Source organism: Amblyomma maculatum, chromosome 1 (assembly GCF_055883805.1).
Source record: "Amblyomma maculatum isolate TAMU_Amacu chromosome 1, ASM5588380v1, whole genome shotgun sequence".
Lineage (NCBI taxonomy): Eukaryota > Metazoa > Arthropoda > Arachnida > Ixodida > Ixodidae > Amblyomma > Amblyomma maculatum.
Window position 1 is genome coordinate 226774866 of NC_139344.1, and position 121896 is coordinate 226896761.

The 121896-nt window shown below is 45.9% G+C and overlaps 2 protein-coding genes and 1 long non-coding RNA gene across 9 annotated transcripts; 2 read left to right on the top strand and 1 right to left on the bottom strand.

Annotated features, from left to right (window-relative positions):
• The first annotated feature begins 22128 nt into the window (after positions 1–22128).
• On the top strand, positions 22129–24663 carry LOC146205775 (uncharacterized). Its single transcript, XR_014703224.1, has 2 exons — positions 22129–22365; positions 24514–24663. It is a non-coding gene; the product is annotated as an uncharacterized LOC146205775 (long non-coding RNA).
• Positions 24664–43099: 18436 nt separating this feature from the next.
• LOC146205776 (uncharacterized) lies at positions 43100–44390 on the top strand. The gene has a single exon (XM_084586957.1). It carries the CDS (start codon positions 43139–43141, stop codon positions 43961–43963), a length of 825 nt encoding a protein of 274 aa, XP_084443083.1. The 5' UTR covers positions 43100–43138; the 3' UTR covers positions 43964–44390.
• A 6894-nt stretch (positions 44391–51284) lies between these two features.
• Positions 51285–119632, bottom strand: LOC146205777 (coiled-coil domain-containing protein 102A-like). 7 transcript variants are annotated; one of them, XR_014704253.1, is made up of 12 exons: positions 119297–119632; positions 116829–116997; positions 106329–106523; positions 105759–105965; positions 97696–97804; positions 95961–96077; positions 93729–93932; positions 77103–77273; positions 72893–72996; positions 65699–65744; positions 60172–60313; positions 53111–53171 (listed from the first exon to the last, which is right to left on the bottom strand). XR_014704253.1 is itself a non-coding variant. In XM_084590453.1 (11 exons), the coding sequence occupies exons 2-11, from the start codon at positions 116960–116962 to the stop codon at positions 52271–52273; spliced, it is 1311 nt and encodes a 436-aa protein (XP_084446579.1). In that variant the 5' UTR covers positions 116963–116997; positions 119297–119632; the 3' UTR covers positions 51290–52270. The 7 variants fall into 7 exon arrangements, 6 of the variants coding, with proteins under 6 accessions (XP_084446575.1, XP_084446579.1, XP_084446580.1 ...); XM_084590453.1 differs by lacking the exons at positions 60172–60313; positions 65699–65744 and adding an exon at positions 51290–52291 and having other exon boundaries at positions 53123–53171; XM_084590454.1 differs by lacking the exons at positions 60172–60313; positions 65699–65744 and adding an exon at positions 51293–51853 and having other exon boundaries at positions 53123–53171.
• Between the last annotated feature and the right edge of the window lie 2264 nt (positions 119633–121896).

Here is a 121896-nt window from a genome sequence, read left to right on the forward strand (position 1 = left end):
CTGCTATGCTGCGCTGCCGAGCGGGCGACCCGGTGACCCAGTCGCGCCGGCCGGTGGCATCTGAGAAATGCTTTAGTATTGTTTTTTCGTGTAAATAAAAAGCCACTAGATACAGGACTAGATACGAGAGATGACGCCATCCCCCCGTGCGGCGGGGGAGATAATTAACGGAGGTTCTACTGTGCAAACCACGTAACCTTAATTTTTTTTTATTTGCTTTTGAGCGCGCAGCGCCATCTTGTTGTATAACATTGTACTCTGTACGCTCTGTACGTACGCTGTGGAAGGCAATCGCAGTACCAGCGACAACGTACGCAGACGACGTGCTGGCCTACTCCAGAGAAACGACAAAATGCCTGGAGCGGCACCAAAATGAGCTAGGTCGCTGGCTGCTTGGGGGAAGCTTGGCAACTGCAACCGCGGCAGTGAGCGGGGAAATGAGCTGGTCCTCATACGAGGCAAGGGAGGCGAAATCCAAACCACAATACGCTGGTCGACTTGAATTCATGGCAAACACAAACTACAGTCGCAGAATGTACCTACATCTAAGGTACAAAAACATCAAGACGGATTGGATTCGAAAATACACGTCCCTAAACACTAAATACAACAGAAACTCAAAACACGACACCAATTCAGAGGCCGAGTGGCGCAAGGCGGTCTTTAAAGAAATTAGAGACGCCGAAACAACGGTATGGCGCACTGAAGCAGGAAAAAAACAAAGCCTGGATTTATACTGCCAGCATAAACTCGAACCATCCCCACCATCATATTACCGAGGTGACATAGGCAGCGCCCTTCTGTTTCATGCCCGCACGGGCGCCCTGCTCACAAATCAACGCCGGCACGAGCTATTCGGCGTGGACCCCAAGTGTCGGCTGTGCGGAGCACCGAAAGAGACCCTCCAACACATCCTACAACAGTGTCCAGCTCTTCCTGCGGGTCCACAGTCATGCACCCTGGCCGAATGCTTAACTCTGACAGGCGAGACCGAAGAGGCGGCAAGGTGGTCTGTTTAGGTGTGATAGCTGTTTGGGTGGGGCATGCAGGGGAGTCATGCCTTTGGGGAGGATCTTTTCTGAGAAATGTTTGTAGCTGTTTTTGAGCTCCGCGATCTCCAGGCTTTGTATCTGTAGTTGTGTTCTGAGCTCCGCGTTTTCCCGAGAGAGCGAAGGCGATCGCGGTTTCCAGCGCATCTCTTTTTTCGGCGGGCTGGGCCCTCTGGCCAGGAAGGGGCGGGAAGGAGGAGGACGACAAACTCCTGTTGCGGCCCTTTCTTGAGGTGGATCTGGTCTTGGATCGGGCATGGCCTCGGCTGAGGCTTTCTTTTCTTCTGCTGTTCGAACGGCTCCTGGTCCGCGGCCTTGATGGGCGTTCGTTGGCGTTTTGCAGTGTGCGTTCCGCGATGCTAGTTGATTCGCGTCTGTCTCCACGTAGTGATCCTGGTTCTTCGTGTTCTTGTATGACATTTTGAAACGCTTGTTGCAAACGCTACTACCGGTGAGGTGCAGGCCGCCACACACCACGCAGGTGGTCGGCATTCGTGGTCGGTCGGAGGGTTGTTTTGACCGCAGCGCGGGCCCTTGAGTACTTGAGGTGTCGGTTATAAAATGGGTCAGCGTGGTGACCCATTTTATAACACGTAGAGGCCTCCACTTTTTGAAAATGCGACATCGTACTGTGCTCCTCTGTAGTTGATCCAAAAGGGGACTTTGTCCCATTTATTTATTTATTTATTTATTTATTTATTTATTTATTTATTTATTTATTTATTTATTTATTTATTTATTTATTTATTTATTTATTTATTTATTTATTTATTTATTTATTTATTTATTTATTTATTACAGAGTCCTGCAGCGCCCGAAGGCATTACTGCAAGGGGGAGATGACAAATAACATTTCTAGAAAGGCCGGAAGTACAATAAAGATATATAAAAATGAAGAAAATAACCCGACACAAGTGATAATGCAGAATGAAAAACATACATCGAAAGGGGGCAACTGCGCGACGAATAAAGTGATGAAAACACTCAACAACAAAGTGATGAAGAAACCACGCGCGAGAGAACTGCACGACACGTCACACATCTGATAAAAAAGCCCGAAATAAATTTCCCGTGCAGCACTCAGTGATGCCAGCTGGCAGTCTGTTCCACTCATTGATCGTCAGTCGAAAGAACGAGGTTTTATATACATCCATCCGGCATTTTATATCTCGGATCTTCCACTGATGATCAAGCCGTCTAGATAAAAAGTTAGGTTGAAGCAGGTACCGGTCTTTGTCAATGTTGAGCTTTCCAAAATAAATTCGATACATGATCCGCAATCTGAAATGTTTTCTGCGGTGAACCAAAGATTCCCAATCAAGTTGGTGTTTAATAGACGTTACACTAGATTAAAAGTTTTAATTGCTAAACACAAATCTGGCCGCATTATTTTGGACGCGTTCGAGCACGTCAGATAAGTAAATAAACAGGGTATCCCATACAGCGCATGCATATTCAAGAATTGGCCTTATGTAAGTGAAATACGGGAGCTGTTTGCCATTTGACTGCGCTTTGTTGAAATTACGATTTAAAAAAAAAATTAAGCATTCTGCAGGCTTTCGATGTAATATGCTCAACTTGTCTCGTCCACGCAAGGTTAGATGTGAAATATACGCCCAGATACTTATATTCAGAAACTTTTTGAAGGAGAACATTATTTTATGAATAACAGGTCTGTAGAGGGGAACGCTTTCGAGTGAACGAGACAAGTTTGCATTTTGAAATGTTCAAAGACATTTGCCATTTTAAGTACCAGTACTGGATGGAATCTAAGTCTCGCTGAAGTTTTAATGCGTCAGATGAACTTTCCACAACATGGTAAAGCACACAGTCGTCAGCATATAGCCGAACTTGGCAGGTGAGGTCAAGAACAATATCATTAATAAAAATGAGAAAATGAAGGGGTCCAAGGACAGACCCCTGGGGCACACCTGAGGAGACGTTTATGGAATCAGAGTGACAACCATTAATTACAACACGCTGCATGCGATCCTGGAGATATGAAGCCAGTCGATGATATTGGGATGCAGACCAAGACCCAACTTAACTTATGTAATAATAGCACATGAGGTACAGAATCAAAGGCTTTTTTAAAATCCAGAAATACACAGTCAATTTGATATCTGTGGTCAAAAGTGCAAAACAGATCGTTACTGAACCCAAGTAACTGGGTGGTACAGGAAAAACCCATTCTAAAGCCATGCTGAACTGCAGTAAAGTAGTCATGAGAGTCAAGGTGTTTTATGACTGCGCTGTAAATTATGTTCCAATGTTTTACAACGCACGCTAGGCAGAGAAATGGGTCTATAATTAACAACAGACGTTTTCAGGCAGCTTTTATGCACTAGGACAACATTAGCATTTTTTCAGTCATTTGGAAAACATACCGAGTTAAGCGATATTTGGAACAAGATGACTAAATAATGAGCAATTTCATTCGCGCATGATTTTAAAACAAAGGTAGGTACACCATCAGGGCCGCTGGTGGAGGCGGTCCTGTTGTTACTAAGCCGTTCTAAAAAACCTTGGTAAGTAAAAACCAACTCAGGCATGGTTTCCCTAACAGATTCACGAGTGTCTGGAAGTTATCCGATGTACACTGGCGCAAAGGCAGACTGAAAATAGGCATTAAAGCGGCAATCATCAGTAGTAACAATGTCGCCATCGACGTCTAATTTTGGGATTCCAACTGGTTCGCGTCCGTTGTGTTTCAGAAACGTCCACAATTCCTTGGGGTTGCTACGCAGTTTAGTACCCAGATTATTAAAGAAGTTATCCTTAAGAGCTTTAATTTCAGTTTTAAACGATTGTAGAACGTGATGTTTTTTCCTGACAAGCCATCTGATTTGTCGCGTGATCCACGGTTTGTCGCGGCACCGCCTACCAGAAAGGAGTTTTTTGGAATGTGTTGATCAATTAGGCTGTCCAATTTATTTTTGAATACCTCCCACAGTGAACTGCAGTCTAAACTGTGGCTTAGATTAATACAATTGGGAAGGAAGGAAGCAAGTTCGTTATTCATTGATGTGTAGTCGCCGCTGGTTAAAAATAAAACTTTTCTAGGAAGACCTTTTGGAATTAAATAAGGAAAATGCCGAACATTAGCAACAACACAACTGTGGTCACTTATTCCTGGTATGATAACGGTGCCGCGCACTACCGATGGCCGGTTACACAGGAGTAAATCTAACACTGAAAATGAGTACTGAATTTCCTGAACACGATGCAGACTGAGTTAGACTTGCCGAGGTGTCGGGTGTCTATGATGGGGTGGTCGTCATTAAAGTTGGTGAGCTTGAAGGTGATGTCTTCTTGGGTGTCGTAGTCTGGGATGTTATGAATGATTCCCTAGGCGCAGTGGTCGGGGGCAGCCATGTCGGTAACCGTTTGGTAGGTAACTTCTCCAAACTTTACAGCTTGGATCTTGGCATGTAAGCAGCGCGTTCTTCCGATGGGGTGCATATATAGTGATGGAATTTTGGTTGTAGTTGTGTCGAACTTGGTCTTACTGCGTTGTGGTAGTATCAACACCTGCCCTTTTGCGTAGGGTATCTAGCACTTGTCCTGTGCTCCAGGCTTTAGGCCGCCTCGAGGGTATGACTCGTCCGTTGACGTGGCGCCCTACGAACGCACGCGTTCGGCGGATGGCCTTGAGCATCCGTTGCCGGCTGTGAAGAAGCTTCTGTGCGAGTTGCTTTTCGCCGACGTAGAGTTCTGTTGGCTTGTATCCAACCTTTGCCTTCGAAGTCTTCTGGAGGTAGCTCCGTCCCTTCCACGACTTGGTCGGCGCGTTCGGTCCCGCCGATAGGCCTAGCGCGGCCGTGGGCCGGCGGCAAAAGGCCGTACAAGGCCGAATAAAGAGTACACTTGCCTGTAATTGGGCTCACTTGGTGGCGAGCACCATCACGACGACGGAGGAGTTCAAGTCAGGCATGTCTGTACGAAATGACGGTCACTTTGATGAAAATTGCCGGAGCATACGACGCGGTGCACGCACTCCAGGCAAACCTAGAGGCCAATCCTTTCCCAGCCTGTCGGTCACATTTTGTAACCTTGCTCTCGAGGTTTTAAGCCCCTTTTTAAGGTTTTGAAAGAATACTGAGTTGAATTCTGCTTGATATTTTCGGTGGAGAGAGCTGTGGCACCTCATTCAACTCTCCTGAACCCGTTTAAAGGCCCAGTTGAACATTGCTGCTGTAATGCTTAGGAAGCCTCTCAAAGCCCCAGCCTTTAATCAGTTCGAAAACTGTGCAGAAGTGTTTACATGGCAGTTTATACTTCTTGAAGTCTGCACATGTGCAGGTTGGTGTGTTTAAGGTGTGATACTGACCAGGTGTGCTGGAGAGAGAGAGAAACTTTTAATGAGCAATCAGTAAAAATTCGCAGGAGCTGGGTGGTCGGTGCCCCTAGTCCAGGGCTCCGCTGGCAGCAGCTGACTTGCGGACTAGCTGATAATCCAGGCTTGCTGGTCCAGGTTGTCGCTGGTCAGGGCCGCCTCCACTGCTCGTGTGTCGGGCATGGCACTATTAACGTTGGGTCAGGTTTGTCCTGGCATTCCCAAGAGATGTGATAGAGTGTGGGGCTTGCACCGCACCAAGGACAGTAACTCGTGTATTTTGTTGGGCTTATCTTATTTAAAATTTAAAGATTAGGGAATGTGTTTGTTTGTATTTTTCTCCAGTCTATAGCGTCCGAGGAAGGAAGTTGTTTGTGTGGTGGTGAGAAAATTCTTCTTTCTAACCGTAGGTGTTCCAGCCTGTCGCCGTAGGGTCCTAGGAGAGGGGTGAGGTAGGGATGGGGTGTGCTGGAGCTGTCTTTAAACGCACCATTTTCGGGTGAATTATGTACATCAGTTTGGGTGTACTGCAGGACAGTGCCCAACCTTTGCATGATGTGCTTTATGACTTGTGGAGGTCTATTGTGTAGGTAAATGGGTACGGTATCATGATACATCTGGTACTTTGAGGACTTCCTCATCTGTTCCTGGTTGAATTGTCTTTCGCTTAAAAACTGGCTAGATAATGTTCATATTAGGAATGATAAGCTTTGTTTGCTATGCCTGGATTTCAAATAATGTTCTTTCAACAATTTGTTCTATGATTCAGTGCCATTGTTGGTGGTTATCACCACCGAGAATTTTACTCTGTTGAACATGGTCCATTTGTCTGCTAGTGGCAACCAATGGCAAGATATATAACTCCTCCGTTTAGTGTTTTTCCAATGGTCTGAATACATCAGCTGTTTTATTGCATCGTCGTATTCCTCCTGGGACATAGCATGGGCCAGCCTCCTCAATAGAGAAAGTACAGCCTCGCGATCAGCTACTCCACTCTCCTTTTTCCTTAGCCACCGGTCACTTGCCTGTTCTCTGTGGAACTCGCAAAAGCATCACTGCACTGTTTGGGAAAATTTCTTCAGTTGCTCTCATTTCTGCTGAGCAACAGTCCACCATTCAGCACTAGGGCTCTAGCTCTGGGCACCAACGCTTAAAGAGAGAAAGTGCCTCTTCTATGCAAGACACAGTCTCGAACTGAACTATGAAAGCTCCAGCAGCCATGTAGCCAGTCGGAGTTTTCACTACTATGAAACAAAGAGGCAGCGTATAGTCTGTTGTCTTGTTAGTGGCATCTATACAAACAACACTCTGCCCATAATTTAAAAGCAAATCCTTCATAAAATACGACTGGTAGCAAAATAATAATGCCTGCTCATATTCCTTTGCAACTGCCTCCAACTTATCATTTCCCTTTCAGTTTCGGAATTAACTCTGTGGTATGGAACTCGACATTGTCACCTGTGATACTGCTCTGAGGAGCCTCAATCTTGATCAATGTTACTTGACCTTTGCTTTTTAAGTGCATAATGAATGTGATTTACTAAATCTTTGTCGGATAGAATGCTCGGCAGGTGATATCAGGTTTTCTTTTTCTGAAAACATCCCATCTTCTACATAGTACCTCACGCGCACTTCCTTACTTAATGCACTGATCTGCCTTCTCTCACAAACTGATGGATTTTTGCTGCAATTTCAACAGTCTGTCCAAATGAAGTCACTTCGTCAAAATCATGTTCGATAGGCTTACATTTTTTGTCATGTGGACATGTGCAACTAGCCGCGCACCATTTCTGTTGAAAAATAAAAGTTTATTTCTCCTCCTCCTTGCGTTGATTGCGGATATGTACACCGGCTGTGAAACTGCCCCTGCCACTTTCACGGCTACAATGGCCCTAGTGGCATTTCTCCCTCTCCCTTAGCCTAGACGGATTGCCGCGACGAATTTTGAGGTAAAAAAAAAGTCCTTGATACAGCGGAACGGCCGCGGACGTTAGAAGGGGACACAAACAAAACACACACGGGCGCGGCAGATCAAGAATGGAACGTCGACTCGCTCAAGCAACCACATCAAAAAAAGTCATTCTTTTTAAACGTATAGTACAGCGCTGAAGATTGCGCTGCGCGCTCAAAAGCAAATAAAATAAAAAATGTAAAAGGTCCTTTCTCCTTCACCTAGACGAGATGCGGCGACGAGCTTTTGTGTAAAAAAAAAAAAACATCTTTTTAGACGTAAAGTGCAACGTAATTACACGAGATGGCCAGTTCAGTCGTGTCCGACTCTTCGTGACCCTATGGACCATATCACGCCACGCTTTCCGGTCTCTTACTATCTTGGTGCTGCGTGCTAAAAAGCAAATAAAAACAAATAAAGGAAGTTGAAAGGTCACGTGGTTCGCACCGTAGAACCTCCATTAATAATCTCCCCACGTGCGGCGGAGTTACTATGTTTAAGACGATTTTAGTTTCGATGCCTTGGCGCAGACATTTTAGTTTTATGGTGGCGCCCCGTATGAGCCAAACTGGGAAAGTCAGCTCCGGCTCCTCTTGACGCTATCTTGGGCTGTGCTGTGCGTGTTGATGCTGCGATGCAGCAGCGTAAAAGTGCTGTTTCGCGGTGCTCGTGGAAGCTATCCGACACCTTAGTACTATTTTATGCTTTGTTTGAACGCAACAGCAAACCGTATACTATCCGTTTGACATTTCAGCGGCTGTTTGACTGCGCTCGAAGGGCGACTGCGAAGGTCTGCGCTCCGCTTCCGTAGGCCGAACACGTCAGGAGGAGGAGGAGAAAAGGAGGGCGGAAGGCAGGGATGTTAACCAGAAAAATTCCTGTTGGCTACCCTGCACTGGAAGGGGAATGGGGGATTAAAGGGGGAGGGTACAAGAGGAGAGGAGATGAGAAAGTCAGTCTGTCAATCAGGCTAGTCTCTCTTAAAAAGCGAAGTACCTTGTAGGCTTTGAGTGCAGAAGACTTTTGTGGCCATGGTCCCAAGATCTTCCCTTCCTTTAAGGGGTGATCGTCCAGACGATCCAATGCAGTACGCAGCGTATGTCTTTCAGATGCAAAAACAGGGCACTCAGAAAGGAGGTGCTCAATCGTTTCGTAAACGCTACATCGTTCACAAGCAGGGCTGTCAGCCATCCCATACATGTATTTCAACTATATTTTATAATCGCAATGGTAACTGTACAAACGCGGAATACAGATACTACGAAGATGCTTTCCAGTAATCGCCGCATTGATTTAACGTGAAGTGCGAGTCATTTCGATATGCGATTGAGCTGTCCTGCTTCAACAATGTATAATTTTAAGTTAAACCACGTTTCAAGAGTAGCACATGTCCACAGTATCATCCGTCGACGTTTTATGCAACCTTGGTGTTGTTCGTCCTGCGGCGCAACAACATCGTAACAGCATCGTTTGCACGACGTATATTGTTGAGCAAAACGTCGAAAAAAGTGCGCTATCAGCTGCACCATGAACGAAGACGACAAATTCGCAGAACATACAGCAGCGCTTACGAAAGCGGCGCTGCCCGCTGGCGCGGCGGACGACGGCACTCTCTAGGCCTAAATGGTTTCGCATCGAAGGCACATCCGACGGCGCTTTGTAATCGCTCAACCCTAGAGTAAATGGTCTCATGGAACTGCCTTACTGCCGATCCCATTGAATCAGCAAAAGAAAGATGTGAATTTCGGTGACGCCTTAGCAGCGGAGCCAGCGTGCAGACGATGAGCCACGCGCCGCACCAGCGACAATTTGTTGCGAAACTTGTTTGTATTGCAATTATAAATAACACGGTATGGGTCATAAATCCGCACGAAAGGATTTTTTTTTTTTTTTTGCTGTCGGCTTATTGTTTGAGTGAAGTACAGATTTTAGCATCCTCTTCTTGCGCTGGCGGAAGAGATCCGCCGTATCGTTTGCGCGGAGGGCTTGCGGGAAGCACGGCCTGCCCGGCGTGCATGTTTACAACGGCGGAGGAAGTAAAATGGGCATCATATTCGCGAGTCGGTCTTTGGTACTAAGTCTATCTGGCTTCCACAAAACGTTTATAGGCGAATTAAATCAGGATAGACTGGAAAGCGGCGAAGGAGAAACATATCGCAGCAGCACTCGAACTGTCGTTGCATGCTTCCCGCATACGCTCTCGGCAATCATCTTGCGATTTCTTTGATTGTTTGTGCAGTTCACGATCACGCATTGCTGTCCCGATGACATTACCACTAATAGGGGCGCTAAAAAGGTATTAAAGTCTCTCAAACGACAATATACCGAGATGCAAGGCCGCTCTGCTATGCATGAAGCATGCGAATGCACAGCCCGCTCGGTACTGGCAACAATGGGCCAGCGCAAGGATTCTGGTTAGATAATATTTTCCAACGTTAATTCTATTAACCAACGTTAGTTCTATTAACGTTAGTATTTTCCTCCTCTCCTGCTTGGCCACGAGCGCCACCACTGGAGCGAACGGCGCTAGTGTCGACCTAGGGCAGAAAGTGGGATCACGTGATTCCTCTTACTGCTGCTGAAGCAGACGCTCGATTGAATTTGTGCGTTTTAAAAGCTACTAGTCGCGTTTATTTCAGTAGTTTGAGTTGATATAGATGCCAGCCTTGCACTTTTTGATCTTGCATCGTCACTGAGGCTGCTGAAGTTTATTTAAGCTGTTGCTACGTTTCGTTGCTGCTCTGTATTCGGACGTAATCGAGGGAACCCGGCGCAAGCTCCCATTGCTACCCGAAACATAAGCTCATAGATTTCTCCTTACTTAAATATAATTTGAATAGGCAAATCAGCGAGTGATCATTCTTATGATGTGCGCTGCAGACATTTCAGCGAGCGAGATTTTGTCCATAGAGTTGGCGCCAAAAGTTCGGTGAGCGGCAGAAGAAACGGCGCGCGCGTTTTAATTTGCGTTTACCACTTGTGAAGCTAACGATACTATTGCTGGAGGGATGGAAAATATGCTGGCTTCTTCATGGAGCAATACCCTCCCAAAAAAAGGAAGGATCGTGCGAAGGCCAGAAGGTCTCAAATTATTCTAAATGAACACGTTGACACGGAAGTTTCACTGAAGTGAACTAGAAGATTCTGCCGCTTCGGGCAGCACGGTATGCATGGTGAGCTGTCTCAGGCAGCGTCTCCAGTACTGCAGTAATTTCAAATGACAGAGTCTGTGAATAAACGAAAGATAGATCATTACATGCATGTTGTGATGTGCTAAGCGAGATATATGCGCAATAAAAATACCTACTGTGCGCGGCAAAAACAAATATCCGCTCTAACCAAGAGTGCCAATGGCGGTAGTCAGAGCACAAGAATTCGCTCCGTGGAACACACGTCTTCACACTTGCTAAAAAATTAATCCATGTCATCCCCGCAGTCAAACGTGTTTGCTCTACTACGTTCAAGGGAGCAGGCGAACGGTGCCGCTTCTGCCGGCGCTATGCGAAAGCGCTCAACATCTGTCAGGCTCCTGACAGTCCTCTCCTCCCGCACAGGAATCCCATTACCTGTTCACTGACTGCTTACATCTGACTGGTTGTGTGGTAGCGTCAGTTGTTTTTTGTTTGTTTTTTTCATAACAACAGATAGATCTACTCTGCACTGCGGAAGGGGGAAGAGAGAAGAAAGAAGGTCATGATGGGTGACGATGTGGGAGAAGGCATATGAAATACATATACAGGCACAGTAGCTTGCTTTACAAGCGCGAATCAAGTCCGCTGGCGCACAAAAACGACAAAGAGCACGCACTGCCTGGACACCCTTCCGCTTGTCCTGCCAAGCGCCCAGCAGCAGTTCCTCCGACAGAGGCCTTTTGTCCAAACGCTTCAAGGAAGCGACTAGCACACTTCTTTCTCACGCATACGCTGGGCACATAAATAATATATGGTCCACAGTCTCTGGGATGCCACAAATTGAACATTCCGGCGAGTCCACCTGTCCAATTAAATGTAAGTACTTGCGCGTGAAAGCCCCGTTTAAACGAAGTCTATGAAGCAACCATGCCTGATGACGCGGAATATCACATGGAACATAAAATTTCAATGTTCGATCGAGCCTTCTTAGACGAATGAGTCGGGCGTCTGGCTGGACCCAGTAAGCTGATGTAGCATTCTTCATACAACTCGTAAGAAGGCACGTCGTATCCGCTCTTGAAAAAGGCGCAGCTGTTTGGAGGCCATTGATGAGTGCGCTTTTCGCTTCAACATCGGCCTGGTCATTCCCAAGAAGCCCGCAGTAGGCAGGGATCCATTGAAACATTATCATGTGGCCTTGCAGCTGGGCAGATGTGAGGAGCTCCATAATGTTGAGTGCCAGGGACTGATAGGCAGTGTGGCGTAAGAATTTTTCCAAAATTTGCAATGCAGTCCTTGAGTCCGTGAATATACGCCATTTTTGAGGCGGTTCCCTCCTTATGTAGCAAATAGATTCCCGAATGGTTAGAAGTTCAGCAGCGGTTGATGTAGAAGTATGTCCCAAAAGGAAATGCAGAGTCGTTTTCTGAGCTGGTATGACCACAGCTGCAGCGGATGCCTGTGCTGACACAGATCCATCGGTGTATACAATATAATTAGGATATTCTGACCAGATGTGCGCCAGAGTAAGTTGATTGAGTCCACTAATTGGAACCATTGATTTCTTTAGTATTCCGGGAACACGAAGGTGCACCAAAGGTTTATCCATCGTCCATGGTGGTTGGGCGGGACGATATGGGAGGGCATATCCTGTCGGTATTTGCGACTGATGGCAGCGGAGTGCACTTGTAAAACTGCAGTCCGGCCGCTCATCCAGAATCTTCCTGAGTGAGTGAAAACGGTGTCTTGTAAGTGCTTGTAATTATACACGAAGTGGTTCGTGCGACAAGTATAATGATATTGGGCGAGCATGTGCCTCTTCAATTGTGCCTTTGTTAGAGGTACATCTGGGCAGTCCAAAGCATATTTGCAGTGCCTGCGATTGCACGCTCTCTAAAGTCCGCAAGCAGGAAATGCTCATACTAGAGAGTACTGGGAGACTGTACCGGATGTAGCCAACAAACAGAGTGATCGTAAAGCCGTATTAAGGAGCGCTCAGTTGGACCCCATTTGATGCCAGCTATGAAACGAAGTACGTGGCAAAAATTAATTAGCCTTTTCTTCACAATAGTAATATGTTTCGACCATGATAGTCGGTGGTCAATAATTACTCCCAAGAATCTGTGCCTGGAAACGTACGGTATTGCAACTCCATGAAGAGTAATCGGGTAGCGGCTGACACATTTTCCCGTAAATGCGATCACTGCACACTTTTCTGTCGCTAAAAAAGAAAGCTGTCAAGAATGTGCCACGTGGTTAATGGTACCCCCATTGTAAAAATTTGCGTAATTACGTTCGCTACGCAGTTTGTCAACTGCAGCATAGGGGTGGTTTATCTAATTCCACTGACTTGTCAAGTGTTACATTAAGCAAACGGACCAGTGCCTGAACTAAAGGCTGTGGAAACACAGAACAGTCGCAGCTCGATGGCCGGCGGCCATTCGGAGGCACACTGCCGCAAATGCAGATACAAGGCAGAAAAGAAGAAATATGCGTTCCCCTTTTTCACCGCACACGTGTGCTGAAGCGGCTCTTCAAGCGAGTAGACATGGAAATTATTGAAGCTTTTTGCATCGATAAGGCTGGGGACAAGTATACGCAAGCACCCCTTCAATAGCCCTCACGAAAAAGGAGTCCGTTGTGATTGTTTTGGAATCAGAGTGTGTTTCTGCTAACGCAATGGCGACCTCCTCTGCCTGTGTTACGTTTCGGGCTTTAAATGTGAGCCCGTTCCCCGTTTTGGACTCGTGGATCACTGCCGCCGTGTACCACCCGCGCCTTGGTGCGGGCCGGACGCGTCCACATAGTACACTACAGGTTTCTCTCCATAGTGGTGAGCTAAGGTCTCTGCCCTGGCCACACGCCTACCCTCGTGGTCGTCCTTGGACATGTTAGTGGGGAATGGTTTTACGTGCAGGGCGTATCGCCACTCCTGGGGAAGTCTTACTCTTTCCTCGGTTACAGTCGTGTGTTGTATGTGTAGACGGGTCAATAGGCGACGCCCCGACGGTGTCTGCGATAATCGCGTGTATTGGCTTGTGAGGTGGGCTTCTCTAAGCTCCTCGAACGAGTTCGTCATACCCAGACCTTGGAGTCTCAGGTTCGACGTGGTTATAGGGAGGTCGAGAGCTTTCTTTGCTAATTTGCGCGTGATCACCTCGAGGATGTTCTCGTCGTGTTTCTTGAGGTGGAGATAGGGGGTCGTGTACAGGATTCTGCCTGTTACAAAGGCATTGACCAGTCGTAGAGCATCTTTGCTTCTCAGTCCCCCTTTCTTGTTTGAGACTCTACGGACCATTCGGCCCACCTGGTCTCCCACCTTTTTTAGCTTGTCGAGCGTGGTCGTCGCTTGCTTACACTGATGAATGAAAAGACCCAGGACTCTAGTTTCCTGTCTCTCAGGTATCGGTTCTGATCCAAGTCGCAATTCTATCTTGTTTGTGCATTTTTTGTAGGGACGAATATGGACGAATTCGATTTTTTTCGGTGAGCAATGATTTTTTCGCGTACTCATTCATAGCGGTGGCTGCCTCCTGCAAGCTGGCCTCCATTTCTTCCAAAGAGCCCTGCGTGGCCTATATGGAGATGTCGTCCGTTGAAAAGCAGCGGGGATAGCACTGCTCCCTGTGGTGTCCTTCTCGTACCTAATAGAAAGGAACCGTGTTCTGCGTTCTGGATTCTCACGTAGGCCTGTCTGTCTGATAGGGAGCGTTTTATATACTCGAACGCGTTCTCTCCACACCCCGTGTCCGAAAGGTGTGTCAGGATCGCCTCGTGCGTCACATTATCGAAGGCTCCCTTCAGATCTAGAGCCAGCACTATCTTATCCCCGTTCGGATGTTCTATCGGATTTAGTATCTCTCTGCTAAGCTGTAGCAGGACGTCCTGAGCCGATTTATTTGGCCTGAAGCCGTACATAGAGTCGGCAAATACTCACTTGTTTTCTAGATACTCGGAGAGTCTGTCTCTGACCATTGTTTTCATCAATTTGCCCACGCACGACGTGAGAGAAATGGGCCTGAGATTGTCCGTATCTATGGCTTTGCCCGCCTTTGGGATGAAAGGTATAAGTGCCGTCTGCCATTCGGTGGGAAGAGGAACTTCGCCAGTCCAGATTGAATTAAAGTGTTTCAGAAGGGATTGGTACGCGTGGTCTGATAGGTTTGCTAGGCGTTTTACCGTGATCCCGTCATTTCCTGGTGCGGTCCCGCGTTTCATTCTCGCTAGGGCCGCCTTGAGCTCGTATAGTTTGAAAGGTTCATCTAGCTCAACCTTTTCGTCTCCACTGTACCTGTAAGCTTCTCCCTTTGGGTCTTTGGTCGTGCTCAAGTACTGGTCTCGGAGCTTCAGCGCTAGCTAGGCCGTATTTCCTTGAAATGCGTGTATTGCTCTCTGCACGTACTTCTGCGTCTCGGTGCGCGTCTGGTTTGGATCTATGAGCGCTCGGAAGAGACGCTATGTGTTTTTGCCAGACATCTGCCTAGCTGCCGCGTTGCACCTCTCTGCCCAGTTAGCGTCCGCGAGTTGTGCCGCGTATACTGCCGCCTCTTTAGTTATCGCCACGATCCGGGTTTTTAGCTTGTGGTTATGTTTCTGCCTGCGCCATCTTTTGACCATGCTGCGTCTGGCTTCCCAGAGGTGGAGGATGTGGGTGTCCACATCTGTCATCGCCTCTGAGAGCTTTACCCGCGTTTCTGTCAAACGCGCACTAGTCAGCAGCTGTTTGGTCCAGGCTTGGTATCTCTGCATGCTCCTGGATAGAACTAACGTTATATTATTTTCTGAATTTTGCCCAGTCCGGAAGCCTAATTTGTCCCGTCGGTATGGTAAGGCGTTTAGTGCGGATCGTTATGTTGATCAGGCAGTGGTCGCTACCGAGTGTTTCCTCCGTATTTTTCCACTCCACTCGCCTCGCGTTGGTCGAAAAGGTGAAGTCCGGACAAGTGTCCCTCTGCGCCGAGTTCCCAATCCGCGTGGGGTACGCTGGGTCGGTGTGTAGGGTTAGGCCTAATGTGGACGCTGCCTCCGCTAGCTTCCGTTCTCGTATGTCCTATCCGTTGTAGCCCCATGAGAGGCTCTGCGCGTTGAAATCTCCGAACACTATAGTAACGGATCTCGTTCCGCTTTCCTGAGAGCCCTGCTCAGGAGTGTGGAGAAAGTTACGTTTTTTGCTTTAGGTGAGCAGTATATGTTCAGGATGTGGAGCGGCGGATCATCCTTTTTTTATGGGTAGGAGAGTCACCATCTCGTATGAAAAGCTGACTTGTAATTTGTTTCATCCCTTCATGGATCACTGCCTTGTCGTGGCGGACGGGCTTGCGAAACTCGATGAAGTCGTGAGCTCTGCTCTGTAGGGCCACCCAAGATAGACAGATCACGGCAGAGAGTTCTGACAAAATGTGATTCACTGGAGAAGGTAATGGCAACCCACTCCAGTATTTCCTGCCAAGAAAACCCTATAGCCAGTCACAATAGCATTAATGGTATGGCGCCGGAAGATGAGCCCCCCAGGTTGGAAGGCGTCCCACACGCTACTGGGGATGAAGCGGATGAAGGACGAATGAAGCGGCTGGGCTAAAGCCAAAAGGACGCTCAGTTGTGGATGTATAGGGAAGCGACCGGGAAAGTCCGATGTTGCAAGGAGATATATCACATAGCAACATGGAATGTAAGATCTATGACACAAGGCAAACAGGATGTCGTCAAGCGAGAAATGGACAGATTGAACATTGATATCTTGGATATAAGCGAGCTCAAGTGGACCGGAATGGGAGAATTTAATTCCGGCGACCATTATGTATTTTATTGTGGGCACGAATCCAGGAGAAGGAATGGGGTCGCTCTCATAGTAAACAGAAGAATGGGCAAAGCAGTGCTAGGGTACAACCCCAAAAACGACCGAATGATTTCACTTCGGATCCAAGGTCATGCACCCTTTCAACATAACAGTTATCCAAGTCTATGCACCATACTGCTGAAGAAGCTGACGTTGAGAGATTTTATGCTGACAGCTGCAATGCCTTTTAGACCGCACTCCATCATCAGACGTCCTTTTTCTCATTGGAGACTGGAATGCTAAGGTGGGGAGTGAAGAAATATTCGGAATTACAGGCAAGTTCGGTCTTGGTGAGCCAAATGCAGCTGGGCAGAGGCTAGTAGAGTTTTGTCAAGAAAACAACCTGACCATAGCGAATACTCATTTTCAACGGCACAAGAGGCGCCTCTACACATGGACTTCACCGGACGGTCTGCACAGGAATCAGATTCATTATATTCTTTGCCGGCAGAGATGGAGAAGCGCTATACAAGCAGTAACAACAAGACCTGAGGCCGATTGTGGCACCGATCATCAGCTTCTTGTTGCCAAATTTAAGCTTCGATTGAGGAAAACGCAGAAAACTAGAATGCCTTTGAGGTATGATCTGGATCAAATATCATCAGAATATGCTGTGGAAGTGAGGAATCGATTTCAAGAATTAGATCAAGAAGACATAGAGCCTGAAGAGATGTGGACTGATGTTCGTGATATAATACAAGACGTTGCTACTAAGGTAGTTCCAAAGCAAAAGACATGCAAGAGAGCAAACTGGTTATCTGAAGAGGCTTTCCAAATAACTGAGGAAAGGAGGATAGCAAAAGTTATGAGGGAAAGAGAAAGATACAAGGTTCTCAACGCGGATTTTCAGAAAATAGCAAGAAGCGATAAAAATGCCTTCCTGAACATAAAGCCCCAAGCAGTTGAGGACAACAGCCAATTGAGGAACACAAGAGCTCTGTATAAGACAATCAAAGATATCAAAGGAAGCTTCTGTGCTAAGCTGGGCGTGATAAAGGACAAACGAGGCAAGGACCTCACTGAAGCCTCAGAGATAAAAAAAAAGGTGGCAGGAATACACAGAAGAACTGTACAAGAAGGACTCAGATGTGCAAACCCAACATAAGACGGTTGTGATTACTGATCTCGAGCCGGGCATCCTGAAGAGTGAAGTTGAATGGGCCTTAGCTAGCCTTGCTAAGAACAAAGCTAGCGGAATTGATGGCATTCCAGCTGAGTTGCTTCAATACCTCAACCATGACGCTGTAACATTCTGCATACATTATGTCACAAGATTTGGACAACCCTGCAGTGGCCACAGGATTGGAGGAGGTCAGTTTACATCCCCACTCCAAAGAAAGGCAGTGCCAAAAGATTGCTCTTAGCAACTACCGCACGATCGCGCCTAATTCGCATGCTAGCAAGGTGATGTTGAAAATCCTCCAAGGTAGACTGCAGCAGTATGTGAATCGGGAGCTTCTGGACATGCAAGCTGGGTTTCGCAGGGGCAGAGGAACTAGAGACCAGATTGCCAACCTTCGCTGGATCATGGAAAAAGCAACAGAGTTCCAGAAACCCATCTACTTATGCTTTACTGATTATGCGAAAGCGTTTGACTGCGTAGATCACAGCAGATTGTGGCAAGCTCTCCAAGAGATGGGAGTTTCAAATCACCTCATCTGTCTCCTCAGGAACCTGTATGAAGGGCAAGAGGCCACAGTCAGAGCTGGGCATGATATTACTGATTGGTTTCCGATTGAGAAAGGAGTGAGACAAGGCTGCATACTGTCGCCCTGCCTATTTAACCTATATGCTGAGTGCATCATGAGGAAGGCCGGTCTGGACGAGTCTTCAGCTAGAGTGAAGATTGCTGGGAAACGTATCAACAACCTTCGATATGCGGATGATACCACTTTAATGACAGAAAGTGAAGTGGAACTCAAGAGACTTCTGATGCGCGTACAAGAAGAGAGTGAAAAGTCTGGGCTTAAACTGAACATTAAAAAGAGAAAGATCATGGCGCCTTGCCCCATCAAGTCCTGGAGAATCAAGGGACAAGAAGTGGAAGCTGTGACAGATTTTCTCTTCTTGGGCTCCAAGATTACACCGGAAGGAGACTGCAGCCATGAAATTAGGAGACGCCTGCTTCTGGGAAAGAGAGCCATGGCTAGCCTTGACCGCCTAGTAAAGAGTAGAGACATTACACTGCCAACCAAGATCCGTATAACCGTGCTATGGTATTTCCAGTTGTGATGTATGGATGCGAGAGTTGGACTGTGAAGAAGGCTGCCCGCCGAAGAATTGACGCGTTTGAATTGTGGTGAGAATCTTGAGAGTTCCTTGGACGGCCAGAAGATCAAATCAGTCGATATTGTCGACCATAAACCCTGACTGCTCATTGGAGGGTCAAATTCTAAGGTTAAAGCTCAGCTACTTTGGTCATCTGATGAGAAGAGAGGAGTCACTGGAGAAAGATTTGATGTTGGGAAAGGTTGAGGGTCACCAGAGAAGGGGTAGGCAGCGAACGTGATGGTTAGATTGCATCCTCGAGGCGCTGCAGATGAAGTTATGTGATCTTAGGAAGATAGTGAGAGACCGGAAAGCGTGGCGTGATATGGTCCATAGGGTCACGAAGAGTCGGACACGACTGAACAACTGAACTGAACTGAATTTGTTTCAGCTTAATTGCAAAATGGGCTCGTTCGTATATGACTCGCAACTCGGAATAAATGAAGTCGACCGGTTTGTTGCATTTAGAAGACTCGTTTTGGCGCGGTATTCGTTCGAACGTGGCCGTGTTGTTCGTACCTTTCGCGCGTGTTCTGTTCGCAGCGTTGTTCGCTCCACTGCGTCGTTAAGAGTCTTGTGCGTTTGCGAGCACATGAGTTCCTCGAAAAAAAAAAAGCGCGCATTGACGAAGCGATCGTCGCGTTTTCAGCGTCCGCCGGCTAAAAGCTGCCAATCGCAATGGAACACTGAACTTGCTAACCAACTCAAAGTGACGTTCAGGTTGTGTCATAGAATCATGGAAATGGAGCTGCAACATCCAGAGTCAACACCGTGCACAGTCGGCAAGACGTTTTTCCGTTTCTTTTTTTTTTCGTAAGCGTAAAATAACCCGTTGAGGCGTTTCCTCGGCGTTATGTCGCTGTCCCACCCGGTTGGTACTTGGTGTTTTAAGTTTGTAGCGATAATGGTATGCGTGGTAACGTTAATCTGACGTTCCGATTGAGCATCCTTGACGGAACGATATTGTGTTCTAAATTTTCTTGGCAACAGCCCCAGCCGGGGTTTCGGAGCCGCGCAAGCAAGGGTGGAGAGAACGCGCAGATTGACCGCTATGTTCGTGGAATGCTCGACGTGCCGATTGCCTCGTGGATGCGTGGTCACGTGGGATGAGGACCCCGCCTGATGAACGCAGATCATCTGTGACCGGTCCGCTCGTCTAAACATGGTCTAAGTGCGGCTACACCCTAGTGCGGCGGTACTCTAATGACGGGGCAGCCGCGGACCGCAGGCAGTAGCGGAAGGTGGACATCACGTGACGCCTGGATCGCCTGTGTCACTTTCACCTGTGTCACGTGCCATAGGCCGAGCGGCCGTGCCCCATGCTTACTCTCTCACGTCCCGGCTGACGCTACGGGTACACTGTACTACGGGCTACTAGGCCACGCGATTTCGTTTCGTTCCGTGTGCATTCCTAAAATTCCACGTGCCACAACGGGAACGAGAACGGCATTTTCAAAAATCTAAACGCATCGATATTCCAGTGCGCTAAAAACATCTAAACAAATTAGGAGCTTAACTGCAAAAATAGGTGCAAATTACTTTAGATAAAGACCCTATGTAAAAAATGGCGCCCACTTGCGCTGATCGCGAGCGTTTCCGCCATTTTGGAGGATTCTGGATATCCTCGCTATCGCACTACATGGCAATACAGGATAAGCGACACGCAAGTTGGCATTTATCATTCTCTAAGGTACCCAAATATTGCTGTGTACCTTGATGTACACAAAAAGGAGCTAGGGATAACCAGGGAAACAAAGTCCTCGATGCCAGCTTCGTAGTGTTTTTTTATTATTATTACTGCGCACCATATACTTGGCTCATGTGCGCCATGTATGGAATGTGTGTACAGAACGCGTCAGCAGTGGCTTATGTTAAGTTAATAGCCGCAAGCGTTATATATCTGGTTAGCATGACGAGTACAATTGCATTTTACTAATGTTAGGTCTCAATTAACTACTGTTAATGGGTTAATTGGGATTAAGTTAAAATTTATGCCACATCATTGTCTTATATCGTTGAATAACGCATGTCGATTACATTTGCACTGAACTGATTGCATATCTTAATTAATGCCTGTTAAATAGTTAATAAGTAAATTGAGCTTCACTTTACAACATCAAGCCATATATCGCTGGACAGCTTATATCAAGTAAGTCGGCACTACACTAATTGTAGTTCTTAGTTCGTAGCCTGTAATTAGTTAAATGTGATTAGGCTTAAGTTTGGAGCTATATATTATTGAAAAGGCATCTTCAAGTAGAATTCAAAATCGAACGCTAAACCACACAAAACCATTTCAAACTGATAAAAGCGTGCTTTAACCAAGCTTACGTTTATCTAACCCGGTTAAAGAAACGCAATGGAAGAGAAATGAGAACATCGCATAAGGAGACAAGTGCCCCGAGAGTTTTTTCTCTCTGGAATCACGACACGAGGTCAGCAGGAAGCCCAGGTGAAAATTTTTTACTAGGAATCTACTGGTTTGTACTGGGTCCACCATAAAGAATTTTTACTGGTTTCTACTGGAGCCATTAGGAAGCCTACTGGTCTTCTACTGGAACCATCAAAAATTGTTAATGGTTTTCTGCTGGCCTTATTGGTTCCAGCAGGGTGCCTAATGGTTTTGTCCTGGGACCAGTAGCTACTGGTCCCAGTAGCTACTGGGACCAATAACTAGCGCGCTCGTCCCAGCAGACAGCCTAATGGTTTCTGCTGGTGATATTGTTTCCAGGAGAAAACCAGTAGTAACTACATGTTTTCAGCATATGTTGTTTACAGGGACCAGTCGCGCTACTGGTCCCGGTTGGATAACCTATGGTATTGTGCATAAATAGGCGTTATAGAGGTCTTGTCCAATCACAGAGCACCACCAATGCGTTAATCAACGGTCAATTACTAATAAATGACTAATAATAGAATACTTAATCCCTAATCAATGACTAATTAAGTAATCCAATAAATCATTTATTTATCTACCTAATTACTTAATTAAAATTGATTAGTGCCAGTTGCGTAGTGGAATGCGGCACTCCGGCTCTCGCCTTTCACTACTTCGTCGCTAAAGTCCCTTGTAATTTTTTTTGCATTTAGATTATCAATTTTTACTCCAATTTGGTTCTAGTCATTTCATCAAAAAAGTTTTAAAAAAGCTAAGTATTTTTCAAGTAGTGGCCACAGTGAGCTAACTGCTGCTATGAGATATTGGAAGCGTCACGGACACGTAGAAACATTTTTTTGTCACAGCATAGGCGCATAGGGTCCAAGACTTTCCTTCATCTGCTGTCTGCTAGCACGGAGCAGACGACGCCAATGACGCGTCTTCATTCGATCGGCTACAACGCTCGAAGCGAGACGAATACAGTTGTGTGTAAGAAGTATAAAATATTATCAGTAGTTTGGATTACTTCGCATGTGCCTTACTCTGAAATTTGACAGATGCAGGTTTTTAGCGCTACGACCTCATCGTTTCCGCAGTTTTCCATGGTTTTCTTCCCCTCGGCTGGAGCCTCTATAAGCCAAAAGTAGCCGTTCCGAAGTCTAGACCTAAGCATGGCGGCGGTTCGGTTCATGGCGGCACTATGGTGGCTTAGCGGCACTATGTTTTTGTGAGCGCGGTACGCGGCTCATATTTTGCGCATTTAACACGATTTAAGCATCGTCGTTGGTATGAATAATTTCAGGGCATTACTTCCGAAGCGTCTAGGGACATCTGAACGGACCTGGCGGTTTGACAACTTCTGGCAAGACTCAAAAATGTGAAGGTTTCTACAAGGCCTAGGACCGGTGATTGTTGGGTAAGTAAAAAAATGTTTTTCGCTTCTTTTGTGCTCCTTCAGTTGTGGAAGGTGTGGTAAGATTGGGCTGAAATCCAGCAGCACATACAAAGACGAACCGTTACGCAAGCGGGCACAACGGCTGCCAGTGGAAATCGGCAGTGATGACCGCCGCTAATCAAAATTAGCAAAATATCTAAATGAGTTCACGTTTGTTGCCCCGAAGTTTGAAATGGGCCTTATTATTGTTAGGTATGTTTGGCTTTCTATGCTGCCCGTAAAAGCTTATCTCCGTTGCCTGATTGTTGCTGCCTCGGATTTGTCACCGCATGCCGGTGATCACGGAGACGGGATTTGGCGACGGAGAGGTGCGTTTTCAGCGTTGCTTTGTTACCGCCGCCTCGCCGTTCGGTCAGAGGGAGTACAGTTACGCTATATCCCGTTTCTAACAGTAAACAGCATGAAGTACGATAAAACACTGATGAAAGTTGTTGTAACGCATCGTGTTTTAAAAAACATTGTCACTGCACAGCGGTGTGCTACTACACTGCAATGCAGATCTGCTCCTTTCGAAAATTAGAAATAGCTAGCCATACTAGCCTTTTTTTTTTTCGTTTACTACTCTACCAAGCTTTTACTAAATTGTCTCGATGCGCTTATATATTAACGGATCAGACGAAATCGCGTCTGCAGGTTCTTCACTCAAAGCCTCCTTCAAACCGAACTGGGAAAAACTCGCGAAAGAAAAAAAAATAATGGAATTTGCGTACCCCAAAGCCTTCTGCGATTGGCTGCCTCGGGAGCTGCTTCCGGGCTACATGCAAAATTTTCAACAAACCCAGAACCTGAGCGACTGCGACTAACGGCAATGCTTTGGCAGCCCTCAGCCCACCGCCCCATGCGGTTAGTGCTTATAGCAAATGTCGCACATCATGCACGCACACCGATTACTTCTATATTTATCTTGACCTAGTTAGTCATTTGAAAGAAATTTATGCAAATTAATAAGAGATCTCTTATGTACTGTTTTCTGCAATTTCACCTTGTGAATGGTGTAAAGGCGAAAGGTATGTAGGCAGCTAAAATACTCCAGAACAAGAAGCCCACACTTGTGAAGGTCACTGCACGGGCCATATGGGGGGATAAAACCCTTGCCAGAAGGAGCATTTGTGATGTGCTAGCCCCAAAGCACACAAGCTCTGGTGAGCCACCCGTTCACACATTCAATTTGGATTAGATTCTAAGTATTAGATATTCCACAGTGCTAGAGCTATGTCCGTCACTGTTTCATGGGCCTTTTTTCAGTGGTGCACGTTTGTTATTCTGGCCTGTACAGCTTACATCATTGAAATGACTTTTTTTGTAATAGAGTTGAAGCTACAAAGTCTGAATGTGCTCTCTTCCTTTCCTGCATAATATAGTACATGGCCACTTTCAGTATATTTTGCAAACAAAAACGGGGGTAGAATTTCCAGATACGGCATATTCCTAGAACAATTTTCAGTGCTAGAGTCACAATGAAGCCCTTTTCATTACCTAAATTTTTACTATGGTATGATCTTTCAAGGAGCTTCCATTCATGCCAGTGGCTACACAGTGGATAAAGTCAAGCAATCACCTAATGAGCAATGTGACAGGTGGCCTGGCACACACCCTTGCAACCATTCCATTTTGCAGGTTGGCACATCTAGGGATGTTATGCACTGCTATCCTTGAGCAAATTTTTCTGCCAAGGCTATATTAAGGCACCTTACTAAGTTTTAAACCGCAGTTGCCTCAGTTTTAACTTAAGTACATAAGAAGCTTAATTATGGTTTCGTTTTGGGATTTAACATCTCAAAGCGACTCAGGCTATGAGAGACACCGAGTGGAGGGCTCTAAAAATTTAGACCACCTGGGGTTTAATGTGCACTGACATCACATGCACATGGGCGCCTAGCTTTCCGGTGCCATCGAAAAGGGGCTGCCGAGGCCGGGATTCGATCCCACATCCTTGGGCACAGTTGCCGAGGGCCCTAAACACCGCACCATCCCAACAAGTGCTATATTTCCTTATGTCTCATGAGAAATTTAAAGTGAGGACATATGTTGCAGGTATGTCAAATCAGGGTAGCCATGGCAAATTGTGTTCTTTTTAATTTGTGCTATCACCCGCATTTTCTCTCGCAGAGACCTTGAAACACTGGGGCCAAATGAAAGCCGAGGATGTCACCCCCACATTCAAGACCATCAACAGAGTGCTGAGCGAAGAGATGCATGGCGCCCATAAGACAAAACGGAAGTTGGAATGTGAATAAACATCGGAAAATGTAAACAAAACATGTTTCATTGCCCTTTCAGTCCCACATCCTCCTTTCTGAGACCGGAAGCTACTGGTCCCTGACGCCTTATGGTCCCATAAGCTTTATGGTCCCACAAGCTTTATGGTACCAGCAGCTACAGGGAATGGGCCAATAAACCATAAGAACTGAGACCATAAAGAATCCCATAAGGACATTTTCACCTGGGAGCCGCCACCAGATGCTGACTTCTTTTCGAGGGTAATAATTGAATCGCAGAAGTCAGTTCGTAGAAAAAGGCCAAAAGTGAGGTGTTTGCTTTTCTTGTAATTTGCCAAGAAGCACTCTGCGGTATGCCAGTAATTACGGCGCACTGCGTTAGTCAGCTAGCTAGTAGTTTCTCACGTGGTACTAGTTTTGCGCCTGGCGCTTCGTCTTCATGTGCTCCTTAACGCTCAGTTTGCTTTTATGCAAGTCTTGCACATTCTTCTGTTTTCGAAGTGTCATTGGCGAAAGGATCCGGAGCAGATCTTCAGCTAACCCGGTGCACGTCGTAGGCCGCCTAAATCCGTCTTTCACCGCTCGCGGTAGGCTGTTCGGTCTTCCCGCGTACGAAATCATATTTGCTAGGGTTTCTTAAACACAATAGGACAATAGACAAGGACAACAGAAAGAAGAATGAACATATGTCCCTTGTGTGTTAAAGAAGCACTAGCAAATATGATTTCAAATGCTTTCCAACTCGCCCCAGTTTCCGCTTTATTAACTTCCTACCTATTTTGAGATATCTTAGAAATAGAATTGTCCAAGCTATGGTGCGCACTCACTGTGCAGCATCAGCAGTATGGTTAGACTGTCACTGCCGATCACCTGCTATCGTGGCACCGCAATGCACGCAGCAACGCAAATTATCAGGCCATTCTTTTCTCTAGCGCATCCAAGCTACACCAGGGATATGAAGCACACAGAGGACTGCAGATTAATTTTGAGCACCTTGGTATCTTTAAAGTGCACCGAAATCTCGACACACAGACGTTTTAGTTTTTCACTTACACTAAAACGGCTGCAGTGGCTAGGATCGAGCATTGGTCATCTGGCTCAGCAGCACAAGGTGTTTAGTCAGCCTTAAACACACTAGCAATCAACAAGTTTCAACTAGGTGTACTCGTAATCGAGTGTGTGATCGTGATATGTATGGTGTTGTCAGCGCAATGCGGGCGCGGAGCATACCTCAACCACAACGATATGATCGTTGACGCAAAAAGGAAAACAAACGAAAAGAGGCTAACTATTGAAGAACAGTGCGAGTCCGACATTTCAAGACGAAAAGATATTATTGCTCCGTCCACTTCCTCGTCTTGAATGTACGACACCGTTGTGGATTTCTTCGCTACCGCGGTGCCTCTCCAATTGCGTTTTCGACGCATAATAAGTACCTGCAAAGCCGCTCGGAAACGTGGAAATCAGAAAGGTCCACGGATCACTTTTCATTCATTATTTATCTCTTAAACCTTAAAATAAAAAATTGCCGACGATTACGTTACTGCCTAATGCGAAATTTGAGCGCAGCTCGTCAGCTGTTTCACCTTTTCGATAGATTGAGGCAAAGATTTCGAGCAGGACACGTATGTACAATTACAGACAACTTTATTTTTTTTTTATTTTTCACAGGTATTCCTTCAGGAAACACTCCACTAACAGTTCTTGGCTGTCATAAAAGAAGCTTTGTGGTCGGAGAAATGAAGAGAGCAATTAAGTTATCGGGAGGTCGCGGGAGGCAGCGCGTGAGCCCATAGGAACGTTGCGCGACGATCAGATAGCAGCGTCTGACTGATGCCGCTGACGCTGCTAGCGAGTGAAGAGAACGTGACTCTGCGTTTCTAATTGGGATGCACGCACCGTGATCCGCTGATAGGGAGCCGTCGTTCCGGCAATCGGAGAGCACCCCCGCCGCCACGTAGGAAGAGGGGGGGGAAGGGGGTATAAGCAGTGGCGAACGGGGGAACGCGCGCAGCAATCAGATAACACGCGCGGCTGGCGCCACGCAGGAAGAGGGGGGCTGAAAGGGGGACGGAGCTGGTTAAGAGGCCGACGCCGACGCGAAACCCAGGAACGGGCGCCTAAGAGCTGCGCTCTAAAAGAATCGCCAAACCGAGAAAGCCACTCATACGTTCCAAACCAGACAATCCCCCGACCACGACCGCAATCGTTCAACATGGCACCGTTAACTCATTTCGGCTTTTCTCTGGTAGATGGCAGCACTTTTGCATAAGGTCTAAAAATACAAGGCCATGAAATACCTAGAGTAGCAGAATATAAATATCTGGGGGTATGGGTAAACGAAGGATTGGCATACATTGGAAAGCATGAGCAATCCCTTAAGGCCAAAGGGAGAAGGAATGCCGGGATAATGAAGCATAAAGCATTGTGGGGATACAATAGGTATGAGGTTTTGAGGGGTATTTGGAAAGGAATTATGGTGCCCGGACTTACTTTCGGAAATGCGGTTTTGTGCCTAAAATCAGAGGTACAGTCGACATTAGAAATAAATCAGAGACCCGTTGGACGATTAGCACTAGGTGCCCACGGCAAAACTACAAATGAGGCGGTACAGGGAGATATGGGCTGGGCATCTTTCGAAGTACGGGAAGCTCAGAGTAAAATATTATATGAGGAACGCCTGAGGAAATTGGGTAACAGATGGGCAGCTAAAGTATTTAAATACCTGTACTTAAAAAGCGTTGACCGGAAAGCGTGGCGTGACATGGTCCATAGGGTCACGAAGAGTCGGACACGACTGAACGACTAAACTGAACTGAAAAAGCGTTGACGCACAATGGAGGAAAAGAACTAGGAAACTAACTAGTAAGTATGCTAGTCACAAGGACGGAGAAATAAAGAGCATTAAGCAACAGGTGAAAAACACAGAAGGTAAAAATTGGATAAATTCGATGGGAAAGAAACAGAGTGTGGAATTATACCTAAAGTGGAAAACGCAGATCAGGAGGGAAGATTTCTTTGATAACTCAAGAGGCAGTGCCCTACTTTTTGAAGCTAGATCAAGGTGCCTTAGAACACGCAGCTACAAAAAGAAATTTAACAATGAAGATGACGCATGTGCTGTATGTGGTAACTCCAGTGAAACAATTGACCATATTATACTCGAATGTAATGGTGTCCATCCGGAAGTTGATGCAGGCGCAATCACTGTTCCTGAAGCTCTGGAGTTTAGAGATACCAGTGGCCGGGTGAATAAACCGGCGGGGGAAACTAGCAAAAAACGACTGGAAGATTGGTGTCTTAAAAGCAGAAAAGTGACATAATGTTAGTAATGTAGAAACAAAAATTTAATTAATAGTATGATGGTTTAGTTAACCAATCTAAATCAATAATTAAGATATAGGGAGAAAAATGAGCATGATAGCTACTGCTCCCAACCCGTTTCAAAGGGGACGCTCCTATATTGGCCTCGAGATCGAGCAGTGTCGCCACCTAGCGTCATAGCGGCAAACCCTACCCAGTGTGGATGCATGCTCGCGTCGCATGCCAGCCTGCAGTGATTTACGTGCGCGTGCGGAGTGTACAAGAGTGCGTTTTGTTTCGCGGTTCCTGTGCGTTTTTGCTTACCTACCTGCCTCTTGCAAAAGACTTATGAACAGGCTATTACCCCACGCTCCATTAAAAAAAAAATACTTGTTCATATCGAGTATGTCACGCTGTAAAGGACATCATCAGTAGTGGTCTTCGGCGCTTGAGATTCTTTGACAAGCGGTGTCTGAAACGAAGCGCTGCTGTCGTGGGGGATCGTCTGGCTATGAGCGCCCAACCTTGGCGCCGGTGAGACGCCATTGCACCTGGCACCGGCCGGCCGAAGGCTAGTTCGTTACGCGGCGGCAATTACCAGGTCCCGCCAACACGTCGACGACCGGAACAAAGGAGGGGAAACAACCAAATTCCGGTCCCTTCAAGTGTCGAGCCTCGCTACAGAGAGCGGGCGTGCATCTTCCCTTTCTTCCTATGGTGAGCCACGGCGACAGCTTTCGGCCTCATTCTCAAACCGGCTTTCTCAAACCCGTTTTTCTCTCCTCCGTCGCGCCGGCGCTCGCCCGAGAAGGGGAGTTAATGGTGCTAGTACTCCCCGAAATTGGGTGGCCGGCGCCGTGGGGTTTTGCTCCAAGGCGCCCCACGAAAGACGGACCAGTGAGCGCGCTCGCTTTTCTCACGTGACTCAACGTCATGGCTTGCGTGTCGCGACCGAGCGAGCACTGGCGGAGCGGCCGCGCGGCCATCGCGGGCTCGCATGCAGACGGCGGTGCGCGAGCACAGAGAAAAAAAAAGCGGGGTTGCCCTCCTGTTTGGCGCCCCGCGAAGCGCGCGCTGACAAGAAGACAACAGCTGCCGTTTCTTTTTTCTTTTTTTTATGCTCCGTAGTACGTGCGGTGTTTGTACTGAGGCTGACATAAGAAGGCGTTCCAACTCTGAACTGCTGCGAGAAGTCGCGACACTAAAAGCGGAATATAAGAGACGGGTAATTTTTTTTTTATCTGAGATGCTGAGGTAACACTATTTTCAAGTAGCATAATTGGAATTTCACTCCCTTTCATTTTGGAGCTATGCAAACGGTTACCTCGTTGCAAATAGTTAATCTGGTAGTTTTTCTCACCAACGTAAGTCAATCCAAACGCAGAACAGGTTCTTGACAAATTGAAATCATGTAAAGCATGCGGCTCACAAGTTAAGCTAACAGCCATTATATAGACACAGCCAGAACCAAAAACAAGTATGGAGTGGCAAACAAGGTTCGAGGCAGTAAAGAAGAAGTCAAAACCACTGCCACACAGGTGAAGAAGGGAAAGGAAGAGGTAATGGGCGAGGTGAGGAAAGGAGCAGAGGACAAAACTGAACAAAAAAGAGAGAGAGAAAAAAAAAATGCAAACAGCGGGTAAATGGCGCGGCAAGAAAACTTCGTGAAGGGGAGGAGGTCTAAGAAAGCAAGTAAAGAAAAAGTATATCAATGGGGAAAAGAAATGCAAGGAAAGGTCGCAATCTCCCCGCAAGACAGAGAACCCTTAAAAAAAAAAAAAAAAAAAAAGCTGTGACGAAACTGCGTTTCAAGAGGAAGCCACCGCTTTTGAAGCCGCGCATTGCTTGCACTTGCAGGTGATAGCGAAATATTAAGCGCTACCTTAATATCACGAATGGTGATATCGACAGGAACGTTTCATTGCTGGTGAACAATGCTTATATTGATAGCATTCTTGAGTTGCGTGGAGTTTCGTACAGCTACTGAAGCACCAAAGCACAAGAGGCTAACAAAAAATGCCGATTTTATTTAATTTTGCAATATGCAGGACGTCACAGCTAACCTCGACTTCCGACAGATTTGCGTGAAATATTTCAGTCGGCGCCATTCTAACTTGATTTTTTAATACTTGTATCAAAACCATCTTACCATGTTGTCGCGAACAATTCTTTTATTGATACAATAGTTCATTACGTTTTCTGTGATTGTGCTGATTGCGAAGAATAATTTTATTGGAGTGAGCATAACTTTCTGCGGTTTAATACATGCTTGCTATAATTATACTCATTTGTTTTGGCGCAGTACGCGTGGTGTTTGTACCGTTACCAAAGCTGAGATGAAAACGCTTTCTAGCTCCAAACTGCTGCTAGAGCACTTGAGACAGCACGCTTCTTTTTTTTTTTTTTTTCTCCCGTACAGACGCGGAGTACACGACTTCCACCGCTGCAGGGAGGGCAGCCGCCCTTCGTATTTTTTTTTCTTGCAGGAGAAAAAAAAAAGCGCTCTGACGTAGAGTCACGTGGGAGCGGCGAAGCCCCGCCCGAACAGGTTTGACGGCGTCCGGCGGCCCTTTCTGTTTGAACATCGCGCCGCTCCATCCGTCGTGCGGTGTCCCCCGCCGGTGCCGCCGCGACGGAGAGAAGCACCGGCTGTGAGAATGAGGCCCAAAAGTGGCCTCGCTGAATGCAGCCCGGCGACGCCGGGACCAATGCGTCAGCCCAAGTGCAAACACGCACAGAGACAAGCGGCTGACGCCATCTACACCGTCTAGCCAGAACCTGTCAGAGGGGCGTGTCAACGAGTGCAAGCAGTGTTGGTGCGTGTGTGTGAGAGTGCGGGAAAGTGAGGTGAGAGACACACTCCCTCATAAACTGGCCTGCCTTTCATCTAGGGAACATAGGGATTCAACCCTATAAAAACGGACAAGTGTGTGTCGGGGGTCGTAAAACGGAGACAGTTCCTCCAGTCAGTCTCTCACTAAAAACGCTACCATGTAAATATCGTATATAAAAGTTTCCTATCGCACTTCAAAGTCCGTTTCCAGCCGCCTCGTACTTGTTCCTGCTCCGACAACCAACCAGGCCTACAGCACACAACTTGGGTCATGACAACTGGATGGCAGCTGTGGGGTGTTATGCGTGGTGTCCTTGCTTCAGTTTGGTGAGTGTATCGCCTTCTCTCCTTGAGTTTTGCCAGGCTTAACGTAAGGTGTTCTCCCTGGTAGGAAAGTTGGTTGTAGAAGCCTGTTCGCATTTTGAACCTTGCTTGCACCAACGTACTCCTGAGAGACTTGTGGTCACAAATATGGGCAGTCATGGATTGGAGAAAGCTGCGGATACCGGAGCTAACTTTGATATGTGAGGAATTGGGGATTTATTATGGGAAATCGAGAAAAAAGCAGCGGATTGTCAGCGCGATCAAAAGCAACGGTTATGAAGACCAGGATATTGTGGAATGCTGGGAGGAAATGGAACGTAAAAGAAAAGAAGAAATTGAGGAAAGAAAAAGGAAAGAGGAAATGGTGCTAGAGACTAAGCGATTGGAGGTGAGGCTAGCGGAAGCACAGCGCGCCGGATCCGGGCAGGGGCGGCTCTGACCCCATCTGTTCGACATCGATGGCGGGAAAAAGATCTACCAGTGACTGACAGGTGTCCTCACTGTGACACTCCACCTGACGTCTGCGATGTGCGTCACTTATTGTGGACGTGTCCATCAACGACTCACATTAGGCAACGGATAATCATGAAGGTGGGCCTGCGGTGGAATCGCGATAGTGATTATGAGAAATGGACAATGGACAATCCCTATACTGCCAACCTTCTCGAATACATAACCACAACTGGACTTCATTCCTTCTTTTAACTTTCTGTCTCCTGCAACCCATTCTCCCTTTCTCAACTTATGCCTTGTGGCAAACTCTTCGAAAAAAAAACACAGGCAGAAGTGGCGAAAGCGGACAGGGCCGCTGTTGGGAGCCGTCAGACATCCAAGCCGACTAAAATGAGACTTGTTGTCAGTTTTCACAATGGGTGAGGATATCTGGCTCTTCCTTGTCAAATTCGAGCGCACATGCGAGAAAAACGAAATTGCTCGTTCCACCTAGCCCCAGCATCTCTTGACAGTTTTGCCGTGCTAGCCGTGCTTGCTCGGCTTACCAAAGAGGAGGTGGACGATTACGATAAGGTAAAAGCAACTTTGCTTAAGTACCGCCTCTCAGCCGAAGCCTTCCCTCGGCGGTTCAGAAAAGCAGTGAAACGGCCTGCTGAATCTTTTCCGAATTTCGCTTACAATCTCAGGACAAATCTTATCGAATGGCTCAAGGCCGCCGGATGCAGTCTATTTAGAGCAATTTTACAATTGTCTGAATGAGGAAACGCGGCTGTTGGTGCAAGATAGGCCCGAAAATAAAAGCTTGGAACATGCCGCCGAACTCGCAGAAGAATTTCAGGTCAGGCGCGAAGCAGGGAGAGAAGGCGAGTGGTAGTCACAAAGCCTCAAAAAGGTTTCCATGAGGCATCCATCGCGGAACGAGAGCCGAGTACCCCCTACGCGGGAAGAGAAAGGGACAAAAAACTGGGACCGCGAATACAGCGCAGCCTCGAGAAACGATGTTAACAAAGAAAGGAGGGAGAAGGATCCTGCTAAAACTTTTGAGGCGAGGAAACCTGCAGTGTGCTTTAGGTGTAACGAGCCCGGGCACATCGCGAGCGGCTGTCGAAGGAAAAAGGTAGTTTTTTCACTCACCACCCTAGACTAGGAAAGCATGCGCTTGCTAGCGCCGTACATGCGTGAAATGACCGTCAATGGGAAACATTAGAGAGATTTAGCATACCGTGATCCGCGATCCGCCACCGTGACCTTCTACCGCTCGTGGGCGGGGCGCACAAGCTGATTGGTTCCGATGCGGCAGGTCATTGTGCCGGCATCAAGTATGTGGCGCCATCTATCGGCATCAAAGTGATCTGGGCATGCGCAATGGAACGCGCGGTGGCGGATCACGGTGTGCTAAATCTCTCTATTGTCATCCCTAGCAAAAAAGACCAATAGGGAGCGTTACTGGTTCTATAAGAATCGGTATTGGTTCTGTAGGTATTCTATGTGTTTTATCTGCATTTCTATGAGACTTATTCAGAAACTCATAAATCTTATAGACTGGTACATATTTGTCCAACAGGCAATAGTATTGGTTTTATAGGTTTATCTGTGGGTTGTATAAGAAAAGTATCAGACCAGTGCAGAAGCCCATACATCTTATAGGCTGATACATGCTTGTCTTATAGACCACTACATATTGGTTTATGTGTCTGATACATCAGTATGTCTTTGTTTATGGGTCTTGCAAGCAGGATCAGTACATTGGAGATTTTAGGTCCTTGTCATTGTTTCCTTTTCCATCTCGGACACATCCCCAAAACTCACGCATTCATCCCGTTTATTGAGTGTTGCCGTAACGTACAATATTAGCCGCAATAACAATTGAGAACGCCGCGGCACAAAATATTCTCACCTAATTCTGCGCGCGGTCTCAACAAACTACGTACGGTTGGAGCCGCAAGACGCGCGACGCTGTTGCTACTGGATCACTGAATGGAGATGGGAAAGCACGCGGTATAGCACGGTTCTGTCGGCGCCCAGCTCAGTCACAATCACCTACATGTGCAGAGCAGGGCGGTGAAATGGATTGATAGGCGCGCGTCCAAGCAACTGCAACCGCCGTCGAAGCGAGAGGAGTCGACATCGAGCACGCGACGAGTACGGCTCGAGCTGCCGACGCGGTAGCGCGATGCCGGCGGTGCTTCGCAGCGTAGAGGTAGGTTTCCTTTCTCTCACTCCTACTCCCGCGCAAGCGTTCCCGTGCTGGCCTCTCTCATCCTCCTTTCCACCTCTCCTCTGGGCGCGCATGCGCAGCTCCGTAGAGGCATTGGCGCTGGCGCGATCGCTGATCGTGCTGGCAGCTGTTCGGTCGGTGCCCTGTGTTTACAAGTTTTCGCCGTTTTTCGGGGTGCCTCTCGAGGATATCAACGTTCCAGCGCACGTTCAGCTTTTGATCAGGTGCGTGTGCATCACTTGCAACTTCGGGCTGACGGTTATACTTTGTCAGTGTATGATGTGGCTTTGCGTTGCAGAATGTCGTTGCCTGCGCGCCAACAAAGGAATTTGAATCGCGCGGTGTGATATAACGCAGCGTCGAGTTTGAAAGTTGTCGGCACGATTTCTTGAAAGTATCGATGGAACTTTTTAACGTTAATCTGTTTTCGAATATCGTGCGCACTGTGTTCAAGTGGCAGAACCTGTGGTGAGGCGCAAGGCGGAATGTTGGTTCAGCAGCTACCTCGGCGTTCAATAATGGCGGCGCCTTTCCTAACTGCCCCCGCATGAATACGCGCGCAATCGCGGTTGCCGGTATATGCAGTATATGTGTGGACCGATTTTTTGAAGTCGTGGTGGTGTCGCGTTCTTGAAATCGCTTATTTTTCAAGCTGTAATGCAATTTTTTATTTCTTTCAGGTACCTTAGTATTCGAGAGACTACATCATCGGGCCAAAATCCGGAATCTTGGAATCGAGGGCTACCTGGATGCAATGTTTGGATTATGTGCCAGTATGCGTTGCCGCTGTCATTGTGGATTAAAATGTGTATACATGCACCTGCTGCGTAACTCATCCCTAGAAAATGCAACATAGCTGCCCTCTCCCTTCAGGTGTCCGGAGAGGTAAACACCCGCAGCTACTCGATGAGACCAATATTCCATAGGGCCTACAAAACCAATAGGAAGCCTACTGGTTTTGTAGGTCTATCAGATTATTGACAGCTATGGGTGTACAAGCATTACAGACCTATCAGTTTTATCAGATGCCATAGGACCGATAAAACCATGACCTATACGACCAGTAAACAATTGACCTATAAAACCAATACTCCAGCAGACCTGTAAAACCAATAGGCTAGGATACCCATAAGACCAATACTCTGGCAGACCTATAAAACCAATATCAATAATCTGATAGGCTATTAGTTTTCTATTGGATTTTTTTGCGGATGTTCTGCGCTATTCCGCCGCCACAATGGACGTGGTGCACCCCGCGCTCGTTTCCCCGCAGGATTTCACTGGCGAGTGCGCGTGGGTCAGACAGGTGGTGCAGCAAGACTGCGTTTGCCTGCCGGTTATACGCGTTAAAATTGAGGGCCCGTTTAGTACTGCATACATAGGCGGCAGTGTCAGTGACCTTGCCAGAGCAGTGTCCCTATTTCTTTTCTAACCGCTCAGAGGACGAAGTAAAGAAAAGGGGCTTGAGTTACGGGGGTCGTTCCGTGCACGCGCTTACACGTTTAAAGCACACGAAATCGCAGCCCAGTTAGATAATGCGGGTGAAGGTGAAGAGCATGCACTCTGCAAGGGAAGTCCTGACGTAGATGCCGCGGCGGTTCCTTTCGAGAATGTGACGCCTTCTGAGCCGCCTAGTGAGTCCAGTAAGGAATTTCAAACCTCTCCGTTGCCTCCCCAATTGGACGGCTTCCCTGAGCATATGAGGGTGCACCGAGATGACATAGAGGCTGAACAGGCGAGCGATGACACTCTCGAAAATTTCAAGTGTCAAGTCCGTGAAGTATTGGTGAAAAGGGACATTGTTCTGAAGGAGCGTGCAGGAATAATCCACAGGCAGTACAAACGACGCCAAGGTGTGCACTACGACCAGCTAGTGGTGCCACAAAAATATAGGACAACTACCCTAAAGCTGTGTCACGAAAGCGGCTGGTCCGGTCATCTCGGCATCAAGCAAACAAATGCTTTGCTGTTGAGAGAATTTTATTGGCCAAGATGTTTTAAGGATGTTGAAAGGTTTGTACAGACGTGTGACACATTGTCAAAGGGTGGGAAAATCACATGATAAACAGAAGGCGCTTATTAAACTTGTGCCACTGATCAACGAGCCGTTCCGGCTCCTTGTGGTGGATGTTGTCAGTCCACTACCTCTGACCGCTTCGGGCTATCGCTGTATCCTAATGATCATCTACCCAGCGACGAAGTTTCCTGAGGCGATTCCCCTGAAGGAGCTGAACTCGGTAGGAATTGTAGACGGCCTATTGCAGGTGTTGTCTAGGGTGGGTTTCCCCGCCGTGCTGCAAATCGACCAAGGCAATGTTTTTACGAGTGCGCTCACTAGCACCCTTCTAGAGAAATGCGGGATTCGCATACTGCACAGCTCTTGTAAGACATCCTTAGAATAACAAAGTAGAGACGTGGCATTCGGTGCTCAAAAGAGTCCTCAGAGCATTGTGCTACGAACATCGCCAAGACTGGGAAGCGTGTTTGCCGGCTACCATGTTTGCGCTGCGCTCCGTACCGCATGAGGCCACCGGGTTTAGCCCAGCTGAACTGGTATACGGCTGATCGCTCAGGTCCCCCCTTCACATGCTGCGTGAATCCTGGGAGGGCCAGGGCGACGACCCCACCGTTCTCGAATATGTACTTCAGCTTCTAGAACGGCTTCAGTCATGCAGAGAGCTTGTCGAAGCTAACATGAGATCGGCCCAGCAGAAAGCTAAACTCTACTACGACTGAGAAGCGCGGCAGCGATCGTTTTCGGCAGGAGACAAGGTAATGCTGCTGGCCGCATCCTAACAGACAAACTTAATGTGCAGTGGGAGGGGTCAGCAGAGGTTGTGGATAAAATTTCGGAAACCAACTATGCGGTAAAGATGCCCAGCAGACGAAAAGAGGTAAAACTTTACCACTGCAACCTCATGAAGCCCTATCGACAAAGGGAGGCGGTCGTCTAGCTAGCCTTGAATGCACCCGAAGAAGTAGAGCCCGATTTTGTGTTTCCCGGTAGGGGTACAACCTCTTTCACTGGAATTCTCGAGAGGATACGTGGTGATTCAGATCTCAGCGAGCCACAAAAGGAGGACCTCCAGCGGCTAGCTATTTTCAGACTTCGAGGAAATCTTCACGGATACGCCGGGAAAAACACCCTTAGTAGAGCATGACATTCAGCTCACTTCTGAGGAGACTATTCGCTCCAGACCGTATCGCGTCTCGCCGAGGCAGAAAGAAATTCTTAATAACGAGATAAGACGCATGCTTGATCTCGGTGTTATTGTGCTGGCGGAAAGCGAATACACCTCCCCCGGCCATCATGCTAGTAGAAGTGCCCAGAAAATAGCCACGGCCCTGCATTGACTACCGAAGGTTAAATGCCGTCACGCGAGACCAACTTCGTAACCTGGAGCGGGTGGAAACGGTCAGCAGGGCCCAGTATGTATAGACTCTCGACTAGCACCGTGGCTACTGGCAGGTCCCCTTAACAGAAAGGCTAAGTCGGTACGCGGCCTTTATCTCACCCCTCGGCACTTTTCGACCGTCGTAATGAGCTTCGGGCTCAAAAACGCGCCGTTTTGCTTCTCGCGGCTGATGAATCGAGTGTTGTCAGGAACGGAAGCATGCGCGCTACTCTACCTCGACGACATTGCAGTATCTTCCGATAGCTAGGAGGATCACCTGCGTCACTTGTGTGATATTTTAACCCGGCTGCGAGAGGCAGGGTTGACAGTCCGTTCAGAGAAGTGTCAGCTTGGAAAGGCAGAGGTTGAGTACCTTGGTCACGTTATCGGGAGGGGCTACCGCAGGCCGCTGGACGCAAAGATAGCTGCCATACGCGATTATCCCAGGCCCGCTACAAAGACCGACATACGCGCCTTTCTCGGGTTGGCTGGATACTATCAGCACTATATACCGGGATATTCGGAGATGGCGAGTTCGCTCACGGACAGTTTGAGGAAAGGCGAACCTGATAAGGTGAACTGGAATGCCAACAAGGAACAAGCTTTCCTCGCGTTAAAGAAAGCGCTGACCAGCCGCCCCGTGCTGAGGGCTCCTTCCTATGACCGCAGCTTCATTGCTCAGTGCGACGCGAGTAAGAGGGGCATGGGGGCTGTTTTGAACCAGCACCATGAGAATGGGGAGTAACACCCCGTATCGTTCGTAAGCCGGAAGCTCACGGCGCGAGAAGCATACGCGCCTCAGAGGAGTGCGCTTGTTTAGTGTGGGCTACGCAAAGGATTCAGTGCTATTTGGCCGGCTCCCGATTCATAATTAAGACGGACCACTGTCCACTGACATGTCTCCGGAACACATCTCTGAAAAAACGGCCGTTTGCTGCGCTGGAGTATCGCCCTACACGAGCATAATTTTGAAGTGCGCTACCGTAAGGGAAAGGACAATGGGAATGCTGACGGCCTCAGCCGAGGCTTTTTTCGCTATGCAAAGTGATAGCTTCCAAGCGCTCCTCTGAATACACCTTTTTATGCTCAAAGGGGTCTAACTTTCTTGCCCATATCCCTTTCAGAATTTTTTTTTAACAGCACGTGATCATTTGAGGTTAGCATGTGCCTAGTGTAGTTTCATGATGTAGGTTTATTACTCGATATTCATGTTATCATCCGTTGTCCGGAGATCGCGACGGCAGCTGCGGTCTTTATTTGTCACCAAAATTTGATCCAAAATTGCAGAGTGGCGTGAATGAATCGCCCGCGTAGGTTTGGTCAGCAGCTCTCTCCGCCGGACGCCCATAGAGTGAGCAGAAAGGGGAGGTTACCTGGCACAGCTCAGGAGGTGGTGGTGTTCTTGCATTGCCGTGGACTGCAGGCATCTAATGAAAGAGGGAACCGGAGACCAGCCCAGCTGATGCGGCCTCTTTGGAGGACACCGATCAGGTGTAGCCCCTTTTGAGGCCTCTACCTGGCGGCGGACGAACTATTGTGATCGGGCGAGCTGCGGAGGCCGCCGCGTCGGATCGGATCGAGACTGGAAGCACGTGCCACCGACCCCTCCCAAGCCAGAGCGCGGAAGGGGGGGGGGGGGGGGGGGGATCGTCTGGCTATGAGCGCGCCGGTGAGACGCCATCGCACCTGGCACCGGCCGGCCGCAGGCAAGTTCGTCACGCGGCAGCAATTACCAGGTCTCGCCAAAACGTGGATGACCGGAACAAAGGAGGGGAAACAAATTCCGGTCTCTTCAAGTGACGAGCCTCGCTATATAGAGAGCTGGCTGGCGTGCATCTCTCCCTTTATTCTCATGGTGAGCCAATGGCACGGCCGCTCGATGGAAGCGCACTGGGTGCGGCCTGCTGCGTCGCGCCGCCGTCAATGGGCAAGCGCGTCCTTGGGGAGTTTACAGTTGCGCCCGCTATTTCAACTGAGGGCGCCACTGTTCGGGAACACGTCGCCGCCGGGGTCGCCGGCCCTGAGCGGGCGGATTGCTTCCTTTCTGGACGCGTTCGCCTCGTGTCTGCGGTAAACGCAAACTTTTTTGTGTGCTCGTGTGCAAGCACGTTAGCGTTGAGACGGGATGCGTTTGTTTATTAAGGCGAAAGCCGTTCTAGGCTCATGGAGCTAAAATCTGTGCGCAGAAGCTGTGGCTGTAATCTGCGCGTCGCATTTTCGCACTGGTGTGTCAGTCGCAAAAGCGGACGTGCAAGGAGGGAGATTAAGAATGAAAATGATTGATGGTGATAGGCAATCATTAAAAGTTATAGACATTGATAGAGGTAATGACTAATAATGGTTAATAATGACTCAAATGATTTGTAATGACCTGTATATCAAACTGACATGTAATGACCGCAATTGATTAGAAATGAGTACAAGTGCTTAGCGATGTGTGGTAATGACTATAATAGCTAGGCATGAGTCATCATTACTGCTAATGACTACGAAATGACCAATATGTGAAAGGATGACATGTATGACCACTGCTCATTCTAAATGAGTAACCTGCTTAGTTATGAGTGGTAAGGGCTACAATGACTACACAGGCAGACTCAACATGACTGGGAAACGACCAATATATCAAACGATATCAAATATATCAAAATATCAATATATCAAAATATACCAATATACCAATATATACCAATACCAATATATCAAAATATCAAACGACGACTTGAAATGACGAACTGTGGCAAACGATGAGAGGCAAATGATAGAAGGGTAGGCTTTCGCCGTCCTGCGCTTAAGAGACATCTAAGAGACCCTCTAATTTTATCTGCTGAGCGCGCTTCAGGCAGACAGCAGTGAGGAGTGGAAATGCACTCGCTTCCTCTGAAATGAAAGCGGCGCTGCGGTTAAAAAGTCCAGATGCTGAAGCATAATGCCCTATCAGCTGCCATTTAATTTGCTACAAGGGACAGCAGATTGGACTTGTTGGTGATTAATTATAGGTTAACCGTGCAAACAACGCGACGGGAACACAGGAGAAGAAGACGGCATAACCGCGCTAGTTGTGTCCTCTTTTCCTGTGCTCCCGTCACGTTGTTTAACCTATTTAGTTACCAGGGAGCTGGTCAGTGAACTAGGATTTTTAGCTATGTGTTGTGAAGCAGATGAACATGATGAGGTAGCACCAGAAGCTTTTCTCGCAGGTTATGATGCGAGGACATATCAGAAAGATACTAAGGTTTTTTTTTAAATATAAGCATGCAATTCGTTCTAAATTTTGCCGCGCTTGTCTGAGTGGCCTTGCAAGTAAAGGAGCCTGTGCATACAACATTTGTTTATACTGTTGAGACTGTTTGAGCCGATGTGATAAAACGAAAAGCCACGTTCCACAGAAAATCCGGCGCCCGCTCTGTCGGCGGACAGTCGGAAAAAAACCTCTGTGGTAAGAGGCACTTTAGTTGGTGATATGGCCAGACACCTTTGGCGCAATGAGAACACATGACATGTTCAATGTGGCAGGAGCTGCCAAACCAGAGAGAGTCAATAAGATGTAAGGGTGAAATGGGAATTATTGAAAGCGGGAGGACCCTTAGATCCCAAGTCAGGCACACTATACTCCTATAAGGCACGTTCGTACGGCTGCGGTAAAGAGGGGCTTTATATAGCTATGTGTAGGGTGCTATTTCACATAATGCGGTGGCTTAAGGCTGCATTCTAATGATATGAGAGAGAGGCAGCAATTACGGGATACGGTGAATAAGCAGGTAGCAAAGTGCGGGCACTCTAACGAGGCTCCTCAAGGAGACTTAAGAACCCCAACATTTGTTTATCACTAGCAGGTTGTTGCTTAATTTATGCGATATTTGGTAATGATTTTGAGGCAACATGTCAGTCGAGCAAGAGCCTGTTGCAGGAAATATAGTCAACTGGACCAGTTACAGGTTGATGAAAACCAAGGACAATGGAGTCTTGATATACCCCGCAAAGGAAGTAATCGAGCTTTGTCAGCTTACGCGCACCTTTATTAACAGGATGATGAAGTCTGAAGAGGCCCGGTGAAGTAGCAAGCTGTGTAAACTTTTGGTTTCATCATCGCTTTCTCACTGTACACAATACCTGCAGCTAATCTATAAAAACAATGATCGTGCCCATGCTGAGGTGCTATGCAAGATATCTTTAAGTTGCTGCCCCCAGTGATAGCAAGCTGGGCTGGAAACGTCAACTCAACAGTGGAGCGATGTGTATGGCTATGGCATAAACCTCTCTCAAGAATGGTTTTCTATCTGAGATTGGTAATTTTCATCCTTTTTTTGCGTGGCCATTAAATAAGCGTACTTGGCTGCTTGCTGAATCACGGCTGCAGTTGTGCTCTGACGCGTGAACATTCTTGTGATCACAGCTAATAGTTTCACAACAACAACACTCAATGCACGTTCTTCCATTGAAAATTACGAACCAGCAAAATTGTATGGGTTTGCGAGCAGCCAATAAAAATATTATTAAAAACTTTCGGAGCATATATGTAGCACCTTGAGGCAGACCGGCTCTATCAAGCGCGCTTACTTTGTCCAGTCATGCAAAATGCGGGAAGCCGTGACGGATAGCATTCTGGCGTACAATGTTTAAGAGGGCTCACCAGCTGCAAGGCAACTCAGATTCGAACTTTTTTTGTCGATAGATGGCAGCACTTAAGCACCACAAAAGGGAGGAAAGTTGTATTCCCCGTCCAGGTGTGTAAATTACACCGTGACATGAAACTGTTACTTCTTCCGCGTACAAAAAGTAGAGTGGAGAACTTTCAGTTGATATGCGGCCAAACCTGGGGGACCGGAGTGGGGGCCAGAGAATGGCCCTTTCCTCCAGTAGCGCACCATTGTAGCCTTTTCCAGTTTGGGTCGCCTATGCCCCATCCCATCTTTTGTGCGAAGAGAAGGAAGATGAGGAGGAAAGGCAGGGAGGTTAACTCGTAAAAGAAACCGGTTTACTACTCTTTACAGTGGTAGGGTGAGGATGCTTTGCAGGCAGTACTAAGCAGGGCTGGTTTCGACTAGGGAGAGAGAAAGGTGTGAATCATCTTTGACAGAGTTGAAAACGCCTGAAGGGAACCTTCCCCCATATTAGCCTTTGGATACTGGAAAACAATCCATTGTGTTGGGGCAAGCTACTGTGGTTGAAGGCTTCAAGAAAAGGGTTGAACTGCATGGCATCAAGTACACAAAACTTATTGCTGATGGTGATTCGAGCACTTACCGCTCTATCATAGCAGCAGCACCATATGGAAACCAGCGGGTTGAAAAAATTGAGTGCAGGAACCACATACTTCGCAACTATGCCTCAAAGATAAGAGAGATTGCACAGAAGAAACGGCTGGAAAAGCTTCCCCCGAAGGTAAAAAACTCTGTTCTCCAAGCAGCTGTGCGCCTGCGGCATGGTGTTGCAACAGCAATAATAGAGGCTCTGAAGATGCATCGTTTTCTGAAAAAGTAGAGGGCCCAAATCATGTGTTTGGAGACCACGCCAACTGCACTGGTTACTTCTGTTCCGGGGGCAAAGCGAGAGAAGAAAATATATTTCCTGAAATACTTCAAAAAGGCATATTTGAAGAAATTTGTGTGGCCATGAGCAGAGTGGTTGCAAACGCTGCGACCCTGATAATGGACGTCGACAATAATGCTGCCGAGCATTATAACTCCGTTGTGGCAAAATTTGCAGGCGGAAAGCGGATTAATTATTCCATGAAAGGATCGTACAAGACAAGGTGTCTTGCTGCGTCTTTATCGGTGAACTGCCGAGGAACATACCACGAAAAAATAGCGCGCAGGATTTCCGGAGGGCAGCTAGGAAGATGTACAGCATCATTTGTGAAGGCATCACTTTCCAAGAGGAATCCAAGGCGAAAGCTACCGAAAAAGAAGCTGTCAACCACGCCACGCTGCCAGCGCAGAGAAAAGAGCTACATCTTGGTGCCGATGCCGACTACGGCCTACCAGACATGGAGCCCGATGCTTTTGCAACTGCTTTGGACGACTTCCTGAAATCGCTTTCGCTCTCGCCAAACAACATTGAAGACCTGCAGCGAGCAACGTCAAAGCAAAGTGGATCCACTCTATGGAAGCAGGAAAGGCGAAAGAGATTGACAGCATCACTGTTTGGCGCTGTGTGTAAAATGAAAGCAACGACGGGATGTGGGCGGACAGTTGGCGATATCCTGTACAAAGAAATCACATCTGAAGCCATAAGGTACGGAAAGGACCACGAGTGCTTAGCACTAAAGCAAATCGAGAAGGAATGCAACGTTGTGGTAAAAGAGTGCGGCCTGTTTGTTGACCAGGAAAACCCCTTTCTTGGCGCTTCCCCTGACGGACTCATTGGGGAGGACATCCTCGTCGAAGTCAAGTGTCCTTACTCAGCGAGGGACATTACTCCACTAGAAGGAGTTCGCGCCAAAAAAATAACCTGCTGTGTCGAAAACAAGGACGGAAGATTGCAGCTGAAGACTAACAGCAATTATTGGTACCAAGTACAAGGCCAGCTCAATATTGCTCGCCGTCAGAAGTGCTTGTTTGTAATCTGGACCAAAAATGGCATGAGTATTGAGGTGATTTCCAGGCATGAATCGTTTTGGGAGGACGAGATGTTGCCACGTCTCAAAAAATTTTATATGCACTGTTTGCTGCCAGAACTCGTGCACCCAAGAAGAAGCCGTGGCCTTCCAATTCGCGAACCTCATTACATTGTCGAAGCACAGATGACTCGCTCACTCAAGCGACCTTTGAATGCAAAAACTAAAAATGAAGACAGCCGAGAAATCGTCTAGGACACCCTTCCTGACTACAGAGCATCTTTCCCCTTTCCTTTTGTCACTGTCACGATCATGTATTGGAACAGGTTTCTTGCTACTGGTTTATTTTGTTCAAATAAAAAAAATGCAATCTAAACAGAAGGAAAGAGGGGTGGTGGCCACGCCACCCGCGTATGATCTTTTGTACGCAAAAACGGGGCAGCAACCCTAAAAGGAAATCTTCCAACCAATTCCGACTGGTTTGCAAGCTGAAATTCCTTACCTCATATGATTTCCAAGGAAGGCTTAGTAGGCGCCCTACTTCGAGTTGCATTTTTTTTTGTCGCTGTGTATTTTGCAGCGTGGTGCAGGAGGTCCTGCTAGCTGCGGCGCATACCGAGCCGACTCTAAATGGGAGAATAAAGGCAGTGCTCGAACCCTTGACTTAGCGAAACCGGTTCAGAAGTGGAACTAAATGATTTTGCCTGCCAGGCTACTCGCCTTTGAGGTCATGTTATTTACACGACGGACCGGTTCGACCAGTTCTCATGAGGTGGGAGCTACAGTACAGCAGAGGCTAGACAAGAAAAGGAACGAAATGGTTATTGCACCCCTTGCCTTGGGGAGATGTCAGCGTGTATAGACCTTTCCAACCTGATTGAAGCCATAGGTACCATAGGGCTCGCTGGATTGATTTTTCAGCTGGTGCTACCAACCGATCCGTGGGCAATGCAGCAGAGGCTAGGCAGGAAAAGGAAGGAGACAGGATTCTGTCCCCTTGCTGTGGGGAGTGGATGTTCGCTTTTCATGCGGAGGTGTGAAGGGGGAGCTTGGAGAAAGGGTGCGAGGTGATTAGAGCTCAAGAGCCCACTTCCCACATCATGGGCAAAAAAGCCAACAAAGGCTCATCTCCTTTGCTTTCCTGTCGCGCCTCTTCTACATGCACAATGCATAGGTGCCAAGGATGTTTGCTCCTGCCTTCACTTGTATCCTACTATAGGTCCCCTGAACCACTGCACACCTTTGTTGGGGTGGGAACAATGCTGTTCTCCCACATAAATGGCCCTGTGAGTCACTTATGCTTTGGTGCGAAAAATGTTATATCCTCGGGCAGCGGGGGAGGGGTTCTTCTTGACTGCGCCTGGCATCTCACTTCACAGCCCAAGCAAGAAAAAAGGACAGAAAGAAGTCAAGTTGTTCAAAATTTCGAGAAAAACATGCGCGCACTAACACTGACAAGCAAGAGGTTGGTGGTAGAGTGTAGTATTGTCTAAACAGTTTGACACCAGATGGAGCCACGACGCAAATAGTTAAATTTGGCGCGAACTTCAATTCCCGCAGAAAATACATTCACAACTTTCAGAACCTGTAAAACGCTAACAATAGGTTCGATATGGATAAAAATTGCAGATTAACAATCAGGAAAGAAAAAGGGAGGAAATGTTGCGGAGGAAATTTTGATGTTTAGCCTAGTTTTTTATGAGATGACAAGAAAGACCGACATATCTAAAAACGCAATTTTTAGGAATATTTGTCTCTGATTTGAAATAAAATGAAGCCTTAAAAATAAAATCTGCCCGCAACATTTCCTCCATTCTCTAAAGACGAAAAGGCTGCCACAAACCCCATGAAAATTTAACCGCATTTGGACACGCTAGAGCTTCTGAAAGTTACCATGTATTTTCTATGGACGTTGGCACTGGTGAGCCCTCTTAAGGTCTCCAACTGAGTCGAAGATCCCAGGACCTAATAAACATCTTCATATTTGCACCGTAAAATTTGTCACAATGAGATAGAAAGGTTGGTTACATGATGCATTTTCACAGAGGTTGCTCATAGTAGGACATTTTTTTATTGGATAGCGCTGGCAGCTTAGAAGAGGTTGACATCAATTTGTGTATAAAAGCTGTATGCAGGAATGAGTAAATGATATGAAAATGACACACGGAATTCGCGACACAGTTAAGTGGTTATGCATTTGCTGCCATGGCAGCTGAACAGCTTCGAATTGTTCACAGCCGGGTCACATTTTAATGTGACAAACAACTGGATCCGATGCAACATCACGGTAATGCGAGCTCTCCATTCGAGTGGTCTTCAACCACCGTGACTAATTTTTTCGGGGTACACTCCAGTGTACATCCTTGCCAAGCAAGTGCTAAGTGCTGGCATGGTCACACTAGACATGACAGTATATACTAATTCTTGTTGCCAAATTGTGTGAAGAGGAGCTCTTATATCCTTAAAATAAAGCACTTCTACCACGCCTACACCTCCCTCAAAGCGCTCTCCGCGCGCGGCTGTCCCCGAACGGTGGCGACTGGAAGTAGGAACCTCCCGCCGGTTTCGGGCGATGTAGCAGGCCGCACCTAGTGTGCTTCCATCGAGCGGCCGTGCCACTGGGATAGCTTTCGGTTAAGTGGCCTCGCTGAATGCAGCCCGGCGACGCCGGGACCGATGCGTCAACTCAGGTGCAAACGCACTGAGACAAGCGGCTGACGCCATCTACGCCGTCTAGACAACCACCTCCTAACCCTCAAGCCAGAACCTCTAAGAGGGGCGTGTCAACGAGTGCAAGCAGTGTTGGTGCGTGTGTGTGAGAGTGCGGGAAAGTGAGGTGAGAGACACACTCCCTCATAAACTGGCCTGCCTTTCATCTAGGGAACATAGGGATTCAATCCTATAAAAACGGACAAGTGTGTGTCGGGGGTCGTAAAACGGAGACTGTTCCTCCAGCAGTCTCCCACTAAAAACGCTACCATGTAAATATTGTATAAAAAAGTTTCCCATCTCACTTCAAAGTCCGTTTCCAGCCGCCTCATCCTTGTTCCTGCTCCGACAACCAACCAGGCCTACAACACGCAACCTGGGTCACGACAGCATCAACTGATAATGAACATTATGTGGATTTTTTGTGGGGATCACAGCTTTGCAATTATATCAAAATGGCATTCCTTAGTAGCAAATATAATGCGCCAACGCATTGTTTCAATGCCTGATCAGCGTCGTGTACCGAATGCGGAAAGTGTCCGCTGTCACTGTGTAGTTGTTTTATTTTAACTAAAATACCACAATTGTTATATCAATGGAAAGCTTATATTGAGTATAATTGCACTAAAGCTATTGTAGGTACTAACAGCTCAATAGTTAATGAGTTGATTCTGAATAAAAAGGAACTTTACACTGCAACATCGTCATAATCGTTGGATACCTTGCGTCGACTATAATCGTGCTTGACTATTTGCAATTCTTAATTAGTTATTTACTTTACTGTGATTAAAAATTGAACTTCAGGCTATTGCATCGCCATATATCATTGGACAGCTTATACAGAGTAAGTTTGCGCTACATTAATTTCCGGTTTTAGTTATAACTGTTAACTAGTTAATTACGATTAACATTTGAAGGTGTTTAGTTCATTTTAGCTAATCGCCATTAATTAGATAACTGTGATCAACATTTAAACTTTAGGCAACATCAAATCATACATAACACACAGCTTATATCTAGTTTGATTGTAATACACTAAAATTGCTGGCCTTTGTTAATCACCATTAATTAGATAATTGTGATTAACACTTGAACTTAACACTACAACATCAAGTATATATCACAGGATACTTTATATGTAGTATGATTGTAATACAATATTTATCGGTATTTGTTATTTGCTGTTATTTAACTGCAATTAAATATTGAACTTCACACTATAGCATCAAATCACATATCATTGGATAGCTTATACAGAGTATGTTGCACTAGACTAATTGCCAATTTTAGTTATTAACAGCTAGCTAGTAATTGTGATTAACGCTTGAACTTAAAGCCCTGCCAAGTCATATATCACAAGACAGCTTATATGAAGGAAAGAAGCCAACAGCCGGCGAGGCCAAGGAAAGCGTTGGGGATGGTACTTTATGTATATTTTTTTAATGTTTACTTGGATAATCACAGAAATTAGTAATCTGTTTAGGGGAAAGATAATTAAACACAAAGTAGAAGAAAAAACAATGTGCCGATGGTGGGAACTGAACCCACGACCTCCGAATATCGCGTCCGGTGCTCTTCCAACTGAGACAGCTTATATGTGATACTGTTTCAGTGCACTAATTGCAGGTCTTAGTTAATAGCCGTTAATTAGTTAACTGTTATCAACATTTTAACTTTAGGCTACACCAAGTGATATCACGGGGTAGCTTATATTGAGTACGATTGCAATACACTCATTGCCGGCCTTTGTCTATAACCGCCAATCAGTTAATTGCAACTAACAAAAATTGTCTTTATGCAGCCCCCGATTATTTCTAACACGCAGTTGAGACTACTACTGCTACTAATATTACTACTATGCTGGCTTTTCCACCGAAAGAGATCTATAAGCATAACTTAATATTTACCGCACTGCGCAAATATTTTAGCAGTTAGCAGCGAAAAAAAAATCCAACGGCCGCAATGTACGAGTGCCAACCCTCTCCTGCATGCCGATCGCCCGGCCATAGCCCGGCCGCGCCGGTTTAGTTGGGGACCAAAATGGCGCCGCTAGCTCAACTGGCAATTTTGGTCTTTATTGGGTGGCGGCAAGTGTCCCTTCAAAAGTTGGCAACACACTAAGCCGGGCACCGCGGCGTAACATGAAGGCTCCCTAAGGTATATTAGGGTCTCGCAGACAAGATTTTCTGGCTATAGAGCCAGACCTACCGGGCCGGAGCTTTCGTCATGGTGTAACTACACCATGTAGTTCTGGCATATCTGGCCTCGGGTATGGTTTCGGTTCCTTCTTTGCTTGAAATAATGGCTCCCAAGCCTCCAACGACACAGAAATGTCTACGCATATCCGCAGTTGATGAATATCATGCGCTGCGTACGTTGCCGAAACAAGCAAATTACGAAAGTGCACAGAAACCGCTGCGTAGACGTAGTAACAGCAGCCGATGCACGCTTCGGGAGATGCCCGGCAGATGACGCGGCCATCCCAATTACATGTCGTGTAGTGATCTTAAAATGCACTAAAGTTATACTGACCTATCTTGTAGTAAAATCTTGAAGTAATAACAATATAGGCATTTTCGTAATTATATATTACAAAGAATGATTCGCGTAATTATCAAGGGACTATATCCTGCTGTGCAGTAAGCTGATGCGTTTTGGCAGTGTAGCTTTGGCTGCATAGCCACAAAAACTTGTCCGGGAGTATAGTTAACACGTCTTAGCTCTGATGCACAACGCACGAAAATATACCACACTCCAATTTTGTGACACACAGTTGGAACGCGGTACAACCAGTTCATCATTTATTGTGAAAAATATAATATTGTTACCTCTCCATTAACACAACTGAAATTAGCAGACAGCTAAACAAGGCTCAAAGTGGGGCTGCGGCTGTCGGCTTACGAGGTTGGCCAAGTACTTTGAGCCAGCCGCAAGTCATGCTCAATAAGTGGACTGAAATTCATAACACAAAGTTGACAAGGTTAACATATTGCACTGGTACTATACATAGTCTATTGAATCCTGCTGCTTTACATGAACCCGGTGCTTGCGATCTGACTAGAGGATACTTAAGCAATATATGAATGGGCTTTAGAAAGGCGCCTTCTATGAATTAGCATATATTTTTCTTAACGAATGTGCTTGCACAAGCACAATGCTCTCACAAAGATGGCAGCATGGACTTCAAGAAAAAATAGCAACATGATCATGCCTTTTTCACTTTTGTTGCTCCAAGCTTAAAAATGATTAAAATGACTCCTCTCGACTTGTCACACTGACTCCAATATGAGGGCCACATGTAGGTGTTATATGAGCTCGCTGAAAGTTGCACTTATGTGTCTGTGCACAGAGCAATTGTGTTCTGTTTTGTAGATTTTCTTTGATGCAGTGTTTCTTGCATGATTAACATGTTGGACCTGGTCACCATGGAAATGTTTGTGTTAATTACATGCACTGCCAGACATCTACTCTTTGCAACCTGTTAATTTAAAAAAATCGCTATTTTGTTCAGCTTTGCAGAATACTCCGAGCAGGATCACCAAATTATTTTCATGTAGGACGTGCATTTGTTTTGCCCAATGTACAAAAATTAAACAGGATTGTTATTTCGTTCAATTTTTGTCAATTCAATGTCAGGATGTCATATCAATGTACCGTAACATTGTACTAACATTAGTGTTTAACCTTGCCTGGTGATAAAACAGTGACATTAGCAATATCTACGCAACGCTATGGTCTGAGATTTGAAGCTACTCAGGTAACATTTTACTTTGCAACACCCAACAGCCTTGCTGACCTAACTTTGAGTCAAAGTCTCTGTCAACGTTGGACCATCACAGGGCCAATGTAGAGGACAGTCACTTTCAGCCATGCCTTCGGCAGCAAAGCGAGGGGGAAAACAGGCCAGGCAAGACTCCTTGAATAACCGGCCGCTGGCATTATCATCAAAAAGAATTCTAGGAGGCACTTCGTATCCCTAAATTGCGATGAGGCAAAAGCTTCTATCGCACGGTGGTCCAAAGTCCTCCACTACGGCCCCTCTTTTTTTCTGTTTTCACTCCCACCTTCGCGATAACGCAATAGCATAAGCTACCAGCCAACATATAAAGCCCTGCTTCAACCGAGCTATATAGAAGTGCCTATGTGGCCTAGTGATAACGTGAATGCAAGAGTTTTGGCAGGCTGATTGTGATATCACCCTCCCATATGAAAGGAGAGGCCAGAGTTGGCAGCTCCTGTCAAACGCAATATCAGGAAGCTCTATGTCCAGTTAGCACTCGGCCATGTCAGCTGCCAGCTACCGTCTCCCACGACTTCTTTTTCCAGGCTTTGGATGTAATGGACGGATGCTCACCGTGAGTATGAGTGCTTAAAGGCTTTCGCCTTAAAACTTGACAAGGCCAGCAAATGCAGTAGCCTACGTCACGACTAAAGAATATGCTGTGAAGAGTCAGCAAATGAAGCTGATAGCACATATTTGAGTCTAGTCACGAGGTGCCCCCTCGGCACTTGACTGATACCCATGTGCACAGTTCCATTTGTTGACCTTCCACCACCTATCCCGCAGTCATGATGCTCGCTGCTGGGGAACGAAGTGATGAGCAGGCCTTACTATTTTCAGAGGCGACGCCATGGGTAGTACACGAACTGCCATCCAAAATGTCATACAACCAGTTGTGCATTTTCACAATGTTGTGTGCATGTTAATTAATATGCCTTAATTGCAGTTTGGATAACTAAGAGTGGCACGAACCAATGAGTTTCTCTAGGAGTCTGTTCTATTCTGCACAGCTCCCACCGATCATCATTCTATGAAGGAAACATGCTAATTTGTTGTGAAATGCAGGTTGCTGGATAAACAGGGGACATAGAATTGAGGTTTTACTGAGACACGTTGACAAACTTCTGTTACGCAGTAATGAGAGACGTTCTGCTGAGATTGCACATCAAACAGCCAAAAGTCTGCTCAAAGGCTACATAATGAGACAAACCACCTGGATAAAAAAGCAGCATAAGCTTGACCTTGTACTTTTTATTTAGACCATGCAAATTACTGCAGACTGTGATGACAGAAAGCTCAAGGAAAACATCAGTGAGTGGTTGGCTTTCAGAACTTCAAAACTGCACACACAAAACTTACAAGGAACATCGTCAGCCAGTAGCCTGAGATGGTATTCTCATCACTGAGGCTAAGGGTAAAATAGGATGAGCTAAGTGGTACCTAAACTGCCTCATGGATAGTCCAGGAATGCAGTGCAAAGCTACTGGCAACAGGTAAGAAGAGATCCTACAGAGATTGAGTCAGAGCACAGGTCCTACATGTTATAGAAATCAACCCTGTATATTTCTCTCATTTCACACACGTTTGGTCCACCAGGTAAACTTCACTGTAGACAACAACACAGTGCTCACTATACAAAGAACTTAACAATTCATCTGCAAGGAAAGAACCACTTTCTATTAGGAGGAAAATCCTACGATGGTGTGACAACAATAACAAATCACACTTGTTGCCAATTCAGCTTGTATATGTTATCACGTTATCAAAACCTCGAGTGTAATTAAGAAGCTAGCATCACCATGAAGAAAATATTTCAATATCAGCCACCTCAATTGATTAATAAACTACATTGTTATTTAAAGATAAATACTATGTGCGACAATATATACTGCTGTAGCCTTTATGGGAAAAAATCTAAAGAAAGTTGTATACCCTGAAATGCTTTTTTAAAAGCTAGCTAAAATATATATACTTGTTTAAGTTCACATACCTTAGGCAAGCTATTAGGGTGCAGTGTTAAATTCACAAAGAAAGAGATAAGGATAGGTTTACTGCCATGTTGAGTATTGTTCTTAATCCAAGGCTGAATGATGCTGCAGAGAGAAAACACAAGACTAATAATGTGCAAATAGTAAAATATAGTTCAAGTTGAATCTGAATATTGACAACAACACACAGAATTTTCAAAAAGAACAAACGGGAGTACCTTGTACTCATTGAACCATTTTCTCCAAAGCTACACATTTGCTACATCTATCACTGTACCCTACGACACTGGACCAGTGACTCTAGGTACAAAAGATAGCTTAGAGCTGCAGTCAAAATTTGAAAGAAAAAAAAATAATAATCATAATAAAGGAAATAAAATGTACATGATATTTCACTTGTTCAGAGCCCCCACAATACTGTGTTCGCTGATTTTCTTTCTTCTGCACAAAACCTTTAATGCTCAGATTTCTCCTAATGTATTAATTTCTTTGCAACCTTGGGCCATGCTGAAGTTTGGAGTCAGCATACATGACGTACACAGAATAGAGAAATTTAATGTGCAACACCATACCTCCAGGTAAAAATATTCTCTCCATACGAGTGCCCCCAGAATATGGTCTGAGGTAAAGCACATAAGGAGGCATATCTTAAAGGAGTATAGACACCAAAATGTGGTGCATTTTTCTTCTCTCTAATGATGCATAAGATATTCCTGAAAATAGACCACGTGGTTCTCGCCTACAACCGCTGAATAAATTATACATTAATTTTCTTTTCCCACTTCTTTCTATTTCAGCAGCTAGGCAATAGCTGCAACACTAAAGTCAAGTCAAGGCAACATATTGTGACTCCTTCCTTTGAGGCAGACTGGATTTAGCATCGTGGTGAATAGAAATGATAGAGGAACAATATATGACTGTATTTTCATTACTCACATGACCTAGACTTGACTTTGACATTACAGGTATCTCTCGCCTCTTGAAACTGAAACCGAAACAGGTGAGAAAAAAATTCGATTATAAATTATTTAGCAGTCGTAGCCAAATATCACATGGCGATCCATGTACAATAATGTTTTACGCATCTTTGCAAAGGATAAAACATGAACCCAAAAATTAGGTGCCTATACTTCTTTACAGATTACACAGTAGCACATTACAAGTTGTAACTGCAGATTCGCATTTAGCAATAAAGCTGTTCCACAATTCTGTCAGCGTGACACATGAACTCCATGCCTGTAATGAATGAAGCATGCGTATATCATGGCCTGCCACAACTTAATGGGAGAAATCACAGAAAGCAGCTACATTTTCAGAAAACACATTGCCACACATTTTGTGTCACTTCCAAGAAGGCCCGCTGTTCTAGTAACCGCTTCCTTCAAGTGCCCTTTGTGCAGTATGCATGCTGGGAGCATAATGTTGCTATACTAAGCAAGATCTACATCAAAGTTCCTTACAGTACCAAGCAGTATTTTAGGCAAGCGAAATGAACAAGGTTTTGCAGAAGCTGACTGACTGCTTGATGCAAACGGTGGAAACACAGAAAACAAGCAGCTTGTGATGAAATGGCAATAGTACTGCGATGAAAAGAACTAGCTCACAATAAAAACATAGGTTATATATAAAGTCAACTATACAAACTTTAAGTGAACATTCAAATCCCCTCTTTTTACCCTGCTATGGAATCCTTTCTGCTAGTATTTATTATGGCAGGGAGATTCACTAGTAGCTGTGGATTTATTCAGCATTAAAAATGGCAGGTGCCATTGCATAAACTGAGCCAAAGACAACGGGCCCATCAAACCTGGAGAGCTGTGCATTTAGGCTGACGTTACCAGAATAGGCATGTAAGAAATAATGGAAAAAAATCACCATTACCAGACAGATGTTCAGCAGCCTCCAGTGTAGTAGGAAGATAGAACAAGCCCTGAAGTGCAGAGGGGAAGTTTCTGATCACCAGAAACTCCAGCAAAGCAGACTGAATTTGAAAAATTCTTGCACAAGGACTGGCCATTTGTACTGCTGATATTCTGGAACCTTGATAAAATATGGTTCAAGGCACCTTGCTTGTACTTGCGGATACTTTACCGTGGTACACCTACTGGTCAGCACACAAATTTGAGAAATGCAGTGACATAAAATAACAATACCTGCACAAAGTGGCATGAACCGCACTTCATTCTGGTGCAGTTAAATTTCTGCCCTCACTGTTTAATGATATCGTATACTCCTGTGTCAATACAAAAAGAGGTAAAAGGCAGCCAGAACTGACAAGCTGATAAGTAGGCTGCATCGTACACAGGACTCTTGGAGGACATGATGTATTTAACAGCCCTGCTGCCCCATTTCAATGCAATAGCATTAAAGGCCCCGGCCTGCAGGAAATGCGGCATTGTTAGCAATGGTGCTGCGAGTGAAAAATCACGGGCATGACCCTGGCAGGTAGTAGTTGGCAAATGACGTAGCTAAGTACTGATTCGTTGTAATAGGTTGTGTGGCACAAGGCTAAATGATATCACAAAACTGGGAGGAGTTGACCAACTCAAGCCACTCAATTGAAGCGGGAGGGTGGGATAGGTATCAACTTTCCAGTCTTGGATGCTGAGTCAGGCACACTACTTTTATGCCACGCAGGCCTGCATATGTATAATGCGTATGTCGGGTGGCCGCTTACGACTGCCAGCTGGATAACGTAGCTTAGGACTGTATGCTAATAAGAACGCATGAAACATGAGCGACATGAGCCTGAGAGGTAATTAAACAAGCTATCCTGACGGCTATGGAACGAACAATAGTAATTGTTACATTAAGAAATAGGAAGCATGCAGAGTGGATTAGAGAAATAACTCTGGTTAATGACACTGTAGGGGAAATCAAGAATTGGGCACGAGAAGAGAGGATAACCAATGGTCACTAAGGGAAACAAATTGGATTCTTAGGGAAGGAAAGCGTAGCAGAAAACGGCATGAAGTTAGGTGGGCGGATGAGGTTAAGAAGTTTGCAGGGGTCAAGCGGATGTAGCTAGCACAGGACAGGGTTAATTGGAGGAAAATGGGAGAGGCTTTCGCCCTGTAGTGTATATAGGCCAGCTGATGATAATGACGAATTAAACAAACAGGAGCTACATGTACGCAAGCAAGGAACCACAAAGGGAGCCGCAGATGGGGGCCATAAACACTATCACGCCATACCTTGAAAGGCGGAGCATGAGTGTCCCCCATAATTTTGTTTAAGGCATGGTATTTTCTAACATTCACTTTGAAATGCGATGTAAACAACAGCTACCTGCATTATTTCCACACATATTGTAGGCTGTTTCAACATCTGCACTGCTTAGCTTTAGTCAGGGCATCAGTAGCTGCATCAGGGCATCAGTAGTCAGGGACTAGCAGTAGCTGCAAGGGCAAGCATGCCTTGAGGATGCCAGCAAAGATGTAGGGTCTGCATACTTCATAGTCGGATGCTTAATAGTCAATAGTTTTGCGAGGCAACTTTTCGTAGGAGACTGAAAGGAAAGGACAAGACATAGCCATATCTACTATAGGTTAGCATCAGCTTAGAGTCACTGCAGTTCTAGGTTTGCTACATGGTGAATGCCAACCCCTTGAAGAAGTACTGGTATAACTGAATATCAATGTGTGCAGGTCAGTATACAATACATTGAATGGCCAATCAAAAATATTTCAATTGGTTATTATTCCTTTTAAATTTGAAACTTAAATATTCACACACTCCTAACATAATTCTTGCCTTAGGCATGTGTCTTTTCACTGTTTGTGCTTTAACTGAAAATCTCAAATGTTTGTCATCCCAATGCAAGCATTCCAGGTGCTTACGATAGTTTAATACTTTAATTATTTTCCAATCAAATAAGCATAAACTGCTAGTAGTATTCACGTGATGGACCAACACTTAATATGAGCTAGCCAAAAACACAACTCACATGCCTGTCACAATAGGTCATTATAAGCTATAACTTATGAGCAGATATTCTGCTGCACACACCGCATTATATGTACCCGATTCTCTTTGCAGAATTTGTTCCGATAACACCGCTACATATGTACACAAATACATATATATATATAGGTACTGTACAGGGACATGCCTATTTGAGGGCCGGAGTTTCAAAAATTTTTATGCAAAATCTACAGCCCTATTTGAGCCAAAATATAGTTCACAAGGTATATATACAGTGATTTAACGTCGGTACTCTCCTAAATTTTCCAAAATCAACAAAAAACTGCTCATGGCAGCATGCGCAATTTTCATAGAAGCTAGTCAAGAAGCTGCTCCAACAGGTTGCATACTCTAACGAGCACCAAGGCAACCACCACACCAGCTCTGCCGTTGAATGAATGGCATGCTTGCTTCGAAGGTGCGAATCATCTGCTCATTGAACATAAAGCCATAAGCAAAGGAAAGTCATCGCTTTTCTTATTAAAAACCACCACGGAAATGCTACATCAGAGGCATTACAAATAATAATGTTAACTCATAGCTTGTGTTTGCTCAACGATTATGGTGCAGCCCACTTTCGACTGCTGGTCTGTTGTGATGACTCTTGTTCTGTTCTATCCCCGAGGTAAAATCGAACGTCCTTTGCTTTTTCCCTATAACGCACTATGTGCTGTGTGGTAATATGCCTTTATTTTCAGACAGAAAAAGTGGCAGTTGTGTCGTTGCTTCTTGAATTTGGATCAGTTTGGTGCGTGCACACAACATTCAAAAAAAGAATTTCGCCGCTGTCCTCCCTCTGAAAGGTCAGTGCTGAAATAGAATATAATTTTTTCCAAAGAGGCAATCACAAAAAGAAAGAACGAAGTGATACAAAGAAAACGCACTGCAGCATTTCAGATGGCTTTGAAGATGCATTTGTCAGATCCACAGATGTCCTGCAAGCGCACTACGCTGTTGGACGTGTAACTATCGACAGTGAGTCGCGTGGCGAGGAGGAAGGGTTTCTATCCGTACAAAATTCAAACAGTTCAGGCGCTCTCACAAGGAGACTGCACAAGATACTGCGGGCATCTGTTCTTTTTTTTTTCACTGACAAAGCCGGTTTTCCTTTGGATGGCAAAGTGAACAAACAAAACATGGTTTTGGGCAAGGAGTAATCCCCGTCCTTGCCACATTTAAAGCCGAGGCTGACTGCACATATGTTCTGAACTGAAGCAGCGAGTTGAGGCTGCGTGCTCAGAGATCATGGATCACATGAGGGCATCTGTGTTCAAAGCTTATGAAAAAAGGTTAGAAAGATGCTGCCAAAGGTCACTACAAGATGCAGATCACAGCTTCCTGCAACAGATACTGTCCTAGCGCTGTGCCGTTAAGTTGACAGCTCCATGTTGGGGAATGACAAGGTGGACCATATCCTGAGAGAGATCGTGGACAACACGTTTAATCTTCTGCTCTGCAAAGACTGCACTGCCGTCGACTCCGTTCTCCAGGTTTGCCCGCCAAATGGCTCCCAGTTTTTATCGACTTCCCAACAGGGCTGCTTATGTCTTTGTGCGAGGACATACGTACATTGCATGTCTTCGCACCCAGCAAATGTGACCCGGATAGTCCGCAGGGAACTAGAGGCTATGACCCCCGTTTCCTTCAATCTTGATCCCACCGAAGCCTCTATTGCCCTCATTAAAGCAGTCGTTCGCCAGGAGTTTGCGAATGCGAGCCTGAACTCTGGCAGACCCTCTGAACAGCCCTCTTCCCCACATGCCCCACCAATAGTTGCTGCGCTACTTCCACTCAGCCCTTCCCTGCACGCTACCGCTTCCGTAATTCTTCAAATGGCGCACTTCGGACGGACAGCCCATCTGCTTTCACTGCTCATGCATCGGCCATATTTCTCGTCGCTGTCAGAGCCACTGGTTTTCGCCACCTCAATCTCGCTATTCTTATGATCAACGTGATGACTATGAACCCCACCAGCCATCGCCATGAGATGACCTTACCGTTGCCTTCAACAGTCCAGCCCCGCGCAAGTCTAGCTGCTCACCATTCCCTCAGACCCACATATCCCGACCCACAACCTCGCCGTCTGTCCTCTCCCTCCCCCTTCTAGCTCCCTTCCAGAAAACTAACCAGTGCAGTGCCCGGAGGTGACGCTGCATTGACGATTTGGCCCGAAAATCCTCCCCTGACCAAGGCTGATCGACGCGACCTTCTCGACCTTTATGTGGACGGTGTACCTGTAACCGGTTTAATTGATCCTGGTGGCCAAGTTCCTATCCTCAGTTCACCCTTTCGTAAACGTCTGAACAAGGTTTTGATCCCTGCCGCTTTCTCTGCCATTCGTGTAACCGATAACAGGGCCGCTGCTATTGTTGGAATGTGCACTGCTCGTGTTAGTATTGCCGGCTGTGCTACTCCTGTGCTGTTCACTGTTACAGACTGCTGTCCTCACCGTGTAATTCTCGGCATAGATATTTTTTTCCTCACTCATGCTACTCTTGTCAATTGCTCCACAGGCCTTCTACGTTTGGACTTCCCACTGCTCCAACAGCGCCACTCAGAAGCCCCGTCTCAGCACTGCTGAATTTGTTCGCCTGCCAAGCGAAGTTGCCACCTATGTTCCCATGTCTCATTTCCCTCTGTTCCTGATGGTACGTACCTTACTTGCCCTATCACAGACGTTGTTCTTCAGCGCAACATCATCCTTCCTCATATCGCCGTCACCGTCAACACCAACCACACCTACCTTCCGATTCTGAATGTCAGCTTCTTGGCTTTTTAAGTCTTGCCCAAAGGCATCGCACTCACAGATCTGTTCCCATCACTGAATGCACATTTTCAGCTGTCACACCTGACCTCCAACCTGATAATTGTGCACCCTCGCTCTCAACCACTTTCCATACCAACCTTGCTTTTGCAATGATCGCTACAGATCTGGCACCAGACACACACTCGTCTCTCATGCCAGCCTCCCCTACACCACCCACACAAAGTTTCTATGTCGCTCGTCTTAAGCCCTACCGTTCCCACTCCTCAGTTTAGCAAACACCGGGACCGTGCCTGTCCCGTTGGGAGGGGGGGGTTAGTGTTACAGTTTGTAGCCGAGATGTCGCAGGATGACAAGGATGTTTGGGCACTGTATTGAACGACAACGCCGCTGAAGTTAGAGCTGGCGCACTGGTCTTCCGGAGGTGTTTTGTGTAGGGTCCTCCCTTATGGTGTCTCTAATAACCAGTGTCGCTTTGGGACGTTAAACCCCACAAAGCACAAACCTGACTCTGAAGTGTGACTTCTGCCACTCATGGAACGCCCCGTAACAATATTCGGGCACCCCTCCATCTGGCCACATCTTGTTTTCAGACTGTAGGATGGATGTCATCCATGTAAGAACATTGTCATTTGAGATGAATGTCTGCATGCAGTGCCATATCAATATGTATTGCAATCTTGGGTATTTTCAATATGGCCGCTTTCATGGCCCTTGAGCAGCTTGCGGATGTTGAACCGCAGAAATTAAACAACCCGACTGGACCACAAAAGACGACACCAGAATCGCTGAGAAAATACAAGCGACAAGTTAACATTCATTATTGTTTGTAATGCTGCTGATGTAGCATTTCCACGGTGGTTTTTAACAAGAGAAGCAATTACTTTCCCTTTTGGCCTTATTTTTAACGTGCAGACGATTCGCACCTTTAAAGCAAGGGTATCTTCACACAATGGCCAAGCCGTGATGGCAGTTGCCTCAGCGCTCATCAGATCAGCTTCTTTACTCACTTCTCTGAAAATTGTGCATGCCATTGAGAGCAGTTTTTCGTCGATTCTGGAAAATCTAGGCAGGTACCAATGTTAAATCAGTTATCAAATAGAATAGGTAATAATATGCTACTTCCTGGACTATACTTTCGCTTGAATCGGGCAGTAGATTTCCAACAGACATCTTTTACAATCCGGCCCCCAAATATGCGACTCCCTGTACATTCCACCCGACAGCTGAACATGCAGCATAAACCAATTGCACACACAGAACAGGCCAGTCTTCAGAATGTTGAAAGAAGAAGTCAGTCCTCGCCAACTTCATCTTCACTGAGCAGGTCAACTGCCTGCCCGCCTCGGTTGCTCAGGTGGTGCAGGCTGTGCAGCTTGTGAGGCACACTGTTCTTCAGCCTGTGAAATGCATGCACAAGCTAAGCTGAACAAAAGGACTTATCACTGCAGCTTGAACAGTTCAGATCACAGAAAAAACAGCTGCTTTTGACGGTATTCATGTGGCATCATGGGCACATTTTGTTGTCCAGCACACAGCTTCAGCAGAGAAGGCTGAAGCAGGAGAAGACCGTCTCTTTTACAGTGTGCCACAGCCAACATCATAGTGACCACTGCGACGTCAGCGAATATTCTCAGTTTTAACAACTAAGCAATGGCTGTGTCATCAAAGGTCAGCCATAGGTCAAGTGAGGCACGTAGAAAACTGAAATACAATGCTGCATCATCTCATAAATTCACTGCAGTAATAAAGCCAGTAAGCCTCCTAATTCAAAATCATAATGAGTGAAGCAGTAGTGATGATATTAAGGTGCCTTCATGCCTCATGTGGCCTATATTAATCCCAGATGTCATAGGCATAGATAGCTTGGCTGTTAAAATTGAAACTGATATGAGAAGAAATTTAATTATAAGCACAGGTCATACTTTTTGTTTTGTTTTTTGAAAATTTGATGGACTTTTCTTTGCTTATTTCAGAACACAACTGGTTTTTTTTTAGCATATATATTTCTGATAATGAATCATTGACTTTTTTCAGTGATTTAATGTGACAATCCTGTGTGATCAAAGTCTCAAAGTCAACCTCAGCTGTTCACTGGCATGAACTTTTTTTTTAACCAGTAATTATTGCACAAATGATAGCCCAGTAAGAATTGGCATATAGACTGGACCAGACTATAGGCAGGCTCCTAACTTAACAGCTTAAAAAAAAAAAAAAAAAGAAGTTACTAAATGTCCAACCTACAGAAAAACACCCTTACCTTGAAACAACTATTGCTCAAACGGCTAGCATACTGATGACACTATTTTAATTTGCATTCAAACGCTGCTTAGGCGTTGCACGGAGTCATCCAAAACTCGAGTCAGATAAATGCTCCTCGCTACCCAAGTCTCACTGTACCTAGCCCTTTGTACTATCCAGTGCATTGCCGATGCTGCATTTCCAAACGTATTTGCACACCACCTCTTCGTTAAAGAGACTTCCAAGCCTGCGAAACCAACCACAAACAGCCTACAGCCGTGAGTGTCACAGGCAGCTGGTTGGGTTTTTGCCCAGTATACATTTGTTACAAAGTTTGCGCACTTGATCTATAAGTAGGCACATGAGTCTTTGCAGCAAAAAATCTGTCAAAGAAATCGGATAGTTGATTTCTTCACTTTCATAATCTTGAGATGTTTCGGCAACTAGTATCTGTGAATTTTGGTCGAAAACATGGAGTTACGCGAAAGCAATCTGCATGGCTACGCCAGAGTCCCTCAATACTTTTTTTCTGGTCACGAAACTCCAGCCAAAGTTTAATATAGGGTCAGCGCTGGCTACTAGAGGCGCAGTTGGGCACTGAAGGGCATGCATCCGCTGCCGGAGCTGCAGGCAACCGTCATATTTCTAGTTTTATTTGCCCCTAAAAGTTCAAATTGTCTCGTGATTGTCATATTAGGTGATGTGAGGATGTGCTCCCCATTAGGCAATTGCACGAGAGACGAGGACAACGCTAATGATATACGCGTATGCCTCACCAGAGCAGACACCATGCGTGAAACGAACGCACAGCATAAAACCTGCTATGAATAAAATTTATAACGTTGCGGCACACTTAGCCTCCACTCTAACCCCACTAAACGAGCTGTAGCACCGCTTACTTGTTTCCTGCCTACACGCTGTTCTCTCTGATCACAAAACTTGCAGCACGCAAACGAAAATGACACCGCAGTCCGTGTTGAACACGTAGAGAGTCGCTACGCTAAGGCACAGTCGCAGATCTTCGTCACACGATATTGGTTGGCAGATCGTCAGCAAACAGATTTTTTGTGTGTAAGGTGTTTATAGGAGCACCAAGACCGCAAGCAACGTTCGCAAACCAAAGCGACGGGGGTAGCGTTCTAATCAACAGGGCAGTGCCAACAAGGCTCCGGCTCCACTTCATCTACCTCTTCGGGTTGGCGCGCGAGCTGATGGCGATCGGGATTACTACATGTGCTTCATTTTCCCTTGTCGCTCTATGGCGATGGTCAGCGGCATGCCGATGTGAGGCTACAGTGCCACCGGTGCCACCGCGTCGTCGAGATTGGAGCTGTCGGGCGCGTGTTGGCCTGCACGTCGTCGCGGTGCTCTGCTGTCCTCGCCGACCAATAGCCGCCACCGTTTTCTCTTGAGCCCGCCCCCAACTGCGGCGCGCGTCTGCTACGGCTCCCGTGGCATTGATTTTAATCTCTGCTTGAAGCTTTTTTCAGCCGCTTGTTATGCAATTATAGTCATGAATTCGAGAAACGAATGCTTAAGGATAATAGCACAAGATTCTGCACTTAGCGAGTGTGCGCGATGTTTCACCAGGAATGTACCGATGGCAACGGCTGCACCTCGGCGCTACGGCTGTTTACTAGCTGTGTACAAACAGATATCACTGTTTACATTGCGTAAAATGTAAGCTGAGCCAGCTGAGCTCCCTCTGCTGTCACTAAATTCGGAACCGTCGCGGTCTCCTCCGTTTCCGAGCTACTGGCGACCGCCTAAGTGGTTTAGACAACTGTCCAATAGCTTGGGAGGCCTTCGAAAATCCTTGGGATAGCGTCAGGCAGGAGCGCTGGCCTCCCCTGTTGCAGTAATACCGCGTCGCCGTTCACAGTGAATTCCTCGACATGAATGATGTCCGCGACATGAAAGTTCTTTTCACAAACATGCGCATATTTAGAATCGAAAGTGAAGTCACCAGCCTTTTCCCGCGGTATTGCACGCTTCAATTTTTCCGACAGCTCCAGCAGGGAAGCGAAACAACAAGACCTTCTTGGTCGCCCCTTTGTAGCCGGAACGGCATCCTGGTACACAGCAAGTGTTTGGCATGGTTCCAAGCGCACGAGTCACATGATGTCAAAGCACAGCATAACACGAGACATCGAAATTCGTACCAGCGGCGATGCTTTCTGATCAGTCGCGACAGTGCTGAGCTCCTCAACGGTGCCCTTCAGTGCCCAGTGGCGGCGCGGCGCGGCAGGCGCGGGCGGTATATGAATCTCTCCGATAGCGTTATGGAGGAGTTTCGCGACCAGAAAAAAAGTATTGAGGGACTCTGGCTACGCTTAGGTTCGGCTTCAAAGTAAAGACATGGCTTTTACGCCTAGTAGTTTACTCTATGGTTTCACCTTTATTTATGCCACAGGGGAATCACTTCACGTATGAGCACCCCTTGCCTCTCGTCGTTGACCATTCTCATTCGGATGTAGGAGACTTCTAGTGGTATGACATCATCTGGGGCACACTGCAGTAACACCGTTCGAACGAACCTTCTGTCCTAGCAACTCGCTGCTGCCGTTCGCCTCTACCAACTACCGAGTTATCTGTCTTTTTTTCTTTTTTTTACTTCTTCTTCTTGGTCTTTATTTTTGTTTTCTCTTCTCTTTCTTCTTCTTTTATTTCTCTTCCACGGTGCCATGCTGACAGCTTGAAAACCTACCGCAGTGTAGCTTTCGCTACAAATACTGCCTAGATTATAGCCTATAGCATTCTAAGGACTTGAATTCCTGCGTTTGGCCCTTTAAAGTCAAATCGCTGCGAACATTTCTCGACCCCAGATCAAGAAATACATGCTCTGCTGGCATCGTTTTGGTCTCATTTGAGATAATGAAGTCCAGGTGAGGGCGGGACAGGGCACGATGGGTTGCCGTTGTGAATTTGTGACCTTTATTTATCTTTTCCCTCGCTGACGTGCTGAGCTGAGGGAGAGTAGCATCATTATTGATCTCCAACACCTTTGACGTTAGTGACACTAGCTTAAAAATTTTTTGCATTCCGGAAATGACTGATTCAATACTAAATGCTCATGCATATTTTTTAGTTTTAGCAAATATCTTTTCATTGTCCCTTTAAGTTGGTCACGCCGTTAGGCCTAGTCAGCCCACCACTCCCTCGTCATGACCACAGCACGAAACATTTACAATCGTGCATTGTTACTAGCCAAAAAAGGAAGCGAAAGGTAGACAAAAGTAGTGCACTAGGGACATAGTATAGCTACATCCTGTTATGTACAACCAACACTGCAGTGCAGGTGCTTCACAATGGCCCGATTACAGTGTAGCCGGTGGAGCTGAGCGTGACAGTGAAGAGTGAACACCATCTCATCAATGGAATTCTTGTTGCACAGAAACTATGATAGAACAGGCAAGAAAAAAAATGTCTAAGCAGCTTTGACCAGCGTGGCATATTGAGCCTTCTAGCAAAGGTAGTGCTGCACTGGCAGCGGTGGTTGCAAAACGGCGTTCTGTGGAATACAGAATCACAATCCTTGACGAAACAAATTCGCTCCTGAATGTTGTGAGGTACAAGATGAGCTAAAGGCATGTACCACTAGTTACATCGATTGCGGTCATACGTAGTGCGATCGTGAGATCCTGCCCCATTTGTGCTTTCCTCATATTTCTCAAAATGCAAATCTTGGACACCAGGCCCCGTTAGTACATCGATATCTCGGCACCTTTAAATGACAGACGTAATTTTTCTTGCTAAAGAAAACTGAAGACGAAGAGTGATCACAATGGTTTCTTAATCAAGCTTCAAAAATTAATAGCGACACAAAGTTTTCAATGCTGAAAGACACACCATGAATGCTGATATTCAAAGTACCATTTAATTATGTATACGGCTAAAATAGAAGCACTGCTTTGATCATTTGCATTTTTTACTCATTAGACTATGTAGCCATGCTTTAAAAGGACTATAGACATCAAATAATGGTTGCAGTTTTCCTTTTGTTCATAATACATAAGACATTACTGCACATGGATCCCCAAGTAGTTTTTGCCTATGACCACTAAATAATTTATAACTGAATTTCTTCTAGTGTGAATGCACTATTTCATGAGGTCTAACCAGGTCTTCAGGATGTGTGCCACAGATATTGCACCTTTCCTTTCCTTTCCTGTAAACCAATTATTATTATATTATTCAGGTGTCCACAGAGAGTGTGGCAGATACTGCACCTCTCCTTTCCTGTGAACCAATTATTGGGAATGATTTGCTCGTCTTGCACCAGTGAGCTGCCAGGGCCATATACAGGTATAAATCTTAGTTCTCTAAATCATATATCATCCGGGCAATAAGCTTTTACCCCATAACTTATGGAAAATGCATCGACAAAGTCCTACTGCACATACGGCCCTAAAAATTCAACACAAATGGTTGCCAGTAGCTAGTCATCAAGAGAAAATAGTGTACAGGGTAATGGAGTTAGGCATAAATACATGTAAAAAGAGAAAAGAATAGAGGAAGTAGTGTGCAGATATCAGTGCCATTACCTTGACAGTGTCCAAGCGAACAGATCCGACCAAGCATTCCTCTTGGCTTTGTAAGTAAAAGGAAAGAGAAAAGTGGAACTAGGAAAACCATGCACTAAACTTTATCAGTCCCAACACAAAATATAATCATTATTGCTGCTTGTCTGACATAAATCAAGTGATTCTGCCAACATGTACACCTTTGAAAATAATTGGGAAACCTGACAGCATTTCTCGATTCTTGAAATAACTTCCCTGCACTAGATAGAGCAGACAGTTTTTATTCAACAAGATTACTAGCAGTTAATACACCGCCATCTAAATATGCAAAGCAATGACTGTAATGTGCACCACTGCAAGTCTGTGCTTTTATCTAGGCAGTAGTACGAATGTGGTTGAATTTTAGAAATAGGCAGCATGGCACAAGGACAAAGAACGAAAGAGGAATAAAGTTGTTATCTAGGGTGAAGTTTTTAAGAGTAACGCAGCAAATGTTTGGTTGCACATTTTTTTTTTTCAATAATGCAACAAAATTAGCCTGAGAGACTATACTTCATTCAGCATGCAATGCACATAAACAAATCCAACAAGGTTTCAGGACTCTAATTTTAGAAATAGGCAGCATGGCACAAGGACAAAGAACGAAAGAGGAATAAAGTTGTTATCTAGAGTGAAGTTTTTAAGAGTAAGGCAGCAAACGTTTGGTTGCACATTTTTTTTTCAATAATGCAACAAAATTAGCCTGAGAGACTATACTTCATTCGGCATGCAATGCACATAAACAAATCCAACAAGGTTTCAGCCAAAGTTTTGAAAATTTCGCACAAAGTTTTGCTAAAACATATTAAGTATTCACAGATAACCTCACACAACCTTGACGTGCATGCAGTTTTCATGAACACGGCCTATTGATGACCGTCCAATAAATCAAGCAAAGAAAATCATGCAAGGCTGCTTTTGATGAAAATCAAACAGGTGAGTTCTGGATTTCCAGATGTGCATGCTAATAGTAAAGCTTTGGGCTCATATGTGGCACCATGCGCATGAAGAGCTAATGATGCTAGCACACACTGTGCCATGCTTGTTGAAGGAAGGAAAAATTATCAGATAAAGCAGTAGGATGAGAATGGCGGTAGCAAACATGCAATAACCTAAGAAGATAGTGATTAACTATTCCCTGGCTTCTAAACATTTTAGGCCAAGTACCACTTCTGGTAACCCTACAGGAATGATACATGGGGTTTAACATCCCAAAACATCCCAAAGTGGTACACGGGCTACGAGGGACACTGCAGAGAAGGATTTGGAAAAGTTTAGGCTACACGGGGATCTACAGTATGCACCAACATTCCACAGCGCACAGGCATCTTTTATGTTTCACCTCCATCCAAAAGTGGCCACCATGGTCGGGACTGAAGCCGGATACTCCAGCTCAGTAGCCAAGCACACTAACCACTGATTCACTGCACAGGGTGGCAAAACTGCCTTATAATACCCTGTATATTCCGGGGAATTTTTTTTAGTGTTTACAGATCTTTACATTAAAGCTGTGCAAGATATGTTGGTGTGGTCTAAGCGGGTGGAATGCAAAGAAGGTCGACATTATGTCCATGATAGAGCATAACGATTTGACTAACTGATATATTTTTTGCTTGAACGACCTATACCACACTTGGTACCGCTGTCAAAATCATGTCAATTTCTTCTACATCAGCAAATACACAACTACATGTTTATCAGATGCACAAAAACAAAAAATGTGACGCCATTCTAGGATCCTGCAATGCAAAAAAACTAACTCAACGAATTTAAAACTTTCAAAATATCAAATGCATATTGTTGACATTTGATATTTCGAGCTATGCTGCCGATTCAGAAAGATAGAATTGGTACACCTTCGATTTTGACACCCTCTAATTTTGCATTATAATACAGTCGAACCCTGATAATTCGAATTTTGGTTATATCGAACTCACGGAATATCCCCTTGAAAATCCCATATAAAAGTACGTATAAGAAAGCTGCGTCGTATATCGAACTCAATTTCACCGGTCGTTCGATATATTGAACTCCGCATTATGTATTGGATGGTGCGCCTTCCCTAAAGACGATCGCATAACCTCGGCCGTTTGCCACGTGACGTTTTCAAGTCACGCGCGGAAGGAATGAGGGGGCACAGTTCGGCGACAGCTGGTCCAGGGCAGCGCCGCACCCTTCCCCTAAAGGCGCGCGCATCTGCGGTGATTGCTGCCGCGATAACACATGTCGTTTGCAAGTCATGTGAGTAAAGGAACGAGAGGGAACCAATGCAGCCGTGGTGTTCGGGAGAGGGTAAAATGCGATAGAGCGAAGAGCAAGGGTGTGCCCACTCTTCTGCTCTCCCCTTCTTCTCTCTTTCCCGGTCTTCGTTCGCAGCAGCACACACTACGCATGCGCGGACAAGCCAGCTCAGCCTGTGGCAGACACTTCTCCAGTGTGCGTTGTGAACGCTCCGCGCGCGGCGACCGACGTGCGAATCGCGTCTCATGTCGTCATGCTGAGAAGCGACAGATTTTTTTTAAATTTTTTTCCGAGTCGTTTATTTCTGCTGTCGTGCTGAACATATGCTATGGCAGCTGCAGCGGTTAAGAAGCAGCAATTTTTTCTTTTGCGAGAGTTATTCTTGTCGGGCTGAACGTGCGACGCAGCATAAGCTATGGTGGCTGCAGGAGTTAATAAACCGGCAGATTATTATTTTTTTTTTGCATCTATGAATCAACGAAAGCATGCGGTCGGCTGCGATCATGACATCGGCTTTTAGCATTGTTCACTTGAAATGGCATTTTCAGCTATCACGCTTGCCAATGATTTTGTAGCAGTGGACTATGCCCGCCCCACCCCAAGCGCGGCGCGATAAATCGAACCAGGCTTGTACAATCAAGCCATCACGTGGACACTCTGCCAAGTTCGCTCCCTGCCGCCGCAGGATCTATGAGAAGTATAGTCAAAAGATAAACACGTCGTGATGTTATCACTGCGCAGCACCTTGGTGCGCTGCCAAGAAATGAGCTGTGGATGCGACGGTCGAACAGAGAGACGCGCCACCGAACGCTTTTTTTTTTTTTTTTTTTTTTTTTCAAATTCTCGGGGGCAAAAATGGGGAGTGGGTTCATTATGCGAGTGTGTTGACTACGCGACAAATACAGTACCATTTTTCACGATCGCAAGTGGCGTCTCAAACTGATTTCTGTATATCGAACTATTTCGCGATCCTTTCAAGTTCGATACATCCGGATTCGACTGTTTTTTAAGATCCAAAACATAAAGCTGATTAGTAAATTTTAGTTTTTTTTTAAATCTAATCATAATGCTCTATCAGAGACATAATATTATGTTCACGTTGCTGTACAATACACTTGCACAGACCACACCAACGTATCTCTCACAAGCTTTAATACTTTGATTGTTTTGAAGCGAAAGCTTCATTACGCTACCTCGTGCAGCTGTCGCGGACCTTTTCACCTTCAAGCGGCCTTGACAGATACTACGCCTTTCCTTTTTTATAAACCAATTTACAATGGAAGCGAAAGCTTCACTACACTAGGTATAGCAGGTGTTCGTGTGACAGTAAATTTGGCTTCCAAGTGACCTTGACCTAATAAGTGCAGGTGTCCAAAATATCGTGGTGTTCAACCCAAATGTATACTGCGCTTTTCTTTCCCCAAAACCTAAGTTAAATGGAGAGGGAGCCCTGGGTTGTGTGATGTGCGTGCACGTTAACTCTTTATTTACCACAGCTATTCAAACTTATCACTGATGATCGATGCTTTAAATCGCTAATTTCGACATGTTGGAATTGTTTCTCATGCACCTAGCGCCACCCAGTGGTTAGTCTAGGCACTGCATTTGTAGAGCCAGTTTAAATTTTTACACTCTGGCGACATTCTGATTTCTGATGGACCTTATTGAGAACTAATGTGCATGTGTGGTAATGCCACTCATGGTAATGGAGCATTAATATCAAATTTTTGTGACCAAAAGACTTCCAGCAAGTCAAATATCGAATCATATTGTCGGCTTTGTTACCTGATGGCGTTGAGTGGTGATAATTACCCGAAAATGACACCAGCTATTCACTAGTGAGCTTTGGCTCTGAGTCCACGTGGTTTTATTCCACGAAAACGCATTCCTGAAGGTCTGCCGCAAGTCCAACAGTATACCCAGCCTTTACAGCCAGTTTGCAGCAATTCTGGTTTGGTGCCTCAGGAACTGCTTCATTGCATGGCATGCGATATGAGGCCGTTTTCACCTGTAGTTTTTTTTTATGTAGCTGTAAGAACGGTGCTATACAGACAGTTTTTTTTTTTTACATGGTGTCTTTGGGTCATTCATCTTCAATATGTATATTCTAAATTTTCTTTGTTAATAATATGTCCGTAGATATCATGCCTTTTCTATGCTATTTTTATCAACTCACCACAAAAATGGCAATTTTAAGATTTTTTGTGCATTCCCTAATAACTTTTTGCTTTAACTTATGTTTTTGGAAAGAGCATTCCATAATGTGCAATATTGTATGCTGCAGCATGTGGTGCAGTGTTATTTGTACTGGCAAGAAAATATCTTCCGAGACCTATGAAAAACGGCCATTTTCTCGTGGTAATGAAGGAGTTAAAAAGCCCAGAGGTGGCCAAATTACTCCGTAGCCTTCTACTACAGGACCTCTTTCTCTCCGCTTCCACTCCCATCTTCCTTCTCTCAAGTCCAACAGATAATGCGCCTTTCCTTTCTTATAACCAATGTACAATATACAAGAAAAAAATATGAAGACATGATCTTAATTTGGTTACGTGTAGGTGTCCACAATTTTGTGGCATCTACTCGAAAGTACTATAAGGCTCCTTCCTTTCCCTAAAACCTTATTTAAATCAAAATTATGAAAAACCGTGGATTGAAAAGCGGGTGTTAAAGCGGCTATCGCAGCAATATTCACAGCTTTCGCTTATCGCTAAGTTCTAGCTGTGCTTAAGCCCCCACAATTTTTTGCCACGTATCTGCGGTAGTGGATTTCTTTGCCATGTATCTGCGGCAGCAGATTTCTGTCCCGCATGGTTTTTGCAGTACCTGAACAGTGTTGACATTCTGTTAGGTACATGCTCAGTGGAAGGTACTGTCACCTTCTAAAACTTACATAGAGCTTACAAAAGTTGCTTCTGATACTGTCTTAAGGAAAAAAAAGAGAACCAACTTTGATCTTCACTGTATCCTGCGGTTTACAAGGACGCACTTTCCTAGTTACGGTTTCTACACGTGCTCTCAATGGAAGTGCGTGAAAGTTGATTTGTATCTATATTGCCACTCTCTTGCAGGGGCCCACAAATGCTGATTTCTATCTTTATTTGCACTACTTTTAGTTCTTTTTATTAGAGACACTCCCAGTGTATTACTGTTCTCTAGGTTTACTGAGTTTGCAAATGCTGATTATATGTTTACTAACGCTCTTCTTATACCCGTGTTACACAGGCAGTTTCAACTGCCACTATGTTAAATGACAGTTCAGCTTTTCAACTGACATTGAACTGAACGGCAGTCCACTGCAGTTACATGAAACATCTCATGACACTCAGTTGTGCTTCAGAATCAAGTGATCCTGCCATGTGCAAACAATTTTGACAAGAAGTGCTTTCTTTTTCATTATCAATAACTTTATACAATATCTGCATGCTTTATATTATTAAATTGCACATTTTACACGTGTTTTCTCTTCCGAGTATGTCACAGTTGCACTGGCACAGAGCCAGGTCAATCCATTTGAGGCACATCTGGCTTCGCTGCTTAAGCATTTCTTTTATTTATTTATTTTTTTTTTGTGCCACTTCGCATGCTTATGTTTTGACACTTGTATGAGTAGTTAAATTTGCAGGTTGGGACTTGCGTTAGCTAGGGCAACAACCTTCCGTGTGATTTGAGAACACATAGCGGTTGGAAATTCCGCCAATTTGACCGATGCGGAACACCCGCTGACGGCCATTTCATCAGTTGACTGGTTCAACTGCGATCGTTGACCTCAGCTGAACTGAACTGCAGTTGAGATTTCAACTGCAGTTGGCACTGCCGTGTAACATCACTAACTGCCGTTTAGTTTAACTGACCGCCTATTGAACTGCCGTTAAAAGTGCCCATGTAACAAGGGTATTAGTTTGTTTATTATAAATGCTCATGGTATATTATTTATTGTTCTCCAGTTTTAGTGAGTTTCATTTGAGCTGCTCAAGTGCCTGGTAAGGTGGTGTTATGGCTGCGCGCAATGTCACCTCTCTTGACATTGGTAGCGATGCCTCTACCAACTCGTATTTGACTCCACTAACCAAGTCTGAATTGGACAGTAGTTAATCATCAAACGAGTGGTAGCTCACCTTTGGACAATGAGCTACATTCCACCAGTTCCTGCCCTAACCATACTCCTTAAAAAATACTAGAATATTTTTCCACTCCTAAGTGATGCTGTAATCAAAATACTGCCCCTAATTTTTTTTGTCATTTTTTTTTTTGCTTCAGACTCATTTTGTTTTTCAAAATCAGAATAAAAGAAATTTAAAAATCTGGGAAAGATTATTTCAAAACAATCTGACCATCAAAGGTTGGAATAAAAATCTGTATATGCTAAAAAAAAAAAAAAACCCGGTTTTTGAGAAAAGTGTTTTTTACCATGAAAAGCAGGACCTCCCAGTCAGCATATACAGCAGTGTGGCATGTTTGAACAGCACAGGTAGCAAGCATGTGACAAAAGTGTTAGATGAAGAGAACACACCTCACTAATGCAGTGAACAAAACAAAATTTATGGCCTTATTTACTTGAAGTAATTATTTTTAAAGCAAATATATTAAATTGTCCTTACACAACATCAAAACTTACATAGCAAGTTATCCCAAGAGCTAATTTTTTATTCCTTGAGCCAATATTATCAGAATCTTATAAGACTGAGAATTTGTTTTAACAGTGTGCGGACAAACACTCCACTTTTTTGACGCTAACTTTCTTTAGCAACGCAGCTTGCATAGTCATTTATTTAATGGCATCAACAGTTTTTAAGGCCCAGCCATTTTGACAGATGCTGCAACACACGGGCTGAGTACTCAGAAAAGGCCACAAAAGAACCATGACAACATCAATAATTAATTTTTTGACTAATTTAAACTAGTGAACACATTTGTTCAGCATGACTAATCACTCACCTTGTCTGCAAGTGTTCCAACTGCACCTGCAGTGTTTCTATCTGTTCCTGAAGTTCATCATTACAGCGCTGAAGCTTGCGAATGCTGTTGGTTGCACTGTCAGCCTTGATAAATGTGGGAGGAAAAGAATGAAGCATGTTGGTTGCACTGTCAGCCTTGATAAATGTAGGAGGAAAAGAATGAAGCATGTTAAAGATATTAAATGCAAGGAATATGTCACACACCTCTTTATTTTAATCATATTTTGCCCATATTGCCTCACAGGCTTCAAGCATTGGAGCACTGAGTGAGGGGATAATTACATTGATAGGGGCAATGTCAGAACATCAAGGTTATATAAAGCTTACTTAGTGTTAGTACTGGTCACTGAAAAGAAGAAACATCATTATATAATGCCCAATGACTCATTAGTAATTTGGAAAAAAAAATGGCCGTTACTTCAACCCTAAAACAAGCTGCATCATGGGTATTCATAATGTGCTCCGGAAGACCATTCCAGTGAATGATAGTCAGTGGCAGGGTGGATAAATTAAATGCGATGGTTCTACCAGAAATGCGTTGGAAGCTTGGAGGGTTATTTTACATCTTACGTTCTTAGGCCTTACATCTTAGCAAAATGCCTTAGCAACAACATAGGGAACTCAAGTTTTGTAGAGTGGCAGCAGTGCCGCATTTCTTGCGCAGTGGCGAACCGTGAAACGTTAGGGCGCTGCCAGAGTAGACAGTCTGCTAGCTTTCTGTGCATGTGTGGCGAATGAGTTGCACGAGATGGTATTTTTGCAATATGGAAGGGCTTCCACTAAGGTAAAACAAAGGTATGAAGTAGTGGTATGTCATGGACCACTACAGGAGTACACGAAACACTAAAGGATGTGACCGACATATGAAACTACGCCAATTTCCCAGTAAGCTTTTCTGCAAGGCTTGTGTTCTAACCAAAGGTTCTTGTTCCAAGATGTCTCGCATTTGTTGTGGGAATAAAAACAGCCAAGTAACTGCTACTGCATAAGTTCAGAAATGTCACACAGTTGACTAAGATGGCTTGGAGAAGTGCTGCAAGGGTACATGGTACACCACGCCTAGAAAACGAAGAGAACAGAGAGGATTGTCCTGTGTCTCTCTCCTCACACGTGATTTGTTTTACCAATATGCTACACCCTCTCCCTGCTTTATTAGTTAAATTCAACAAAATAACCAAAATTGAGCGTGCGACATCTGCAACTCGCAAGTGTTAGTGCCGTAAGGGACGCATGTCTTCATCAACTAAAAAAGTGTCTAGGAAAGAGGCACCTCCTTTTGGTTGGAAAACAAGTCTGAGAAATTCACTTGAAGATTAGTCAAAACTGGCCAATTACAAAAACATGTTGAATGCATGATGCAACAGTAGGTCTGGCTCGACACCCCACTTACGAAACACCTCTAAGCACCACACGTTTCATGAGTGCAGAGCTAATATCAATAATGAAAAGCAAGCATTGCATAAGAACCGAAATAAATTAGAAGGGCAGTAAGCCTGGTTTTGCTATGCGTGAATTTCATCTGGTTCACGAATTAGCAAGACAGCTGTGTCCCCTGCAGTGCATTGAGCACACAAATCCCAAACATTATCAGGCTTCAAAGTGTACTAGCAATCGTGCCCATGCACAAACATCCCTTTTCTGCATAATTATTTTTCCATTGCAAAGTTTGCTTTATTAATATAGCAAACCAAGTTGTATATACGTTGCAGGCTGCAACCAAAAATGAGAGTCAATGAGTGTGTCGCTTTATGTAACAGTGCTAATACTTTTGCATATTTTAAACATATTAAATATGACAATATAAAGAACTTAACTGAAGGTTGACATGCTATATAATGTTGTAGCTCCCTTGGTAAATGCATCCCATGATGAAATGCGACTCATCGTCGTCAATCGTTTTCTTTACAGAGCAGACGTGATTAATAAGTTTCTCCCCTTTAATTAAGTTTGTTTCATGAAAATGCATGGCAGTCTGGCTGACCTTTAAAGTGCAATGCAGAGAGCACATTGTGACATGCCAGCGTGACCGCGTACCTGTGCATAAAAAAGCACGCAGTGCACATGGTGAAAGCAGTGAGCAGTGCAGTCAGTACCTAAGTTTGTACTTTTCTGTCAATGATGCCGCTGTAGATCAGGAGATGCAGCACTGCTCAGCAATGCTTTGGGAGCTTATACTGACCCACATCTGACACACTGTAAAGTTGCGTGATTAAGATGTGAAACAATGCCTGTTAGAAATAATAGAAAAAATAATAGAAAATGTTAGAAATAATAAAATAAAATAGAAATTGGCCATCACCTACCCAGGTTGCAGACAATTTAGCCAAAAGAAGCACTAATCACATAATGATGCAATCAGTGTTTACAGGCTAAATATTTGCTCAACAAATAGGAGTTAAATAGCTAGATTTGGTTGTTTTTATAGCGAGGAAAGAGGCTAAAAAAAAAGTAAGACTTGTTGTACTGTAACAAGATGCTAAGCAACACTAATTAATAAAAAGTTATTACACAGAAAAAAAAATTGGATAAAAAAACTCACAGCAATTTGATTTAACAAATACAATGCAGTAAAACCTCTTTAACCTGAACCTTTGTTAATTTGGAGATCTGAGAAATTCAGGATGGAAGCATGGTCACAACCAATACCATTCCAATACCATGGTCACAACCAATACCAATGTCATTTGATTCTCATTAGTTCGGACACCTGCCGGGCACATTTATTTCAGGCAAGCTTCTAAATGGGGGCCATGGTCAGGCATAACCATCATGACAAGCCCTCTCGTGCACCTTTATTAAGTGTGCAATGGCAGGCATGACAATGATGGAAGGGTCCGCATCACTTGAGAGTTAAATACTTTCAACCTTGCTTCCCTGAGTTTCACACTAACTTGTGGTGATGCCGGTTATCTGCTCCACATCAGCCACCCAGCTCAGCCAAACAGCTATACAGTTTTGAATGTCGATCAGTGCTTCCCTGTTCATTTCTTTTTCTCGTTAAAAGGCACCTTGCTTTTCTGATAGAGCATTGCCGTATGGACATTGCACTTTATTGCCAAGTAATGATTTATGATTAGCTGGGTTTTAAGTCCTAAAGCGACTCAAGCTATGAGAGACACTGTAATGGAGGACTCCGGAAATTTCGACTAGCTGGGGTTCTTTAACATGCACTGACATCGCACAGCACATGGGCGCCTAGCTTTCCGCCTACAACGAAAGCGGCCGCTACAGCCGGGATTCGATACGGCCGGGATTTTATCCCGCATCCTTGGGCACAGAAGTCGAGTGCCCTAACCGCATCACCATCACAGTGGCAAGTATTATTGCCAAGTAATGAACATAATAAGAAGCACTAATCAGTAATGCTAATTAGTAGGGCTGAGGAGTAGTATTATTCCCTAGCCCAAAGTAGTAGAGTGGTGCTACTTAGTTGTACTAATTAGTGGCCTTAATTTCAACTAGTGTTGCTGTAGTGTAATGTACAGTTACTAAGCTAGAACAGAGAACAAAAAGCATGATACAAAAGTTAACATATACCACAGAACCAGTACCAAGTCTGGGCTTGAAACATGGTTCCACTAAAAGCATACGCATGCTGTGATAACTGTAAAACTAAGAATGACCAATACAGACCCCTTCGCTACAAATCACAAAATGGCCTTTTCTGTAACACCTTTTAAAAACAGCTCCACCATAACCTTAAAGTACAAGGCATCAATCTTTATTTGAGGATTTACAAAAGAACTTGAAGAACTTTATTGAATTTATCCAAGGTTTTCAGACAGCCATATAAAGCAGGATAGCTGCAGGTAGCAAGAATGTAGACTGCATTTAGCAGTCTTATCATTATTGCTACTAACAAAGGATAATTTTGGCCTAGCTCTCAATGAAACAGAAGCCCCTCCTAAATACAGGAAATGCAAGTGCCAGCCAATTATAGTTAAGTGCTGAAACAACTGGAAAAAAATAAAACTACCTTTTAACCCTCATACAATGCAGCACAGAAAAGATGAGAAAATGAAAAAAGCATGTGTTCCACAAAGGTCAACTAACGTGACTAACAGAAAGCCTGCAAGTTGACATGACTACGAATCCTTTACACTGTGCCAATTGCTCTGGAACTAAGACTGCAGATACAATGTACAGAACGGATACCAATACATACTGATGCCTTTTATCAAATTACTTACCTCATCCTCAGCTGTTGCAAGTTCTTTCTTGAGTTCATCAATACGCCCTCTAAGCTTCTTCACCTCAGCTTCATACTGCTCAGATCGTCGCAATGCATGGGACAACTCTGTGCTTTTCTCTTGGAGAACTTTCTTCAACTTGCTATGCGCATGCTTAAGGTCAAGCAGTTCCTACAAAAAGTCGAAAAGTATGATTTCAGATACAGAAAGTTAAAACGCAAGTGTTTGAGAAGTGCTAAATAGAAAATACTAAACATCACTTACATCAACTCAACATTAAATGTGGGTCCCTTTGCATCACTTACATACACAGTAAAACCTCGTTGATTCGAAGTCACCGGGACCACAAGAAATCTTCGAATTAAGCAGGTTTTCGAATTAAGCAGGTTTTCGAATTAACCGAACACACAAAGAAATATGACTCAAGCAAAAAAATTTTGTTGCAGGAACATGTCATCTTTATTCGGCCTATTCTGATTGGTTTGGTTTGTGGGGTTTAACGTTAAACTAATCAAAGATGCTAGTTTGCCGCGTCTGGTAGTTTGCAGCTCTGAAGGTCATGTTCTCGAGTTGGTCAACTAGGCGAAACATTTCAGAACTTCCACCGTGGCACTCAACAAAACTGCGAATAACGTTCAGCGATCCGATAACTTCACTGAGAGCAGGTGCTCGAGGAGGCTCGTCGTTGTCGTCGTCGCTATAGTCACTGTCATCTCGTACGTTTGCAACCATTAGTAACCTCACTCTCCAAGTCCGAGTAGCCTGTCTGTTCACCACTCTCAAAGTTCAGACACTCGGTGAAGCCGACTGCGTTGGAGTCCCCATCTTCTGCGCAGAGTGCACTGATGTAGTCGCAATACTCTGCTCCTTCTTCGTCAAGTATACATCAGTAGTCTGCATCGGCATCAGCAATGCTTTCACTGAAAAAAACCAGCGTATTCAAAACACCGCCTGATCAGTGTGTGCTCCAAGCGTACACCATGAGGCACATGGCTCCGAGGAAGCCGATGAAGTATTCCTTGCCATTGTTGTAGCAAAGCAGCACGCGCTTGAGCAGGTATGCCAATAAATCTTCCTTTTAAACAGCAATTTCTGAAGCAGCAAGGCTTCCCTATCTTCCCGACAACCAGTAGTGGCAGCTTGTGTTTACTGCACATATTCGCGCCGAACAGCATAGTAATCCTGTCCTTAGCCTGTTTTCTACCCTTGACTGCAGTGTCCTTCACTGCGAATGTTTTTGTTCGCAGCATCTTATATAAAAGTGCAGCCTCGTCAAGGTTGTAAATGTGGTCTGCACCGTATCCGCTATACAGTGGCGCAAAAATGTGCTTGTGTGCTTATTCCAATTCTCGACAACACCCTCACTAGCGCTGCCGCTCTCACCACAGACCGTCAAAAATATCAAATTATTGCGTTCTTTAAAATAGCTATATCACCCGTTACCACACTTGAATCCTTTGTGCCCAAGTTGCAGAGCTAGGTCGTTGGCCTTTTACCACAGTATCGTTCTATAGACCTTTTTAGTTTCGATGCCTGGGTGCAGCCATCTTAGTTTGACGGTAACGCCCCATATGAGCCAACTGGGAACGTCCGCTCCGGCTCCTCTTGATGCCATCTTGAGCTGTGCTGTGCGTGTTGATGCTGCGGTGCAGCAGTGTAAAAGTGCTGTTCCGCGGTGCTCGTGAAAGCTATCCGACACTTCGGTGCTATTTGTGCTTTTTTTGAGCGTGCCAGCAAACCGTATACCATCATTTGACATAGCGGCAGCTATTGGAAACAGCTCTAGCGACCGGGGTGACTGCGAAGGACTCCGTTCCACTTCCGCAGTGAGGATGTATCTGTTATATCTTTCACGATACATGTATTTTCAATTATATTTTATAGTCGCAATGGTAACTGTACACACAAACACACAGCGAATGAACCATACGGGCAGCTACTGAAAGCGGTATGAAGATATTACGAAAGATGCTTTCCAGTTATCGCCGCATTGATTTAACATGAAGTGTGGCTCGTTTCGATATAGGATCGAGCTGTCCTGCTTCAACAATGTATACTTTCAAGTTAAACCACGGTTGAAGACCAGCACATAAAAGAAGTAGCGTCTAAAGTACCATCCGTCGACGTTTTTGTAAAGCCTTGGTGTTCGCCCAGTGGCGCAACAACATCGTGTACCCCCGTCCCGTACCAGCATCGTTTGCACGGCGTATTGTTGAGCAAAGCGTCGAAAAACGTGCGCTCTCAGCTGCACCGTAAAAGAAGACAAATTCGCAGCACATACGGCAGCGCTTACGAAAGCGGTGCCGCCTGCTGGCGTGGTGGACTACAGCACTCTCGTCGAGCGCTACTCCCTAGTCGTTGCTAAGCCTAAATTATTTCGCATCGAAGGCACATCCAACGACATTTTGTAATTTCTCAGCGCTAGCGTAAATGGTATCTCATGGAACTGCTTACTGCCGGTCCCATAGTATCAGTAAAAGAAAGATGTAAATTTCGGTGACGCCTTAGCAGCGGAGGCAGCGTGCAGACGTTGAGCCGCGGGCCGCATCAGCGGCAATGTGTTGCATAACTTATTTGTATTGCAATTATCAATAACACGGTATGAGTCAGAAATCCACAAGAAAGGCTTTTTTTTTGCTGTCGGCTTATTGCTTAAATGACGAACAGATTTTAGCACGCTCTTAGATTCACCGTATCGTTGGCGCGAAGGGCTTACAGGAAGCACGGCCTGCCCGGCATGCGTGGTTACTACGGCAGAGGAAGTGAAATGGGCATCATATTCGTGAGTCTGTCATTGGTACTAAGTCTATCTGGCTTACATAAAACGTTCATAGGCGAATTAAATAAGGATAGACTGGAAAGCGGTGAAGCAGAAACATATCACAGCCGAACTCGGACTGTCGATGCATGCTTCCCGCATACGGTTTCGGCAATCATATTGCGATTTCTTTGTTTGTGCAGTCCACAATCACGCATTGCTGTCCCAATGACATTACCACTAAAAGGCGAGCTAATAAAGGTATTTAAGTCTCTCAAGTGACCACATACCGAGGGGCAAGGCCGCTCTGCTATGCATGAAGCGTGCGAATGCACAGCACACTCGGTACTGGCAACAATGGGCTGGCGCAAGAAATCTGGTTAGAGAGTAGTTTCCTCCTCTCCTGCTTGCTCTCGGTAAAACGGTCTATTGACAGGAAGGTAGGCTGCGTTTGCTTCCTTCAGCCAGCAAAGCAGAGCAGATTCCACATTTTGATAAGTGGGAGCCCGCAGTTGTGACTGCTTCGAAGAATGCGTCTTGCTGTAGGTCTCTAGTATCTTCGACTTGTTGCTCAGTATTATGAACTACATCGAGAGGGACATGTCGTGCCTTTAAGCCAACTCGGTCTTGGAACAAGCATTCTTGCCTGCTTCTTGAATCAAGCAGAACTTCTACTGCAGCATTAGTCTTGTACTTTGGCATTTCTTTCACTAGTACCATCAGAAAGCTAGCTTTTCTGCAAAGCCCAAAAGAACAACGTCGCAGCAGCCTATCCCTAATTGCCGTGCACAACACAAGTAAATGGCGCTGGTGAGACCTGCATAGCACATATTTGCAGTGGCGGAGGCATGGGGGAAGAGCGGTAGCGACACTGAACACATGCTGCCGCTACCGCTGACGCAGGTGAAGAGACTGTGAAACATGCCGTGGGATGGAGTAAGGGCGAGACCACGTGACAAACGGTATGCCCACCACGTCGCAGTGAAGCGCGCCTTCTCTACAGGCGCGTTTCGGCGATCCACGGGTCGCACTGTGGATCGATATTTGTGCCTAGAGTGCTCCGGCTCGGGCGCGTTACCTACAAATCATCGCCATCACTATGTGGCTTTGCCTCGTGGCTCCGTACAACTGTCGTTTCGCAGGGTTTGCGGGAAACATGAATCGGGCATTGCCACTGATTCGAATTATCCGGTCAGATTTACATTGGAATACGGGACCACAGAAAACTTTCAAATTATCCGCGATTTCAAATTAACAAAGTTCAAATTATTGAGGTTTTAGATTATTTTCTACTTTCTAAGACATGCCATTTAAGCTCCTGATATAGAGAAGTTCACAAAAACGTTCAAAATACTGGCAGTTCAATGCACAAAAATGCCACTTAACCTCGAGACATAACTGCAGTGCAAGAAGCACATCCATGTTACGAAGAAACCGACATAAATTAATGCTTTTTGTGTGTGTTCAATGTGAATTCGATTTTCGAATTTAAATTATATCTTAAGAATGCAGCCCTAGAAAAATCTCCTGTGACTGCTATAGGTAGCAGCTAGCCGACTATGATGTTCGAACCTTTAAAGTAGTTTCATGTGCATTATGCACATACCCGTTGCTCTGCTTAATGTGCAGAGAGACTCTGTGCACCTCCAGCAGTACCAAGTGTGTCACCAATACAGTAAAAGCCTGTTAATTCAAACCTCGATAATTCGAATATTCGGAAAATTCGAACTACACTGATTGGTCCGGCCAAGCTCCATAGAGGTCTGTGTACAAAAAAGGCCGTTAATTCGAACACAAGTCGGTTCCACTGCGGATCATTCGAACTATGCGGCACGTCTGGGCAGCCTGGCACCTAGCACATAGCCAAAGAAATGCCCCTGCGATAGGGTGGCATATTTAACCACTTAAGTGTTTCATTTTTTTTTTAATTTTTCGGGAAAAAAGTGCCTATTTTTTTAATTACTGATTTGGAATGATACAGTCGAACCCGGATATATCGAACTCAAAGGGGATCGCGAAATAGTTCGATATATCGATAATTCGATATACAGAAATCGGCTTGTGACGGCACTTACGATGCGAAAAAACGATACCGTATTTGTCGCGTAATCAACCCACTCGCAAATGAACCCACCCTCCACTTTTGCACCAAGATTTTGAAAAAAAAAAAATGCGTTAAGGCCAGCTCGTTCACATGCAAGCGATTCAACGATCTCGGCGACGAGCGGCAGCGACAGAGCGAAAAATTTCAAACTTGTTGGAACTGCGTCCCTCTTGCTGCTGGAGCCACCGCGGCAGCTGAAAAAAGGTTTCTGTGCCGCCGCAGCAGAAATCACCAGCGTTTTCGCTTGCATGTCACACTCCGTTTCGGTCGTCTCATCCACAGCTCATTTCTTGGCAGCGTGCCAAGATGCTGTGCAGCGATAATGTCGCGGTGTGTTTATCTTTTGACAGCTCCTGCGGCGGCGGGGAGCGAACTTGGCAGAGTGCCCGTGGTGGCTTGATTACACAAGCCTGGTTTGATTTATCACACCGCACTTGGGGCGGGCGTCATGATCGCAGAAGCTGACCGCGTGCTTTCGTTGATTCATACATGCAAGGATAAATGACTCCCGCCAAAAAAAAAAAACTGCCGCTTCTTAACGTCCGAACAGCACAACAATAAAAAAAAAACGACTCTCAAAAAAAAGAAAAAAAAAACGGAGAGAGAGCTGCAGCTTTTTAACGTCCGCAGGCGCCATAGCCATGTCAGCCGCCGCGCGCAGAGGGTTCGCAACACACGCTGGAGAAAGCGTCCGACGCCTGTCTGAAAATGGGCTGAGCTGACTTGACGCACGTGTAGCGCGTGCTGAAGGAGAGAGATAGCTCGGCAAAAGGATGGGCACACCACGCACATGGCTTGCAAGCGTCACGTGTTGGCGCGCGGGAAATGATAACTGCAGATGCGCGTGCCTTTGGAGAATGGGCGCGGCGCTGCCCAGACCAGCCGTCGCCGAACTGTCCCCTCTCATTCCTACCGCGCGTGGCTTGAAAACGTCACGCGGCAAACGGCCAATGGTGATGCGATCGTCTTTGAAGGAAGGCACACTTTCCAGTGCGTGGTGCGGAGTTCGATATATCGAACGACCGGTTAAATTAAGTTCGATATATGACGCGTCTTTCCTATACTTTTACATGGGATATTCAAGGGGATATTCCATGAGTTCGATATAACCAAAATTCGATATAACCAAAATTCGATATATCCGGGTTCGATATAACCGGGTTCGACTGTATGGCAGTAAAAATCAACTACTCGATGTCGCCAGAACAACTGCACCCCATACTAAGTTAGATTAGCACAATGAAGTTTACTTGACAATGTTGCATACAAAACCAGCTGTTTGCCGGTAATAAATAATAAAAAACACTAATAAATACAAAATAAAGATCGGTATCGGAATCTTCAGATGACAAAGAAAAACTTTTTCGGGCTGACGGACCTTCTGAGCATGCGTCGCCGCCACCGGATGCCATGTTTTCACTCAACAGCCATGCTCCTTGCGAAGAGGAAAACAAAATGATCGAGCAAGTGCTTCCATCTGGCACAGAAAAAACAAAATTATCAAGCAGGTGCTTCCATATGGTGGCAGAAACCAAAAAGAAGCTGCGGACGGGCGCTTCTTGCCCTGGACACTCAAGAAAAGAAACTGTTCAGACAGGACGAGCTGAGCTCGTACAAAACATTTAAGGGTTAAGAGGCTGTGTGCGTCCAAAACGGGGACAAACTTATAGCCAGGTAGAACCATGGAAGAGTGGGTAACGCCTAACCCATGACCGGCGCAGAAGCCGGCAGCGCCGGAGGGTAGGGGGTGGCGGCCGTGATAGCTGCTTCTTGCTGTCTGTTCTGCATGACCTCCGAGACTTGCAACTCAATGCTTGTTAATTCCACCCTCGTTAATTCAGAAATATGAATAAGTATTTCTGTCGGCACAGCCCCAGCCGAGACCCATGTAAGGCTATGGGCGTCGGACGAGCGCTACGCGTCTCACACCGGTTAGGCCGCATTCGGTTACGATTGCATGATACCGTAAGCAACTGTCAGAATAGCACTCCTTAAACTTGAACTACATGTTGCGCAGTTGACCGCGGTAATGAAACAAAAACAGCCTCATTCGATATTACCGTAACAGCAGAGTATGTTTCAGTTTCGCTTTTATGAGCATTTATGCGGCACCGGTACTCGTCAGCCGCACAGTAGCCAGATAACCAATCTTAATTGCTCACCGTTTCAGATAGTAATTTTTTTTTTTTATGCGCTTCCATCGTAGTTCTTCCACTGCTACCAAACTGTGCGCTCGACAAGTGCCGTTCAACGCGCCGTGACGTGAAGCCTCACACGCGACGCAGGCTGCTTGTAAAGGGGCACTCCCGTTACCGGCTCACACCTGAAGGATGTGTGGTGGCGCTGCATCTTGGCGCACTGCCAAGAAATGAGCTGTGGGCTGTGACTGGCGAAACGAAGGGACGTGCTAGACTAGCGTTTTTTTTCTTCAAATTCTCAGTGGCAAAGGTGGGGATTGAGTTCATTATGCGTTTGGGTTCACTACGCAAGTGAATACGGTAAATTTACCGTAAAGCAAATGGTCCTTGCCAGGTTTTTCGAAGCGTTTCGATAATTCCAACATCACATAATTCGAACTTTTTAAGGCGAAAGCCTTTAAAGGGCACAGTGATGTTTGTTAGGCCGCTAATTCCAGCCAGCCTTTAGGTTCTTTGCACTTTACCGAAGTCAGTTAAAAAAAATAATTATAAAAAATCGGCGCGCTGAAACGAGTTATTCGGTTTATAAGATTTTAAATACAAGAAAAAAAAGAACAGCGCGTCTGAGCCGATGTGAGACGAAGCCCCACTCCCATTTCACTATTTCACTCGCACAGAGCTCGACTTGGGCAGAATCTATGAGAAACGCAGCTTTCTGCTGACGTATAGGAAGCTATCCACCATGGTTTCCTGTCCAAATCAACCTGTAGCCGCGCTTTTTGGCAGCGTCGTTACCATGTTAACAACGCCGCGAAATTGTGCTGAGGACTGGCTTCTCCGTCTGCCCAAAGCTAGCCTAGCCCACGAGACGCTGCTCCACACCATCTTTGCGGGGGTATTGACGAAGTGGGCCCGACGGTCAGAAAATCTGCGTCGCCATTTTGGTATTCCACCGGTGTCCATCAGAGATCACTCGAGTGCTACTTGTGCGAAAGTTCGAGAACAAGTGTGAAAGACGGAGACAGAGGAGTGGCGTGCAGGAGCTAACACGAAGCCTACTCCGGACCTGTACAGGGCCATCAAGGAGGTCATACTGGGAATGACGATATGACAACTCCCTGGGCAGTGGCCTGCTGGAGGAAGCCCTCTGCAGAATGCTGCGGACTCGGGTGTGGCAATGCGCTTCATGAGCGATCTCGACACAACTTGCACCATCTGTGGAGCGTCGGCAGAAACGATCAGCCACGTAATTTTGGACAGTCCAGCGATTTTGCCGACCTCCGAGATCCGAACATTGTCAGCTGCATTGGCTTTGTATTAACTCTATATGCCTTGGGATTTGAGGAGCCTGTGGGAATGGAGACCACAAAGTGGCATCTCAAATTCTGGTAGCAACGGGAAGCCCTGTGACCTCAGCAGTGATTGGTGACAGCTGTGTGATCTTTGTGCTTGTGATCGTAAAGCCTGGACAGCAAATTGGCTTTTTTTCTTTTTTTTTTGCTCCGCCGCGTCAGAAGGCAGCGGCAACCTGCTACAAAGGACAAAGCCACCACCACCACCACCATCATAGCAAGCAGACGCTCCTCTGCGCTTGTTGACAACCCTGCATTTACCAGAGTTTATAGTCCTCATCATTACAAGCCCTTCAAGAACCCGCGCAAACTAAAACACCTTTAATATGTTTTCTGCATAGTAACTTGGAAAATCATTCAATTGTAAAATGTAAAGTGCGTACTCAACCAATCAGCGAAGCAGCACCCAAGCGAGAAGGAAACGTCATATCCATTAAAGACAATCAGCGAAGCAGCACCCAAGCGAGAAGGAAACGTCATATCCATTAAAGAATTTTGCGTGTCGCTCACATCAGTGCCAAAACACTGATTATTCAAGTGGATTAAAATATTAGGTGCTACGATTTCGCCGTCATGATTGTGCTTTGGGGCATCGGGAAGGTGTAAAGAACCTAGAGGCCGGCTGGAATTAGTGGCCTGGAGAACATTACGGCGCCCCTTTAAGCACTCATACTCTCGGTGACCGTCCGCCTGTTACATCCAAAGGTTGGAACAGTGCCAACTGTGAACCTCCCCCGCACCGGCGCACACTCCTCAGCGACCGGCGACAGGTGGCGGCACCAAAGCACATGCACAGCTGTGCATAGCAACAGTGAGATCACCTACACCGGCAGGCGGAGCGAGCAAGTGCTGCAACAGTGCTCCTTCGCCAGACGTGTCGTTGCAGTCGAGTGAGTGAGTCGGATGACTCCCAAGCGGCCCAGTGATTCTGCACCAAGCAGTTCGGATAAGTGCAGGAAGGCGGATTCCCACAACATCAAACAGCAGAAGATCAATGATACGAATGCATCAACAGCAGCTCCAGGCCTCTCCTGGGACTCAACAATGAACTCCGTAATTGTGGTCTACTTTTGACTTCGCGAGGCACCTGAAATTCCACTGTCTGCTTAAAGGGGCTGCATTCTGTTGGTCCAAAATGCAGTAAAGTCCTTCCTTCCTTCCTTTCCTTTCCTTTCCTTCCCTTCCCTTCCCTCTCCCTCTCCTTCCTTCCTTCCTCCCTTCCTGTTGGTTCAAATGCAGTAAAGCCACCCTCCACTCCCTCCCTCCCTCCCTCCACATCACCTCCCTCCTCCCTCCCTCCCCTCACTCCTCACTCCCTCTACCTTCTTCCTTCCTTCCTTCTACTTCCTTCCTTCCATCCTTCTTCCTTCCTCTCCTTCCTTCCTTCCTTCCTTCCTTCCTTCCTTCCTTCTTCCTTCCTTCCTTCCTTCCTATTCCTTCCTTCATTCTTCCTTCCTTCCTCCTTAATTACCTTCCCTTCATTCCTCCTTCCTTCCTTCCTTCCTTCCATCCTTCCTTCCTTCACTTCCTTCCTTCCTTCCTTCTTCCTTCCTTCCTTACCTTCCTTCCTTCTTCCTTCCTTCCATCCTCCTTCCTTCCTTCCTTCTTCCTTCATTCCTTCCTTCCTTCATTCCTTCCTTCCTTCCTTCCTTCCTTCCTTCCTTCCCTTCCTTCCTTCCTTCCTTCCTTCCTTCTTCCTTCCTTCCTTCCTTCCTTCCTTCCTTCCTTCCTTCCTTCCTTCCTTCCTTCCTTCCTTCCTTCCTTCCTTCCTTCTTCCTTCCCTTCCTTCCTTCCTTCCTTCCTTCTCCTTACTTCCTTCCCTTCCTTCCTCCTTCTTACTTCCTTCCTTCCTTCCTTCCTTCCTTCCTTCCTTCCTTCCTTCCTTCCCTCCCTCCTCCCCTCCCTCCCTCCCTCCCTCCCTCCCTCCCTCCCTCCCTCCTTCCTTCCTTCCTTCCTTCCTTCCTTCCTTCCTCTCTTCCTTCCATTCCTCCCTCCCTCCCCTCCCCTCCCTCCCTCCTCCCTCCTCCCTCCCTGTAAGCTTTGGAAGCAGGCAGCAGAAAACGTTAGTCAACAATGCAATCTTCAATTATACGCATCGGCAAGTCCTCGTATTGATTTCGTGCTTCTATGGCTAATGTAGTAGCTACTACAGTCGAATCTGGATAACTCGAATTTTTGTTATATCGAACTCGCGGAATGTCCCCTTGAAAATCCCATGTAAAAGTATGGGAAAGCTGCATCGTATATCAAACTCAATTTCACCAGTCGTTCGATATATTGAACTCCGCGCCACGCACTGGAAGGTGCGCCTTCCCCAAAGACGATCGCATCACCCTCGGCCATTTGCCGCTTGACATTTTCAAGCCATGTGCAGAAGGAATGGGAGGGAACAGTTCAGCGACGGCTGGTCTGGAGCAGCGCCGCGCCCTTGCACACCCTGCAGTGATCACTTGCCGTAACACCAGCACGTGACGTTTGGACGCAGGCAATGCAGCCATGGTGTTCGGGAGAGGAGAAAAACGTGATAAAGCAAAGCGCAGGGGTGTGCCCAATCTTCTGCCAAGCTTTTGCTCTCCTTCCTCTCTCTTTCCCAGTCTTCATTGGCAGCAGCACACACTACGCATGCGCGGACAAACCAGCTCAGCCTGTGGCAGACAGAATGTCATGATGCTTTCTCCAGTGTGTGTTGTGAACCCTCTGCGCGCAGCGGTTGACATGCGATGTGCGTATCGTGTCGTCGTGCTGAACGTGCGTAAGCTATGGCAGCTACGAATGCTAAGAAGCGGCAATTTTTTTTTTTTGTGATAGTCATCTTTGTCGTCATGTTGAATGTACAGTGTAGCGTAAGCTATGGCAATTGCGGACATTAGGAAGCGGCAGGTTTTCTTTCCTTTTTTTTTTGCTAGAGTCGTCCATCCTTCCATTTATGAATGCTTGTGGAAAGCCTGGCACAGTAACAAAACATTGTAGGGAGCCAGGAATACTTTCCATGCTTGCCCAAATGTCTAATCTACAGCAAGACAGTGCTAGATTTCTTTTTCAGGCGCTAACAATTTTTTACTAAGCATGACACACACATGACTGTGCATCACTGCATAGAACCATGCACTTATTGTGAAATAATAAAAAAATGGAAAGATAAAGAAACGTTTCAAGACTGTCTTTAAGTGCAGCAAAGTTTATGGATCGCAGCAAAACAAACTGGATCAAAATCAGTTTATGCATTGTTGTACTATCCTTTCCACGAGTGAGATGATAGACAAAAAAAGCACAATTGAGAAAACGGCCCGGAAACTTTTGCAAGCACTGCAGATTTATTAGAAAGCACCAGGGCTGTAATATTTCGCATAACTGCTGTCCGGAATCTTCTTGCAACTCTGCCTTTTGTTTGGTGTGCTTTGGATACCCTCTTCAAACATTCTTGAACCTTTTCTTGAGCCCTCTGGACAGCAAGGGCACCAAGGTGCACACCCAAGGTAGCACATATTTCTGAGTAGGCTCTTTGGCTCCCTGAATTATACCTCATGACTGCTTGGGCACAAGTTTTAGCAAGCAATGAGTTCACCGCGGAAACCTGCACAAGAATAAACTCACTGTCACAAGGAGCCAAAGTTTGTTCTTTGCCTTGCTGGTCCATCAAACTCAACTTCTGTTCAGTTGCGGACACTGCGCGAAGGGGATCGTGAACGCCGCTGCCGTCATCACCGATATAAAATGCGGCTTGTGGCGTGCCTGAATGGTGCGACAGTCAGCCGTCGATTCGTCCGGTAAATTTTCAGGCATCACACTGTAGCTCGTCGACAGCTGGGACTCATTCGCAGGCTGCGTGTCCATGTCGCACGATGCGTCTCTGCCGGCAATGGTGACCTTCAACCCGTATCGCCTGCATCGACGCGATCTTGGCTACTGATTTGCGCGGCCGTGCGAAAGCCTCCACTGGTGCGTCTTTTGTCGACTGGGTTATTGGCGTTGATGGCACAGGGAGATTATCGGCTTCGCTGTTGCTGTCAGACGGTACAAGATAGCACGACACGTTGTCCGTATGTTCAGTCGAGTGCTCCGCTTCTCATGCTAACCGCTGTCTTTTTTTCGCCGTAGGAGGCTTGCGGTTCCATTTTCTGAAGGCATGCTTTGTCAAAGATTTTTTTTCAAATGAGTGACTATCCATTCGTATCGTGGGAGCAGCAAAAAATCTGAATTCGCGTGCCAAATAAAAAAGCCGGCATGGTTTGTGAAGCAGACAACAGCATGACAGCGTCCCACTGCGGTTGCCAACCTGCCAGCTGCCGCAGCAGCAGCCAATGGGGAGACACCTTTCAACACGGCAACCAATCGGAGGTACACTTTCATCGTAGGACCTGTGTGACCACCACCGGTTACCCGTGTTTCTTTTGTGTCTCTGCGCTTGTTACAAAATGCCGACGTACGAAGAATTCAGAAACGGAAAGGCGAGACGCTTAGCTTTAAACGATACGAAGATGGCGGCACTCGGTGGCGGGAAAGACGAGATATGGCTCCGCGAACTGCAGTGATTTTGCGCGACTTAAAGCAGTTTTTTCGCCCTGTGCACTGACAAATTTTTTTTTTTTTTTTTCAGGCACTTTTAATGTGTTTTTAGCCAAACCATTTTGATATAATGTAGATTAGGTGCTGCAAATACCGAAACGGGTGGTCTCCAAAAATTGATTTTTTTCACGATTTTCGCGATCTGATCCCCGCATCCCCCCTTAAGCGCGCATTTGATGACGGCGGTTTCAAGCTTGTTCAAAGCTGAGACGTGTTCGTCCCCCAAGGACGAACACGACTCTAGATCATCAAAGACTCTAGATACAATCGTCTAGCAGCGATCCGTTCTCTGGCAAGCACACGTGCCCCGTCCCAACTGATGGCGTGTCCAGTTTCTTGCACATGTTCGGCCAGAGCGTTAGTAGCACTGTGTCCTTTCGCCATATCATTTTCGTGCTGCTGTATCCGTTTGCACCAGTTTCCTGTTTCTCCGATATAACTGCAGCCGCAATCTGCGCATGGAATCTTATACACGACCCCAGGATATCTGGAGTCTTTGATGATTCAGACCACTCATGGCACGCTCAATCGGACGCAAGGGAATCTACCATCTGATCATGCAAGATCATTACAATGCATTTTGAAGAAGCTATAAACGCATGCTTTATGTCTGGTTTCCCCATTGTGAACAAGGAAGCCGTAGGGCTTCCGAAACGTCATTTCGTTTTTATTAAACTTTGACTTGGTCAGTGACCCTATAATTTTCATTACTGCTGTGCTCCTGCTTACGGGAGCTGGCTCCAATGGGTCGCTGTTGTCATCGCCCGATGCTGTGGCGTCGCTTGATGCCCACACTTCCCGGATGGCCTTCTCATTGCAAAAAGACTCCGCGACATCAGCAGCGTCGTCCGCATCAACAAAATCTTGGCCATCGATATCGCGACCGGTCAGGTTAGCATCAACAGTGTGTCGCCACAAGTCGTCATCAAGCTGGCTTTGTTCAATGTCTTCAATGCCGGCTTCAGCTGCGTCGGCGAAGCCAGCCTTACGAAAACAATTCCGGATGGAATTGGGTGTGACTTCCATCGACGCTGCTTTGACCATTTCCACCACCGAGTACAGCGAGATCTGGAGAGGCCCATTGGCAGCAGGACGATCAACTGCAATCAGCATCCGCTACACAACACGGCGCCAGTAGGCCGCTTTAAACGACCATATTATGCCCATGTCCAGCGGTTGCGCTTTTGATGTCACGTTTGGGGATAGAAAAAGCAGCTCAACTGCCGTTAATGAAGCCGGCACATGGTGGGCAGTACAGTTGTCAAGAATGAGAACTTTGTGCCTTTTCTTTACCATGCTGCTGTCAAAATCGATGAGCCATTCCGTGAACAACTTGCCTGTCATCCACAATTTTGAGTTGTGTCTGTACCGCACAGGTATGTAAGTGCGAAAGCAACGTGGCCTCTTTGACTTGCCGATGACAAATGGCAAGCACCAATCGCTTCCGTCCATGTTCGTGCACAGCAGTACAGTTATCCGCACTTTTCTGTGCTTACCGCCAGCACATTTGTCGCCCTTCATAGCGTACGTTTTGCCACGCAGCATTTGGTAGAATAAGGCCGTTTCATTGGCGTTATATACACCCCTTTCAACATACCTTGATACATGGGCCAAGTTTGTTGACAGCCACATACTGACGTCTTCATCATTTACTGCTGCCGATTCGCCATTGACACACTTAAAAATTATCCCGTGGCGGAACTTGAAGCGATGGAGCCAGCCATTTCCAGGGGAAAAATCTAGGAAGTTCAGGAGGAATGCAAGGTCTTTTGCTTGGACAACATCAGCGGCCCGCTGATAGGCACACTACGTGCCCGAGCGTCAAGAAACCACTTCAGGAGTGCGTTTTCAACGTCTGCATATGTGGCCTTCCGCAGGCGCTTCCTCGTCGCAGAGTCCGTGGCAGCACACTTGTAGATTATATCTTTCTCTTTCAGTATTGTGGACATTGCCGACTTTAACAAACCGTACTTTTTAACCAGTTCGTGATTCTTCGCACTTTGAGAAAGATCTTTCAATACTAAAAGATTTGTGCCCAAGTTGTGCTCACTGTCAAGGTAGACTCTGGCGAGTCCACCATTTTGAATATAGGCTTCACACCACTAGGAAACAAACAACGCTCCAGCACAACCGCAAGCAAGAGAAACGAGTACACGACTGCACACTGCACCACTGTCAGTCATGTGAGACAAGGGGATGGAGGGAAGGGGTGAGGGGGAAGGGAAGGCGGGTTTGACAACACATGACTGCATGCTACGTTGTCGATTGGTAGCAAACTTGACCGTTGCTCTGACGTTCCCGTGGTCCCGTAGCGAATGAGATGTTGCTCTCGGTCCTTTCCTTCGATCTGCGTGTTTATGTGGCTCACGTGTGCTAGGCTTGGCTAGCTTTTTTTGTTTTTTCGTTTCTGCGCTTTCTTTGCTGTGTCGCCGCTCCTCCGTGCCTCTGTCTTAGATGCCGCGAAAGATAACCCAGGAAGTCACTTGCCACGTTTAGGCCGCTCCTCGTTCCTCTGGCGAGATGCCGTGAGAGATAAACCGGGAAGCCGCTTGCTGCGTCTGCGCCTCTCATGCCTCGGGCGAAATGCCACAGGGGAATCGGGAATGCCGATTGTCGCAGCTTGCAGAGCACAGGATCGACGAATCTCAGCATGTGGAAAAAGGTCCGCGGCACCAAGGCGTTCGCTGTAGCCGATTGGCTAGTCTCACAGATGTTCGTTGTAGCCGAGACACAGCACCATAGCCCTAATGTATATTTTGACGATGGCACCGGACGTGTTCGTGATAAGGGAGCGTTCGTCTTAAGTGGGGTCGTTATAAGTGGGCTCAACTGTATATAGCTTGGCCGGACTAAGTAGTGCAGTTCGAATTATCAGAAAAATCTAATTAAAGTTCGAATTAACGAGCTTTGACTGTATACCTACACTACAGAATAGAAATCTGAAGGCCAATGCTGAAAGGACTATATTACCTGCTGTGCCAGATTGGTAGCAAATGGTATTTGCCTTTCTAGCACGGGTTTTGGGGTTCATTCCCAGATAAAGATGCCGATATATTGTGCACTTCTCTTTGCAAAAGCTGCTCTACAAGCTGGTGACAACCCCCTTCTGTGAGCGAAGATTGATGGTACTATGTCCAGGCATCAGTCAAACTTGACTTAATGACAAGTCCAGTGCACGCATGATAGATAAGCTCTGATGATACTTGCTGTCATAGAAGTAACCTCAGGGGAGCAGTGCTGTTCTGAAGGGCTTGAAACAGAGGCACTAAATAAAGGATATTAAGCATGGCACTTTTGATGAAACATGAGGGTAGTGGCAATGAGAGAAATGTCACAAAATTATGGCAGTGTTGAGTGAAGTGTGCAAAGACATAGTGGAACCTTAAAAATAGTTTCTAATATTTCTTTAAATACTGCTACATAACTAATTTTCAATTTCTGCCATGTCATGCCATAATGTAACGATTACGATGATCAGTCACTGCCATAACAAACAATCTGAAATTTCACCACCCAAAAAAATACTGGCAAAGTTCAACTTTTACAAACTACCCCTATAACTGTTGCTTTACCTGTTGCTGCTGCTAATGCTTCTTTTTCATAGAGTCGTTTAATTCTGCACTGAAGTAAAACTTTTAGAGTAAAATGTTCTCCCAGAATGCCATTTTGGAACTTCTGGCAGCCCATTATAACCCAAATAGAAGCTACCTTTGTACGATGCTGCAGCTCAGCCTGAAGTGTCTTTTGGTCAGGACTCGTGGAGGAAGACTGGGCCTTGCGCTGCAAGCATTCTTGCATTTCCTGCAGGGACGCTCGCAGATTCTTGTTGTCCCGCTCCAATGCCAATTTCTCAGTCTCCAGGCGCTCACGTCGACCCCATTCAGCAGCATTCTCGCCTTGTAGCTGCACCAGCTGACAACATAAGGAATGCTTGTGTGCATAAAATTTCTCCCACTAACAGCATGGCAAAGAACATTAACAGCAAACGCCCGATCACACATTCTGAAAATACTGTGCTCCACAAAACACACACTCCGAAACGTGACAAACGTGAGCAAAATTCCCACCCACAAACGACAACGAGCTTGAAATTTCAAATACTACTTTGAGCAAGCTATCCCCTCTCCCCCTCTCCACCCTTTTTTTTCCAGAAACGTTCCCTCAGGAAAAATAAAACTAACTAAAAAAAAACTGAAGCATTAAAATATACAGCAGGCCTATTCATTTTTCAAATGCTCAGCTAAACAGAAATTGTCAAAACACTGTTTAAGATAATCGATAATGGATTAAAACTTTATTAGTGATTCTAGCCATACAATAATAAAGTAGCTCCAACAAGAAATCATAAGAAGAATGGCATTGTATCCATGACAAGCACTGGCACTCTGCAAGTTCTTGGCTGCAGTCTTCCTTAGGCATTATCGTAGCAGCTATGAATGAGCACGTGACACACAGACCTTTAGGTGTGATTTAAACAGTTTTCATCACCTTGCACACGTCAACAAGACAACTTCTACTTTAGTAATGTGATAGCATTTAAGCTGTCGTTGATGGGGAGACCTTGTGTTCTGTGTTATAAAATTGCACAATTATTTGAGACCTTGCATGGGTAAGTCAAACACATCACAATGACCACGCAGTAAAACAGTGACGACGTCACTACATAATTCCTTATTGGTCTACATGGTTGCGACATCGTTCCACCACAGTTACCTAGTGCCTCTCAAGAAAGAAAAGCAATTTTTCTGACAGAAAAAGGAGGTTGAGCGGAGAATTGCTACCCTTAAACCACTGAAGACCGCTCATTTAGAGCAATAGTTCAGAAGCCATATGTGACAACTCCATACCGCAGATAAGCAACAGTGCATTATGCCAACACTTAGTTAAATTAGCACCACCATTTACTCACACCTAGCTGACTTTTCCGACAATACACCACATGGAACACACAAACAAACATACATAGATGTGAATGCAGATGATTCTACTTACAATAACAACACTGGCTGGTATTCATTGTAAGCTTCAAACATGCGATTGGCGAGTGTATAGCAGAAAGCTGTCAATGCACTGGTACACAACGCAATCAAGTGAAGCAATGCAACAACGCTGGAGCTGGCTGGAATTTTCCCTTCATAACATAGCACGTGGAATAGGACAGGACTCTTCAACTTGACCACATCCAGGTTTCACATAGTCACGATAAATGGTGTAAAATGCACATAGCAAGCTCAATATGCCGGTGGCCGAGGCAATGGCACACTGCGGAGCATGAATAGCAATTCTAAAAAAAGTCCATCACCATGCTGCAACATCAATTCATGGGCTGCCGCAACAACTTGGTAGACATGTACATGTTCCAATATGAGGGTCACTGAGAGAGGGGCTTCTCCTGCATTCTCTAGTCGTAACTAACTATACAGTGTTCATTTATAAAGCTGCATACGGACAGTGCTGGTACAGTATGTGGCATTTAATATTCCAAGGAAATTCATGATATCAAGGACACCATAGTGGAGGGCTCCAGATGAATTTAGGCCACCTGGGGCTCTTCAATGTGCACAGACATTGTACAGCACATGGCCGTGTTTTTGATGTTTGCCTTCACTGAAATGCAGTTGCTGTGGTTGGATTCAAAATCAGGTATTCAAGCACAGTAGCTGAGCACCTAACCACTTAATGGAAATTCAAAAAAAAAAAAAGAAAAGAAAAGGAAAGAAACCGGACACAAAGCACCAACAATGTAATATCAGTGCATTTGAATGAGTGCACTCAGCCACATTGAATTTTGCTAGCATGCTATTTAAAAATAAAATGTTTCACTCACAAATAAGGGTTTCACAAACCCTAGAAATGAATCTGCGAGCACCAAAATGCACATAGGCCTCTTTATGTTATACAAGCTTGCAAACTGAAAAACGTTGCCAGTAAAAAACTGACCTGAGCCCTTAGTTCAGTCATCCTCTTGTCCAAACAAGTGCGGCCACTTGCTTCATCCTCAAGGTCAATAAGTATACACTCCAGTTCATCTTGATGTTCTGCCCTGACCTGACTGAGCTGCAAGAACCAAGAAATTTATTTCAAAACATGCTTTATTTTTTCCCACCAGAAAAAAAAAAAAAAAAGAATGACATCATGAGCAAACATGCGAACAGAGAACATAAATACAAGTTTTTACCAAACAGTTCGCCCACATTCTATATTTTTTTTTTTTGCTTTCAGTACGTATATGCACAGGCACAAAAAAAAAATTAAGAACAGCCGGCAGAACATATAACCTGGCATATGAAGATCATTAGTTTGGACCTCTTCGAATGTTTGTGATTGTCTTTTTTTCTGTCTGCTATCTAAAATGCTTACTGTATTTTCCAGTGTGTAAGTAAGGTTCTTCTTCCGCATTTTTATCAGTGCATCTTATATAGTGTGAAATGAGGCACTGCTGCATATCCCGTTTTACCGTGCCCAGTGACTACCTCAGAAATAAAAATATGCACAAAAGAAATAAATTTTATTTGTAAAATTTTATTTCATACGTAGACACACGATTTTAGCACTGCTGAACTGAACGCAACAGCTGTCATGTTCAGTCAAGACATGCCACATCCAGTCTAGCCATGTTCTCAAAGTTCTGACTGGTTGGTGCTTATAAAGTAAGTACTGCATTACCGTATTTTCCGGTTTATAAGACGCACACCTCATATTTAGAGGCTTTCAATAAAAAGACTAGTATAAAATATGAAACTCAACTTAGTCAGGTTAGGGTAATAGGACTTGACTATATATGCTTACTCGACCATCGCATGCTGTGTTCCTGAAAAAAAAATTTATTACGTGTGCGTAATAGAAAAAGAATGATAGAAAAAGAAAGGAGCAGCACTTATGCAGGAAAAAACTCTCGCTCAGTGAGAGCAGGAAATTTATTATTACTCAAAGCCTTGAAAGGATTCATCCTAGTGCACGGTTGCAGATTTCTCGCGAAAGAGCTTGGACATCCTCTTTGCGCTCATAATCACTGCGCTGATCGTTGCTGCACGCGGGCGCTCTAACACACACGGAAAAACACATGCAGGAAGAGAAAACACACATGCAATGGCCACCAAACAATGTTGTAAATCGTAACTGGAAAAGAGAGTCGGCTTGATCTGGCTTGTCTAGGAAGCGTGGAAAGGGCGAGGAGCATGGACGTCGCCACCTACTGGCATTCTTCCAGTGAGACAGCTGTACAATTCTAAAACACTATAACGACTGTCAATATTGTAATCACTGGCGCCGCAACTGATACCATTCCACGATAAGGTTCGCCTATAAACATTGCACTAAACGACAAAAAAAAAAAAAAACGCATATGAGATGCACCACTGAATAGTATGCCCTACCGAAAATTTTGTCAAAAAACCACGTCTTATATACCGGAAAACATGATACACTCATTTTTACTACTACCACCTGAAGTTGATTAAGCCCAAAAATTGATATGAACACCCCCTCCATTTCCATGAGAACATTTGCCAAGAAGTTCCTGCCACTACCACGCTACATATCTGGGGTCTGAAGATCTTACATCAAAGCATTACTGCACAGTGAAGCAAATACACTGTACTGAACTACAATGTGAAAAATAAGCTGAAAAAGCACAATTTATAAGGAAAAGAAGCTCATAAACACTGAGCGTCACCTCTTTAAGAGTGTCTTGGCGTGATTTTCGAAGCTCATCATATTTTGCTCGCAGCTGTCCAAGTTCTCCCATTTGTTTCTCAAGTTGTTTGGCAAGCTGGTTCTTCTCCCTGAAAAAACAAGGCATATCAAGCTTAACCCTTTGAGGGTTTTTGTCGTAAATGTATGGCGGCGGTTTTCCATCCCGCAAGGTTTTTACGGTACCGGTACGGTTTCAATCCTCCGTTTGAAATTCCGTGCCCTAATGACGATGCCTGCTCACTAGGAGGTGCTGCCACTTTCTAGGACTTACAAAAAGCGCTTGAAATTTATTGCGCTGCCTTCTTGCGAAAATAAACAGAAGTAATTTCTAGCTGCAGGGTGTTGTGTAGCCCGGTCTGCGGCAACGCCCTTGCACGGTTTCAGTTACTACTACCGCCCCCCATCCCCTGATCGTAATGGAGGCAATGGAGGCCCGCAAATCTTCTTGATTTTTATCTTTATGGCCATGCCTGGTGCAAGGCACCACAGAAACCGATTTCAATTTTTATTGGGGCTGCTGTTAGCTTGTTTATCATGGATGCTCACGAGGTATTCCTGCTCTCCTTGTGGTTTCCTGAAGTTCCCAAGTTCGTAGTGTGGAGCAACATTGACTCCAAAATATGGTTCCTAATATTTTTCTACAACTTTTCCTTGACTTTACTCATATTGAACTTTCAAAATCCGCAATAAAGTAATTTGACCATCTGGGAAAGTTTTTTTTCAAAACAATTCGACCCTCAAAGGGTTAAGGGGTGATGTGGGGCACAGTTTCCATTAAAAAAGAAAATGCATTTTCTCATTTTTGTTGTTTGGAATTCCGCATTTAATAAACAAACTTCTCACTAAGTTCCATTATCATTTGTGCAATAAAGAAAATAAAATGAATTTCTTTTCTGACATGATGGGGCACAATCCTGCTGAAAGCACTTACAAACGCTATTTAAAAGACGCAGCAGCAGAGCGGGCAAGAAATTGAACGCAGAGTGAATCCCCATGTTAGAAAGATTGTCTTTTCTAGCCAGAAAAGACCTGCTATCGAGAGTACAGTGGACCAGCTAGAGAAAAATTAAAATGAAAAGGCATACTTTCGGTCCTGGCAAATGCAGCCCATGACCTTTGAACGCTGTTTTAGCGCCACTAAAACCCTAGCTAACCAGAGTACTTGAAAAGCTGGGGATAGATTATGGAGCCCAGATGATGAGGCACGTCTAGCAAGCAACCAAGGAAAGCATTTCATGTCGAGGCAAGAGCGCTGGATTGCTATGAAGATGAAAAAAACAGAAGGCGACTCGAAGCAATTGCCACAGAGCAGCATAGTGTTCAACAGGAGGATGCAGTGTACGCAGCAGGGCGCTTTAACTATTTTTGATCCTAAACAAGGCAGAACAGCGCAAGCTAGACAAGGGCTAGAAAGGAACGACGAGACACGTAGCACTGACTTACACCTGAAGATTTATTTTCCAGACACTTTAATAAATATACTGAAGCCTCAGTAACGCAGGGAGAGCAACAAAGCCCGATACACAATTATCAGCACCAGAAATCACAAGGATAACAAGTTCATCTACCTCCCGATGAGAACTGCAATTCTTTGTCTATAAGGCTATGGAAGCGGTGCTGGCACAACGCTCTTTAAGATCTGCGATGTTTACGGCTTCAATGATTTCACGCATGGCTTTATCGTCACACCTGCGCAGCATGCTCATGTTGCTTAACTGAGAGGCACATTCACAATCACGGCAGTGAATGCCCAGATAACATAAGATTTGCTGTATCACACTACAGTTAAATGCAAGCAGCTTCATACAGTAGAACCTCGGTGATACGAATCTCACAGGGTCGCGAAAAAATTCGTATCATCCGAACATTCGTACCATCAAAACGAACAAAAATAAGTATACAGAAGAAGAAGGAAAGGCAGTCACGCATCTCTGTTTACGTCCCAGAAGGTTTATTACTATCGCGTGGTCATAGCTTGCCACTCGCAGCGCACACAGCGCGACAGGTGATCTCGACGTTGGCGATGCGCGGGCCGCCGGCCTTCGCGGACTTCTCGCGGCACGTACAGTACGACAAGAGATGGTGACGTGCCAGCCGCATGGCGCCGCAGACTGCTCGCAATGCCTACAGCGCGACTAGCGGTTGCGAAGTCTACGATGTGCGGCCCGTACGTGTGCTCCCACCGCCGCGTGCTCCTCCAGCTACTACTCACGGCCGCGCGCCGCTGCAAACCTTTCGCAGCGATGTGCGGTCCGCCCACCTCCGCGTACTTCTCGCAGTGCGTACAGCATGAATGGGAATGGCGACATGCGAGCCGCGCGTTGCTGCAAACTGCTCACAGATCACCATCGCGGAGCCAGCGATGTCCGGTCCGTGCGCACTGGCCGCGTACGCCACCGCCAGCTATGACGGTTGCGACAGGTGTAGTTTATGGGCCACGCGCCGCTGAAAGCTTTTTGCAGCATGAGCCCGACAAAAACTTGCGACGTCGGCGAGGTGTGGACCACGTGTCACCGCAAACTGCTCGTGATGCGTACATACAGAATGGCTGGCGATCGCGGAGTCAACGCTGTGCGGGCAGTGCGTAGTGCTCAAGGTTCCAGTCACAGTTCGCGCATTCGTATCCTCCATAATGGCGCGGGAGAGTGTTCGGGCAATCCAAAATTTTGCCCAATATACACAATGCACTCTGGCCGGGGAATTTCGCGAATTCGTATCATCCCGAAGATTTTACTGTATTAAACTCGGGGGTGGAACAGCCAAAATAGGTTTTGAAGCAGCTCTTGAAGCAGAAAAAGAAGGATTTTGAAGCAGCTATGCAGCAGAAAATGCGCATTCTGGAGCAGCTATGGAGCAGAAATGAAATTTTGTAGCAGCTTTATCAGCATTTTGGACCAACTTACGAACAATGTGGATCTTTATTAAAACAAACTCACATACTTCCAAATACAGGCATGATTGAAAAGTACACACACACACACACACACTGTGGTTTCTACGTGGACATAGGCCACCAACCACCGCGGGTTCGAGCGTCGCGCGAGCCGAATCCCCCGATCAGCCGTCACCACGCGCACACTGAAACACCGCAGCGCGCACTCAACCTCCACCGGGAGGAGAGCACTGCGCTGCAAGGACACAAACTTCCAAGTTCACAAAGGAGACGTTTATTGAAACGTCATCCTCCAGCGGCACACACACACACACCCACACACGCACACACGCACACACATACACGAAACGCACATACACACACATAGTCACTGTGTCAAGGGAGCGCGCGAGGAGCAAGGCTCCCCTGCGCGCACGAAGGGACACAGAGTGCGCGCTGCAAGCACGCAAGGGCTTTCTGTGATCTCTCTTTCGCAGTGAAGAGAGGGTTCCTTTGAGAGAGAGTGGGCAACCATCGCAAGGTACGCCTGTCGCGGATCGTTGGATCACGATCGACAGGCTCGAGCTTCGCTCTCAGGTACGACCCGGAGCAGACGAACTCGAGTACACACTGGTCTGCGCGGACAAAGGCCGGCAGACAAGAACAGTAGCGTACGCACCTTGCGATGTCTCGGAGGGGTCTCTCTCCCAGCTCCGCTCGGACGGTCGCGCGAGCGCGGCCGTCGAAGCGATGCCGTGTTCCCGCCAAAAGGCGCCAATGGGAACAGCCACTGGGACGCCAGGGCGGAGCTGTGGCCCGGACGACAGTGACAAGTCGTCCTAGCCTCTCTCCGCCGCCTCAGGCGGGACAAAGGGAACGAGGAGAACAACTGGGAAGCGGGCGGCGGCCGCGCAAAGGACAGCCGCAGCAAGCCCGAATCCCACAACACACACACAAAAGGAATATTAAATAGTGTTGTTCACCACTTGACTCCAAAGGTTTTAGCGACAAGATCCAGATTTATTCAAATCTGGATTAAGAACTATGTCACTAAAAAATATTCAGGAATAATGCCATCAGAAAGCAGTCTGTGATGCCATGGGTAGAGTGATGGGAATAACCAAGAGCATTTTCTAGCAAGCCACGTAGCAGAAAAAAATTAGTTTTGGAGCAAGTGCCACCTGTTTTGTAGCAAGCGTCAGCATTTCAAAAAAAGAAGAAAAGCTCGAAAAATGTACACCTTTTTATATGTAACGATACTGCTATAAATATCACAAAAAGATAAATTTAAGCATCGAACATGTGATGAGAATTAATTGAATATGTTGAAGAAGTACCTTTGGCACTTCATACCACCGCACCAGCGTAAATTCTTGTTAATTTCGGCTTCAAGACGGAAGAAAAAATGTTCAATTAACTGAAGGTTCGAATTACTGAATGAACTGCCAAAAACCATTTGCACCACAGTAATTTTTAAATTGAAATTGAAAGTTTATTTCTCCATACATGTTATCATGCGTGCCCCAAGCACGCATGATAAATCAAACCAAGCTTGGGCAATCAAGGCAGCTTGGTTCGATTTATCATGCGTGGTTGGGGCAGGTGTAGTCCACTGCAACAGATAATTGAAAAGCGTGATAGATGCAAATGCCGTTTGAAGCGAACAGTGCTAAAAGCCAGTGTCATGATAGCAGCTGACCATGTGCTTTAGTTGATTAATAGATACAAGAATGGAGGACTCGCAAAAAAAAATAAAAAATTTGCCGCTTCTTAATGTGACAACAAAGATGGACGACTCTCGAAAAAAAAATAATCTGCTGCTTCTTAATTTCTGCTATCGCCATAGCTTGCACGAGAGTGGAAAACTGGGCAAGTTGATATGAATTCATCTTGTGGCACCACAGGGACGAGGAGAGATACCGAAAAAGACACACCAAGTGCTCACTATCAACTGACAAAATCATTCTTGTATCTATTAATCAACTAAAGCACATGGTCAGCCGCTATCATGACATTGGCTTTTAGCACTGTTCGCTTCAAACGGCATTTGCATCTATCACGCTTTTCAATTATCTGTTGCAGTGGACTACACCTGCCCCAAGCACGCATGATAAATCGAACCAAGCTTGGGCAATCAAGCCATCACTGGCACTCTGCCAAGTTCGCTCCTCGCCACTGCAGGAGCTATCAATTGGGGCCAGAAATGGGAAATGGTTTGGTTTGTGGGGTTTAACATCCATGAGAGACGCCGTAGTGGAGGACTCAGGAAATTTCTACCACCTGGGGTTCTTTAACGTGCACTGGCATTGCACAGCACATGGACGCCTTGCTTTTAAGGCGCCCGCCGAGGCCGGGATTCGATCCCGCGTCCTTGGGCGCAGTAGTCGAGCAGCACCGTAACCAATGCGCCAACTGGCGGGGTAGAAATGGGAAATATTAAAATTAGTTTACTCAGGAACAAAACCCCACCCCACTGTGAAATTTGGAGAAGAAGGATCAGAAGACTATGAGAAACATGCCGTGGAAATTTCAGCAAAATCTAAGCAGGTAGAAAACGCGCCGGAGTTAGTCTTTAAGCTCTGCTCTTAAGGGTATGACACGACAGCATTAATGGCTCCCATCTGCGATTCACCTTGTAGATCCTTGTTTGCGTACGTGTACTTTGCTGCTCGCTTATTCCCTAATCTCTTAATTTGTGCTTTGGTTACTTCTCATATACTCATTAGCATACAATCATAAGTTACCCCATTACGTGAAAGATCCCTTGACATTAAAGCCCCGCTGGGGTGGTGCAGTGGTTAGGATGCTCGACTACTGTGCCCAAGGATGCGGAATCGAATCCCGGCCTCAGCGGCCACTTTTCTATGGAGGCGAAAAGCTGTGTGCTGTGCAATGTCAGTGCACATTAAAGAACCCCAGGTGGCTCGAATTTCTGGACCCCTCTACTGCGGCATTTCTCGTAGCCCGAGTCGATTTGAGACGTTAAACCCCGTAACCAAACCAAACACAGATATACATCTTCATTTGAAAAAAGCTACACAAATGTGCCTGTGTGGCCTAGGGACAGTGTGTCTGGCTCGGGGCCTGCAAGTCACACTGGGTTCGACTCCCACCACAAAGAAGCTTCCCGTGATGACAGCACCTGCCAGCTCAGCATGTGGTGTCCTGATATTACACAACCTACCAATCAATCAGTGCCCATACATATGACATGCCCGTGATTTTTCTTTCATCCTAGCCACAACACGGATGCCAGATAGATGTCCTGGCCAGATCATGCTAAAATTTTTAAAGCATGTCCAAAGTTTCTCAGCGACACAGGTGTTGCAATTTTTCAATGACATCAAACATTTGGTAACTGCCATGCTTCATGCAGAACTGCTGCTCTTTCTAAAATGAACCCATGCAGCTTTCTGAATAGGACAGAAGCTGTAATAGTTTTGACAGGTATGCTATGAAATCATGTGCTGGACACAATTTAGTCCAGAAAATAGTTAATTTTCCGGAAACGATTGTGCTGGTGCAGCAATAGCCAAAGAAGAGGCCAAGGTGCCATGTCACTGCCTTTCCTTATTTAATTTCATGTTGCTACCAAAATACATTAGCGCAATGTGCAGGCAAGCCATTTTGAGCCATTTTTGCTTTGGAACAATTAACTTTATAGCTTTCATTCAGATAAAATGAAGACATAAACAAGTTTATGCTTTGCAACTATTTTAATTAGTCCGAAGTGTGTAGGCAACTTTGGTGGGTGCTAATTGCTCCCTTATCTCAAACTTACTCCAACTTGTGGAACTTCTCTATCTGCACTGGACCAACACTGTTCGACTTCGAGTGGTCGATCAATTTGAACTCATCCTGTACCCGCTAGCAGTCCAGGTTAGATTAACACTTTGAAGGTCGAATTTTAAAAAAAAAAAAGCTTTCCCAGATGGTCAAATTACTTTATTGTGGATTTTGAAACTTCAATATGAGTAAAGTCGAGGAAGATATGAAAAAAATGATTAGGAACCGTATTTTAGAGTCAACGTTGCTCGACACTTCAAACTCAGAAACCTCAGGAAACCCAGTAAACAAGCAGAGCGGGAATACCTCGTGAGCGTCAATGATAAACAAGCTAACAAGCAGCCCTAATAAAGATGAAAATCGGCTTCCGTGGCCCCTGCACGGGAGTGGCCATAACGATAAATATCAAGTTTCGCGTGCCTCCGTTGTGATCACGCGGCGAAGCCGAAACTATGCAGGGGTGTTGACGCAGACCGCGCGACACGCTGCAGCTAGGAATCAGTTCTGTTTATCCCCTGCACGGAAACACCCACAAAGATGGAAATCAAGTTTCGCGCGGTGCCTCCGTTGCGATCACGTGGCGAAACCGAAATCGCGAACGGGCGACGTTGCCGCAGAACAGGCGACTCGCTGCAGCTAGGAATCACTTCTGTTTATTTTCGCAATAAATTTCAAGCGCTTCTTGTAAGTCCTAGGAGATGGCAGCCCCTCCCAGTGAGCATGTATGGTCATTAGGGCGTGAAATTTCGAACGGAGGATTGAAACCGTACTGGTACGGCAGAGATTTTGCGGGACGGAAAATCACCGCAGTACATTTACGGAAAAAACCCTCAAAGGGTTAACAGGTAGATCAGCTCTCCAAAAAAACGGCGTTCCAAGGACCGCTCACTGAACCCCCGATTAATATTTCTTAAACTAAAGAGGTTCCTGCGATAGCTGTACAGGTTTCTTTTGTAGCCGTATGGCTGTGCTCAGGTGGACACTAATAGATCATTCCTCTATTTCGATTTTTGTCAATGGCCAGGTAAAATCCTGCAATCAGATCAGTACTCTTGTTGTGCCAGTGAAAAGATAAATAACCATTCTCACAACCAATCATCAAGTCAAGTTAGCTGGGTCAATAGGGGAAGTTAAATTGAGAATAAGAAGAAATGTTTGGTCTATGGCTAATAAATGAAGTAAACTGGTCCAGGAGGCAGGCTGCAATAAGTCAATGTGAGCTCTGCTGAAATTCTGACCTCAGCCTATTTCCTTCAGGTGCTATGTTACTATAGGGAAAACTTTTGCTAAGTGCCAGTAAAATGAACAATGCTGAGGTAATGCCTGTTAAATAACAACATTACTGCATGTTAACAATGTTAAATAATTCAGACAAAGTAACTTACTGCCTTTCGGAAAAGAGTAGCTTGGTAGTTTCATCCAGGCGGAGCTGCAAGAGTGAGGTCTGCTGGTCAGCAGGGTCAGATTCAAGCTCAGGTGGGAGGCTACTGCTCGCCTCTTGGTCAGGATGCTCTTGCTCAGCATGGGACGATGCAGTACTAGATGACGCTAGCAACTCCGAAACTCTGCTAGCAGTTCCACTCTCAGCAGTCCTGAGTTTGAACACACAAAACTTTCATGAATGTCGCAGCTGTTCCTAGCAGAGCAGAAAAACTTTGAAGATTGTGCAACAACATGCAAATGATGTGGGTGGTAACAGCTGGCTATAGCTGGCTGCGCTCGGGGACAACTCTTTGTGGCCTTGCAGTAGAAGATACGAGCACGAAGTGACACAAGCGCATTATTTTCAAGCGTTCATGAGCTAACGACGAGTCTGTAAGGCTTGTGCTTATAGTAAAGTACTCAAACTCAGCACACATCAAAGTACTTACAAGCATGCACAATGCAGTAGATTAACAGCAGAGGCAACCATTCTCAATTCAAGAGACCTTTGCTGACCTGGCTGTATTACATACCGCAAGTAGTCGAACTCCCGACGTAGCTGGTCCACTTCAGCCTCCAGTTCATGCTTTTCTCGCTTAAGAGCTGCAGCCTCCTTAGTTGCTGAATCTACACGAGCCCTCAGCAGACGAGCTTCCTCCCGAGCTTTGTTGCGTTCAGTGCGCACCTTGCTCCACTTTTCACGCCAGTTGGCTGTGCAGTCTGACCACCTAAAAACAAACCACCTCTCACTATCAAGCCATTCAACAATGCCCTGGCTATGTTTTCATTAGACTATACCCAGTGTACAATGAATTACTGCAAACAAATTTAAACACCAAAAAAGCGAGAAAATGCTCTACACAAAAAGAATGGCACAGTAAATGCATCATGCAGAAAAGGCACGAATACACTGTGTGAAATAATGGTGAAGTTTCCGCTTGACAATTGTAAAAATACATTATGCCAATTTGCATGCCATTTGGCAATGTTTAGCACACATCACATCTTTTCTTTCATTTAGAGATATTAAGCCCACAGCTTTTCTCCACTTGAGAAACACAGGCATTCTTGGTAGCATGAGACGTAGAAAAGCTAATTTAGCTACAGAGCAATTAGAACAAGGAGCAAGGCTGAATTGCAAACCTGTAATTTCAGCACAACTAAAATATCTCTTGGAAATAAAGCGCCGAGGAAACAATCTTTAGCAGTAATGCACTGGCACTGTTAAAACCTCTGCTTAAAAATGTGGTTTCTTTTTCAACACTACATTTCAAACAGGCATACTACGCCCAAAGGAAAGCCATGTGAGTAACGTCCTTTTAAAAAGCAGCTTTGGAATTTTGTTTACTTCTCCAGGTTTTACTGAAACTTTTACTGTACATTCTCTACAGTTCGCTGGTCACTTATACCAAACTTTGAAGTGGTTCAATGTTTTGCTGCAGCACAAACGAATTTTAAAATTTCCCATTTTGCAACCTCAACTGGGAAGACTTCTATGGGCAACCTTGGATAAGCGACAGCACTAGAGGCACAGCCATCTATATTCGCTATGCTTTTGCTGCAGGACATAAGTTTGAGTTTCCTTTTGAGCATCTAAGGCAAATAGTGACTCCAGCTGTAACTTACACTAGCCAGTTTAGCTAATCAAAAGGCACACAACAGGTCTTATGGTCATATCCAAGCATCATATGTTGGTCCACCATTATGTCACAGATTGGTCGAAACCTACCCTCCATTTCGGTTTCCCGGTTTTTGCTCTTTTAAAATACTTCTACTCGATTTTTTGAAGAACAATTTTTTTGCACCGGAAAGAGGAATAAACAATGTGCTGCGATTATACACTCAAAATGCTCTAAAATCCTTGGGAGTGGAACCCCCAGAGTATGTCAAAGTTGTCCTCTGTGCTATGTGCTTTGTGCAACGTGTGCCTTCCTCTTCGTCATTGCTACTGTAAATGATCTAGAGGGTGGATGCTTATGCGCATTTTCCACAAATCCTCAGCATTGTCAAGCACTAGATCACTTTAGCATCGGGAAACACCAATGCCGAGATGCTGAGGAACACTGTCTTGGCTTCATCCCCTCCTGCCTAACATGCATACAAGAGTGACCTACATGCCTTGCCCATAAAACAGTGACCAAATTCAATTAATAATTACTGGTTGCACAGTGAAAACAGTCTGCTATAAGAAGCTGTAACATGGTTAGCCTGATATAAAATGAGCAAGGAAAAGGTTGGAGTTGATGCGTGCACAGATTTAAGTGCTTGAGAAATTCAAGGGCTGCAAGGTGCCCAAGAATTTCATGAAATTCAGTCTGAGAACTCTTACACAAGAAAGCTTCGTTTTGGATACGCTCGGCTATCACCAGTTGCCTCATGATGTTTGAGCAAGAAAGAGTGTTGGGGCTTAGGAGGAAAACAAGAAATTATCAATGCCTGTTTGCAAGCAGCTGACATAAATACATGTTGCCATGGCCACAGAGCAGCCATGGCATTCAGCGGCTGAGCACAAGTTTGTGGATTCAATGCCAGCCACAAGCAAGCACATTTTTATGGAGGTATACAGTGAAATCTCGGTACTAGCAACACCACATTAGCACATTTTTTAAGAATCCCCAGCAGATTTCCTATGTCTTCAATGTAAAACTATTTCAGAATTACGAATTTCAAGAAAGCATATATTTCAGAATAACGTACATAATTTATTTTTTCTTTTATAATTTCGGAACATCAGTATTACAAATTTGGCTAAAATTAGCAGCGCTGCAGCTCGCAACTCTCACGTGAAACAGAAACCACCATTTCTGTGTGTGTTATCTTTGGGCTGTAGCTACTCTTCATCAGCATATCTAGTACCAGCTCCTAGCGCCACCACAAAGCTGTGGTTTATTACGCAGTAACCAGCAGGCCTAGCCGCCTGCCTTTTTTCCTGTTTTATGTATTGTTTGCGGGTCGGTCATTCGCACGTGTGGGACGGTATTTTTTTTTTTTTGCCGCAGATTTTGCGAGAGATTGGTGATGATTGTAGCCAGCAAAGAGCCAAGATGACAGGAACGCAGATGCTTTCACTGAAAGAAACTGAAGCAGGGAAAAAGCGAGTTCGCCTCTAGACACAGCAAGCATTGCCCCACTGACCGCCGCAATCATTTTGAAAGACAGAGGCAAGATTTTCAAACGTCAGGAAGCACTGAAGATGGTCATATCGAACTCTGATGTTTTTTTGCACATGGACAAAGTCCGTACTTTCATTGCTCAGTGTAATCACGCACCCGATGAAGTGTTGCGTATAGTGGAAGGTGCATGTGCTGTAGTGGTGTAATGTAGTGTGCGGTCATGTTTGCTGCACGCGGCAGAAGAAAATAATTGATTTCTTCAAATAAATCAGCTTTGGAGTTAGTGAAACATTTTCACATGAGGTTCTGCTTGTCAACACATGTGCCTACTGCCAAGGTACGTCATTTTCATACCTAGGCTTAACCGCTGGCTTATATCCGCAGATTTTTCATTACAATAATATTTCAAAATAACGAATTATTTTTTGCGGTCCCGCAGGATTCATTATATTGAGATTTGTTTGTAGGGTACTAAGGTTACAAACGAGAATGACAAAGTCCGAAAAATTTGTTTTGGAATACAGAAAATTTGAGGGTTTTAACGCTGCTGAACCGAATGTGGAGCGAAAGCTTTGGCTGCAGACAATGAAGCGTTGCATCGAACTCAACCAGCGTTCCGTTGAACGCATAAAAGTTCACCGCCGTTGTAGGCAGAGTACCCGGGCTTGAACCCGACCGCCATCGGCTTCTCGATGGAGGCAAAACGGAGAGGCGTCCGTGTGCTGTGCGATATCTGTGCACGTTTAAGATCCTCAAGTGGTCGAAATTACTCCATAGCCCTCCACTATGGCTGGGTGGCTAGAAGGAGAGATGTGATGAGCGCAGCGCGCTTTCCATAGAGAGGGGTGGCCCTCCGAGCATGACCGCAGCTGGGGCCAAACAGAGCGCTGCAGTCTGGGGCACCGTCGATATTCTGGAGGAGACTTGAACGCGTCCAAGGAACGCGGCGCGACAGGAGTGGTGGTGCACTGTCCAAACACACTTGCTGGAGAAAGTGTGACAGATATTGTGCCTTTCCTTTCCTGTAAACCAATTATAATTATATGTAGTACTGCAACGAATGCCAATAGAGGCAAACAATGAGAAGCAAATTATAGGAGAGGAAGGGAAGGCTTTCGCCATTCTCCTCTTAAAAGACACTACGGAGGAGTCAGCGATGGCCTCGGCGCGCCAGCTGTGCACTGTGTGATGATGTCACTCCCTCTTGGCGCAAGCGCAGCTGGCGCGGCAGCGGCAGCACCTCTGAGTCACCCGCGCAGCAAAGGAGTCGGCGGTGGCTCCGACGCAGCTCTCCAGCTGTGCTCCATGTGACATCACTCGCTCCTCGCACATGCGCAGTTGGGGCTCTTCGGGACTCCGCGAAATCACTCAGACCTAGCACAGTGTTGCTTTCGCAACAAAATTCCAAAATTCAGTGAAGATCAATGCTAGTTTATTGTTTGGTTTTGGTTTCATAGAGGCTTGACGTCCTAAAGTGATTCAGGCTATGAGGCACGTCGTAGTGGAGGACTCCGAACATTTTGACCACCTGAGGTTTATAAAGAGGCACAGTGATGTACGCAGGGCCGCTAATTCCAGCCAATTTCTAAGCTCTTTCACCGTTCCGACGTCAGTTCAAAAAGAACTACAAAAATCGGTGTGCTGAAATGAATAGTTATTTGGTTTTTAAAATTCTAAATACAAGAAAAAAAAAAACAGCGCATCTGAACTGGTGTGAGAGGGAGCCTCTCTCCCATTTCGCTCGCCCAGCACTCGACTTGGCGGAACCTATGAGAAACACAGCTTTCTGCTGATGTATCGGAAGCTACCACCATGGTTGCCTGTCCAACTCGACCTGCAGCTGCACTTTTTGGCACCATGGTAACGACGCTGCGAAGCTGTGCTATGAGGACCGACTTCTCCATCTGCCCAAAGCTAGCATAGCCCACCAGACACAGCTCCACATCATCTTTGTCATCTAAGTGTAGTGCCCACATATTGTTCAATGCTGACAATTGTGGGGATTCACAATCCCCTTCCTCCATTATAATGCCCGCGCGTAATTAACACGCGTGATTACGCGCACTGGCAGAGAGGTTGGCGGAAGAGAGGGCATGCTGGCCACCCCCCGCCGCCTCCCGGGCCTGTGGCGACGCTGCCGCGGGCTTCCCTCTTTCCTGCCGGCGTAACCGGGAGACCTCCTCTCCCGTTCCGTGTCGAGGAGCACGACTGTAGCAACTTGCTCGGGGTTTTTCGGCGGTTGGGCGCGCACGAGCGCGGTTCATGATTTCCGCCGAGGAGACCACCGCCGTCACCGAGAATCGCCCACTGACCGTAGGCACTTACCGCAACGGAATGTGAGCGCGAAGCCGTGTCAGGTGAGAAGACTCTTCCTCTCACCTCCTTGGCGCGCTTCCCTATTAGGTGGTTGTTATTTCACCCCTGTATGCGGCGTTCGCTCACTACACGGCGGTTTTATTTGTGTGCTGTTGATTTGCCGTGTAGAACTACTCGGGCAAATTAAACCTCGTTCGAGTGCGCAACTCGCGTTTGTCCCCTCTGGTCCGAACCCGCCACAGTGGCGACTTCTCGCACCGCGGGTTGGGGGTCACAGCTCTGTCTGCTAGGGCTGGCACGTCGGGGCTAGAAGGCGACTGTAGCGTCTAGCCCCCCTCCCCCGTGGCGCATTCATTCTTTCGAGAATTAACCCCCCTATTATGGCGCCCAACATGGGGCCAGAAGTGTAACAAATCGAGTGTCTGTGTGTGTACGACGCCGACACATAGACTAGCCATGGCAGTAAGCAGGACTGACCTTTCAGTCTCTTCTAATACTGCAGTGGTGATTGCACAATGGCAAGCAAGCAAAATCACCTTAACTGTTCTTATTGCGAGAAATCGGGAGCTGACGCTAGCCACTGTGATCTTGTAATTTTCTGCGAGAGCAGGATGTCCCACGACTCCACCGCTCTGCACACGATGGCGTGATGGGCATTCTCTCGTAGTGTTTTGACTTACCATGCTCTACGGGAGGACGGTAAACGTTGTGGCGTATGTACTTTTGCACGTGCACGTTGATGGCATGAGAAGTATTTTACTATCCTTGGTGCCGCGCCCGTCATCCAGTTCGTCACGATGGCTCGCAGCCTCAGAGAAGGGGCGGCCTACCCGGCTTCTCTGAGTGTAAGTGGTGACCGTTTTAATTCCATCAGTGCAGTGGGGAGCCTAGTCAGCCTTAAGGGAGCTTTAGGAAAGCGGTAGGATCCTGTTTTTTATTTTATTTTGTCAACCAGTGTTCAACGGGCTCTGGGAGCCGAGCGGCGCGGCCGCGGCGCACATAAGGGCACGCTGGTATTGCTGCCTGTGCGGGCGCTACACAGCTTGTATTGCTGCGAGCACGTTGGATCCCTGCCGGCTGTACTCCTATAGCACCTTGCGCAATCCTTTCCCCACGCGAAGGATACACGTGAGTCCTTCGAGGTTGATCACGCCACGCTGAGACGAGCTATATTGCACATGTGCATCGCTGAACATGCGAGCGGTCCTAAGACTTTTCTTCAAGTTGTGTCATTTCACTGCCTAGTGATGTGCATGGTGACGTTGTCGAATGGGTAGAACTTGCTCTATAAGTTCGCAACAACGCCACGGTTGCTACGTTGGGCACACGCCGACGCGCGACAGAGCTGCCAGCGAAGATGGAGGAGCTAGACTTTACACAAAGCGCACCGCAATTCGAGCCCCGCTGCGTGGCCCGAGGAGGACGCACTCCCCCACCAGCAGGCAGCTGCAGCGAGAGGCAAGGCTTGGGATTTCAAGCATCGCGCCTCGTTACGACTTGCGCCCAAGGCAGACGTAACTCTGACCAACGCGCAGGAAGTAATTTCTTGTGCTGAATATAGATGGGACGCCCTGTCGATATTCAGCGCATTTTACTTCCAGAGCAAGTACGCGCTTCCTCTTCGAAACGATCGAGTGGGGGTAGATTTAAAAAAGAAAAAAATGTAACTAGGGAAAAGACAGCATTGCAGCCAGCAAGGAGGGTAGCCGGCGGTGGCCATGACGACCACTACGGCATGGAGGGGCAAGCGGTCCAAGCAGTAGCCGCGTTCCTGCACCCAGGGCCTGCTGTCACCCTCAACCGGGCCAAGACAAACGGTTTCCAGTCGGCTACGGAGCGAGCCAGCCGGAGTTCGTGAAACGGGCCCCTGCTTCTAGCACGACAAAAGCTGCAACAAAGGGATCGCCTCGGCGCCGTTCGGTGCTCGCGGCCGTGGCTTCACTAGCGGGAGCAGCTTGGTGCCCCGCTGCCCTCGCCATCGGCGGCGTCAACGACGGAGGGAAAAAGAGGCCGGCCGGGAGCGAGCGGTCGACCCACTGAGGGGGGCCTGCAGCATGCTACGCAATGCGAAGACGCAGTTCCTAACCGTTCCCCGGCGGGCTGCCCTGGCTGACCGACGATGAATGCAGCAGCGCACCTGCAGCCATCGACACTTCCAAGCCTGGCCGAGTGACGGTGAAGAAGCGGGACCTGCGGCCACCACGCGTGTGCCCCCAGCTCCAAGGTCGTCTCCTGTGGTCGTCGGCCTTGCCTCCCCCTTCCGACACCCGTGGCTGAAAGCTGTCTGCAACTTTTTGTATATTGGCACTTTTCTTTGGGTTTAAATGGTTTTCTCCGTGTTTAAAAGTTAAACGGCGTCTAGCCGGCCCCCCTCTGTGTCTTCCTCGGTGAACGCGGCTACTTTTAGCCGTACAGCGGTTTTAAGGAGGGGGGGATGTGGGGATTCACAATCCCCTTCCTCCATTATAACGCCCGTGCGTAATTAACACACGTGATTACGCGAGAGGTTGGCGGAGGAGAGGGCATGCTGGCCACCCCCCGCCGCCTCCCGGGCCTGCGGCGACGCTGCCGCAGGCTTCCCTCTTTCCTGCCGGCGTAACCGGGAGACCTCCTCTCCCGTTCCGTGTCGAGGAGCGCGACTGTAGCAACTCGCTCGGGGTTCTTCGGCAATTGGGCGCGCACGCGCGGTTCATGATTTCTGCCGAGGAGACCACCGCCGTCACCAAGAATCGCCCACACCGTAGGCACTTACCGCAACGGGATGTGAGCGCGAAGCCGTGTCAGGTGAGAAGACTCTTCCTCTCATCTCCTTGACGCGTTTCCCTATTAAGTGGTTTTTATTTCACCCCCGTACGCGGCGTTCACTCGCTACACGGCGGTTGCATTTGTGTGCTGTTGATTTGCTGTATATAATTACTCGGACAGATTAAAGCTCGTTCCGGGTGCGCAACTCGTGTTTGTCCCCTCTGGCCCGAACCCGCCGCAGTGGCGATTTCTCGCAGCGCGGGTTGGGGGTCACAGCTCTGTCTGCTAGGGCTGGTACGTCGGGGCTAGAAGGCGACTGTAGCATCTAGCTCCCCCCGTGACGCATTCTTGCAAGAATGAACCCCCATATAATAAATGTTTTCCAATCCGACTGCGGGTAGTGTCGATGAGGTGGACCTGACGGTTGGCAAATCTGCGTCGCTGTTTTGGTGTTCCATCAGCGTCCATCACTGCTGCTCTCACGGATCACTCGAGCGCTACTTATGCGAAAGTTCGAGAATGAGTACAAAAGGCGAAGACAGATGAATGGCGTACACAAGCTAAGGCGAAGCCTACCCTGTACCTGTACAGGGTCAGCAATGGGATCGCTCGTGAAGCAATCTCAATACAATTAGTGCCATCTGTGGAGCGTCGGCAGAAACAATCAGCCACGTGATTTTGGACTGTAAAGCAATTTTGCCGGCCTCTGAGATCCGAATGTTGTCAGCTGCCTTGGGATTTGAGGTGCCTGTGGGAGTCACCTTTGTTCTTGTGACCGTAGAGCCTGGACAGCGAATTTGCAGACGTTTTTCTTTTTCTCTGTTTTTCTTTTTAATTATTTTTGGCTCCACCGCGCCAGTAGGCAGCTGCAATAGCGGCTTCCCGCTACGAAGGGCAAAGCCATCATCACCATCATCGATCACAGCAAGCAATGCTCCACCGCGCTTGTTGACAACACCGCATTTACCTGAGTTTACAGTACCTATCTTTACAAGCACTTCAAGAACACATACAGAATATAAACTCCTTCTTTTGTTTTCTACATAGTAACTTGAAGAATAGTGGAATGTAAAATCTAAAGTGAGTGTTCAACCAATCAGCGAAGCAGCTCCCAAGCGAGAAGGAAACGTCATAACTGTTAACAAACTTCGCTGTCGTGTGTCGCTCACATCGATGCCAAAACACTGATTATTGAAGCGGATTGAAATATTCAACGCTACGATTTCGCCGTTATGATTGGGCTTTGGGGCACCGGGAAGGTGTAAAGAACCTAGAGGCTGGCTGGAATTAGTGGTCTGGCGAACGTCATGGTGCCCCTATAACATCCACTAACAGCACATAAGACGCCTTGCTTTTTGCCTCCATCGAAAAGCGGCCATTGCAAGTGGGATGAAACCTTGAGATCGGCAATCTAGCACCCTAAAGACCGATTCACACGATGGACGAACCATCCGCCGATGGAGAACCACGCCATCCGACGTCACTGGCTCCACCTCATCCGCGGGTGCTGGATGAGGCGTAGAACAATGTTGCGGACCGAAACCGGCGGTGGCCAGAGCACACTGCTCCTTGCAGCTCCACCACCGCAAAGGAAAATGGCAGGCGATGCCATTCCAAACCGACTACTCCGTATTGTTGGCTAGGGTGCCTCGATGGCCAGGGAGGCGAGAGCATCGACGCAATGAAGGTAACCTACTAAGTTAAAAAAGAAATGAAATTATGATTGTTCCCCCAATTAGGAGTATAGCAGAAAACTCCCATATTTTGACAGGGGAAACGCGCGCAGTGTTTGGTTAGCGAAGGCTGCGTCGTTCGCGGACGAGGCGGAGCCAGTGACGTCAGGTCACATGATGCTCGTCCGCTCACAGACTCCAGCGATTCCCTCCGTCGTGTGAATCTGCCTTAGCCACTAAGCCACCGCAGAGGTGCTGAAGAGCAATGCCAGTAGCAAGATCACGACAAGTGTTCTACCAATGCACATGTTTGAAACCTCCGTACATTAGAAATCCTCTTCAAGCTTATATTTCATTAATGATGAGCAAAAGAGAGCGAAGTTAAAGCAGCCATTGCACCCACAGCTTTGTAAAGCTGCTGAAGTATGACAGCTACCAGACCTGACTGCTATTAATGCTATAGTTTACAATACAATGGGTGCAGAGAGGCACGCTTTACAAAATGGTTATGTGTTGGCTATAGTTGCCTTGTGTAGCTTTGCAGAAGACAATGCATAAGAAAGTTAATATTGGTGTAATCCTACCGCTTCATCTCTTTCCATGGTCTACATACAAAGGTAATACCATGGTGGTACAGGCAAATGATTTTACAAATATTTTCTTCAGCACAAGGTCTTCCACATGTTGCCAACGGAATAACATATATTGCCAAGTATGAAATGAACAGCCCAAAAGAAAATACAAAGTTCGAAAAAATCATAGCTCCCTTATTTTTCGAGGAATTTTCTAGTTCTACATACATGAAATAAGCTTAGGGTTACACTATATATTCTTAGAGATTATGTTGGACAGTTGGATATAGATGGCAGCGTTCTTACAGAACAGTGCTGCAGAAGAAAATTATGTGTCTATGAATCTTTGATAGATCTGTTTTAAGATAGCAATGAATAATACAGAAATAAACCTCCGCAAATTGTACCCTGCCCATGCCCCAACAAGTCAAACAAGTACACAACTTCTTTGTTTCAAGCAAGCTAATGGTCTTGCACCCTTATGTCGTCCCTTTTACTTTTCTCACATTTAAAAATTAAATTTCCACATTAATGATTAATCAGCCCCTTCTGTCCAGCTTTTTACAACACAAATAAAATCAGCAATATGATGGGTTTAGCACAAAGCTACATACCAACGCATAGTTTTTTCCATCTGAGCCGCCCTGGCCCGTGCTTCCTCAAGTTCTCGAAGACGTAATTCTTCTTTGGCTTCCCATTCTGAATCATAAGAGCGGTATGATGTGTCCCGCTTCACGTGTGATGACATGGCGGTGTCTTGAACTCGTACTGGCTAGTTCTTTCCTGCATGAGTAAGACAACATGAAATCAGCAAACATGTTTAATGCATAAATGACAACCACAATTTGAGGAGCTGTGCCATGTAACCTTTCTGACTCCTACTATTCTGAAATGTTAGTCAGGAGATAATGTCAGCTTCTGAGAAAAAAGGATATAAATCAACTTATGCTTTCAAGGACTTTTATTACATCAGCAGTGGAGCATCAGATAGTCACACTAGCTCCCTTCATGTACTGCTGCCATCGAACTTTATCTGAATGCACGAGCACTTGGCTTGCAGAATCATCAGTGCTGCAGAGAGTTGGCCATTGGGTCTGAGACCACAGCATGGCCTGCTATGTAGTACCTGTTTACAGCAAATGAAACTTCTATAGCTGCAAGTTAGCATTAGAACAAAAATTGCAACAGCAAATGCTGCATGTATGCAAATTTGCTCGTCTTACATTGGCAGTACACAAACATAACCACTAATGTATGCACAGGCAATCTCGACTCATAAAAACATGTAAATTTGGCAACACAGCACTTCTGTAAAAAGATATTGTGTGCGTCTGAGTCAAGGATTAGTAAATTAAGTGAACATGCTAAATTATGACTAAATATAAAAAGCAATGAATGTGATCCGATTACTATAAATTCGAGTTTTCCTTCTAACTGAAGTTCTTTCTGAAATGTGAACCACATGCAGAAATGTAGGCTGGCTGGAGCACACAAATATTTTGATGTCTTATAAATGTAATGCAAAGAAGGTTACTACAACTTGATGTATTATGCCAAGGCAGAAAAAAAAAAATAAAGAAAGAACAGCCGGCACTGTAATATCGCTATATGGCATGACAACTTCACTTCATCTGCATGGAGCCATAGCTTGAAACTAAGGTGATGGCAATGTAAACTGCGCTGATTAAAAAGAGCGACGGGAGCAGGAACTGGGGTTTACTGCTTTAATAGGCCAACATTTGGGCTTGATGGCAGAGATCCCTCTAATGTGGTGCAGCACTCGGGACAGTAGACAGATAGCAAGCCTGCATCGTTTTCTTGCCGTTTGCCCTTTGTCTCTAGTGCTGGACTACAGTACCATCAAAAACCTTATAGCAGCAGCGCACGGTTAGAATGGAAGACGTCTTGGTGCCACCTGTCCACTCCCTTGTAGCAGCAATTCATGACAGCTTGAGTGAAGCATGAAATGTAAACACTAAGAAGCTGAAGCACCAAAAAAAGGTGGTTGTTTTTTAAACAAAATAAACAACTACCCCACTACATACTGCAGTGGTACTAACAGCAGTACTATCTACCAGTTATTACTGAATCAGGGCCTATGCATATATTTTGTGCCAGTAAGCAAACAGACAATGCAAAACTGAAGTGTTTTGGAGCTACTGAGGTGCAAATGAGCAGCTTGAGTTCAAAAGGCAGTGTCCTTATTGCCTATCTATGAAGATAAAAATTCCTCTAAATCTTTCATACACAGTGAGGTGCTGTTCACGAAAGATAGCAAAATGCAGGTGCATGTTGGCTTCGTGTGTGCAGCGACTGAAGTTCAATACCTCAAAAATTTATTATAAAAATAACAATCAATTAATCATCAATATCAACAGAATTCGAACATGCTCTTCTCAGCTGTAGAGGAAGACGAACAGGCGCAGCTTAAGCTGCCGTTTCGGCATAACTACCCTGACACGAATTAACAGCTCGTTATTCACAGCAACCTAGCCTTTTGAGTTACACTGGAAAGACAATGTCCTGAAACATGAAACATCAGTGACCACTCGCTCGTGTCCAGTAGCTCTAAAGCATGACCTTTCACCCACTACTTGTCTCTAACGCGGCAGTTTAGGCTTTTGCAGTTTAGACCAACAAGCCAAGTATCTACCCTTCTAGTTTAGGCTAGTTGATGTTGCACGAGATGTAGAAAATCTAACTAAAAGCAACGCCTTTTCTCAGCCTTGTCCCATGTCCCTGCGCTATTCCACAATAAAAAAAAAAAAAAAAAAAAAAAAAAAGATTGGATGACAGGACTCAACAGCGCACAACGGACGAGGACACAGGAAAGGAACGACAAGACAACGCTCGTGTCTGATCCTTTTTCTTACGTCCTCGTCCATTGTGCGCTGTTCAATCCTATCCTGGCACTACTTGTTTATTATGATAGAAAAACGTTCTAAAGCGAATTATTACAATTTTGCATTGTTTTATTTGAGGTTAATCTAGGCAGTGAGCAATGTTGATGTTGCAGGCGTGAACGTGCAAACTAGTTTAGTCTTTCGCAAACAGCACCAATAAAGAAAAAGTTGCAACTTGCCTGTAGTATAAAAATAAAGGAATATCAGCACAACAGTGAAACCCGCGCACCGCAGTAGGACCAACACAGTTCAATGAACTTTGTGCTCACGTCCTGGGCGCCCGCACTGACGGAAGCTGCAGAACGCAAGTAACGTAAAACGCGGTACCGTAATGAATCATGACAGTCACGACAAGCGGTCTACACAACAAATAACGACGCTACTGCTCCACAACCGTATCAAACGAACGAGTTGTCAAGATTCCAAACTCGCAAAGGAGCTTGAACACATCCATCGGCCGCAGCAGAAACGGTCGAAACGCCTCGCTACCGGACCTCGCTACCGGACGGCGCTCGGCTAAGATCTTGGCTCGGCTGGCTCAGGAGGCTCGGTCAAATCGCTAGGTTCTATCATCATCATCGCCGCGCATTAAAGGATCTCATGGAGGAGAAAAACAACTTTCCTGACTTTCCTTCCTCCATGGAGGAACTCTCCACTACATCTCCACTTCCTTTTTTCCGTCCTCCATGGAGGAACTCTCCACCCCACTTCGCCATTTTTACCATTTTGTTCAAATTGGGACGTACGCGTGACGTGTGCAATAGGATGGTGCCAGGTTACGTAAGCACACAATCGGGTTACGCATTCTGAAGAAAAGTGACAGAAAAAAAGCGCGCTGTCGTCTGCTACTATATACTGGCGCCAAGTATGAAAAACGACAATGCCCCTGCAGGAACCGATAATAATAATAATAATAATAATAATAATAATAATAATAATAATAATAATAATAATAATAATAATAATAATAATAATAATAATAATAAAACCACTAATAACAATAATAAATGGTTCACAGGAAGGGAAAGGCGCAGTATCTGTCACACTTGCTCTGTGGACACCTGAACTAGGGTGGCTAGAACTACCTGAACTGCCTGAACCGCGCCGTAAGGGAAGGGAGGAAGGTGAGAGTGAAAGTGGAAAGAGAGAAAGGGGAACCGTAGTGGAGGGCTACGGAATAATTTCGACAGCACACGGAATAATCTCACAGCACACGGACGCCACTTCGTTTCGCCTCCATCGAAACGCAGCCGCCGTGGTCGGGTTCGAACCCGGGAACTCCGGCCATTAGTGGGGCGCTGCGGTGCATTCCGTGATTCGGAAGCCTTTGGAGTGAGGCGATGTGAAGTATGTTGTGGCGTTGCGGTATCAGTGTATCATGACATACTTGCGGTCGAACCTTCGGCATCAGCTACGCACGGAAATGATGCGCGAGTACCAGCTGAAGAGCAAGAACGGCAACGGAATATTCGCAGTGGGTTGGTGCAAAATGGGAGCGTTTTTCTGTTCATAAGCGCCGATGACCTTTCACGTTCACTTATCAGCGGCTTTTAAATGCAGGAACTAAAACCTTTAAGGACTTGGTCGTAAACAGAATTAAGGAATCGACAGATTTCCAAAGTAGCTCCAGCACTGACGAAAAGGCGCCGGCGCAGCTGCCGGCATATGGTACAAGTCATGAGGACAACGCTCGCAGCTCTCAAAGTATCAATTACAGTTAGGTACTGGCTGTGTACCCACCTTTTTCGAAAGCCGCGTTAATGACCAGCTACCGTGAGGAGTAAGTCTGCTAAGTTTCTAACATATTGCGTCGACACACACACACACACACACACACACACACACGCACACACACACACACACACACACACACACACACACACACACACACACAAACAAACAAACAAACAAGCGCGCGCACGCGCGAAGTGGAAGGCATACGCTGGGCCTAAATTTTCATGCGCTGGCGTGCGAAAAACTCTTGCGAAAAGCAAAAGACGTCTGAGAAAGAGAAAGAAACAAAAGAACGGAATAGCAGGAAAGTTAGACGATGCCCAGGCTACCATACACGTGCAGAGGGGGATAAACGGACAATAATTGGAAAGAAAGCGAAAAATGACTGAGGAAATCGTGGTATGAAGGGCGCCGCGCGCGCGTATTCCTTACTGTCGAAACGGTAAAATGCAAATCGATCAATAAAGGGAGATTATTTTCCGGCTGTATTAAAAAAAGCAATCAACACAAAATGTCACTCAATTACATCATGACTAGAGCGTACCGTCATAACGTGCTCCGGAGTACTTATAAATGAAACACATCACATATGTGGCAAGCAAACATGTGCCATGTACATGGAACATACATTTCTTTATTATAATAGAAGCTGTGAGTATTTTTGCTTGCTTTTCCCATCGGGGGAAAGGCTGTTCAATTCATTAACATTGCAGTGAGTGCATAGTGCAAGGTAAAAAAAGGTATACTGTTTATTAGGGCCGACGTTTAAGACAGTCTTTGGTGATCCATAGCTGCCTGTTGCGCGAAGTTCCTGCACAGCCATCTAACCATATGACCGGCCCTCAGGCCACCAAGCTTTCCATCTCAAGTAAGCGGAATAAACTTTTGCCCAGTAAAGGCGCCTACTGGGTCCACGTCCTTGCGCCATTTTACCTTGTGTAGTATGAACAAGTTCGAGTTATTCAATGTGTACGTGCGGAGCCGCACGCGCAAGGATGAGCAGGAGGACAAGCGAGCCCCAGACAACACAGACTTATTCCCAGGG

Bases quoted from the DNA above. Each gene is read 5' to 3' on its own strand.
- LOC146205776 (XM_084586957.1), top strand. From the start codon at position 43,139: ATGGAGCCCGATGCTTTTGCAACTGCTTTGGACGACTTCCTGAAATCG.
- LOC146205777 (XM_084590449.1), bottom strand. From the start codon at position 116,962: ATGTCATCACACGTGAAGCGGGACACATCATACCGCTCTTATGATTCA. The intron at 105,966-106,328 runs GTATGTAATACA...GTTCAAACTCAG, and splicing joins CGGGAGTTCGACTACTTGCG to GACTGCTGAGAGTGGAACTG. The intron at 72,997-77,102 runs GTAAGTAATTTG...ACATTTATCAAG, and splicing joins TTGCAACAGCTGAGGATGAG to GCTGACAGTGCAACCAACAG.